At 37.1% G+C, this 106,786-nt stretch overlaps 5 protein-coding genes across 10 annotated transcripts; 2 read left to right on the top strand and 3 right to left on the bottom strand.

Annotated features, from left to right (window-relative positions):
* Positions 1 to 25,958: 25,958 nt before the first annotated feature.
* On the top strand, positions 25,959 to 28,121 carry sp9 (sp9 transcription factor). Its single transcript, XM_067410019.1, has 2 exons — positions 25,959 to 26,033; positions 26,614 to 28,121. The coding sequence occupies exons 1-2, from the start codon at positions 26,013 to 26,015 to the stop codon at positions 27,910 to 27,912; spliced, it is 1,320 nt and encodes a 439-aa protein (XP_067266120.1). The 5' UTR covers positions 25,959 to 26,012; the 3' UTR covers positions 27,913 to 28,121.
* Positions 28,122 to 31,739: 3,618 nt separating this feature from the next.
* Positions 31,740 to 41,955, bottom strand: cir1 (corepressor interacting with RBPJ, CIR1). The gene is made up of 10 exons (XM_067409096.1): positions 41,791 to 41,955; positions 41,443 to 41,537; positions 41,266 to 41,339; positions 41,058 to 41,071; positions 39,529 to 39,581; positions 39,370 to 39,418; positions 39,132 to 39,249; positions 34,958 to 35,064; positions 34,587 to 34,672; positions 31,740 to 32,533 (listed from the first exon to the last, which is right to left on the bottom strand). Exons 1-10 carry the CDS (start codon positions 41,860 to 41,862, stop codon positions 31,906 to 31,908), a joined length of 1,296 nt encoding a protein of 431 aa, XP_067265197.1. The 5' UTR covers positions 41,863 to 41,955; the 3' UTR covers positions 31,740 to 31,905.
* A 611-nt stretch (positions 41,956 to 42,566) lies between these two features.
* scrn3 (secernin 3) lies at positions 42,567 to 51,946 on the top strand. Of its 3 annotated transcripts, none has more exons than XM_067410052.1 (8): positions 42,567 to 42,856; positions 43,177 to 43,336; positions 44,539 to 44,720; positions 46,362 to 46,561; positions 46,819 to 47,031; positions 48,293 to 48,455; positions 48,860 to 49,040; positions 50,276 to 51,946. In XM_067410052.1, the coding sequence occupies exons 2-8, from the start codon at positions 43,178 to 43,180 to the stop codon at positions 50,435 to 50,437; spliced, it is 1,260 nt and encodes a 419-aa protein (XP_067266153.1). In that variant the 5' UTR covers positions 42,567 to 42,856; position 43,177; the 3' UTR covers positions 50,438 to 51,946. The 3 variants fall into 3 exon arrangements, with proteins under 3 accessions (XP_067266153.1, XP_067266152.1, XP_067266154.1); XM_067410051.1 differs by having other exon boundaries at positions 43,165 to 43,336; XM_067410053.1 differs by lacking the exon at positions 42,567 to 42,856 and adding an exon at positions 42,897 to 42,994 and having other exon boundaries at positions 43,165 to 43,336.
* Positions 51,947 to 52,082: 136 nt separating this feature from the next.
* Positions 52,083 to 87,158, bottom strand: gpr155a (G protein-coupled receptor 155a). Of its 2 annotated transcripts, none has more exons than XM_067410045.1 (16): positions 85,757 to 87,158; positions 80,392 to 80,886; positions 76,555 to 76,954; positions 72,566 to 72,734; positions 71,189 to 71,344; positions 69,499 to 69,582; positions 67,050 to 67,170; positions 66,256 to 66,340; positions 65,361 to 65,451; positions 63,092 to 63,293; positions 59,247 to 59,333; positions 58,762 to 58,901; positions 57,734 to 57,829; positions 57,577 to 57,641; positions 53,377 to 53,502; positions 52,083 to 53,031 (listed from the first exon to the last, which is right to left on the bottom strand). In XM_067410045.1, the coding sequence occupies exons 2-16, from the start codon at positions 80,816 to 80,818 to the stop codon at positions 52,839 to 52,841; spliced, it is 2,442 nt and encodes an 813-aa protein (XP_067266146.1). In that variant the 5' UTR covers positions 80,819 to 80,886; positions 85,757 to 87,158; the 3' UTR covers positions 52,083 to 52,838. The 2 variants fall into 2 exon arrangements, with proteins under 2 accessions (XP_067266146.1, XP_067266147.1); XM_067410046.1 differs by having other exon boundaries at positions 52,894 to 53,057.
* Positions 87,159 to 87,656: 498 nt separating this feature from the next.
* On the bottom strand, positions 87,657 to 99,719 carry wipf1a (WAS/WASL interacting protein family, member 1a). Of its 3 annotated transcripts, none has more exons than XM_067410048.1 (8): positions 99,408 to 99,497; positions 96,934 to 97,031; positions 93,450 to 93,579; positions 92,658 to 92,801; positions 91,246 to 92,178; positions 89,089 to 89,277; positions 88,126 to 88,230; positions 87,657 to 88,005 (listed from the first exon to the last, which is right to left on the bottom strand). In XM_067410048.1, the coding sequence occupies exons 2-8, from the start codon at positions 96,985 to 96,987 to the stop codon at positions 87,959 to 87,961; spliced, it is 1,602 nt and encodes a 533-aa protein (XP_067266149.1). In that variant the 5' UTR covers positions 96,988 to 97,031; positions 99,408 to 99,497; the 3' UTR covers positions 87,657 to 87,958. The 3 variants fall into 3 exon arrangements, with proteins under 3 accessions (XP_067266149.1, XP_067266150.1, XP_067266148.1); XM_067410049.1 differs by lacking the exon at positions 99,408 to 99,497 and adding an exon at positions 98,259 to 99,368; XM_067410047.1 differs by having other exon boundaries at positions 87,659 to 88,005; positions 99,497 to 99,719.
* Positions 99,720 to 106,786: the final 7,067 nt, after the last annotated feature.

The raw sequence follows: 106,786 nt of genomic DNA, 5'->3' as shown, positions 1-106,786 counted from the left end.
GATTAAAATATCTTAAAATGTAATAAATGTATATATTTTTTTATTCTGGCATGATTTTATAACATCATATATCAACATTTACATTAAAATTATGTGTAGAAGTCGTTGCTTTGTTATGAGAAAGAATGTCCGGAGAAAGGAATTTCATTGATGTCATTCGGAGTAACCAATATAAAGAGACCATTTTGGATCAAGTCATGCGGTCAATATCATGTGACAGGATGTGACATCATTCAGACACCTGCAAAGGATCACATGGTCATGAAGCAAAGTAACTGACTCTCTTTTAACTATTTGAAACATTCATGTTTTCACTTGCTCATACGCATGTCCCGAAACATCAGGTCATTCGGTACAACCGCTATAAAACATGGAAAATGTTGTAATATTTTAAAAACTTGTACTTAATATAAAATGTTTGATTGTCCTTTTGTTAGCTAGCTAGATATCAGCCTGTTAGCACTGTTTGAAAATATCGTCATTCGGTAAAACCAAAAGTGTCATTCGGTAAAACCGAAATTTTGGTTAAACCGAATGATTTTGTAAAAAAATGACAAAAACAGTGTTAATTGATAATAAAAACCACATAATCTCACTGTTAACTCTTAATAATACTTCAAAATTAATTATATCTCTATTATGTTTTTTAAAAAATTGTATTCGTCAATTACCCTTTTAAAGAAGTACACTTATTTTGATGTGTTGACTAAATAGTAAATAATTTTAACTGTAGTGTGTTTTTCAATATTACTTTTAAAGTTAATGTATTTTAAACACAACAAGTTTTAATAGAATTGACATCAAAGTATGTTTTAGTTTAGTTTTTAACTTAAATGCAATTGATATGTAATTAAGTGTTCTAAAGCATTACATTCAGTTCTCACTTAAGTATATTTTATATATATATTATGTTTGTGATAAGAACTCTTTTTAAAGAATGCTATAAAGTGTACTTATTTTTCACAAGGGCACTCATGCACATAATTGCAATATCATTACAACAAAGAAATAATGGGCAATAATTATCATTAAGAAATGTTTGCAATTGATTGGGCACTTGAGTCACACCTTAAAATATTACACTTTCATCAAACTTTTGTCAAAACTTTTATTCCTGCCTCTAATTTAAGCCTGAGAAAATTAATTATTCCTCATAATGTTTTCATGAGACAAAGACAACTGGAGACAAGATTTAAATAAACACTCTTATTGACACAGTCATATTGAAAAACACTGTAGCTGGTGCCCTAACTTGTATCATGGTGGTCTCTTTACACACTGGGGCAAATGGTGGCGCTACATGTTTGTTGCATATATGTTGGTATGAAAGGGAAGGCAGTGTAGTGAATGTAGGGTCCTCTGATCATAATCAGGGTGTATTGTGGAGGGTCGTCCTGGCAGTGATTAGATAATGAATCTCTTAGACACTTAAGGTCTGATTCAGTACAACCATCATAGGGCTGCTATAGCCGGCACACAGACAAAAAGCAAAATTGTGATTGGTGCTGAACAAGAACCAATCCTTGCCTGTGTTACAGGACATCTCAAGAGGTAATGAGTCATGAGTCTGACCACTCACGGAACTCGGAGAGGGTCACATGACCTGCTATGAAGTTTTTAGTAATTCTGTGGAAAGCCTGCATGCTGTGTGAAACCCAAAACAGTAGACTAACCATTACACAACCACACACACACACACACACACACACTGACATACGGCTGCAGTACATGCATACACATGCTAAACTTTTATAGTCCAAAAATGTGTTTGCATACCAAATATGTTGTATAAGTATTGGTGCTTGCTAGCTGAAGACTGTCTATATTCATTAAGCAAGCACACTTTGTCATTCATAAATCATGGTGCACAATGGTTGAGTGGGGGACATGAGTGGCTGGGATCGGCATGTGTGTTGTTTTTTGTGATTGGCCTGAAGGCATTTTAACTGACACCTCTCTGGAGCCGGCCGATGACAGCACAGGCCCCGCGTGCAATACGTCATGACAATTATTCATTCCACCTATCTCACATGTCACTCTAACGATGTCAAACAAGTTTGAGCTAGAAAATATTGATGATTCACTTACCTAAACAATGATGCAAAACTGATTTTGTGTAGTATAATCATACCCAATTCCCTCAATTTCACAGAAATTCACTGTTCTGCCCATGAAACCTTCACTTTCTGCTAGTTCCATGATTCTAAATGTAGAGCACAACAAAACAAAATTATTTTTGGTAACACAATATAGTTTTATTTGTTAACATTAGTTAACTTCATAGCGACTATGTACTAACATTTACTATTACATAATTAAAATAATTATTATTAAGTAACATTAACAAATGTTAATAAATGCTGTAAAAATATATTGCTCATTGTTAGTTCATGTTAGTGAATGTATTAACTAATGAGGCCTTGCTGTAAATGTTACCTTCTTTTTTTTTTTCAGTTTTATGATTCTAGAGGTTATCAAACAAAACAAAGATTTAAATCTGTAACAGATTTATGATTCCATCGGCAAAACAAAACAAAAGTTTCACTTGCTAATATTTAATGATTCTACATGTTATAAACAAAACAAATGCTTCACTTTGTAACAATTCCATGATTCAATATACATACATCCTGTATGTTATCAAACAAAACAAAATCTTTCATTTCATTGTATTTGTATACAATATTTCAGTTCTAACATTCCTTGATCCTATTTATCTAACAAAACAAAAGCTTCACTTTGTAACAGTTTCACGGTTCTACATGCAAAACAAAACAAAATATTGTTTTTCAAACAGTGTAATGATTTTGTTATCAAACAAATCAAAAGTTTTCATTTGTATCAGTTCTGTGATTCAATAGGCAAAACAAAACAAAGGCTTCACTAATAATCATGATTATTTAGCAAAACAAATGTGACAATTCTGTGTTTCAATAAGATATCAACAGGTTTTATGATTCTATTCTGTATGTTATCAAACAAAACAAAAGCTTTAATTCATTTCAGTTCCTTGATTCCATATAGAAAAAAACAAAACAAAAGCTTTTCTTTCTAATATTCCATGATTCTGTAGGTTATCAACAAAACAAAACAAAACAAAACAAAACAAAACAAAACAAAACAAAACAAAACAAAACAAAACAAAACAAAACAAAACACAAGCTTCTTTTTCAAACGGTTTTATTATTCTATATATGTTATCAAACAAAACAAAAGCTTTAATTTGTATTAGTTCCATGATTTAATAGGCAAAACAAAACAAAGGCTTCACTTCTAATATTTCATGATTCTATAGGATATCAACAAAATAAAGCAAAGCAAAACAAAACAAAACAAAAGCTTTGTTCTGTAACAATTCTGTGATTCAATATGATATCAACCTGGTTTTATGATTCTGTATGTTATCAAACAAAACAAAACTTTCATTTGTTTCAGTTATGTGATTGTATATAGGAAAAAAACAAAACAAAAGCTTTTCTTTCTAATATTCCATGATGGGTTATCAACAAAACAAAACAAAAGCTCCTTTTTCAAACACTTTTATTATTCTATATATGTTATCAAACAAAACAAAAGCTTTCATTTGTTTCAGTTCCGTGATTCGCAAGGCAAAACAAAACAAAGGCTTCACTTCTAATATTCCATGATTCTATAGGTTATCAACAAAACAAGGCCATTATATAAAGTTTAACAGGTCAGGAGTACATTCACCCATGAACGAATTAAATACGAGTTAACAACGTTTCATGACATTTCAAATTATTTGAATGTACACTAACAATTATAGATAAAGCATAATATGCAAATATATATATATATATATATATATATATATATATATATAAATGTTAATAATAAAAGGTTTTATGAAGGTATTTAAGAATACATTTTTAATATTTTCTAATTCGAATAGCATGCTACCTTTCCCTGAGTCATATGTAAGGTAAAGTCTTGCACTTTGCAGAAAGCTGTCATGACGCGTTCTCGTTGTCCTGCTGAAATGAAGTTATCCAATTACTGTGCGGCTAATGAGGCTGTTTTGGTTGCTCTGCTCTCTCTGAGGTACTCCACAGTATAAACAGTTCACTTACCCCACACAGAAAGGGGCTAATCAAGGGAATTATTGTTTTGCTGCTTCAATTTGCCGGCTCCCAGTTCTGCAGTGATTGGGAAGAAAATGTGCTATTGTTCTCTGCGTTAATACTTGAACTTTAAGAGAAAAAAAAATGGCCAGAAATATGTAATATATTAAAATATATCTGCTCATTTAAGCACTATTGTATTTGTATATATTTAATTTCTCATGAGGATCTCCCTGACAATATTTTATCTATCCAAGCAAGGATTCCTTCAAAATGTGTTGAATACAGTATCTGCTGAATGCAGATTGTTATAATACTATAATAATATACTGTTGTCACAGTATAGACAAAACTCAAGCTGAATGTATTTCATAAAAAAAAAAAAAAATGTCCTGCATTTTGAGCACTCTTGCACGTTCCTAATATTTACATTTCACAGTGAGTGAAAGCATCTGTTTGATGATTGAATAAACACAGATAACAGAGGACGAGCCGAGGGGAAATCTCCACAATTAGTCCTTTAACTACAGGTTCGGTAAAGTTCTCTGCACTTATGAGGGCACGGCGCCACAGCCAGCCGCAAGAAGAACCGTAAAAAAAATGAGCTCTGGAGGAGGGAAAGAGGGAGAGTGGCCTCAGAAGTCAAGTCTATCTGGCAATTACCATTTTACTGCTGTTCTTTAGTTACTGTATGTTCGGAGGGGCCATTAGCAGGTGTGCCTGGGCTATCTGACCCAACAAAAGCCTTCATCTTTAAAAGAACAGCCAAAGTCTCACCGAGACAAGAGATCTGTAGGGCCACAACACCAGCAAATACAGTTCATACATACACAAAGACACCACATTTCAGATTGTTCAACAGATTCAGTCTTTGAAGGTTTGCAGATCAACTAAACAGAAAATGTATCAAAGAAAAAAAAAAAAATTAAATTACATGACATTTGTCTGATATATATTTAAAAACATGCTTTTAAAATAGAACTAAGGAATAAAAGCGGTCCACCTTTCGATTTAGAAACAACAGTTTACATGTTAGAGATCCATGTGTTTTTTTCTTATGTAACCTGTAATTCATTCAGTGCATATTATATTATTGTATTTACTGAAGTTGTGTCATTTGTCATGACAGACATTCAAGGCAACAATTGCGTGTATATTTTTTAGAATATATATTGATGTCTTTTCTTTTTACGTATCATGTACCACATTATAGCTATTTACAGCTGTTTGCTTATTGTCATGCATGCAAATGTATCTGTGATTTATGGTAAATTGTAATCAGAGCTTGACATTAACTTTTTTGCTCTCCAGCCACTGTGGCTAGTGGTTTCCAAAGTTACTAGCCACTTAGCATTTTCACTGGCCACAATTTTGACATCGATACCATGGGGAACAACTGCCATATAGATATTTAAATATTATCTCATAATTTGTCAGCAGGTATATTAGGCTGCTGTCACTTTAAGACCTGACGCATGGATCCATTATACTGTTACACATGCGTTTTCTTTCTCAACTGTTTACATTCACTTAAAACAGAACTGACTGTGTTTGCATGAATACTCACCAAGACCTGCATTTTGACATTATTTTATGTGTATTTGACCATTTAAGCGCAATAATCAGCAAAAAAGAACTCAACTTAAGCACTGAGAGGCGGCTTTATATGCGCGCACTTTGGTTGTGAGCACAAAATCTGTGGGAATGAGTGAAATTATCCGCAATATGTGCAAACTCATATCGAAATTCAAGCCCTGTAACACCAACAATATTCATCCGGAGCAAATGAAACAAGTGAGTGAGGGGAGGCGGGTGTGTGTGTGTCAACTCACTGTCAGAGAGATGAGAGAGTGAGAAAGAGCAGCTGATATTGTGTGTCTATTCTGCGGAAAATGATTATTGGAAGCATTTCGGGTATTTCAGTATTGATATGTATCGAAAAATCAATATTTTTGACAATACTACAATGCAATTTATAATGTCAGATGCCTTTTTAAAAGATTACAACTGAAAAAATGTATATATTACATATAAAATTCAACCAGCCAAAGTGGCTAGTAGGAATGACTGCGTCACACGCCACTGCTGAATTTGGCGGGTGTTAATGTCGAGCTCTGGTTGTAATACATATGGCTGAGTACATAATTTTAGTTACTGATGATTTGCCCTTACAGACATTAAATTTATGTCTGTGTGTTGCATAAACATTTTGTACAAGATGATGCACGTTTAGTCTATAACCGGTGATTTACATATTATTTCAGCGCTATATGTTTAATGTGATGTATCACATACATCACAATCTATTTTTGCTGTACAACCTGTGTTTTATGATAAACTGGGTGTTTACAACACAGCACATTATTTTGTTTTGCCCATATTATGTCCATTATTAACACATCACACATTGAGGACAGATTGCACTGCTACAACCGTGTCTCTTGTTGTTGATGGCTGCGAGATCATGTGATCGACATCATTCACTCAAATTACAGTACTCAGCGGCAGTCCGCTTCCTGTGCGTGTTCTCACACGTGAAAAGGGAAGAGCACATCTAGATCACTTGCATTCCTTGGCTCGCCGTTAAGACGCTCTACACGAATGTGCCGCTGCAATTGCCCTGGTATTCAAGACCGTAAAAGCTACTTTACGAGACTGTCAGAAGAAGCCATTCGCCTCTGTCTGCACAACAGCAAAATAATCCGGTTATGTACACAAATATAAATGGACTCAGAGCCTTTGGCGGCAAACAAGACAAGCCCTTATCTCGCAAATTTGAGGGGACAAACTACGGCGTGACTATAAACGATACAGATACCGCGACTTGAAAATATCTCATTTGTTGCAGGCCAAAATGTTTTCTCTCCCACAAAGACACCGCAAATCTTTTCCGAAATACTTCATTAACATAATATTATAGAGGCCGAGAGCGCCGGTAGATGAGACATTGAGAGGCTTCACTTGACAGGGAAGATAACCTTTCAAACTGGCTCTGAGATTCATGCAGTCAAAGAATAGATATATCAGGACAGTCCCAGATTTCATTAGCTTTGAGAGACAATAATGGTTTTCATTCGTCTTTCACGGGAGCTCTCTGTCTGTCATTTCCCTGCCCCGGTGCGTCTGAGAGCGGCTTGATTGAAAGGAACCATCATATGCACATCCGTGTTGTCCCACACCATTCCGAGAGCAAACCGTTTTAGATCCTTAACTATAGCCGCCGCTGTGATTGCTCAGCCACCGGCAATTTCCTAACCAACCACCACCTGAACAATGATGTGTTCAGCCCTCTGCTCTCCAGGCTTTCTGAGGGGAATCATTTCACAGTTTGGAACGAGATCTCCATAGCAACTCCTCTTTGAGGGGTTTAGAATCACCATCCAGTAATTCTATGATCATCAAGCACAGCCATTCCCAACCGTTCTTTTCACAGCGGACATGGGCGGCTGGGAGGGAGGGAGGGAGGGAGAGAGGGGGGATTGAGGCTGTTCGGAAATTCTACAGTCTATTTCAGGCAATTCATCCAGCCAGCCTCCATTAGAATTCAAAATATTTCGACCTTCAATCACGGAGCGTGTTATGTGGAACTGCTGCGATCTCCAGTCAAGACGAGCGACCGTTTTAGTCTAATCACCCAGGACGAGGCAAGGCAGAGAGAGACTCCTCAATCGACGCCTAATCAAAATGCTCGTTTTAAACGCTGACAGTCTCTCAACACGGGCCGCAAACACGCACCGCCGGATTGAAACCCCCTCCTCTCTCTCTCTCTTTCCGTGCCTGTCTGTAAATGGCGCTCAAAATACAGTAGATTTTCTCATTGACTGCAATCACATAATTCATCGCGGTGACAGAGTGTGTAAATGTTGTAGTGTGTACTGTACATCGGGAGGATTTCTCCTTGATAAATCGTTGTGCCGTGACATCAGTGTATGTGTCTGTCTAGTGCCTGAAGCCAAATGCGCCTCTTGTGTGCACTTATGTGGAAAAACGGTACAAATGCTCTTGATGTTTCCTGATATGCTGTAGAAAAAGAAGTGGCAAACTCAAAAACCTTTAAATGAATAGCTTGCTTTTTGTGTCGTTTGCCTGTGCAAAATTGTCTGCCGTGATGCCTGGGTGTTCTTCAAAGTGATCCCAGACGAGGAATAAGGGTCTTATCTAGTCATTTTCTAAAAACAAAAACAAAAATGTATATACTTTTTAACCACAAATGCTCATCTTTCACTGCTCTGCGATGTTCCATGCATTACGTAATCATGTTGGAAAGGTCATGTGTCATGTAAGCGGAAGTACTAATTTTCTCCTCCAACTTCAAAATCGTCCAACATCTTTGATTTCCTCAAAAACCTAACCTAAGACATAAACATCATGTATGACATGGGGGTGAGTAAATTTTAATTCTGAAGTGAACTAATCCTTTAATCCTGTTTTATTTCCATTTTTACAGTTTATAGGTAGTTTGTTTTTGATGTGACTCATGGGGCTCCACTATTCTGGACCTTAGATTTGGCTCAGGTTCCTCCTATGGGATTTTTGTTGCCTGTTTTATTGTCCACTGGACATACATCAACAAGTCACACTGAAGTATAAAAATATTCTCATGGCAATTTGTAACTTTTTTTTTTTTTTTTACCAAATTGTTTTTGCCAAATTGGTGGTAAATGTGCATGAATTCATATGAGCTGAGGTTCATGGACATTCAGGGTTTTTTTTTTCTTTCTAAATATCATATGTTTTCGTACCAATTTAAAGTGTATGAATTCAACACCAATTCACCAACATGTTAAATAGTTACTTTTTTTGTATTCTGTTTCAAAAACAGTGCTGAATAAATTCAGTTTAATACTTAAGATTAGGGTTTGAATTGAAACAGTTTGAATTGCTGAATAGTGTTTTAGATCAAAACCAACTGACTGTTCATTTAGGCGGTCAGGAAGATGAGCACTCGATACAAAAGTGAAAGCTTGGATTACAGCGTGACAACACACATTACAGTACATCACCCTGTGTTTCCATGCATTTGTTAACCTTCCTTTCAAACTGCCCTTGGGAGATAAAAAATTACACGAATGACAGAAAACCACAGTCTTCCCACAACAAAGAGTCAGATGCTGGCTATTGTTGCACGTGAACAGATTGTTATCTTGCTAAGGACGGTGACTGTCCCTGCGTCCCAATGTCCATACTATCCATCCTAAATAGTATGTGAGATTAAAATAAGTGTGTCCCAAAGCATAGTATGTTAAAAAGAGTATGCCAAAAGTCCCCGGATGGTCTACTATTTCCGGTAGATTTTCGAAGTGTGGATCCGTGCACACTATAAAGGCTAAAATTGCCCACAACCCATTGCGCATTGGACGAGGATTCAGTTCAGAACAACAAACACGAGTAAAAAGTGTTAAAAACTACAAAACATGGCGAATATGCACGATCGATGCTGAGAGGCTGTTTGAGTGACTAATAATCAGTTCAAACTGATAGAAAATATTTATTTTAATGTTATATGTGTTATTTTTCATCTGCAAATACCAATGTGGACTTTTATAAATATCCGATTGGCCATTAACTTTTAAATGCATCATTATGCATTAATATGAGGAGAGTTCTCCACACGAAAGACCCGCGACTGCAGATCAACGTGCTGCATTTCTCTCCGATACGGTAGGAAATTAGCTTAATGAAATGTGGAGGATGTAAGATGATTGACAGGCCAGTTAACCGTGGCAGGATGCGATAGAAAAGATGCAATTGTATGACATGATAGTATGTCCCAAAGCTTGTCTACTATTTTACTACACGCTCAAAAGTAAGTACTTTTTGTTCGCAAAAAGAGTACATACTTTTAGGGCGTAGTATAAGTAGGCGAATTGGGACGCAGCATGAGATTTCACCAAGTGCAACATGTTCCTGGATCAACATCTTTGTTGATCCTGCAACAACATTTCAATCAACCAATCAGATTTGAGGGACAAGTTTACAGTTTAAGTTTGGGTTTAGGGTTACAGGAGGGTTAGATGCTTCTACATCAGTGTTTTTTTTTTACATCTTCTACATCAGTTTTATTTTCCCCTCTGATTTTAGTGATAAATTATGAGTGGGTTTAGGTTCAGGGGTAGAGATATTTATTATTTTATTATTCATTAATTATTTCGCAGATTCTTTATCACTAAATTTTTTCTTATGTCAAATCAACTGAGATAATTAATGTTGTTCAGATAAAATAAATTTTGAGTTTCTGTTGATTAAACCAATTGCCTTCATTGTGTTAACTCAAATTTTTAATTTCAGTGAACTCAACATTTTAAGGGAATCAGGTAACTTTCTAAGTTAAACCAACTATTTTTTTTAACAGTGTAGCGATAGGGTTAAGACTAAATTTTCGGATGTTGTTCCAGGATCAACAAAATATAGTCTTACTTGGCAAAATCGTAGTGACCTGCTAGGGACATATGTCTAATGTTATCGCTCGTACCACATCACAGAGCATCTCCCAGAGATATTTTGATGAAATATGAAATACGGTTAGCTTCCAGCAGCTCCAGAGGTGCCAGATGCTGAAATTTAAGATTTTGAGGTAACGTACCACAAAACTCAGGTCAGGGTGTGACTATATGCCAGGAAGCAATTCAAGTCTTTTAAATCTAGTACACTGGCTTTCTCTTTCATTGTTTGGCTCGATACCAGCTCTATGTAAACAAAATGGGATTTTTGTGATTGGCAAACTGAGGAAGTTCATCTTCAGTAGTCTGGGTAATTTCCACAGAGCTGCATTTGATATGTAGTCGTGTGCAGGTGTTTGTGTCAGTAATGCTTAGAAAAGGTGAGTGTTTAAAGAAGCCAAGCACAACAACAGCGATCAGCCCATGTGCAAATGCACGGCTCTGGGGAGCTTTGGGCCACCGGTGTGACTTGAGCAAGAATAACAGAGCGGCACGGAAAGAGACTCATAATGTGTACCAGACTACAGCAAATGAGATGGGAAGATTTCTACACTCAGGGACAAACCACAATTCTCCCATCGGTTAGGTACCGTGAAGCTCTTTCCGAACATGAGGCATGTCGAGGCTTCAGTTTTCAATGCTCAGATCCCCAAACTCCTCTCTAATAGTTTCTGGAAGATCGCAGTGAAAATAAATCCAATGTTTACACAGCCTTTTTGAAATCATTAGAGCACCAAAAAATATCTCTGCGCATACTGCAGGGTATAAGGTTGAGCAACATTTCCTCGTACTTCAAAGGTCTCTGCAAGAGCCGGCAATTCCAGTCCAACCGCTGCCTGGCTCCAATCACTCGCTGATAAAACACTCTCTGTTTGGTTACAGCCATACAGCCAGCAGTGGTTAAACCCATGAAACAACCATGACTATCACAGCGAGACCCAACGAATGACTGACACCCGCTTATGTCAGGAAAATGTTCTAAAAAGAGTTCAGATTTGTCCAGATGGTTCCTACATGATACTACATGGCCATGTTTCAATGGTCTAATAAACCTCATTCTGATAAATTCTCATCAGATTCACATTACTGCTACCAAGGTTGAGGGTAGAGTTTCTGTGCAATATAAAAAATAAACACTAAGAAAGTGAACATGCATTGTTTTAGTACCTGATTCACAAGGAATTCTGCAAATAGCTAACAAAAAAAGTGTGCAGGATGTCATTTGCACAGTGCAGTTCTTGCAGGCCGGTTATGAATGCCATACAGGTTGTTGAGGATGCAGCAGATCACCATGATCTGGCATACTTTACTGAGACTGCGTAGCATCACCTCACCTCAGAGATCCAGACACCAGAATCAGCTCTTTAAAATACTGAAAGTTCACGCGACTTCACCACACATTTGGATACAAGCCCAGCAATACCACTTCTCTCCATTTTGATCATTATTCCATAAATTACTGATGCCTTGGATCAACACAAACCAATCTTAAATATATCACAATAATGATAACATCAAATGCAGCATTAAAGGTACAATTTGTGATATTTTTTTCCGCTAGAGGTCGCTAGAAGCCTATTCAAAACAAAGGCGTAGTTTGATGATGCCAAGTTTTAGAGCGGAAACTTGGGACATGTAGTCTCCATCTCAACGGACGGTGCAAAAGAATAGGGATTGGAGTCTGGAAGAACTCATGTTCGTGGATGCGATTATTAACGTTACTGTAGTATGAAGCAGAGCAGGACCGAGTGTTGCGGGAGCTGAACGAGGAGCTGGAGCGATTGATCAACACACGCCTCACGTGCAGCGGGACTTTTATTATGACACAGCCGCCGGCGCCGCTTCCGCTTTTCCGGTCATGCGTTTACGGGAGCTGTCCTTGTCGACAGAACCAGCGGCAGATGGTAAACAGTAATTATGTTCCATAAATAAGTAACACAATCCACCATAAAACGTGCAAGAAGTAAATAAGGAATGCTTGAAGCGAGCTAGTGGTTTGCTGGACGCTAGACACTACTTCCGCATTTGTCCACGGCACTGATGTCATGTGGTTTCTACGTCAGTAAAGGCGGTAACAAAGGTAACTGACGTCATTGACAGGCGACTGCATTGCCCCGGGTCACTGTTTAGAATGGGAATTTTCTCATGATTTACAAGTAGTTGAAAACATTAGAGATATTGTTAGTAATCAGCTGGACAAAATATATAACAATAGCCTAGTGGTTTTTGGATAGTTTACTGCAAAAATTTTACATATTGTACCTTTAATTGCGCCTAGCAAATAGCTCTGACTTTTGTGAATAAGACAATGTATCCACAATATTTACACAAAAATGAGGATGAATTAGATTAAATATGCATGATAAAATTGGTAGACTAGCTCATGGTTAAACTCATTAAAATGGATTGGGGTGGTTAGTGTATAAGATTTCTGCATTGAAATAATGTTTAATGTCAGTTTGAACCCAGTGTTGAATGTTGCCTGTGAATCTCGCAAGACCTTTCACTGAACAATGTATGACCTAGTAACACACCCAGCTAAACGCTATCATGATCACCACAGAGCCCCTAATCAATAGAGATGATTTTCTGGTTTGCTGTAAGGTGTGAATGTGCATACAACCCTCCATATGAAGACGTGACAACCGGCCCGTTCACACATTCTGGCAAATTTTTGTGTTCAATAGCACAGTTTAACGCAGAACGCATTTGGCAAACGTTCATCTCGATGCAAGAAAAAGCGTGTTGCCACTACCATATAATCAGGAGATAAAAAGAAGAGCCCTGGATGTTGAAACATGTCCCTGCTGACACTGGATAAAACATTTCTATAATTACAAAACAAAGACAGAAATTGTTAATGGTTAAGTGGTGGAGGAACCATTTATACTCAGTGGAATCTGTTCAAGGAAAACAATGGCGAGTGAAAACAGTGAGCCGTAAATTCATAAAAGAAACATGTCTGTTTTATGGGCTGGTTTTCCAGTTCTATTCACAAGCTTTGTTTATGACAGAGATTTAAAAAAGGAGCTGGATATGGTTAAACATACAGGGAGCCATAAAATACAGCAATATCACAATGAAATCTAGGAGCATTTTTTTTCTCTTTAATATTCAACACAAGTAAAGACAAAACATATTGACTACAAGTATATACATTGTTGGAGGCCAACACCATATAAGGGCCTAGTGGGCGGGGACATTGATAAGGACATTGATATGCAGTTGTTAGGGTGTTCTGGCTGGTTGCTAGGTGGTTGTTTAGTGGCCCAGGTCTCTGTTCTCTAAATATGATCCCTCCTTTAGTGTAAGACTATAGGATGTTTTATCACCCACCAGGCAAAAACTGGTCAACAAGTCAAACAAACCCCTAATCCGAAGTATGAGAATTGGTGAGATGCTTGCCTTAGCAGACGTCACTGTGGATTGTCCAAGTGATGCGGTTATAAATCAAATTTAAAAAATTGCTTCACTGAATTACACATGGTGGCCAGCAAACAAAACCAATATTAATGTCCAGTTCCCCTCCCGCTGGTCACAGTACACCAGCCAAATGTGTCCTGCATTAAACAAAACTACTGATCATATACATATTCACACATTCTACTGTTTACCAACATTTACCCAAATTAAAATTTCCAGTATCCAGCATCCAATAACTGCATAGATTTTTCATTCGGCTAATTGCCTTAATGGAAGATCCAACTGTGATTTGTGGTTTGCGAAGAGAAACCCAGTCATTACACAATGGATGTGTGGAGAAACATATTAAACAAATTGACAAACCAAATTGTATTCCAAAAATATGAGCCTGATCTGCAGTGGTGGAAATGTGGTGAAGTACAGTTCGGTCATGACTACTCTCTGAGAGATTGGCATGGTAATGGATGTGGCAATGTATTTGGTCTTGGCGGACTAGATCTGCTATGCTGCTGCTGCTGTAGTACAAACTTGCTACTGCCAATACATTCACAGACATGCTGCTGCACATATAACATACATGAAATAACCCCCATTGCCGATCTGTACAGGTGGAGCTGGGGAAGGTGGAGGGTATCTGAAAGCGCACTGCAGACTGCTAACAGCAAACAATCCCAAGTATCATTGGCTGCTGATGCCACAGCAACCAATCAGGTGGGCTATGTAGATAACAATGTGATCGCTAACAAAATTAGTTTAGGACCTATCAGCCTGCGCCATCTAGAGTTTCATGACAGAACTTTGTATTGATGAAAACATGGTTTGGTAATTCATCAGAAAGCTGCTTGTATAGCACAAAAAAGCAAACACAGTCTGTTTAACACCACATATGCGGCATAAATATATAATTTCATTATCATTTCATTAAATATCATAAATGCAGTAAATAATGCTAGATGACAGAATTCTAGCCACCGTGCCTCAATGTATCCACTCCAACATATTCAATGTAGCGCTGCTAACTTTGTCAGATTACACAGTGGCTGCATGATTTTAAGTAATGCCAGCAGAAATGCATTCACATAGAAATCATTTTCACAAAAGACAATGTATATGTAAGATAGCTGTCAAAAAACAGGGCTGCGTTTCCCCAACAACAAAGAAATCAATTAGTCACAACTGTTTCCCCAAAACCATATTGTCGCAAATTTGTCATTCAGTCACATTGGTGAATGATGTCACGCAGGGGGTGGATTATTGCTAGCATTTTTTGCTATAAATTATAGACATGGCATCTAAGGAATATTTATAATTTTCTCAGTAATTTAATCATAGCCTTAAATGACACTTGTACATATTTGAAATGAAAGATATTGTACCTAATGTCAGCTTGCTTATTTTGGTCAAGATAAGGATTTATTAGTCCACATGTCATGTAAACATGAAACTCTGCTTCTAACCACAGGTCGAGAGCTGTCGTTCCAACCACACAATTTGTGATGCTGTTTGTGAATGTTCATTGGAACTATGATTTCAGAAAACACTGACTCATTAAACTATGCTGATAACGACAGAACTTGCGACCACAAGTTAGCTAACGATGCTTTCGGGAAACGCACCGCAGAGTAGATTTTCCAGTATAAGAAGCTATACTTTGATTAGCAATGTGGCATGACAAGATGCTACATCTCTAATTTTTGTTAATGTTGTTTTGCATGTGCAGCTTTACCGCTCAGTGAACGAGGTTCAAACACTCATTGGGAAGATGATTCACTTTTTGGTGAATCAGTTCATTCAGACCGTTCGTTAAAACAACACTGCATGTCTTCTTTTAATTATGTGACATACAAAATATTATGATAGTATATTTCTAATATAGTTTTATATTTCAAAATGATGCTACCCACCTAAAATAAACAGCTCTGACATTTTGCTAATGCTCCCATTAGGTTCTGAAAACATTATTTCTGAATGTTCTCTGTACATTCAAAAAAGTCAATTTTTTTCTTTGTTATGCACACGTTATGGGAACATTCCATTTTATAATTGTGCAACCATTATGGGACTGTTACTTTTCTGAACATTCTGAAACAAGTAACATTTAAAAATGTTAGATGAAGGTTCATCTAAAACATTTCAGAGACAAAAAAATTCCATGAACAATTAATGAATGTTTTAAGAACATTATTAAAGACCAGAACGAACATTCTATCAACGTTACTGGAAGAAGAAAGAATAACTTTAAGAGAAACTTGCCAGAATGTTAGCAAAAGTTCTGAGAATGTTCCCTGTTAACTGGGTAGCTACTTTTTTAGTAGGGCTTGTGATGTAGCTAACAACTTTTTGACAAGCTACAGTTTAAAGTAGCTTCCCCTACACTAATTGGGGAATTTTACAGAGAATTTGGAGTCGCCACAGACCTGTCTTAACCTGGCAGTGTAAAGACACCTTCAGGATCACATGGGCAACTCAACAGAGAGAGAGAAGCCTTTCCTACTGCAAACCTCCCACTGCACTTGTACATGATGATACTGCTATTACACATTTAAATGCATTCAAATGAAGACCGTTTTCCTTTCAGACAGTGGAAATGTATTGTTACTTGGGTGCTTTCTTGTTGGGGACCACAGTGTCAAAGAAAGAAAAGTAGGTTAACCTCAAAAAACAACAAATTCTCTCCATGCTTCACATACATACTCATCACAGCATATAGACTCAGGACTGCACAACTGCATTCCTCTCCGTTGGATATATGCAAGGAAAACAATCACCTCCTGACAGATCCGCATTACACACAGCTCCAGAATAATAGTTTTCATGAAAAAAATAGCCGTGCATTCGCCATGTACAATATGAAAACCTCATTTACGGGGACACACAACACAAGCCAAGAGCCTTTTCAAAGAGTTCCCAAAGGTGAGACCGAGGCAGCCTGTCTTATCTCACAAGGGCTGTTGAGCATCTATCAGAAAATGGCCTCGGAGTTGCCGTGACACCTTTATTCCCGTGTCCAGTGGTAATGTCGAGCGAAGAGATCCACTAAACAATAAGGATAAATGCTCGGTATTGTAACCCTGTCCCCTCTGCCTCTCGCTCTCACGGCAAACGGCACATCCACTAATCAGAGCTCTTCTCCAGTAATGGGAAAGTCAATAGCTGCATACAATCAGTAAACAAATTCTGCTATTTTTAAAAAGAGCCTCCGTCTCCATTTTAGTGCCGGCAATTTAAATTATTCTACCGTGTAACACCTTAATTGTGTAAGACAAAGACGATGTCGAGAGCACAAAAGAAACATGAGAGGAGCGTAATTTCTGTGCTGCCACGCAGAGATGACATGTGATAAGCATTGAGTGTGGACCGCTCCGCCGATGCCAAATGACAGTTTGTAGTTAGTCGCCATAATAAGGCAGAGACAAACAGTTTGTCTTTAAGCTGTTGTGAATGTCAGCCTCTTAATGAAGATAAAGAAATGCAGTTAAGAGCATATCAAAGTCAAGCAATTCTCTTCTTGGATTTCATTATTGGCAGTTAAACAACACGGTTTTCATTTTCAGCATTTAAACACTGAGGGTTGCCTTTCAAAGATATTGATCTTTTGGAGAGATGGTTTTACTCCACTGTTTCATCTGGGAATGCTGTATTCATTATGCTGTTGTTAGTGACCAGCTCTCTGACTAGCATTCAGCATCCTATTAAACTCAAATTGAGGTTTGGTGGCTTTTAGTCCAAGCCTGTTGGCTTTCCCAGATTGTACATGTACGTCTCCAAGATGTCTTTTAAAGATCTGGAAAACATCTGTTGTGAACAAACAGCTGATAAACATCTTTTAAAAAGCAGTTTTACGTACAGTTTAAATCATAAACGTCTTCAAGACATCTTCTGAATGTCTATATAACATCTGACAGGAAACATCTAAGAGACGTGTCTGCTATATCAGGTTTGAGAATATTTGTCTAAAAAATGACAAAACTAGATTTTTACAGAAATTTCAACCTGATCCCATGGGAAAACATAACTATTGTACGAGGTGGCAATTTTATATAAAATCGTACGATGTGAATCGAGTATGAGTACAAGTTTTAGAACTTCGGTTTCCATATAGGAAACATTCCCAAACATTTTACTGGTCAGCTGACATCATAATTCCCAGAGAAAAATCAACTCTGCTCAAAGTACATTTGGTCCCTCTCTAAATAGTGTTAAAGTAACACTGAATCAGAGTTAATGTTAATGATATAGTTAAGCAATTAATTAAGTGATGACTGAGCATTAGTGATGAACACCTGCTGTTAACAAGCAGAACCACTGAAGAAAAGAGGTACACAAGAATTACAACTGACTTCAGCCACAGCCTTAGATGAAATCAACTGAAGATAAAAGAAGACATAAAGTCTCTCAAGATCTCCGCAGATGATGAATAAACAACTCCACAAACAGCATTACCAGCTTCACTTATTGCTAACCAGATTGACTTTATTTCTGACACACGTCTACAGAAGTTGTTATTGAGAATTAACTGAGAATTTAGTTATTTTATATTGTAATAATATTACAGTTTTTACTGCATTTTTGTATAAACTTCTTTATTTTATTTTTTTTAATATTACCAACCCCTAACACCTGTGTATTAGTGTACTAGCTATATTGTGTAAATACATACTGATCTGTTGTCCTTTGATAGTTCCTTTACTTTTACCTTAAATAACTTATTATAAGTAGCTTGTAGTCTAGCTAACTAAAGAACAAATTTACCTACTTTATGACTAGCAGCAGACAGTTTACCAGGCTCCATGCTTTAGTTCTGTTTAATGTGACTCTGTTATATTGCAAACATCTTTCTGACCAAAACTACACACTCTGAATCATGGCAGCCCTTGTGATTTCGTGTTAAGCAACATGCCAGCATGCGTGCGCTCTTTTGTAGATATATTTCTGCACACTGCTGCAATGAGTAATTATCATGACGATGTGGCTGTAAAACTTTAGGGAGTCATTGCATTGCTCATGGCTGCTTAGGTAGACATGTGTGAGAAAGAACAGGTGCGGTCCCATCCCGACCTGGCCAGACAGACGCTCACGCTCATGACTCAATGCCGAACATAAAACTATTGCGTGACAGGAAGCCTTTACATACCACACACACCTCCTTGACAGAAAAAAACATACATTATATACATCCTACACACCCCGACAGCAAAACCATCAGAGAAAACGAAGACAAGAATCTTGATCACAATATCACACTGCTGAGTCCGGAAAATATTAAATATAAAGGCAAAACAAAACAAATAAAATAAAAAAAGGACATTTAAGGCACAGTTAAAATGTATTACAAATACAAAATATCGAACCATGCAGCATTTATTTTAAATAAATATAGCACTTAAAAACACACATATCAAGGAATATTATATATATATATATATATATATATATATATATATATATATATATATATATATATATATATATATATATACACACACACACACACACACACACACACACACAAAGTACAGGTCAAAAGTATGGAAACACTATTCACTATTTTTAATGTTTTTGAAAGAAGTCTCTTATGCTCATCAAGGCTACATTTATTTGGTCAGAAATACCAGAAAAAAAAGTAATATTGTGAACTATGGTTTTCTATTGAATATACTTTAAAATATAATTTATTTCTGTGATACAAAGCTGAATTTTCAGCATCATTACTCCAGTCTTTGGTATATGGCAAATCATTCTAATATGCTGATTTATTATCAATGTTGGAAACAGTTGTGCTGCTTAATATTTTTTGGAACCTGTGAAACTTTTTTTCAGGATTCATTGATGAACAGAACAGCATTTATTCAAAATAGAAATGATTCTACAATGATTTCTGAAGGATCATGCACTGAAGACTGGACTAATTATGCTGAAAATTCAGCTTTGCATCACAGAAATAAATTAGATTTTAAAGTATATTAAAATACAAAACAATTATTTTAAATTGTAATAATATTTCACAATATAAGTGTTTTTTCTGTATTTTTGATCAAAGAAATGCAGCCTTGATGAACATAAGAGACTTATTTCACTGTCTAAAATTGTTTTCATGATTTGTTATCACAACAATTTTTCTTTTGTCAAATCAACTTAAATGATTAATGTTCAGATAGCATAATATTTTGAGTTTCTGTCAATTAAATCAATCACCTTCATGGTATTAACTCAAATTTTTAATTTCAATGAACTCAAAATTTTAAGGCAACCAGGTAACTTACTTTGTTTTTAAGTTAAACCAACAATTCTTTTTCACAGTGTTCAAAAACATTAAAAATAGTAATGTTTCAATTTTTTTCATAATTGACTGTGTCTGGTGCAGAAAGAAAGCTTTCAACAGATACAGACAGACAGATGCACAGTGTGAGACAAACGAACCCCATACCTGGCAGGTGTGTGTGCGTGTGTTGCGAGGGCAAATGGCAGCGTCGGCGGTGTCTGAATTCAGTGTTTTTATCTGGCTCAGTGATGCGGAAGAGGAAGCCTTGAGATGCAGCGCGCTGTTGTGTCGAGCTGACTTCCTGAAAATAGAGACACAAGCGCACACACACACTGACATAACGGTCATGACGAGATCAGAACTGTCCAAACATTAAAGAACACGGTCACATTGTCTCACTTCCAAAGGAAAAATCATATATATTGGATGATCTGAATTTAAAAGATACTCTGCCATTATTCCAACACAAAGCCTGATAACAAGGCCTTTAATCCCATAATAGATCTGTTGGATTTGGGATTCAGGGGTAAATTGTTTCTGCGGGTGGAGTGATGGTGTGAGAGCACGGCCCCATGTTGAGCGGGATGAGCGATTTCTGCGGCAGCTGAAGAGTCCTTCACTCTGAGAAGGGTGACCGAGAGACCAGCTGCCTCCACCTCACCTGCTGCTGGGAGTGTGAATGACTGCGTGGTCCAGACTCCAAAACCAATAGGGCTGAAATTGCTTTAGATTGATGACATAGGGCTCGAGGTCTTTTGCTGCACAGAATAACGCATCCAATCTGACAGCAGAATATAATTCAAGGGCACTTTAAGAGTGACCTCTGAAGCACCGAAGGAACCTCTCTGTAAACAGATGAATAAAACACTGGAAGGGTCATCAGATCTGTTTGGACTTGCTAAAGTTGAAAGTCTGTTGTTCTCCGTTATGATGTTATTTTCATCATGTGGATATGACTCTTTTTGTATATATATATATATATATATATATATATATATATATATATATATATATATATATATATATACACACACACACACACAAAAAGAGCAAATAAAGTACTATAGTTGTACCATGGTTCATTGAGAATATATATATATATATATATATATATATATATATATATATATATATATATATATATATATATATATATATATATACAAAAATAGTCATACCCACATGATGAATACGACATCATATAAATAAATAAAGTACTGTGGTTGGTTCATTGATGGTATCAGGTTGAAATACTACGGTACTGAATGGATACCATTTTCATAATTGAAATAGTAGTTTGAAAGGTACCTCAAAGAAAAACAAAATATACTATTATTACCATTTTTTTTTTTTTTTTTTTTTTTTTTTTTTAACATTTTATGGCAATACCATGGCACTGTGATGTACTGCCGTCTTATGGTATTTCAATTGTACTGGCTTTAGTATCACCAGCATGATAGTGCTACCTAGTTAAATTAATATCGTGTTTGTAGGGGCTGCGTAAACAGCTACATTAAATCTATTTATTATAATCAGCTTCTTTTTTTCTATTGGTGTGATTAGTCCCGCGCAAAGCCCTCATATCTCTCACGAGATCTCCGGCGAGTCCAAACCCAATTGGACAGAGCCGTCAGTCACACGGTCACTACAGAGATGAGCAGTGGTGGACCGCAGCACTTCTTCTACACACAACCCATCCCTCTGCGCTAGAAATTACAGACGAGAGCCTCGTCGTGTAGTGTTTGAGTCGTGGCAGCGCGGTGAATCGAGGGATTTTTCACTAAGCACCTGTTGGCGCGTGTGTTTATCTGAGCTGGATCCTCCGCGCGCCACAGACATGACAGAGTCCTGAGAGAACGAGTCTCATGAGTGCAACTGCGATGACACACACATTTGCGTCTCAGAAACACGACCTAACCATGTAAAACGGGATGAAATCATTGCTTGGAGGCTTATAACCATGTATGCTTTCTTTTCCTGTAAAGCAAATGCAACACTTGAATGAACAAAACATAAATTACGTTTTTTTTTTTTTTTTTTTTAAGAATATAACAATAAAAAAATACATATAATAATGATAGAAACAAAAATATTATATATAATACTAATTATTATCGATTTAAAAAATAAATAAAAAATAAGCCTACAGAAATAAAAGAATGTGGGAAAAATGTGCATGATAGTTTACATATTTCAAGACAGAAGAGTAAACATTAATAACAAACGCCTATAGAGAGAGAGAGAGAGAGAGAGAGAGAGAGAGAGAGAGAGAGAGAGAGAGAGAGAGAGAGAGAGAGAGAGAAAAAATCATATGACATACACATGCAAATTTAGAAGTAGTCATGCATTAATGTTGCTCTATTGTGACACGCGCATCAGCACGCGGAGAAGAGCAGATAACATTCACCGGCCACTTAAGTACAAACACGACATCATTCGCCATGACCTGCATGCTGCTTGTCAGAAAGATCCACCACAGGGTCTTCTGCGAAAAAGACTAATGAAATCATAATGTGCACGGATAAGATCAGCGTGTTTGGAGACGGAGATGGTCACAAAAGGCCATAACCCTAATGATCTGTTCCTCCTGTTTAGATGAAATAATGCTGGATGAAATAATGCTCCTGCGGGCCCCTAAAATGCACCTGACACTGACTTCAACTGAAGCTGATGAACAATTTGACAATTGCTTTAATTCGCGACTGTTTTTAGTGGTTTAATTGCGTAGTTTCAGCAAGCTGTCATGTATTAAAATGTGACTTTGAGATGAATTGCAGGTTTATGTCGCAACATTACGCGGTTATGGTGACCTGCGCGCGTCCACGTCTGCTTAAAAACAATGGCCACATATCCAATAAACTCATTTACGTGTTAAATGTATTGTTTATATGAACGCATTTTCAAACTGAAATTGAGAACCCCACTATCTCGTATGCTTATTTTATCTGTGTCTTCCGTTTTTCTAAATCTAACAAAAACTGAAATAATTGAGGGAAAATGTTCTGCTTTAGTGTGGAAGCACAAAGGAGTCTCTCCTCAGTGCGCTTTGTTTTGCGCCACTAGCTCACAAAACCCCCGTGCCCTTTCATGCGGGTTTATTAAAAATAACCCAGTTATACTGCTGTTGCGCGCACACAGATGAAGACTTATTCCTCAACCAGAGGCTCGAATCACGGTGAGCTCATTGGACATGCTTGAACCTGTCAACGGACATAACAAGCGTCAAAATCATGAAGTGCGCAAACAGATATTTAATCACAAAACCGACCTGCAAGGTGCCTCGAGAAGGCACACCATTTGCGATGGATACAACTGAGATGCGAGTTAATATTTGTTTTGACTCTCTTTGAATTGTTAGAGGGAGGAAACCAGCCTGTTTGGGGTGATCAAGTGAAGGACCTGTAGTAGAGAGGGATTTAAAATGAGCCAGATTAGTTAATTATCCACAAATGCGCTTTTCCTCTTAAGGGTGGGGACAAATTAATCCCAGCGGCAACCGACAAAAATTCTCCTCTGAAAAGCCCTCTCTCTCCCTGCCTCTGTACGAGCACAGGGCTTCTGGAGCGGGCCAGAGCCTTCTAATGAATAGGTCCGGATTAATCATTCATCTTGTGTTGTTTAACGCCGTGATGGATGTATATCGTCACTCAGGCTCAAGACAATAGATGCACAGCGTTTTGTTCTTACCAAATAAATCACTCACATTGTTTAAGGTACATTGATCAATCTAATGACTTGTAATAGGCTCCTAATTACCACAGAAAAGTGCGGACTGTGGCTTTTAATATACAAATCTAATCGTTTAGTTATGGTGATCAGAATTAAAGATATACTTATGATATCATGCATCAACGTTTAAACCTGGTTAATAATTTGCTGATTTGTAAACGAAGGACCAGATTTTTTTTTTCTTTTAAAAATAAATTAATACATTCTAATTTAAAATATGTTGTTTAATGTTTATTTTCTTTCTCTCTTCATTACAAAATGTATCTTTAAATAGGCTACTATTTAACTGCTGACAGGGGTAATCAATCATCAATTAATAGAAACTGCTCAAAGTGAATATATTAATTGCGAAAGTAGTAATTATAATATTGCACACATTTTACCCGAATTGTTCAGAAATGTACATCCAGCTTTTTCTGTCATTTCGATAGTACATGCGCATACATACACATCTAAATCTGTAACCTAAACCTCTCTGAGCCTCAGGCCAATTTGTTTATGCTGAACAGACGTTTAATAGTGTTAATTGTTCCTCCGTCAATTTGCAGTGATTGCGGAAATCAAGCGATTTTCGAGACTCCAGCACTTGGATTTGAATAAATTGTTTTATATTCCCCAGCTCTCTCCATAGGAGGGAATTTAAAGCAAAGCGCTTTGGAGTAAATTGCATCCAGCCTGACTGGCATCGTTCAGCCGCTATAATGGAGCATTATTTGGTCATTTTGAATACTGTAATGCACAGCGTTTCGGCGGGGCCATTCTCAAGAAAATTGCTTTAACTTTTAAAAGGAGGCGATTCACTCCAAAGCAGGCCATTGTTACATTATGTCATTACCCTTAAATGTTTTAACAAGCAGCGCAACGCATAATGCATTGATCTTTATATATTACAAAAGATTTACTGAGGGGGAAAAAAATGAAAAATATTAGAATTATTAATTATTGATGATCTGGGGGTTTTGTATACCGAAAAAAAAGTGTATTATAGCCTATTTATTTTATATTTAATTTATTGTGTTTATTTTAAGCATTGTGTTTATTAACTTTGCATTTAATATTTCTATATTAAATATAAAAATAAGTCCAGTTTTTTTTTTAACGATTTTTGAGTCATGTTCTCGCGTGTTGTTCTGAAGGTATTTAAAGGAAGCACGAGGGTGAGCGCGCGCACAAGCGCATCAACACCCCAAACTCTAACCTGCGCCCCCCCATATCCCTCCCTCTTTTCTCTCTCTCTTTCTCACACACACACACACACACACACTCAATAAAAGTCTAACACACCTGTTGTGAGATCAGCTTCTTCCTCTTCATCCAAGATTCTTGCATTTCAGTGACTGCATCTAATTTGAAAGTTCGATAGTTTTAAAATTTGGAATCACCAATAATAGCACAATCAAACATTCTTACATTTAAAAAGAAACTGACACTGACATTGCATGATACTTATGACTTCGTATCCACTCAAAACATGGCTGCGTAATAACGCTAACGAGCATAACCAGAAAAATCATGTTTTTAATCAGCACATCAAATTACAATAAAACAACCTACACAATAAACACATCACTAAAATAATAACGAGGACGCTGCAAACGGTTACGCGTGTGAACCTGCGGATTCTAAGCGTATTGCACATCAAAAACACGAAACAGATATTTGAGGTTATCATGCATAAAATCAAAATGAGACGCTTACCATCGGAGGATGCCTATTAAATACCAATATGAGCTGAGCGCTATAGTCTGTGCAGATACTGCGCCTTGATGGCCATATATATATATAAAAAATGATGAAAAATAGCTGATGGCTTATTGCTTGACAGTGGGATCAGTACCCCAGTCATTGATTGACGTGCAGCTTTAGTATTTCTGTCATGGTCGCGTCGCTCATTGGTCAGACGCGACTCGTCGCGCGCTCAGATTGGCTGAGTATTGCAGCCAGCTGTACTTCAAAGCACGCGCTCACTATACAACTCGAGTAGAGAGAGTAAAGCTTCAGCGCACTGTCCCTCAGTCACACTGGAACACTGAGTCATTGTTCTCTTCAACTAGCTGTCTAGGAAAGGCCCTGGATATGGCTACGTCTATACTTGGGGTAAGTAAGCATTGACAAATATATTTTAATTCGACGTGTTTTTGCTCTGTTGCTCTGTTTTACCATTGGTATTCAGTGTTGCTTGCTTGCCTTCAAACTTTTCAATGACTTTCATTTAGGCTACATTCTAAAAAGAGAACCTTTTTAACTTTCAAAATGACGTTTTAATTGTCTAGATTTACTAGTACTAGTGCTTTAAAGAATGCTGAAACCAAAACGCTGATTTGAAGAGGCGAAAATGAAACTCTGTGAACTCGAAAACCCTGTTCTGCGAAAGAACTCTTTCTGGGAGGGAAATGATAATAATAATAACAACAACGACATTTGTAAGAGTGCATTGCTTTTTCTTTAATTGAAAAATAACAATACTTCCATAATGCAAACGTGAAATTATTTGATAATGACATTTTTTTTAAAACATGACAACTTGTAGGAAATATTCAGTGAAGCAGTGAAGTGAAGCAGTTCATTTTCGACCAAATCTTGGTGCTTTGGATTTATTAGCCATTTGTCTGATTTTCAAAACACCCCAACTATGTTTTATAGTCTAGTAAAGTGCACAAACTTTTCATCCAAACAGGAAGAGCCGCGGTTTGGAACTACCCCTTTAGCGATGCTGGCTGCAACCTGCAACAAAATTGGCAACACCAGTCCCCTCACGACTCTACCCGACTCCAGTGCGTTTTCCAAAGGCGGATTTCATCCCTGGAAAAGATCATCGTCGAGCTGCAACTTGGGCTCGAGCCTGCCCGGATTCACAGTCGCCACAAGCCGAAGCACCTCCGGACTAACGACCACCACCGGCACGGGTAACAGCGCTTTCTGTCTGGCCTCGACCTCGCCAACCTCCTCCGCGTTCTCCGCCGAATACAGCAGCTTGTTCTCCAACACGGCGAGCGTTTCCTCGCAGGAGTCAGGACAGTCCGCCTTCATTTCCAAAGTTCACTCCTCGGCAGAGACTCTATATCCGCGGGTCGGCATGGCGCACCCTTATGAATCGTGGTACAAGTCCGGCTTTCACTCCACCATCTCGGGCGAGGTGGCCAACGGCGCGTCCACGTGGTGGGACGTGCACACGAACCCGGGCTCGTGGCTCGAGGTTCAAAACCCGGCCGGCACTTTGCAAAGTTCGCTGCACTCCGGAACGCCACAAGCCATCCACTCCCAGCTCAGCGGCTACAACCCGGACTTCTCCAGCCTCACGCACTCGGCGTTCAGCTCCACCGGCATCAGCCCCACGGCGTCCCACCTCCTGTCGACCAGCCAACACCTGTTGACGCAGGAGGGATTCAAAACTGTGATCCCCACTTACACGGACGCGTCGGCCACAAACGCTATGATATCCGGCGCCAGCTCGGGCATCGGGACCTCGTCCAGGTCGTCCAGGAGATACTCCGGACGGGCCACATGCGACTGCCCGAACTGCCAGGAGGCGGAGCGGCTCGGGCCTGCGGGCGCCAGCCTACGGAGGAAAGGACTTCATAGCTGTCACATCCCGGGCTGCGGTAAAGTCTACGGGAAAACGTCTCACCTCAAAGCGCATCTGAGGTGGCACACCGGCGAGAGGCCCTTTGTGTGCAACTGGCTTTTTTGCGGCAAACGGTTCACCAGGTCAGACGAGCTCCAGAGGCACCTGCGCACTCACACGGGCGAGAAGCGATTTGCTTGCCCGGTGTGCAACAAGCGCTTCATGCGGAGCGACCACTTGAGCAAACACATCAAAACACACACCGCTGGAGGTGGAGGCAAAAAGGGCAGCGACAGCGACACCGACACCAGCAACCTGGAGACCCCCAGGTCTGAGTCCCCCGAACTGATTTTAGAGGGTGTAAACCCGCGGGTCACGGTCAAAGACCAGTCTCCACACCACGAGTCCTGAGGCATTTCCCTCCTAGGAGAATCGAGAAAATAAGGAAACGGGTCTGGAGTATGTGACAAACTCTCCATTTCTCAGAAAAGCGATCGAGACACTGCATTGGAAAACGCAAATTCAGTGCGACACTGGCTATTCCTGCTCCGCCTCAGCTTTCCGGACGTCTTGTCAAGGCTCAGTGTTTTAACGGCGGACATTTGATGTGGAATGAGTGGGCAAAAGAGGGAACTAAATAACCACGGCCGCCGGTTGAGCTAATTGTGTACATATATCCACAAAAATAACATGTTATTTTTCCCTGTAAATGTTACTTATGATTGTTTTGTGGTGGATCCTGAAATTCAGGGAATTTTCTTTCCTTTCGACGCACTTTGTGGATGTCAGTATGTATGTTACACAGCTATTTAAAATTCATTTAACCTTTCCTTTACCTTGCTAAAAAAATATATAAATGTTTAATTGTATAAAGTCACGCTTATAAGGCTTTCATTTTGTAATTAAAGGGATTTAAAATCTAAAGCTTGGGTTGTCTGATGCAAATGTTTTCATCAAAATTATCTGAGGCTATATATAATCGCTCAAAGCCAAATGCGCATAATATATATTTACATTTTGGGGTTAAAAAAAAAGAAGAAATAATGCAGACTAAACATCGGTATTTTTTCCCATTGGGATAAATCAATAGTTAATGCCCCGGAAAGGCATTTTTGTCCAAATGAAAATCTTGTTAAATAGTATTAATTATGACTTGGAGCACATCGCAGCCCCATGTGTCTTGTATTGGCGATTAGGGATTCGTGTCTTATCAAATATCTAATTACTCTCCGAGACATCATTTGTTCAGCAGCTCTTTATCGCACATTTTCCGAGGGGATTCAGTGACAAAGGGCCTCTGAATATTTATTTGAATTGCTCAAATTAACTGCTTAAATTTGCATGTCAAACGGAAAATGTCCATCCGAGAGAGGGCTGAAGGCATAAAGCATCGTTTAGCTTTTATAAAACGCTACACTTGATTTGGTGTTATGAGAACAGTTTTCCCCCCTTTTTTTCTTGCCTTTTCTGGATGCCACTTTTGAAAGGGGAAATTGGGAGAGGCCTTATGCAAATGTTGAATTTAAAATGCTCTCGCAGTCAAATGGTCTCTGGCTGTTATTTGAATATCAGTGGCCCTGTACTGAAAAGGTTCAAGGATGCTCTCTGACTTCTTTGTGTTTATCCAGTGCAGCGTCCGATCCCACAAAACCCGGCGGAATAATTACAGCTCGAGCCCTGCCTGGGAACTCGTTAGGGAGCTGCAAACGCTTTCTGTGCTACAAGGTAAATTGACCAGAAGGCAATAGACTAAAATTATTTTCATTTCCTTTTGTGTGCTGGTGGCCGCAGTAGCCTATTCAGGAAAAAAAAAAAATACACAAATAGAAAATGGTCTATTATCATTTAATGACCTCCTGAAAAACTGATAACATTTTGCAAATAACGAATACAAATATATATGGATAGTTTATAGCTGAATCTTTAAACTGTGGTCAAATATCTAGGGTTAAAAAAAAAAAAAAAATGCAATTTCCGTCTTACAACAATTTTGTTTTCTCCTGTGTACAGAACACAATTCCCAGTCTTTTAAAAGTTAATGTAGGATGCGACGATTTTATTGCACACAATTCAAAATTTGTGTTACGGAAATGAGCGCTATTTGGGCGTGAAGGTATTCACGAGCACGCTTTACAATTATATGGTTCTATTAAGGTTTACAAACGGGAGCTTATACATGGACAAGATCTAAGTGCTTTTCAGGCTTTTGGAGGGGAATGATGCGCCTGGGGTTGCGGACAGAAGCGCTGTCACTCACGGCCTTTTGTTCGCGTTTTTCTGGAATGCCCTCTGACTGCGCGCGAGGCAGAAGTCAGCTTTGTTTGCGCGCGGCAATAAAAGAGTGATCAAAGAGGAGCGCCGCTCCGGCCGCAGCGCGGGAAACTCAGCCGTGACGGTGAGGCGAGTTTCCCGCGCAACCTCCTCTTTCATCTCCCTTTTGGTTAGAAAAATGTCTATCAAGCGCAGATCGTTTACAAATTAAATGATTATAAATTATTATATATCAATGATTCACTTCAGCGAATGCTAATGTTTTACTGTCACATTCAGTCTTTCAGTGGGTTATTAACATGTTTTCCGGAAAAAAGATGAAACTAAAGAAATATATACACCGACTTCTTTAACCAAAAATAATTGAATTGCAATCGAATTTTGATTCCTCAGAGGCACACTTGATGAAGTGAGGTTTTGTTATTTCGCGCGAGTTGGTTATGAGCTCGATTAATGTCATGTATTTCAGGCATTTGAAAATCATGTTGGTCATACGTGTATAAAGTAATGCAACATTTCATTTTCGATAAGTTTTCTCATGTATTTTCAGTTTTGAACGGCACTTCTAACATTAGGAATAGAAGCGTTGGATTTTGTATTCAGTTTTTTATCAGTTGCCAATTTGAGAGCTGTTTAGCACAACTAATTAGTTTTGCAGCTAAACACAATAAGATTAAGAATAATAATAAAAGAAGCCCCGCTGAATTTATATCACATCTACCAAAATAGAAGACCAAAATTAGTGGAAAACTACAATCCCTTTTAATCAACTACTTTCAGTCTTCTTTGAGACTGATGAGGTTGAAGAGTTGTACCTAGCATCAAGTTTTGTGCCACATTCATAACACTTGTATCTTTACAAATGGATTTAAGGTAAGGAAGGAGCTACAAAAACCATAAACCATAGTTTAATGAACAAACTGCGAAACAAATCATTCAAGTTATTATGTGTGGAATATACACCCCTTCAAGGAGTCAAACAAACATTACATTTGAGGAGGGCTAATGCTTAGAGAAAAGAGAACATGTGTTGAAGCAGTACTACAGCAAACATATTGAAAACACTGACAGAATGAGTCAAATATCATTTTAATCCCTGGTCTATAACAGGTTCAGTTTATACATTCTCATGGCGCCCTCTTCTGGAGAAATCCCCAGAGCAATGGAAAACCATTGGGAAAGCAAACAATTTACCCAAAACATTTGGAGATTCTGTCATCATTTAGTACCCCTCATGTCGGTCCAAACTCTAAAGACCCAAACAGAAAAGGAAATTAAAGATATATCTATATTTAAACATCTCATTTCGGGACAAAAGCAGTTCAGTGACATCTATCAAGTTCGGAAATGAAAAATAAAAGCACTATGGTCCTCTGAATGGCATAACTTTGTGACAAACAGACTACCTTTAAAGTCATCTTTCACTAAAAAAATCCTGCCCTTCGCTAAAGCTCTTGATACCAAATATGATCAAGTGTCATTGGTTCTCAGCTGACAAAGAGAACTTCAACCAAAAGGGAATATTTACAAGAACAATGACCTGAATTTCACTTTTCTGTCAGACAAAAAATATTGTATAACTTTAAAAGATGTGTAATACAGCACAAGAGCCACATGGACTAGTATTAAAGGGATAGTTCAGCCACAAATGAAATTCTGTCATCATTTATTCACCCTCAAGTTGTTCCAAACCCGTATGAGTTTCTTTCTTCTGTTGAACACAGTAGAAGATATTTTGAAGAATGTTGGTAACCAGACAGTTGATGGCAGCCATAGTATTTTTTTCCTACTATGCAAGTCAATGGCTACTTGATTACAAACATTCTTCAAAATATCTTCTTTTGTGTTCAACAGAGAAACTCATATGGGTTTGGAACAACTTGAGGGTGAGTAAATGATGACAAACTTTTCATTTTTCAGTGAACTATCCCTTTAAGGTGCTGCTTTGTCATTTTGGAGCTATTAAGTTTAAAAAAAAAAAAAAAAAAAAAAAAAAGAGCGGCTAGGGTATTTAAAAACGGGGTCAGGGTTTGGAATGATACGAGGGGGAGTAAATGATGTAAGAAGTTTCCTTTGAATGAATCCTTTAATCTGAGATTAAAGACAAAGTAATGATGGTGTCAGATGGACTACTCATTTCTTCCTCTCGGCATCTCTGCCATCACTTCTGCCGTGTTTTTCTGAGCCCCTCCCTCGTTCCCGACTGACACTCCTCCTTTTGACATTTCTATCACAGTTTCTCTCTCGTTCCTGACTTCTGCTTCTTTCCCTCCGGTCTCTTTTCTCCCTGCTCGTGCTCCTGCGCCTCTCCTTACCTCTCTCTTTCTCATCTCTCCTTCGCTGAGGGCTTCTGCTCCTGCTTCTTTCTCTCCTCCTCTCCCTACTCCTGCTCCTGTGTTTATCTTTACCTCTCTCTTTGTCCTCCCTCCATCTCTCTCTGCTGTCCTTGCTCTCTGCCTCTCCTCTACTGTGTTTGGGATGTGTGTGTTTGGAGTCCAGACTGTGGGCGCGTTCTTTCCCCTGCTCCCTGTCAGAGCTGCTGTCGCTGGACGAGTCCCTCCTTCTCTTCCTCTTCTTCTTGGCTTTCTTTCCGGAGTGTTTGTCATCGTCAGAGTCGCTGCTGCTGTCACTGCTGTCTGATGAGCTGCTGGATGAACTCTCACTCTTGGCTTGCTTCTTTTTCTGCTTTTTTTTGCTCTTCTTTTTCTCCTTTTTGCTCTTCTTCTTCTTCTCCTTTTTCTTTTCAAGACGGTCAAGTTTTCTAAAAAGGAAGAAGGGGAGGAGAGTTGTAATTATAATTCAAAAAGTTTGGGGGCAGTACTTTTTTTTAAAGAAATTAATACCTTTATCCAACAAGGACATAATAAATTGACTAAAAGTGAGAGTAAAAACATTTATAATGTTATGAAAGGTATCTATTTCATATAAATGCTGTTTTTTAATGTTTTTTTTTTTATTTAATTGAAGAATCCTGAAAAAAAAAAATAATAAAAATCGTTTAAACAGAAATATGAATCAGCACAACTGTTTCAGCATTGATGATAATAATAATATAATAATAATAATAATAATAATAATAATGTTTCTTGAGCAGTAAATCAGCATATCAGAATGATTTCTGAAGGATCATGTGACCCTGAAGACTGGAGTAATGATACTGAAAATTCAGTTTTGATCACAGGAAAATGGTTTATTTAAATTGCAAAAATATTAGTTTTTTCTGTATGTTTTGATCAAATATATGCAGCCTTGGTGAGCAGAAGAGACATCTTTCAAAAACATTAAACCATACTACTGACCGATACTTTATACAGTATGTATTATACTGTATAATCTGGATTTCATAATCAGATCCCAAAAATTAAGTAGCCTACTTGTAATTACATTATATAACATTTTAAAATACCCACACTCAGACTACAGGTTTTTTTTTTTTTATTGATTACATGTCATTCTCATTCATTAAATCTGCCTGCTACTACCATTTTATCTTTCAAATGTTTATATTCTCTCTCAGTGAGTCATTTAACCATGTATTACTGTCTCTGGAAGGCTTTTGTCTTTCAAACACATTAAAATGAACAAATTCACGCTCTTTCATATTTACATGCATTGCAGGGATTCCCCATCTTTTTGTTACTTGAAGTCGGTTAATGGTCACATGAAATGCAGGTAAACAAATAATTTTTTAGTAAGCGTTTTATTTTGACTGTTTTAATATTATTTTGTTTAATTTTACATTTTTTATTATTTTTTTAATTACTTAATAGCTTTTCATTAAACTCACAAACCCCAGTCTGGGAAACACTGACGTAATGTAATATTTAATGCACTTCATGTTGATAAAGAATGGCATATATTTTCTTTCTCTTTGTATTTTTATATCAATGTAGGACAAGATCATCCTGTTCAAATCAATGTGATAAGCAAGTTAGTTCTAAAGTAATCTAAAAGTAATCCAAAAATGGTCAATTACATTACCTTGAATGTGTAATGTAATGGATTACATTACCAACTACAATTTTTGTCATTCAATGGAATCAGTAACTGCCTACACAGCACCAACTCTGTAAATACACACACATGTGTGTGTGTGTGTGTGTGTGTGTGTGTGTGTGTGTGTGTGTGTGTGTGTGTGTGTGTGTATTGTATGGGTCAAAATTAGATTTTTCTTTTATGCCAAAAATCATTATTGAGTAAAGAACATGTTCCATGAATATGTTTTGTAAATTTCCTACCTTAAATATATCAAAAATGGATTTCTGCAAGTAATATGCATTGCTAAGGACTTTTTAAAGGCAACAGCTTTAAAGCTTTTATCTACAGAAGCTTTTATTATCAAAAATTAGTTTTGTGGTCCAGGGTCATTATTATAATTATATATATATATATAGCTAGCTATGGAAAAAATTAAGAGACCACTCCAATTTCAGAAATCAATGTTAAGTGGTCTCTTAATTTTTTCCATATCTGTATATATACCCACCCACATACATACACACATATATATTTATTTATTAATTCAATTTTATTGTTGTTGTAATGCAGAAGGCAGAGGCTGATGCCACTGCACACTTCAAACAGCTAGTTAAACTGAAATGAAACTAGTTTATAAATTAAAATGTCAGATATTCTACTATATTTTAGATTAAAAAAAATTGATGATATTGATAATGGAACTAACATTAAAATTACAATATGAATTATATTATATATTATTTATAACAATTTACATTAATAGTAACTAGATGATCAATTATTAGATTATTATGAAGATATGTGGTTGTGTTTGTGTAATAAATAATTAATCACACCTAAGCAGTTTCTGTTTCTGTTTGGTAGACAGAGATTTCAGGAACTCCACCTCAGGGTCGTCTTCTTCCTCGCTAGCCACAAACTCCTGAAGCACAATAAAACACACATTAGCAAACACACACACACTGACCATACATATACAAGAGGCCAATCAGAAAGGCACTTTTGTGCAGAACCAGTGTGAAATCCAGCATGTCTCTATACTCTTGTAATTGTAGTTGTTGGTCTCATCAGTTCTAGTCTAACCCTTCAACCGGCGGGAATCGCTTGTGAGACGCCTGTTCAATAATTGGACGTTTTTCTGCAATCACACGCTGAGCTCCAGACATGGATATCATGGGTCATATTTGGGCAGGGTCCAGGAGATTACCTGTGCTGGATCACTCATGGTCGTGTCCCTCCCAAGGACACATTTCTTCAGCGCAAAGCCACTGTTTCGCATCTCTGCCATTAACTCGGAGGGGTGCATTGACGGACCTGTTAGGACAAATCAGTCTTTCAGAACAAATAATGTGTGATCAGGCCCCCCCTCTGAGAAACGCACACTACCGGCTTTGTTAACACAAAGACACAGCAAATCAACTCCCTTATCTCCCAGCTGGGTGAGGCGTACAGTATAATTCTGCCGAAGAAGAGGTTTCATCCAATCAAAACACCAAATAATAACATTTTTCCACCAACACAAGAGTAGGATCTATCTCCGCTCTGCAGCTACATACATATTACTGTAGTGCCACACACCGTCAGCAGCTCTCAGGAGAGAAGAGACATACCACACTGATCAACTTGAATAACACAAACTCAGAGAGAAGTATCACAATAAACAAAACTACCTCTACCAACTCGAAGTTCAGTGGATACTCCACCACAAAAGTCAACATTTTCTCACCCTCATGTTGTTCAAAAACTCTTTGTTCATACGACGGGCTCCATTGTTGTTTTGTTCCCAATGTTCTTCAAAATATCTTTTCTTGTGTTCCACAGAAGAAAAAAGGGTCACACTTTAGTTTAGGGTCCAATTCGCACTATTAACTATGATTTTTGCCTCAAACTCCTAATTGCTGTTTATTAATAGTTAGTAAGGTAGTTGTTAAGTTTAGATATTGGGTAAGATTAAGGGATGCAGAATAAGGTCATGCAGAATAAGACATCAATATCTGCTTTATAAGTACTAATAAACAGTTAATATTCTAGTAATATGCATGATAATAAGCATCATCTAGTTCAAAGTGAGAATTGGGGCCTAAACTAAAGTGTTACCGAAAAAAGTCATACAGGTTTTGAATGACATGAGGATGAGCAAATGACATATCCTTTTAATGGTGATTTTATTTTGAAATTGGGTTCAGATAATACTTTACAATAAGGTTCATGTGTTAACATTAGTTAATGTATTAACTAACATGAACTAACCATGAGCAATACATTTGTTACTGTATTTATTCATCTTTGTTGTTAGTTAATAAAATTACAGCAGTTCATTATTTGTTCATGTTAGTTCATGGTGCATTAACTAATGTTAACAATTACAACTCTAGATTTTAATAATGTATTAATACATGTCGAAATTAACAATAAACAAAGATTAATAAATGCTGTATGAAAAATATGTTTCATTCTTAGTCCATGTTAACTAATGAAACCTTATTGTAAAGTGTTACTGATAATACACATAACATCTAGATAGTAGTTTTTGAATAAAATATTCCATCATATTTTTTATCCTTCAAAAGAAATGAATTAGCTATCTGTGGAAGCTTGTTTCAGCCACTGAATAAAAAAATAAATTAGGTAATTGTGACTCACAATTCTGACTTTTTCTTCACACTTGTAAGTTTATGTGTCACAATTCAGAGAAAAAAAAAGTCAGAATTGTGAGAAATAAATCGTTTATAAAGTCAGTCTGAGAAAAATATTTTTCTTACAATTCTTTATAACTCACAATTGAGAGAAAAAAAAGTCTGATTAAAATAATAATAATAATTTAAATACTTTTCTTACAGTTCTGACTATATAACTCACAATAAAAAGTCAGAATTGTGAAATAAATAGTCAAAATTACTTTTTTATTCCATGGTGGAAACAAGCTTCCACAGCCATCACTGTATTGATCTACTTTAAACAAGATGAAGATTTTCAGGACCACATGCTTCACATATTACAAGGTTTGGAAGGTTAAATAAACGTTCTTTACTAGTATCATATAATCACAAATAATTTATTAGATAATAGTAGATAATCTAAAATCTTAAAGGTACTTTTATTTATGTTTGTCTACTAGTAACTAGGGTTTGGGGCGGTGTGTGTTCTGACATCATTTTCATGTGGTGCCAAAGCGATTGGTCACATGGCCTTTATAATTCAGGTGATTTGCTCAGAAACAGCTGTATTCAGGAGGAGTCAAGTCAATGAGCTTTGTCAAGGTATTCTTGGTGTTTTATTAGACATTGTCGCCACCTACAGTTGTGAAAGTGTATATCAGCTCTAATGACACTTGCATTAAAGTCGCCCTGTGGTGAAAATCAAGGTTTTAATGTTGTTTATATGTATATGTGGTGTTTATAATATGGTTTAACCCTGCTCCTGGAGGGCCACCTTCCTGCACACTTCAGTTACCCATACTGCACCACCACACTTAATGTTTGTACCTTGAACACCGGCTGGTTCAGGCGTGTTTGATTAGGGTTGGTGCTGGAATCTGCAGGATGGTAGTTATTGGGGAACAGGGTTGGAGACCCCTGCTTTAAGACGAACCATCTGCAAATTCAGTCAACAGTATTTTCTCCTTTATCGTTACCAGAAGCTAGTGATTACAGTTTATAAAAGTTATATGGATATATTTCTTACAAAAACACATCACTTCACTTCAAAGCCTTTATTAGCCCACTGGAGCCGTATAGATATCTTTTATGATGCATGCATACACATTATTGGGCTTCAAAATCTAGGGTACCATTCAATGCCATTATAAAGCTTGGAAAAGCCAGGATATTTTTAAATATACACTACCAGTCAAAAGTTTGGAAACATTACAATTTTAATGTTTTTGAATGAAGTATCTTATGCTCATTAAGGCTGCATTTATTTCATAATAAATACAGAAAAAAAAAACAATAATATTGTGAAATATTATTACAATTTAAAATGGTTTTCTATTTTAATATACTTTAATATATAATGTATTTCTGTGATCAAAGCTGAATTTTCAGCATCATTACTCCAGTCTTCACTGTCACATGATCCTTTCAGAAATCATTCTAATATGATTTATTATCGATGTTAGAAACAGTTGTGCTGCTTAATATTTTATAACATGATACTTTTTCAGGATTCTTTGATGGATAAAATTTTTTTTTAAATATCAGCATTTATTTAAAATAGAAATCTTTTGTAACAATATACACTAACATTCAAAAGTTTGGGGTCAGTCATTTCTTTTTTTTGGAAGAAATTAATACTTTTCTTCAATACGGATGTGTTAAATTGATAAAAAGTGATATAAATATTTTCTAACAATATAAATCTTTACTATTTTGAATAAATGCTGTTCTTTTTAACCTTTTATTCATGAATGAATCCTGAAAAAAGTAGCACAGGTTCCAAAAAAATATTAAGCAACAACTGTTTCCAACATTGATAATAACTGAGTTTAAAATCATCATATTAGAATGATTTCTGAAGGATCATGTGACACTGAAGACTGGAGTAATGATACTGAAAATTCAGCTTTGATCACAGGAATGAATTATATTTTAAAGTATATTAAAATAGAAAACCATAATTTTAAATTGTAATAATATTTCACAATATTATTGTTTTTTCTGTATTTATTATGAAATATGAGCATAAGAGACTTCATTCAAAAACATTAATAATAGTAATGTTTCCAAACTTTTGACTGGTAGTGTAACTGCATTCGGCTGAAAGAAGAAAGTCATATACACCTAGAAATCTAGGATGGCTTGAGGGTGACTAAATTATGGGATAATTTTCATTTTTGGGTGAACTAACCCTTTAAATCTGCAGTGAACCAAAGACTGTCTCAAAAACAGGGTTTGAAAGCATCAGCGTGTGGGAGGGGCTTTCCTCCACTGACTTTTTATGTTGTTCAAAGTGTTTCTAAAGATACTGATTGTTAGAAGGCAGCTGTCCGATTCTGACATTGTTATTAGCTAAAAACAATGCTAATCATATTAATTAACGTTGTGTGTCTGACATTGTAGAGATCGATACATAAACACATTTTACCATTCTGATACATGGACTTGTGACAAGCCTGTGTAATTGACTCTTCCTGAACTTCTGGTTCAAACATTTATGGCTGAATTAAACCAGTATTTCCTCTTACCATTGTGCAGCGTTTACTACAGTTTACTACAAGCAGAATAGATAGTCCGAGCTGCTGTGATTAAAAGGAGGCGGCGACTAATTTGCATATACTAAATGAAGCACAGGTGTAGAGTTACAGTCAAGCTATTTTAAGTCATTTAAGTCACCGTTCTCGCCCCCGTTTACATACAAAATATGAGGAAAGTGCAGTATACCTGCTTCATCACTGGCCATAGAGCTGGCGTTGATCCCCGACAGACCAAAGAGAGGACACTCACGATCCGTGTTCACATGACCCCATTTATGACACTTAATGCAGCGCACATTACGCACCTAAAACAATTCAAGAACAAGAAAACAAACACCGTGTCCACATGTTCACTGCATTCAGACATTTGTGGATGAGCAATAAAATACATGTATGAAGCTGTAGACCACAAAATTAAACATCACCTGAATGCCAAAAGGCTGATCTCGAATATTCATGTCATCCTTTGCATACCTGATGAGTAAAATATCATCATCAATATATATATAAATATCAAAATATCAGTAAGAAATGCATAAGTGCACATTTGAGATCAAGCATCACTCATCATCTAGTGAACTTACTTTTCACGAGGAGCTACTTTCTGCCACTCAAACTTGTATTCAGACTCTCCTCCCTAAAGATCAAAAAAGCATGAGGTGACATGAGCGGAAACTATCAGATGCCTCTAGAATATGCCTTCTTATCCTTCTAAAGCATGACATATGAAATAATAGTCAGAAAAATCTAATTTTTGAAATGGAACAGTTTATTGAACATTTAGACAAAAAATTTGTTGAGTATCACATTTGATACATCAGGCTAGAGCTGCACGATTCTGGGTAAATCGAGAATCACATTTTTTTGTTTTAAATAGAGATCACGATTCTCCCACGATTTAACTAAAAAAATGACATGTAATTTACTAGAGGTTCTGACCATGTTAATCACTACAGTCCATTTAAAAAATATTTAATTAGAATTCTTTTATTTTTAACCAGATTGAGTGAATGATTCAATGACTCACTCATCAATACTTCACTTGTTTCATTACTGGATGAATAAAGGCCCCGGTATACTTCAAACAAAATCGAAGAATGAACTAATGGGACGTCATTTTGAACAAAATCAGGCCAAAACGAAGTTCGTTTTGTGTTCTTTTTGGAAATTTGAAACGGCTTGCCAAAGCGAACTTTCAGGAAAAGTTTACTCCAGGTACAAAACACCTTCATGCCACCATTGGTCAGGGACGATAACATAATAGGAGTACAAAATGAAGTTGTGCTTCTGCTGAAATGAGGCACTGACACTTTTTCGTGTGTGATACTGTAAAGCTGCTTGCTTTTAAGCAATCTATTGAATAAAGTGCTGTATAAATGAACGTGACTGGAGTGCTACTTTGCAGAGCTCGTGCTGGCATACCCATGCCATTATGATTAGATGCTTTTCTTATGCTTTCTATAAAAATGCTTGCAGTTTTATCATTTTTGTTGTGTTTATTTTGTTACTGAGAAGAAAGTGCACGGCACGTATTTACATATTCATCTAACTGTCGCTCTCAGCAATGTGGGCGGCGCCAGATGTTCGTTTACAGTATATCGCTGCTCATGTATTTTGAACTTCGTTTTACCCCGAAACGAAGAATGAAAAAGTATACCGGGCCTTACACGTTTTTGAACAAATCTTTTGAATTAATGATTCAATGACGAACATTTTTAACAGTCACTTGTCGCCACCTACTGGTGTAAAGATGTAACTGATACAATCTTTATTGATAGCTTCAAATAAAGAGGTGATTTACTCTATTCCGATCACTGCCATAGACATCAGTGTTTATATCTGAACTATAAACTTAACTACACAACTGCTCTCTCTGGCTCAGCGGCAGCGCCAATGCAGATTTGAATCAGTGTGATCATACTTGTCAAAGATTTAACAGACACAGGTGAATCGCTGTCATTTAGGAATAGGATCTCGGTCTTTTAACGATTAATCATGCAGCTCTGCATCAGGCTTTTCTGGCTCATATAGTATGATATAGGAGAATATTTAGCTCATACTTGAGAAGGAAAAAATGCCTCAATTTAAACTTTAACATGAAAAATAGCTTTACCTCTTTAGCCTCCTCTGCAGGAAGTTGGTGATGATAGAAAGAAAAAGAAAAAAACAAGTAAATATTTACACTTTAGATTAACTTTTTTTTTTTTTTCAGTTTCTTGATTTTGACTGAATAAAAATCTTGCATGTCATTAGGTTTAGTCAGGATTTGCAAGCAAATGATCAGTTACATGGTTTTAATGACAAATGTAAACGTTTCTAACCTTTAGATGCTCCAGGAGGTGCTTCATACATGAAATTAAGGCCATTTTTCACGCGATCATCTCCCATCAGCAGTCTGGAATATAAAAAACCAACAGGACAATTTCAGTCTACATATTATTTCCACAACATCAGCAGCACACGTGACTGTGGGTCTGAGAGACAGAGGATTCTCTGACCTGTTGTTGTACGTGTCCTGCTCCTTCAGGTAAGCCTGCATCAGTTCCTCCTGCTGCTTCTTCTCGAAGGTTAACTTTTGCTCTGCGATCCATACCTGATAATCAAAGTGATGAAGAGTTCAACACCTCAGAAACACAGTTTGTGTCTCAACATTCAAACTTCCTCTGGACACATCTGACACCAGGCTCTGCTTTCTATATGATTATTAACCGAGCTAATAACAACTTAACAACCATATAATATGAATATTCTTCACAAATAACCAGACATGCCGTGAGAGATACATATGTAAAACTAATGATGACAGCAGAGCAATAGTAGCTTGCTAACGAAAACCTCCCGCGTACCTTCTTTATGTTGGACTTTGAAGCAGGATGAAAATCCTTCTTGCACATGAAATTAGCAAAAGATTTCCCCATCTTTGACCCCCAGCGTAACGATCAAAATGTTATTAAAACCCGAAGTTAGCGTCTTCCGCCGAACAACATCAAAACAACACCAGCAGCGGCGCTTCTTTATGACGCAATCAAAACAGCACTTCCGGGAATTTTCATAATAATATTTAATTAAGTTGCTACTTTTATTAACTAAATTTCGTATACATAAATTGAAAGAAACCTTCAAGTTCAACAATACCTAAAGCAATTTATAGTTTGAAAAATTAAGCTGTAAAGCTGTTTTATGTTTTTATTTACCTTTTTGTGTTTATTTTAAATCTTTTTTACTTCATTAATCTTATTTATTTAGATTTATTTAGATAATTTATTTATCTATTTATTTAGATTTTTTACAGTTTATTATAATGCACCCCTGGCTTTATTTGTACATCTGTCAAAACAATTTTAAAAATCCTGTTTTTCCTCCCTAGTGATTTTATTTTAATTTAAATTACAAAACATGTACTTATCGTACTTCGAAAGGAACTATAGTAATACGGCATAATACTACTAATATTATTAGACAATCATGCACTTCATTTTTATTAATTTTTATTATAATATTATTTAATTTATGTAATTGTATTTGCACTCCTGTAGTATTTGTTTTTATAAGGTTTATTTATTATGTATTAATAAACATACCTATCATTAATGAAGTTATGTATTAATAATGCGTTCGCAACAGCGAAAACAAACAGCCAATCAAAAATGTTGCTACACGAGCACGTGACTCAACGCGAATTGAAAGCGCCGCGGCCCCGCCCACTGATCCGCTGAGTAAACACAGATCTGGATCGACAGACTCTTCTGTCAGATCGCTTCTGGTGGATTATGAATCAGATAAGCGTGCATGCGGATTTGTGTCAAAGTCTGCTGGCAGTTTTGTTTATGGAGAAAGGAAAAGGAAAGTAAACAGATGTTTTATCTCGTCGAACAGAAAAGTGCTTTACTGACATACGCTGAGCTAAACAAGGTAACGTTAAATATTATTAAAAGCGTTACTGCAAAATATCTTTATGAATATCTACCATATTAGTGGTAAAGACTGTTTAATGCAAAGGCCTGTGTCTTACTAAGAGATCATTCATTCTGTGGATGTGGAATATTATGAGTAAGTTACTGAATTCCTGACTGTCAGTGTTTTATTGTGTGAATTAGTGATTTCCATGTGATGTGTCTATATTCATCTATATCGATGCTGGCAAAATTACTCTATCATAGATATTTCAGCACGTTAATCTCTGGTTACTAATGAACAAATGCACATTGAATGTTACACAGTTTGTATTTCAGGATGTTCCCCACCTCCTGCGACACGTTTGTAGCTCTGCCTCCATCTACAGAGGGTCAGCAGAGGATCGTGTTCGGGAAGAACTCGGATAGGCCCTGCGATGAGGTTCAGGAGGTCGTCTACTTCCCCGCAAAGCACTATGAAGACCCAGAAAAGCTCGAGGTATCTCGAGATGTGTCCCAGACAGCACATTCCCTTTGGCATAGATCTGGCCCAAATAAACAGCCCAAGTGTGGTCCAGATTACATTATGACACTGTTGTAGCCAGAACTGAACCAAGATTATTTCCACAAACAGTGAGCAAAATAATAAAAACAACCTTGGCCCATATGTGAACCTTATATATAATAATTATTGTACGGTTAAGTTCTGACAGCATGTGGCTGACCAAAAAAAACATTACTTACACCATTTATTTAAAATACCCTTTACTCAGTAAATCAAATGATCTTAAACACAAAAACTGAGGTACAGTAATTGTTTTATTATTATTAAATATAGGATCTTAAGCATAACATTAATGTGCTGATGTTGGAAGTGCCAAATGTGTGAATTAATTTAATCTTTCCCACCCACCACCAGTCAGGAAAAGGAAGATTTAAAAAGATTTACATTAATGTAACATACAATCAGTATCATACATCAGATATTATTTTGTGTGCAGCCATTTTTTCATGAATAAATTATTAGCTAAACTGCTTTCCTTGTTATACATAATGACAACTACTTTAGTAACAGGCTATTTTTTGACATTATATTTAATAATATACTTAATATTAATAATTTTAAATTTAATTTTAATATTTTAAATTTAAACACTAAAACAGCAATTACCTGAAGCTAATCAGAGTTTGTTTGGACAAAGACTGATGTAAAGAGAGAGCAGAGAGGAAAATAACAGAAATAACCTGTATTTAAATAGCTGCCAGTCACATTTTCAGTAAGGAATTCAAGGAAAGATGGAAAAAAAAGTAAAAAAAAAAAAGACCTGAATAAGCTGAGGTGTGGATGGCCAGCAGCTAGGTTACATGCAAGCATAAATCAAATGTTAACCATAAGTTAGCATGTTTCCGCCAAGTCGCACGTGATACAGTTGTGTGCTGTCATCTGGATCAAATACCTCAATACAAATGGTGATAAAAAATTAAATTCCCTCCAATTCTAAAGCCAATGCAAAACATAAATGGCGAAAGTTTGGCCCACATGTGCTCAGCCATGCCAGATGTTTGCCTCAAAAGTTCTTGCTATCTGGGTCTGTTGCTGCTATCGTTTTCTCAGATTTGTCCAGCTGGATTTGATAAACATTGTCTGAATGCTGAAGTACTTTCAGGTGTTTTTGTTATTTTTCCTTTTCTTCTGCTCAGTGTACATATATAGAAATAGAGCAGGTGGCTGACACGTATGCAGTGGTGCTGAGTCGCCCCGCCTGGCTGTGGGGGGCGGAGATGGGGGCGAACGAGCATCAGGTGTGCGTCGGGAATGAGGCGGTCTGGGGGAAGGAGAGTGCGGATGGGGAAGAGGCTCTTCTGGGAATGGATCTCGTCAGGTGACCAAAGAAACTATTTTTTAATTTACATTCAGCATTGACTGTAATTTATTCAACTACTACAATTCAGAATATATTGCAGCTTCATTTATAAATATACAGTATATGTTTGTGGAAATGTGTGTTTTTGTGGGACAATCCAAGCATATACTGTACAAACGAAAGCACATATAACCAAACATGTCAGGGTTATATATATTTTTTTTAAAATACAGAAAAAACATTGAACACCTTAAACAATTTCATAGTTCGTATTGCTTTCAAGTTTTTACTTTCAGAGTATGTTAAGTAAAAACAAAAAGTTTTTTTTTCTTTACGGTTTACGCGTACAGACACGTTCACATGGATCCACAAAAACAATTAAAAACGATGTATTCTGCTGCCAGGCCAGTAGATGGCGATGTCACTGTGTAAAGACGATACCGTTTTCACAAATTCACAATTTTGTTGTTTACATGGAGACGAGAACAGTATTGTGTTTTGAAAAAAACGTCCCCCAATAGCAGCTGCAGAGTGAACGCACAGAGTAACGTTATAACATCATTTTCAACACACTCAAATGTATGTAATATGATAAACAGAGCTGCGTTACCTCATACTCATGACCGGAAAAGCGGAAGCGGCGCCGGCGACTGTGTCATAATAAAAGTCCCGCTGCTCGTGATGTGTGTGTTGCGCAATCGCTCCAGCTCCTCGTTCAGCTCCACAACACTCGCTCCTGCTCTGCTTCATACTACAGTAACGTTAATAATCGCCTATCTGAACATGATTTCTGCCCGAGTCCTATCCCGATTTATTTCCACTGGCTGTGAGCTAAAGACCACATGTCCCAAGATTCCACTCTCAAGCTTGCCGTCATCAAGCTACGCCTTTGTTTTGAATAGGCTTCTAGCGACCTCTAGCGGACAGAAAATATTACACATTGCACCTTTAATGAATTGTGAGTGCTGCACGTTCGAAGTCAAGCTTGTTCTACTGGTTCGTTTGCCATCAATGAACAGCGTGATTGCTTATGATCTACTGTTTATGAATTATGACAGTGTTTGCTTGGGTTTTATATTGTCATATGTTGTACAGTAGATGGCTGTAAGAGTGCATGTTTTATCTCTCATCTCATCCTTTTTTGAATGAGCAGCTGGAATTAGTAAAGCATATGTATTTCAAAATAAGAGTCCCAGTGCATTTTGGGCTTGTTTATAATTAAAAGTCCCGCATTATGCATAAAATCTTTTTCTCAGGATATTATTGGTATTTTGGTCACACAATAAACTGTCTCTGGCTTTTAATTCAGTGCAAACTCTTGCAGCTTCTCTTTGGGCGGCACCGTCTCAGGAAGGAAAGACTAAGACTAACATTATTAAACACCTTGAATATAGATTTTACTAGAATCGGCACAATAATCTGCATTTATAAATTAGTAAATAAAATAAAATTCCAATACATGTGTATATGTTGAATTAAACATGTCTTGAGTATTTTAAACTTGCAGTTACCCGATTTTGCAGTTGAATGTGGTTGTTTAATTAAGTAAAAGAAGCTGAAGCTTTAAGGGTGTATGTGTTTGTTCAGTGTGGACATACGGTATTCATTTTATTAGTGCAAGTGTCTTAATAAAAGTGATTTGAAACACTTTGCATGTAGGCTGGCTCTGGAGAGGGCCGACACTGCTGAGCGGGCTGTAGACGTGATAACAGAGCTGCTGGAAAAATACGGCCAGGGCGGGAATTGTATGGAGGACGAGTGTGGATTCACATACCATAACAGTTTCCTCATATCGGACCGCACAGAGGCCTGGGTGCTGGAGACTGCTGGGAAATACTGGGCCGCAGAGAGAGTGGAGGGTAAATACTGAGTCATGTGACATTACAGCATTACAACTGAAACAAGTTAAAATGTTTAAAAGCCAAGTCACATGTATTTATATATCACTTTATAAAAGCTAAAAAGATATTAGTGCGACTATTCAGCTCAAATCGGTGTTGATTCTGCAAACTAAGTGTCATCATCTGGATCAGTTCTTATCCGATAGTGTTAGTGCTGTTAATATTTCAAATATAAAATGAATTAAAAGGTCTGACGTTGTTTCTCTCTCTTAAAGCCGGCTGTCGGAACATCTCCAACCAGTACTCCATTACGACTAAGATAGATAAGGAGCACCCGGCGCTGAGGACGTACGCACAGGAGCAGCACTGGTGGGATGGAAAGGCTCAGTTCAGCTTTGCTGAGGTTTACTCCTACTCAAGCACAGCCCGAATCGAGGCCGCAGGAGGACGATACTGTGAGGGACGCAAACTTCTGCAGAAGAGTGAAGGTGACTAAGTGTTTAATGGTAAAATATGATCAGCAAATTCATGCAAAAGTGATAAATGATCACATCTACTCACACATTCAGAACAGTGTAATTGGTTGACTGTAAAATACACTGTCAGTTAAAAGTTTGGACATACCTAAGTGAGTTTGTGCTTCTTATGATCTTAAAGGGTTAGTTCACCCAAAATAATAATTCTGTCATTAATTACTCTTCAGAACACAAATTAAGATATTTTAGTTGAAATCCGATGGCTCAGTGAGTCCTGCATAGGGAGCAATGACATTTCCTCTCTCAAGATCCATTAATGAACTAAAAACATATTTAAGTCAGTTCATGTGAGTACAGTGGTTCAATATTAATATTATAAAGCGACGAGAATATTTTTGGAGCACCAAAAAAAACAAAATAACAACTTATATAGTGATGGCCGATTTCAAAGCACTGCTTCAGGAAGCTTCGGAGCGTTATGAATCTTTTGTGTCAAATCGTGATTCGCATCGTGTGTCAAACTGCCAAACTGCTGAAATCACGTGACTTTGGCACTCCGAACCGCTGATTCAACACGCTGATTCATTTGTGCTCCGTATCTTCCTGAAGCAGTGTTTTGAAATCGACCATCACTAAATAAGTCGTTATTTTGTTTTTTGCACCAAAAATATTCTCGTCGCTTTATAATAGTAATATTGAATGATTAAAAAGCTTTTTCTTATATGCTTGAAATTAGTTTTGGACATAGATAATAATAGTGCCTTTCTTTACAAAACTTTAGTTTAATGGGGTTTTTGGTCTAGATTGTGGATGAAAATCGGCCAACATGAGTCCAGTTTACATGGGAACTTCTTCAATTCTCAGATTCTACAATGTTTTTTGACATAATTTTGACTTTTGATCGCTTTTGATAGTTTAGAATAAAAACTGTTTAAAATTAATTGGATTATTGGGAGTTTCTTAAATAATGGACAAAGAATCTTGTTTAAAAAATAAAATAAGTTTGATTTAATTTTATTTTCCTCACCAAATTTCAATACATTTATGGAATACCATTTTGTGATATTTCATAGGAAATGACTTTACTCTTATTTAATGTGTAAAATAATAATAATAATAATAATATAGAACAAATCGATTTGTCCAAACTTTTCATTGGTACAGGACATTACTGTATATTATTAAGTATAATTGCAATTATAGATTTTATATTTACAGCTTAATTGAATTATAAATTCACAGACAAGTTGTTATTATAACATCATACCTACAGGCCACATCACAGCCGAGAAGATGATGGATATTTTGAGGGATAAGGAAAGCGGAATCAACATGGAGGGAATGTTCATGACCACAGGAAGTATGGTGTCAGTCGTCCCTAAAGACCCAAATTTACCAGGTGTCCACTTCTTCACGGCCACTCCAGACCCTGATCGGTACGGCCGGCCAGCTGATGTTCAGAAGTCACAGCTGTAGTACAGGGCTGTTCTGAATAATGTTTTTCTTCTAATATGTTTTTCTTGTGAATAAATGCAGCCTTGGTTGAGTAAAAGAGACTTCTTTTAAAAACATTAGAAAATCTTAATTATACCGAACTGTTGACCAGTAGTGTAGTAATATAGTTATTATACTATTACTAATATTAGTCGTGTTTGCTTAGGCAAGCATTGCTATTATTATTGCTCATAATTTATATGCTATTTTAATATAGCATTGAAATTGTCTTCAAAAACATATGTTTAAGTTTAAATTAATTGATTATTCATTATCAAATTCATGCAGCTGTAATACTGCAAATTTCATGATGTGTTTTTGTTTTGTTCTGTTTTTTCCCCCACAGGTCTGTCTTTAAGCCATTTGTATTTGTATTAGACATAAAGCAGCTGAAGCACACATGTTCTCCATGTTTTGGAGAGGAGGATCCCGTGAAGAAGAAACCCCGTTTCCAGAGCAAACCGAACCGCAAACACCCTCTGTTCCTGAAGCACGAGGTGGTCGCCGCCATCATCGACAGCACCAGGGTGAGCTGCTCAACACAAAATATGCAGTTGTCTGTTGGCTTCTTCATTTTACATGGCCCAGATTGTCTAGCCTTGAGCCTGTAAACCTGTTTTAAACCTCTTGTTGGAGACTTAATAAAATAACATGAGGAACCTGTAAAATAGCACAATAGTAAGCTTTGCTTAGTAATTTCACATGCAAAGTGATTAGCCAAACATAACAAAGTTCATTAACACGGAAATCTTAAAGGTGCCATATTATTGAAAATTGAATTTACCTCGGCATAGTTGAGTAACAAGAGTTCAGTACATGGAAATGACATACAGTGAGTCTCAAACTCCATTGTTTCCTCCTTCTTATATAAATCTCATTTGTTTAAAAGACCTCCGGAGAACAGGCGAATCTCAACATAACACCGACTGTTACGTAACAGTCGGGATCATTAATATGTACACCCCCAATATTTGCATATGCCAGCTCATGTTCAAGGCATTACACAAGGGCAGCCAGTATTAACGTCTGGATCTGTGCACAGCTGAATCATCAGACTAGGTAAGCAAGCAAGAACAATAGTGAAAAATGGCAGATGGAGCAATAATAACTGACATGATCCATGATATCATGATATTTTTAGTGATATTTGTAAATTGTCTTTCTAAATGTTTTGTTAGCATGTTGTTAATGTACTGTTAAATGTGGTTAAAGTTACCATCGTTTCTTACTGTATTCACGGAGACGAGAGCCGTCGCTATTTTCATTTTTAAACACTTGCAGTCTGTATAATTCATAAACACAACTTCATTCTTTATAAATCTCTCCAACAGTGTGTAATGTTAGCTTTAGCCACGGAGCCTTATCAAACTCATTCAGAATCAAATGTAAACATCCAAATAAATACTATACACACATGATCTGATATGCTGCATGACGAACACTTTGTAAAGATCCATTTTGAGGGTTATGTTAACTGTGTGAACTTTGTTTATACAATGTATTATAGAGTCGCGAGCTTGGGGGTGGGGGAGCGCGAGGATTTAAAGGGGATGCGCGCTGAATCGGCGCATATTTAATGATGCCCCAAAATAGGCAGTTAAAAAATTAATTTAAAAAAATATATGGGGTATTTTGAGCTGAAACTTCACAGACACATTCTGGGGACACCAGAGACTTATATTACATCTTGTGAAAGGGGCATTATAGGTCCCATTTAAGATCATCTCATATAATGAGGCATAATGTTTGTTTGTTTGTTCAGGAGAGAGGACTGAAGATTGTACAGAACATGAGAGAACTAGAGAAGAAGAAGTTGGAAGAGATGGAGCAATATCTAACTGAGGGGATTGTGGATTCAACACTGCTGGTTCATCTCTTCACAGACACTGTAGAGGAAGAGATTGTTATTTACAGTAAAGCCTGAGACTTCTTTTAGAATTGAAAATAGTTTATAATTGTATTATTGGATGTTTCTTCAAATTTAGGCACTTTTGGACCTGTGGATCCTAGTTAAACACACTTTTCACACTGTCGCTAGTTTCACTAAATTACACTTTGATTGGAATGGAGGCGTAATAAAAAATATTCTGCTCGCAAGTGATGTGAACAGAATATTTTACTGTCTGATTTTTCTCTCTCCGATTTTCACTCACTTTGAAATTCATCTCAAGCTCTTCACTGACACTGTAGTTTCTTTGGCAAACAAGTAACTTTTGAAAAATATTTTAATATTTTAGTTTAAAAAAGATAAATATATACAGTATTTCACTCTTTGTTTGAAAGGCTGCTCACTGCAGAGCCAAAGGGTGGAGATTTCCACATTTTATTTATTTTATAATGGATTTTCAAAATGTAAGATCCAGTCTGGTAACAGTTAACATTAATTAATGCATTAATTACAAATGAGCAATAAATTCGTTACAGCATTTATTCATCTTCGTTCATTAATAACTGTTCATGTTAGCTCAGAATTGTTTGATTTCACCATTAACTAAGATGATTAATAATTGCTTTAGAAGTATTATTAGTTCATGTTAACTAATGTAAACCAACCGAACCTTATTATAAAGTGTTACCTTAAATCTTAATATTAGGTCTTCTGGATCTGATACAGGGGTAAAACTAATCTATTCATAAACACAATTTGAAAAGTTTTATTGTGACTTTTAATAATTTTATGTTGAAATCTCAATCTCCACCCCTCAGATATAAAAGTTCCCAAAGTTGAAGAAACACCCGGTTACTGTTGCTAGTGGAAGAGATAATTTGCACAATCATTCAGGCAATTACTGTATGTTTGGATATAATTTTAATAATATACTCACAACCATTTACAGGTTAGTCACATTGTTCACATTACTGATATGTTAAATAAGTTGCATGTTTTTAGCATTTTAGAGTGCATGTCATTCCTTATTATACATGTCTACTGCAATCCATTGCCACTGATGCAGATATCATATGCAAACACTTACAGCTGAATAATTAATCCCAAAGGATTCAGTTTAAGAAATGTGTGAACTGGTGGAAGTTGGCAGAACTTACTAACTGTCCACTCTATTTAAGTAAAAATAATAATAATGATGAAAAGATCAACACTCATTAAAGTCCATACCAAAAACACAGTGAGCTTGTCTTTATTATTATTTCATGGAAATGTGACCTGGCTTCAGTGACAGGCTCACTATTGTCACAGCGGATCATGGATTGATAACAGTGTTCAGAGGAGAGCAGGTAATTGAGACACTCACTGACATCCCAGAATTCTCTTTAAAGGCATAGTTCACCCAAAAATTAAATTCTGTCATCATTTACTCACAAATTTACTTCAGAAGCTTACTGTACAAATTTCTTTGTTCTGCTGAACACAAAGGAAGATATTTTGAAGAATGTAGGAAACTGAACTGTTTTGGGGCACCATTGAGTTTCATAGTATATATATATTAATATATATATATATATATATATATATAAAATTATATTATATTGTATTATGGAAGTCAATGGTGCCCCAAAGCAGCCTAGTTACAAACTTTCATCAAAATATCTTCCTTTTGTGTTCAACAGACCAAAGAAATTTATACAGGTTTGGAACAACTTGAGGGTGAGTAAATGATGACAGAATTTATTTTTGGGTGAATTTATTTTTGGGTGAACTAACCCTATAATGACTTCACTTGTTCTGTGTGATCAAGACGAAAACAAAAACTGTCTGTCGCCCTCATGTGGCTGTGAAATTAAACACAAGCATTTCCTATCAAGGTAATTAATCATTTGGAATTAATTTGAATAAAACAGAATTATTTGGAAAACCAAGATGTGGGCTAGTTATCACATGGGCTATATCTCAGTACAGGTTATATTAGAAATAAATACATGTCTGCCAGGAATTCTGCCCCAATACAAAATGTAGTAGTAAAAAAAAAAAAAAAAGTCAATATATATAACTCAACCAGAACTGCAATATTGTTTTTAAACCTGATTAAATAACTGCAAAAAATAAATTAGTTAAAATTCTGTTATGGATATTCTGTTATAATCTAGGGAAATAAATTCAGATCAGCAGGATTTGGTGGCTAAAAGTTCTTCAACACTCCCTGTTTAGCTCTTAAATGTTTAGTTTGCTTACAATCTCCCCTTTGCCATTCTGTATATGTGAGGTAGGTAAATTGTTCAAGACCTCATTCTAACCAACTACTGTCACATCTGGTTATTGCTGTTAGTATCAGTAGAACAAATTATGATTCACTTGAATGTGCGCTGTGTCATTGGCTAAAGTGCTTGAACCACTGTCCATCATCAGCCTTGGAAGCGATCTGGCTCTTCTATCTGAAGCGGTAGTGCAAAGCTTCATCCTGGAAGCAGTGCTCAAGGCTGATGTGCTGAATGACTCCGCCCTCCAGCAGACGTGAGCCGTAAGCAAGCGCCTCGCCCTGGTCACCGGCCAATCCCACGCTTTGCAGCCAGCGAACCATGTCACTGCCCAGAAACGTCTCTGTGGTGCTCCTCTCTCCGCACCTGCACAGCAGAGCACGCGTCACCCACTGCACCCAAACCACAAACACAAGGACAGAGAGAGAAAGGCAGATGGACAGGCGAAGCAAGCGGTAAATGGAGAGGAAATCAGAGATGATTAGAAAGCAAGGGAAGATGTTTGAATCACAACCAAAAAAAAAATTCAAAGAGATTCATGCAAATGTGCAAACATGCTTTAATGAATAGACATGAGAAAATCATGATTAAAAGTAGACTAAATGTTACTTTTTATGCATGCACCAAAAACAAATCAAACATGAAAATGAGTATGTGTGTCAAATAATTCAGTGCGAAAAAGAAAACGGAGATAGCAGTAAAAAGTCTCACCTTTTCTTGTGAACAATGTCTCTGACGCACTGCTGCTTATGATATGTGAGGAACTGACTGCAGGTCAGTCTGATCTCCTCAGACGCTGTGACCTCCTGACCCCAACCCTGCCACAGCCTTGCTAACCTTTACCAACATATACAAGACCAACTAATCATTACCCTAATCATGTATATTGCATTTATATTTTATCTAATATTCACATTAAACAGGATTTTTTTTTAAACACAAGCTCCTTTCCCCCATTCAGACCATTTATTGAAGAAAAGCCACAATTTTTTTTTTTTTTTAAATGTTTTTGGATGCAGCCTTAACATTATAATGACATTATACAAGTAATTTGACTGTAAATGCTACAAAATGGCAGATTTATTTATTTATTTTCCACCACTTACACTAAATGTCAAAATTTTGTCTGCTAATTTTCCACCCTCTCTCTGATCCTTAGAATTTAAACAGGCCATTTTTTTTGCCACTGTGTTAATTGTTAGTTCACTTTTAAATGAAAATTAGCCCAAACTTTATTCACCCTCAATCCATCCTAGGTGTATAAGATCTTCTTTCTGATGAACACAATCGGCGAAATATTAATAAATATCCTGACGCACCCGAGTTTTATAATGGCAGTGAACAGGGTTCACGAGTATGAGCTGAAGAAAGTGCTTCCATCCACATCCATCCATCATAAACATACTCCACATGGCTCTGGGGGGTTAATAAAGGCCTTCTGAAGCAAAGCAATGCATTTGTGTAGAAAAATATATCCATATTTAACAAGTTATGAAGTAAAATATCTAGCTTCCGCCAGACCGCCTTCCATATTCAACTTAAGAAGAAAGTGTAAACTGGCGTTGTGTCAGTCACGCTTTTTCCGTAAGTTGAATAGGGAAGGCGTAGGACGTAGCATAAGCTTTTTGAACTGCGAGAGTTTTACACTTTCTCCGTACATTGAATAGGGAAGGCGGTCTGGCAGAAGCTAGATATTTTACATCATAACTTGTTAAATATGGAATTTTTTTTGTTGCTTCAGAAGGCCTTTATTAACCCCCCGGAGCCGTGTGGAGTACACGTTTATGATGGATGGATGTGGATGGAGACACTTTCTTCAGCTCATACTCGTGAACCCTGTTCACTGCCATTATAAAGCGTCAGAATATTTATTAATATTTATCCGATCGTGTTCATCAAAAAGAAGAAAGTCATATACACCTAGGATGTCTTGAGGGTAAGTAAAGCTTGGGGTAGTTTTCATTTGAAAGTGGACTAGTCCTTTAAGACTTATGGAAATGCCCTATTTACATAGACTCCAAGTTTTCTGTCAGGTTTTAAGTAGTTTTTAACAATTACATCCTTATCCTTCGATAACAGCCTCTTTGCAGTGGTGCCTTACATGGTGACAGGATCACAAAGCTAATGCAGAAATTAGGGATCTTGTTACTCGCTCCAGCCACTAACTTTTAGGGTGTGTTGCAATCATATTTCAGTCGAACCGCACCAAAGTTTATTTGGAAGCTGAAAACATGGGCCTCAGTCCGCTTGTTTGGTGCACACCAAGGTTCGGACGGCAGCGTTCACACTTATTCACATGAACTGCACTAACAGAGCAATCACACCAGAGTTTGTTTTATTCCTCTTACTTATTTTATTGTGTGTATGTCTTTAAATGAGTCGGGGTCTGCCTGTCATGTGAGTGATCACTGGAATGTGGAGCTACTTAAAAGGACTTTCCTTTCCAGATAGCCTCAATGGATTATCACTTCTGTGGACTTTGTACATACACCAGTGGACACATTCACATTGGGACACATTCAGCACTCTAGGACTCTTAAGGACTGTTTTATATGGTTTGAGAGGGGAAGGAGATGAAAAGCGTGATTCGGTCTCGCAGTGCTGCAAGGCTCAGTTCAGCTGGCCAAAGAGAGCCAGTTCCCCCACTGCCTCCAATCACTCCAAAGTGACCCAGTCTACTCAGCAGCGACCCAGGCCAGCCTCAGCACCTGTCCAGCCCCAGCTGGAAAGTGGAGCCTAAAATAAAGCCATGCCTCCACCCGGCCAAACACTACCTCTATTCGAAGTGTCAAGGGCCTTGTCCCAAGCGAGAGCTGGACCCCGTGCAGTTGAAGCAGTCCTGATGCCTCAGGACAAAAGGAGGAATGGGTTAAGTCCCACCGAGGCTGGACCACCCTGAAAACATGCCTGTCATCCAGTTCCCTTTTTAGCTCAGGATGATGGAGATAATGCGTTTGCTGCCGATTCTTGGCCCGCCCCACCAGTGTGTGCACCCAAACCCTTCTCGATGTTATAGCGAACCAAACTAAATTTTTACATTTTCAAGAAAAGAGCATTCCTCTTCCTCACAATACTGTAACAGGTGCCGCTCTCTCACTGCAGTGCAAGACACAACAATTTGCCACTCGACTGTGGATATGGCAAGCCATCCCCAGAGTGTCAAGCACTTACTTGCTCCAATTCACTCGCAGACCACCCCACAGGGGTGTGATGCACACTTCGGTCTTAGATGACAGCTCTCATGTCCTTAGAGCCGAAGTTCAGTCTCTGCTGGAAAAAGGTGTCTGGGAGTGAGTTCCCATGGAGAGCAAGGAGTCAGGCTTTTACAGCTGCTACTTCCTCCTCCCCAAGAAGGATGGCGGCCTCAGGCCCATCTGACACCAGATATGTCTGAATCGCACCCTCATGAGACGGACTTTCAGAATGTTAACTATGAAACAAATCCACCCCGGAGATTGGTTTATATCAGTGGATCTGAAAGACGCTTACTTTCATATCCAGAGAGCCCCCCCATCACAGACCGTTCTTAAGATTAGTTTTTGAGGGGGTATACCAATATTCAGTCCTTCTGTTCTGACTCTCTCTAGCTCCACGTACTTTTACGAAGTGCGTAAACACGGCTTTTTCCCCTGAGACAGACAGGAATCCGCATTCTCAGCTTCCGATTAGCTGCTTATAGCCCAGTCAGAACAGGAGTTATGCGCCCAAAGATCCCTGCTCCTCTGCCATTTGGGGAGTTTGGTTGGTTGAAAGCCTGTGTCCCACCCCACTCTCAGGGTAACCCATGGCTGCTTCAAGGCCTTGGTCCCCTGCTTTTATCAGAATGGGATAACGCTGTGCTCAGTTTCCAGAAGGAAAGTGGTCATAACAGATGCCTCCAAAATGGGCTGGGGCATCCTGTGGGACAGCAGAATAGCCTTCGGTTCTGGGCAACTCCTATGATGAATTGGTACATCAACCATATAGAAATGATGGCGGTGATTCTGGCTTTCAAAGAGTTCCATTTGGACTCAGGGGTCATCATGTCCTGGTCCGCTTGGACAACAGGACGGTGGTTGCTTTTATAAACCACCAAGATGGTATCAGGTCTCTGCACAGACTGGCGAACTGTCTTTTCCTATGAGCACAGAAGAACCTCCACTCAGTGAGGGCAGTTCATGCATTGGGCTCCTCAAACGCAGTAGTGGACATGCTGACCACCCCGGGGGAATGGAAACTCCACCCCCAGACGGTCAACGCGATATGGCACACCTTCGGTCAGGCAGATGTGGATCTCTTCACGATGGAAGAAAACTCCCACTGCCAGACATACTTTTCGAAAGAAATGGATGCACTGACCCAGAGTTGGCCTCGTCTGCACCTTTATGCCTTCCCCTCTGTAACCTTATCAGCATTTTTTTCCATTCGCTCTGCTTGAGCTTAAAAGCTTTTGTTCTTCATATTTTTGTTTCCATATTTTTCAATGTTTTCGACTAAAAGAAAACCTTAAGATATAATGTAAGTTTGTTATGTATATATAGCCTAATCATAGCTTGTTCAGAAATGGTGACAAAATCTTGATGAATAATGAGCCCGAATTTTATGAGCCCAAATATTCGAATGCAGTCATTTTGAAATATGCCCATGCCTAAAACTCCACTTAAAATGCCAATTTATCTGCAAGTAGCCTACAAACATTTTCAGTCATTTAGTCATTGTAACAGTTAACTTCTAAAGAATCTTAAATATATTTGACAAGTCAATTGTTTTTATTGCTTTGTCTCAATAAATGCTGTTTTTGGAATGGTGGGAAATTCCAGAAAATAACAGAATGTTTTCATAGTACTGTAAGGTCAAAAGATAAAGTAAAATTAGATTCATCATCATTTGAGCCTTTTTAAGCTTAAAGAGTTTTGAAAAAAGTTTAGTTACCTTTTTTTGAATGGAGAAATAACTAAATACTTGTCAAGGCCAAAAAATGCGAATGAAATGAGACCCTACAGTGGGAAGACAGTAAGAGACGTATGCTTCAGGAAAAGAGTAAGACAGTTTGACTTTAACACAACACATGTGACAGGCTCACACTCACCTGCCCGAAATTGACCACAACACAAAAAAATTGCAGCTCCAGATACAGTTGTCCTGGATCTTTATTAAAGAGCCACCACAGACAGCTGGAGAGATTCTACCAAACAAACACACACAAACTGAGACTGTGGGCCAAAGAAGAGTGACTAGACCCCAACCATACTGTAAATAACAGTGAGATCCCAAGTAAAGATAAAAGTGGTATCCATATGGTATAATACAGTCAAACCAAAAATTATTCAGACATTTTTGATATTTTTGATGTATCTTAACTAGTGGGTGCAGGACACTATAGTTATTATATAAGTGAGGATAGCCAAATAAAGTAAACTGTGACATATTATACCCAAAAATTCTTCATACAGTGGACTACCGGTAAAATTGATAAACATTTGGAACCAAAAATGATACAGACACTTTGACCTGATCATGTTTTGCTTAAGTGCCATCTGACATAATTAAGATTAATATTTTCTGACACAGTTTAACTCTGAGATCTTGTCATATTTTATTACCAATTTTTAAACTATAGTGAATAAACTGAACTAATTAATGAAATGTTCAAGGTGTCTGAATAAATTTTAGTTTGACTGTACATGAAGTAAACAAAAAACATTTTTGGTTATAATCACAGGGCACTTATTAAGTCAAATTTAAAATAACCTAACTGCATAATTATGCACATCCTTTTATTAATGGTTATGTGCCAAAGTAACAGACTCATATCCTTACACACTGTGTGCTTTAATAAAATTACTAACTAACTATTAGTTCAGGGGCGTGCACAGTTATGCAGTTGCAAATAGTTTTTTTTTTTTTTTTTTTTTTCACTCTCTCTCTCTGAAATGTGTCACTTTGATTTTCAGTGGCATTGCATAGGTTGTAATTTTTACATAAATGGTGCAAAAGTTCTTATAGGACTTGTCTGTGTTTAATTTTTTACATCACAATACCAAGCTGTTTTAACAGGGGTGTGTAGACTTTATACCCACTGTATGAATGAGAGTGAATGAGTGACGCAGTACTCACAGCGAGGAGACCGACGGTCAGTAAGAGACACACCAGCACGTGTCTAGTCGACTGTATATCTGTTTTCTGTCTCTCCGCCTCTTTCTGTTCCTCTTCAGCCAGCAAACAGCTTGTGGATGTACACTGCTGGCCACATTGACCTGAAAATGTATATTTGCTAATATTATGCTTCTTTTTTTTTTCTTTTGAAATGTATTCCGTTCAGTTTCAATAAAAAAGTCATTAAAGGAATAGTTTGTGTAATAAGGAAAATTCTGTCACTCTGAATGAGTTTTATTCCATACGGGTCTATGAGTGTGGTATCACTGATTTCAGATATTTTAACAGGTATTTAGAAAAAAAACCTCCTTATCCATACATCTGCTGTGCGTCCTATTGAGCTCTAGCTACAGAACCGCATCAAAGGAGGACCTCTGACAAATAAGGCAATTTCTTATCTATCTAGAAACAGCTTGAGTGAACAGGAACTGAAAGAAAGAGCGAACCTGCTTGTGTGGACACTTCCTCTTTGGGGCTTGTAATGTCAGGCATGGTCTCCTTACGACCACATGCACACTCGCACATCTGACACTCTGAGAGAAACACACACACACAAAGATTAACAACCTCAGGCAAATTCTGTCACGATCTTCATCTTTCATAGAGCCATAGATATTTTCACAATCAGAATGCCATACTACCTACTAACTATTTTCTTTCTCAAAGTAGCATGTATTCTGTGCTCACTATAAAAATTTCTATTTTCGTAGAATAACCAGATAACCCACTCCATTTCTAAAATGTGCAGTTTACATCCAGAGCACAGTGTGTGAAATACTGTATCCCACAATTCAATCAGCAACATCTCGGTCTTCTCTGATGACGTGTTTACTGGCGTGAGGGCGGGGCAACATGTCACTCACATGAGATCCACCAATAAAAAAACACAACCATCGACCATCCAATCAATTCCCCATGGGCAAAATCAAGCCTCGTCCTATGATTGTTCTTGTTCCAGAAGCCATTTCCCTCAGATATACGTCACAATGGGGGGGGGACTATCACAACTTTCGTTTAATGCTGAATTTAAAGGTGGGGTAAGCTGTTTGGAAGTTTGTCAGACGTCACCAACATCAAACGTGTAGTCAATCAGCATTAGGCGGCGTATGGCGGTCGAGAAGAGAGAACGAGCAAGAGGGAGATTTGAAGAAAGACTGAAGAAAGAGAGATGAGACACAATACCAAAAAACCTCGAAAGAATATCACTGGAATGAAGGTTTATGCCTGGGCAAGATCTTTAGAACTAGGGCTGGGACAATAAATCATTGAATCCCAAATCGAGAAATTATTCTGGATTGATTCTGAGATTTTCCAAATGTATCGCGATTCTCTTTTGAATCGATTCTGAGCTTAGTTTTTAACAGCAGATGGCGCTGCGTGCTTTAGTAACAGACGTACTTAGTATAAGGAGATGCTTCCGATTCCTTAAACACACCACTTGAACCTTCTATAAAATAATCCTTCATAAAGTTTGAAAAGGTTGAAGCTCATTACAAGGGTGTTTGCAGTGGGCTTTTTACATTAATCTTGCATCATTTGAGTCTGCAGTTAAAAACTAGCCTAGACGTCATCTAAACTAAGCACAGAATCGATTCAAGAGAGAATCGCTATGCATTCGGAAAATCTCAGAATCGATCCACGAATCGAGATTAATCAATTTATTGTCACAGCCCTATTTAGGATCCACGTTAATATTAGAAAAGCTTTCCAGCGCTGGAGAGAGCCAAGCGGGAAGGCCTGAAAACAGACGTGGAGGCTGCTTTGATTCCTCTCCACATGTAAGTAACACTGGGTTTGAGTGTCATTGATTGTCTGGAGCAAACTCTTGTTTGTATTTACTCTTGTGTACCACACATTCATTTTTGTGCTTACTTGTCATTCGTTCATCAGCTGCGCTTTATTTTTCGTGAAACATTTTTTTGCGCGTCAGCTGTGATAAACAGTAACAGAGGCCAGATAGTAAGAGTTGTGCAGGTAAACCACTGCGCACTGATGACCGCTAGAGAATGAGGTGTTTGGCGTCATTGTCAGTGCACTCGCCTTGCCTTCCAGCAGTGGACAGGCCGGGGTCGGAGACCGACTCGGAGCAGGGCGGTTAGGATTGGAGGGTGAGTTTTAGAGGCGGACCAATGAAGAGAGGGGTGTGTTTGTTTGGGTTGATTTCAAATATCAATAATGTCCAACAGTGCTTTTGAAATATGGCTTACCCCAATTTTTTTTTTTTTTTTTTTTTTATTATGCAAAACAGACAATTACAATAATTACAGAAAACAAATTAAATGCAGAAAACAAATACAAAGACCAACAAAACATACATAACAGTACAATTTGGGTGTGTTTGTGTGTGTGAATGTAAGTGTAACTGGGTGTGGTAGTGGAAATATATATGAATATATATGACAATAATAATGATGAAGAGGGTAATAGTATCACACAAGAGGAGAAAGAAAAAAAAAAAAAAAAAAAAAAAAACGATAAATGAGGGATGAGAAAGATGACAAAAGTAACAGTAATAGCAATATTAATAATAATAATAATAATAACAATAATAATAATGATAAATCCAATTAATAAGAAATGACAAATAGTAATAATAGTATTAGCAGTAGTAGTAATGATAAACTTATTAACAAATATACTCACTTCATCCGGAATGAGGGGGGAGGTTAAAGGATCAGGAAGAGGACCAATAAAGTTAATAGTAGTAGTAATAACAATAATAATAATAAATAATAAGAATTTTAGTGACAATAATAATGATGAAGAGGGTAATAGTATCACAAAAAAAAAAAAAGCTGACAAATGAGGGATGAGAAAGATGACAAAAGCAATAGTAATAGCAATATTATTAATAATAATAATAATAATAATGATAATAATAATAATAATAGCAACAGTAATAACAAAAATAATGATAAATCCAATTAATAAGAAATGACAAATAGTAATAATAGTATTAGCAGTAGTAGTAATGATAAACATATTAACGAATATACTCATTTCATCCGGAATGAGGGGGGAGGTTAAAGGATCAGGAAGAGGACAAATAAGATAATAGTAGCAGTAGTAATAGCAATAATAATAATAATAATAATAATATTGATACAGCCATTGATAGTAATGATAATAGTAGTAATTATAATAGCAATAATAATAATAATAATAATAATGGAAATATTGATACAACTATTAATAATAAGGTTTTATAAAGCTGCCTCTGACACCCCTCATGGCCATGGGATAGAATAGACCCCCGCCAGCGTCATGTTGCAATAGGCTATCAAGGTGAGGTGCTGCGAGGGCCAGGGTCCCAAACTCCATACTCAACCCCAGCCGCCCCACACATGCCACGCTTACCCTGCCTTTGTTTTTTTTTTTTTTTTTTTTTTTTATGTTTTTTTATAAATATGGCAGCTTTCATTGTTATACTCATGATATGTTTGTCAACTAGTGTATAATGCATTAAAAAAGTATGGCGTGCAGCATGGAACCAGTGAACCAGGCTTACCCCACTTTTAATGAGAAGGATATAGCTGCAGCCTGGAGATCTCCAAATGGGAGTGGGAACTACAAAACAGGGCATGACAGACACAACACGGCACATTTGCATGTTTTTTTCCCCCCGTAATCAAACCAGTTCAGCACAAACTCCGCCCCGCAGGCCATTCCAAAGATTTCATTGGTCATGTCAATTACAGTGCTGATTTCCTACACAATGCTACAACAAATACTAACCCTACCCTACACCCCACCTTCTCCATCAATAACTCCCCAAAAGGACCTCACCAGACAACAGGACCTTTTTAATTGCTATCAGCGTCACTGCCCTGCAAATCTCGAGTCCCGGTCACTTAGAACAAAGTGATACAGTCAAACATGTCCATGTGCCACACTGAGACAGCTTGCATGGGATTCCTGCTTATATCTTGCTGAGGATGTGGGGAACTGGAGCTTCAAACTCGGAGGGACAAGAGGTCCCCCTGGGCCCTGTCCGAATGGACCCCCCCTGTCACAGATCTATTGATCGATTAAAAAATGTATTAAGTTATAGTAATAACATTGCTTCGTAATTAATTGCACCCTACATGTGTTATAGCATGTTTTATAATGACATTTGACGTAAAAGAAAGTCTTTGCGTGTGTAGACTTTTGGAGGTACTGCCCAGTTTAGGAGTTCACACCTCGTTTTGGAGTTCTTTTGTCTGCAGCTATAACTACTTGACTTTTAAAAAACAATTTTGGTGAATCTGGCCCCATAGTTTTATAAATAAAGGAGTTTTCAGGGTTATACCTGTGTTGATGCTGCCGATAGCACAGGGCTGCTCAATAGAGCTCTGCGTGTCTGTGTCGTAGGGAAGCCTCACATCCTCCTCACTGCCAGAGAGTGATCCATGCTCAAGAGTGTGATAGGATTGCGAGTGTCTGCTGAGTAGTGTGAGAGAGATTCCACACAGCATGATACTCACCAATAACACCACAGATGAGCAAATCACCTACAACACACAAACAATCACAAGAGCATTACAGCAATATTCCAGGACATGTAATGAATATGTAGTCATTATATGATTATAATTGAAAAGTACAGGTCTAATTTCCCAGAACTTCATCAGCTTTTAGGAAAATACCACTAGATAACCTCAAAACTATCATCACCCAATGCCCAACTTGAATTGATCAATCAATCTTTGAAAGATGAATAAAAATGAGCTTTTATGAGTGAAACAATAAAATCTAGGTGATTAACAGTAACCATCAACAGTAAATTTAGCTGCAAGCAGCGATGACGGGCTCAAGCACAGTGATTTCACTGCCATGTGATAGTTATAAGACAATAATGCACAGTTGGCACATGCTGATAAGTACACTGCCCAGACCAAAAAAATAAATAAATCCAAACAGCAACTTTTTATTTTAACAGTCAAATGCTTAAGAGTCTATATGACTGGATCATTATTGCAGAGATTATTATGTTTCTAGCATGTTTTATGTTTGGGAGCAGTTTGTTTAACCCTAAATGATGGAGTGTGTAGCTTTTCATTTATTAAACAACCATTTAGGAAAACACATCATGGCCATATGCCAGCCAGCATGACAATGTCAAGATTCATCAGGCTCAAATTGTGAAAGAATGGTTGGGAGGAGAAAAAAAAATGCTACAAATAAGAATATATCGCCACTGTATCTTGTATCTCTATATATTTTGTCATTTTTGTTTTATTTTACTTTTAAAAAATCAATGCTATTGGTCATCCTTTACGCCTGTATATGGATCTACAAATAATTAACCAATGAAAAGTATTAAAAATAGATTGTGACTAAACCTCGTAACTGCATTGGCTCCTCAAACTGTCAGTCAAACCTCATAACCCCGCCCCCCTGTATCGTGAATGAGGTGCCGCACGCAGTTTGGAGATTGATCACTGCTTGTTTGCAATGCAAAGGTTAATAAAGAACTGATGTTTGAATAAGCACAGAGTTCTCATTACTCAAATAACACCTTTATTTATATAGCACTTTTTTACAGTGCAGATTGTTTAAATAAGCAGCTTTACAGTCATAACAGAAGAATTATGCAACAAAATTTGTTTCACCTGTATTGCAGCTCTAAAAGAAAATAGTGTCATTGTCCAGCTTACGGAAGTTCAGAGTTGATTTATTTCCATTGTAAAAAAGTTATTAACTTACTTATCTCTACAGCAGCTCTGGAGAAAACTGTGATATCATTGACCAGCTCAGTTCTCATACAATAGTGTCAATGCAGACAGATCCATGAAGGCTGTTTTTTTGTTTGTTTGTTTTTTCATTTGAATATTGGAGAAGAGTCTTAGTCTGGTATTTGCCATCTAGCTGTAGCCAATATACCGTTTTAAATTTCCTGTGTATAGAGCTTCATCTTTTATATCATGTAACGTATTCAACAACAAGAAAACCTGAGCGCCCATATAGCTACAATAAACTGTATAACCTGCAAGTTGATGAAAACCTAATGCGATGATGCACTTACTGCCTCAGATGCGGCTGTTCCAGTAACGGACAAAACACATATATCTGTCAAATGATGGTCAAAACCCTTGTAAGTCCATTTATATATATAAAGCCAGAATTTTGATACATTTTTAAATACCAATTTTGAAGACCTTGATTGTTTTATCATCGCCAATTAATGTGAGCACTAATTTTAATACAATATCCAGTTTTAATATGCCATTTGAAGCAATGCATGTTTGTGCAATTTTGTCATTTTAGTGCTTAGTGGTGTGCCGTGGGATTTTTTACTTATCAAAACTGTGCCGTGGCAAGAAACAGGTTGGGAAACAGTTTATGTGGCCTCATGAGTCGATGATGGACATGATCAGAGGCAAACTTTCACATTTTTATTCTGCTTTTTTCCCTATTCCGTGCATTTGAACGTGAGTATCATGCGTCATTACTAAAGAAATCAATGCTGACTATTATTACCTAAGCAAACAGAACAGCCTTGCAATGTAACAGTACGGATCTTAGATAAACACATTGGATTGTGCACAATATGAATAATGCTTTCATCAGATTTGTACCTGCGTCTTTCCATAAAAGAATGCGGAGTCAATAGTGTCTGGCATTCTTTCCCCTGATAGGAGAAGGACACTCACAGCCACAACAGGCAAACTGCAAGAGACAGTGAGAGAGAGAACAGCAGACATCAGTGTCTTTATCTTAATAACATTCTCTTTCAGTTGTCTAATACAGCTCAACAGTCACTGCACACTTCTTCAGCAGCCTTGGTTCCAGAAGTATTCTTTCAGAAATTCTTCAATAAAGGGTTATATACCAGGAAACAAACCATCCAGATCCAAGGCGTATCACAATATTTCAAAAGAAAAGAAAAGGAAGAAGGTACAAGATTGTGTAATTGAAGCATTGCTTATAAAATATATTTGTATTCAAGTACTTTGAGACTGTAGAAAGATGATTTGTTTATATATTTGCAATGCCTCATAGCTCTAATGCTGCTGTTCTCATTTCTCTTCTCTGACCAGTGCATCCAAAAAGAAACTCTCTTTTATTATGGATACACTCTTGAAGATAAAAGGTTCCAAAGGGGGGGTGGGGGGACTGAAAAACCTTTCAGAGGTCAGTTCTTAAAATAACAATTTTTCTTGGATTTTTTCTAAGATAAAAATCCAAAGAACCTTTTTCCACTATAAAGAATCTTCTGTGAAATGGAAAGCTTCTGTGGATGTTTAAGGTTCTTTATGGAACCTTCACTGCCAATAAAGAACCTTTTGTTTTTAAGTGTTGTGTTGTTGTTTTTTAATAACTACCTTTTCTATTAGTGAACTCAGTCCTCAAAGGAGGTCTTTCTTGAGAGGTTTATACTGCAGTATAAATTGAGTATGATTTGATTCTGTCTTGTTCAGTAGAATAATACTCAACTGGTCATTATGTAACTGTCTCGAATGCGACACTCACCCCCAGCCAGTGATCACAGTGAGCCCTGGCCTGAAGTCCACCTCCTCACTTCTCCTCATGAGGAGCAGAGACAGAGCGATCAGACCTTTATGACAAAATACAGAAGATTATACAAACACTTTAAACCCAAGCACAAAAGTCTGGTACTTTGACAAACAAATATTTTCATATTTCAGGGATTTTCTTCAGTAATATTCCATATACCCATGTAAGAACAGTTTAGCTGCTTCTATTACAGTTTGCTGTACTTCTTATATGCATAACTACAACCCTAAACTACAGTAGTTGTCCCACACCTGATAGTAAACCAGCCAGTTGTGCATTTTGCATATCTGCTGTTTTGAACTGAAATTTTTCATATAAAAAAAAAAATCATTTACAAAAGGGTACAATTAAAATTTTCATTTCATATGCACAAAATGTGTTCATGTATACAATATTGAAAACTCGGTGGCAATTTAGAGTGCACTTTCAACGTACTTAAAGCATACTTACCCACAAAAGTACTTAGTAGTGTAAGGTAACTACATGGGCCAAGTTAAGATTTAGGGGTAATTTTTACCCAGTTAGTGTCATTACTACAGTAAGTATTTTCATGCGAAACAAGACTTTAAAATAAAGTGTTACTGAAAATTCCATATCCAGCAGTTACATGCTAATACTGTAAAGCTGTAAACAGTGAGGCCGTTTTTAATGCCGTGGTATGGACCAGGTAGTATTTAAAAGTTTTGAACCTGATATTGAGGGACAGGTGATGTTTAGTGATTTTTAGAAGACATACTCTGATGACTCACCAGGCCAGATATAGGTGCTGTAGAGAGAACCGTACAGTAGAGTAAAGGTCAACACCTGACCCAGGAAGTTATTCTGTGCTGCCACGAAGTTCCACACTATCATACCAACACAGGCCAATAACTGCAGACACAGGATAGTATTAGTTTATGCAGAATGTACAGTGAGTACGGAAAGTATTCAGACCCCCTTAAATTTTTCACTCTTTGTCATATATGCAGCCATTTGCTAAAATCATTTAAGTTCGTTTTTTTCCTCAATGTACACACAGCACCCCATATTGACAGAAAAACACAGAATTGTTGACATTTTTGCAGATTTATTAAAAAAGAAAAACTGAAATATCATATGGTCCTAAGTATTCAGACCCTTTGCTCAGTATTTAGTAGAACACCCTTTTGATCTAATACAGCCATGAGTCTTTTTGGGAAAGATGTAACAAGTTTTTCACACCTGGATTTGGGGATCCTCTGCCATTCCTCCTTGCAGATCCTCTCCAGTTCTGTCAGGTTGGATGGTAAACGTTGGTGGACAGCCATTTTTAGGTCTCTCCAGAGATGCTCAATTGGGTTTAAGTCAGGGCTCTGGCTGGGCCATTCAAGAACAGTCACAGAGTTGTTGTGAAGCCACTCCTTCGTTATTTTAGCTGTGTGCTTAGGGTCATTGTCTTGTTGGAAGGTAAACCTTCGGCCCAGTCTGAGATCCTGAGCACTCTGGAGAAGGTTTTCGTCCAGGATATCCCTGCATTAATCTTTCCCTTGATTGCAACCAGTCGTCCTGTCCCTGCAGCTGAAAAACATCCCCATAGTATGATACTGCCACCACCATGCTTCACTGTTGGGACTGTATTGGACAGGTGATGAGCAGTGCCTGGTTTTCTCCACACATAACGCTTAGAATTAAGGCCAAAAAGTTATATCTTGGTCTCATCAGACCAGAGAATCTTATTTCTCACCATCTTGGCAAACTCCATGCGGGCTTTCATGTGTCTTGCACTGAGGAGAGGCTTCCGTCGGGACACTCTACCATAAAGCCCTGACTGGTGGAGGGCTGCAGTGATGGTTGACTTTCTACAACTTTCTCCCATCTCCCGACTGCATCTCTGGAGTTCAGCCATAGTGGTCTTTGGGTTCTTCTTTACCTCTCTCATCAAGGCTCTTCTCCCCCGATAGCTCAGTTTGACCGGACGGCCAGCTCTAGGAAGGGTTCTGGTCATCCAAACGTCTTCCATTTAAGGATTATGGAGGCCACTGTGCTCTTAGGAACCTTAAGTTCAGCAGAAATGTTTCTGTAACCTTGGCCAGATCTGTGCCTTGCCACAATTCTGTCTCTGAGCTCTTCAGGCAGTTCCTTTGACCTCATGATTCTCATTTGCTCTGACATGCACTGTGAGCTGTAAGGTCTTATATAGACAGGCTTTCCTAATCAAGTCCAGTCAGTATAATCAAACACAGCTGGACTCAAATGAAGGTGTAGAACCATCTCAAGGATGATCAGAAGAAATGGACAGCAGTTAAATATATGAATGTCACAGCAAAGGGTCTGAATACTTAGAACCATGTGATATTTCAGTTTTTCTTTTTTAATAAATCTGCAAGAATGTCAACAATTCTGGGTTTTTCTGTCAATATGGGGTGCTGTGTGTACATTAATGTAAATTAATGTTTAAATTGCTTTGATCTGTGTTGTGTTTAAATTTAAATCGAACCGCACCAGAGTTCCTATGGAAGGTGGTTTTTGGGCCGCTTATTTGGTGCACACCATGGCAGCATTCACACTTATATAAATGAACCACACTAACAGAGAAATTGCACCAGAGTTTGTTTTAACACGCCCTTAATGTTCCAAAATAGCATAGATCTGTGATCAGTGTTGGGGAAAGTTACTTTTAAAAGTAATGCATTACAATATTGCATTACATCACAAAAAAGTAACTGTGTTACTTTTTATGGACAGTGTGGTACTTTACTTTTGTGTCAGCAGCAAAGACATTGGTTAATAAAGTGAGATTAAATACATAAAGTATATTTGTATTATGTACCATATTTAATTATTGCAGGTATGTGTACTATTCTGTGTGTGCATTTCAGTGTTTTTATTCATTTTAAGGAGTACTGAATCTGTTTTTGTGCAAGTGAGATGAGTAAATGTTCACATTTAGTCCAGATCTACAATACCCATCATGTTCACACTCAACTCCTCTGCACTTACTCCTGATTTCTCTCAACATGAGGACAGGAGAGCTGTCAGTCAATACATGGAAATACAAACTTGCCAAACTTATTTGAAAAAGTAACTATTTTGTTGTACATTTAAAAGTAATGTGTTACTTTACTAGTTACTTGGAAAAAGCAATCTGATTATGTATCTCGCATTACTTGTAATGTGTTATTCCCAACACTGTCTATGATATTAATGGAAAATACATTGTCTCTCAAACCCTAAGCTCACCTGTGCCACAAAGAGGTTTATGGTGAAAATATGAGGAATTCTTTGAAGCTTTCTGCTCAGTAGCATGACTGCAACACTCCACACCTGCAATGACAGGAAGAACATAAACAGAGCGTTTCAGAGAAGTTTTCATGTTTTCAGAGTATCCAGAGTTTTAGATACTCAATCACAACATGTTTCATGACCTCCGGTGCAATATGAACATACACCTTCAGTAACAACTTCACAAAACCAGTTGAACTGGTTCAGAGAGTCCAAGTGTGCATGTATATGCTTGAATATGGTCATATACAAGCTTGAACCAAACTTCAGTTTCTTGTTTTTTCCAAGCTAAACAGAGAGCACAAACGCAACAGGAAGGAAGTGTCAACAGATGCATCTGAGAAGAGCATGCCTCCATCTGACTGGAAACACCCCAACCAACATCCACACTAGACACGCAAACACAGAACCTGCTTGAACCTTAAAGATGATATCAACTTAAGATGAAAATGAGTGTTTACATGCATCAGTGATTATGCTTAATAAACCGATAACATGTATGATCATGCAAACACCCGGAGATCTTTTCTGTGGAGTTCTTTTCTTTCCTGAGTAGTTTTCTTATCTGATCTGTGCATATCGGTTTTTGCCCCATAACCTAATATTACTTCACATGTAAAGAATTTTACAGACATTCTGGTTTGCTTATTCAATGTGTGCATGTCTTTGCACACGTCGGCTCATGTTTTGATGACTAACCCTAACCTTCAAAACCAAAGAAAAAACCCATTGTCAGTTTTTATAATGAGCTGTTTTATTATCAGTTTTGTTGTACAGGTGAATGAGCTAAATTTCAATTTGATTGATCAGATTTGCCTAAATAATCTTGACTTCTAATTTTATCGTTTTATCTTGACTGAAATCAAGGTCAAAATGCATGAACCAATACTTTTACTTCTTGTATTGATTTTATATTATTTTGAAAAACCTTTATGCCCTTTTAAAATATGTATTATATTTATCACATGGTGTAACAAAGCGATAATATACTGTTCTTGTGTCTTTAATATATGCGAGTGCACGCTTCTCATTATTATTTATTAACTATATATTTTACAAAAAAATATTTTAAATTCTAAATACATTTTACAACTATCTTCACCACATAAGATTAATACACACTACTTTTCTTTTCAAGAAATTCTTTCTTTTAATGAGGCCCTTTTCTTCATTATGATTGTTTTTATTTTTTCCCTCCAAATAAAGTATTTTTAATTCAGAAATTCAGCATTTTTAAATAAATAAATAAATTCAAATAAATGTAATCATTTTATTTAAATAAATTTATAGATCCATTCCAGACAAAAAATCATGTCACTTTCTAATCTTTTGTCTTGACTGTCCAAAAAAAAAAAAAACCTGAAACATACGTTTGACATCGTTACAGATTTCCCACAGCGTGTCCTGCTTAATTTATGTTTTCCATGATATCTCCAGCACAACTGATTACAACATGGATTTACCTTCATCCCATAATAACCACCTGCATTAGAGCAGAGGCCACACAAACATGCGCTCTCACCACCAGCATGAGGGACGACAAGAATATCAACAAACTGTAACAAGTTATGATTTTAAGAGGAAGCAGAGAAATGAAGAAAGAGAAATGAAAACAGGCACATCTGTGTGTGAGCATGTCAACACTCACCAGTGCAAAGAGGCTGATAATGCTGACGTTGAAGCTAACGTTCTGTAGTGCTGATGCTAGCGGCGCCGGATCCATCCAAGGAATGGTCAGCAGCCAGGCAGACACGTACATGATGGGAGCAGAGAGAAACGTGCCGATCACCATACCTGAGGCCACCTGAAGGAGGACAAACTTCATGATCACAGAAAATACTGTGGTGGTACTTTGATAAACTACATGAGCCAATCAAAATGTGGCTAAACTAGGGGTGAAAATAAATTATATTTAAAAGTGTGATATTGTGCATAAAGTCACATGTGTTGTGTAAGTGGTAAATAATGACACAAATGTAGAATATCATTTATAATAGGCAGACACATACAACTTAAGCTGAAAAAAATCAAATTCAGCTTTAAAAAATGAAAATGGAAAGACATTAAGTAGGACCCACTACTGTACAAAAGCTTGGGGTTGGAAAGATTCTGTAATGTTTTTGAAAGAAACCTCTTCTGCTCACCAAAGGTGCATTAATTTGATCAAAAATACAGTAAAAAACGTAATATTGTGAAATATTTTTAAATTTAAAATAGCTTTTTTTTCTATGGAAGCTTGTTTCCACCACTGAATAAAAAATAAAAAAGGTAATTGCGACTTTTTATCTCGCAATTATGACTTCTTTCTCGCAATTGAGAGTTATAATGTCAGAATTGCAAGATATAAACTCGCAATCAAGTCGGAATTGTGGGATATAAACTTGTAATTGCGAGAAATAAAGCCAGAATTACGAGATATAAACTAAGTTTATCTCACAATTCGGACTGTTTATAGTTGAGTTTATATCGCGCAATTCTGATTTTTTTCTCACAATTCTGAGCAATTGCATATATAAAGTCGCAATTGTTAGTTATAAAGTCCAATTCTGAGGAAAAAAACTCACAATTCTGACATTTTTCTCGCAATTGCGAGTTTATACCTCTCAATTCTGACTTCGTAAACTTCGCAATTACTACTTTATATCACGCAACTGAGAAAAAAAGTCACAATTACCTTCTTACCTTTTATTCAGTGGCGGAAACAAGCTTCCATAGTTTTCTATGTGAATATATTGTAAAATGTAATTTATTCCTGTGTATTTTTAGCATTACTCCAGTCTTCAGTGTCACATGATCCTTAAGAAATCATTCTAATATGATGATTTGCTGGTCAAAAAAAAATATATTAAAAAAATCTTAAAATAGAAAAAATAGAAAGTTCAAAAGAACAATATTTATTTGAAATAGAATTGAAAACTGTTACTGTAACTTTTGATTAACCTAATGCGTTTAATTTAATGCATTTGACATTAAATAAAATCTGACAGCAAACTTTTGAGAAGGTACAAAAACACGGGGTACATACCACCTCCAGCTCCATGTTGTAGTGTGATGCGTATATGGCCACACTAGGGGCAGTGGGGAAGACTCCATATAGAAAGGCGTAGTTTGACAAACTGGTGTGGTTCAGTGAGCTTCTGTTTCCACAGTCCAAAAGCTCAACCATCCCTCGACAGATCAGGGGCATCACCAGCCTAAAGAGACCATGGGCGAACAGAATGAGTTCTACATAATGTAATGATACAGTCAAGAACTCATGATCTTCATATTACAGGAACAATTTTTAGCAATGTCACAATTAGGGCTGCTTCACACATTTTTGCTGTTAAAAATGCAAGACGCCTGTCAGTGGAATGAAAAAAGGTCTAAAAATGATTTTAAACACCATGTTTTTAGAATGCTGCGTCATGCTCGAGATGCTGCAAATGATGCGAGACGTGAGCGCAACAGTTATCAGTCTAGTGTGTGTTTCATTGAAAAGCAATGGAAAAGTAGCGCAGTGGAATGGAAAAACATGTTCTGGGTGAACGGCCGCTTAAAATTTTTGATCCCATTCATCGATAATGCCTGAATGCATGATAATATAACAAACCACAGAGTAAGCACAGAGGAAGAGTTCACTAAATATCCAGGTAAAACATGAGCAGTTGTTTCAGACAGTGTGTCTGTCCTCTAGCTAAGCTTGTGTGTTTAAAGCACATGGTTTTACTCTGTTGATGCTCTGAGAAACATTCCCATTTGACCAACACAGTGTTATACTGGTGCCAAGATACACTGGAAGCAGCTACATGCATATTTACAGATATTCAAATACCCCAAGGGCAAGAGCATTAAGTTAGTTTCTTTGCCTTGGTAAAACATGCAAATATCAGAGTGAGTGTCTAGAAGACTATGTTTAAACGCATTACTAATGTACTGACAGTTCACCCTGGTTGGTTCTCACATCTCATTTACTCTTGTGCATGTTTGAATCTTGCACCTCACAACCTGTTGTGCCAGGCATGATGTTATTGGTTCTCGTCTTGTCCCATGATCAGTGTTGGGCCGGGGTAACACATTTCAAGTAATGTGCATCAGTTATCAGATTACTTTTTTTATAACGAGTAATGTTTTCTTTATAAATTTACACATTAATATATTAGTTACTTTTTTAATAATATATAATGCATGTTACTTTTCAGTTTAATTAATTTGCTTAAACATGTTTTAAACTGCTGAATTAAAATTCTTCTCTATGAACTGCACACTCATTCACTCAAAACACATTACTTTCAACTTTCAATAAAAAGAGTTGTAAAAGAGTTGTATAGTAGGTGATATAACACTTAATTGTAGGAGATCTAGGGGTCAGGAAATATTCAAAGAGGTCACAATATCATCAGTGTTGGGGAAAGTCACTTTTAAAAGTAATGCATTACAATATTGTGGTACTCCACAAAAAGTAACTAATTGCGTTACTTAGTTACTTTTATGGAAAGGTATGCGTTATGTTACTTTTGTATTTTTGCAGCTGGGCTGGGCTTTTTTGTTTGTTTCTGTTTAAAAAAAAAGTTATATTTTTGGCAAATGACAATTCCATTTTACACCTAAAGTGAAATGAATAAGCCTCAGGCTAAAGGAAATGCAAAATACGGCTGTACAGTAGAGGGCGCAGCTCAAACAAACCTTTCAGCTGTGCTGCCATTCTGGATTAAAGAAAAACAGGACATAAGAGAAGAAATTTCAACCTTCTTCTGCAATAAAAATAAAAATTACACACAAATGTGATGTTTATCTAAAGTCAGTTTTGCTTATTACTATGGTTGATTTGGATCACTGAAGGTCAGCAGCAAAGACATTGGTTAATAACGTGAGATTAAATGCATAAAGTATATTTGTGTAGTTTCACATATTTAAGGTATTATTGCAGGTATTATTACTATTCTGAGTTTTCATTTTACTGTTTTTATTCCTTTTGATGAATACTCAATCTGTTTTTGTGGAAGTGAGAGGAGTAAATGTTCACATTTAGTCCAGATCTACAATAACCATCATGTTTGCACAACAAACACAACCTCTGCACTTTACTCCCGCTTTGTATCAACATGGGGACAGTCAATAAAAGAGATAAAGTAACTTGCATTACTTACTTAAAGTAACTTAAAGTAATGTACTACTTTACTAGTTACTTGGAAAAAGTAATCTGATTACATAGCTCGTTTTATTTTTAATGTGTCACCCCCCTTAATATTCTAAGTGTGTTTTTAAAAGAAATTGAAGGTCTATGACACATAGGCTATGTTGTTTAATGCATTACTGTGTTAAACACTTGCAAAAAAAGAACTTCAAGTAAAAAAACACACCTGAAAGGCCTGGAAGAGAATGAGCCTCAACCAGGTGAGACAAAAGTAACGCAAACATAATGTAACACATTGCTTTCCATAAAAAGTAACAAAGTAATTTTGTGTCCTCCACAAATATTGGCACCCTTTAGTAAATATGAGCAAAGGCAGCTGTGAAAATAAATCTGCATTGTTTGTCTTTGTGATCTTTCATTCAAAAAATTCACAACATTTAACCTTTCGTAAAACAACTGAAAATGGGGAAAAGCTCATTATGAAATAGATGTTTTTCTCAAGTGCACGTTGGCCACAATTATTGGCACCCCTAGAATTTTTAATGAGTAAAATATCTCTGAAGTATATTCCCATTCATATTTACATTTTTTAGCACACCAGGGTGATCATGAACATGAAATTGTCCAGCCATGACTTCCTGTTCCACAGGAGTATAAACATGAGGAAACACAGAGGCCAAAATCCCTTAATCATTCATCACAATGAGTAAAACTAAAGAATATAGTTCTGATGTGCAGCAAAAGATTGTTGAGCTTCACAAAATAGAAAGTGGCTGTAAGAAAATAGCTAAAGCATTGAAAATCCCCATTTCCACTATGAGGGCAATAATTAAGAAGTTCCAATCAACTAAAGATGTTACAAATCTGCCTGGAATCGTCCTAATGAGGAGGAGAGTTTGAGTGGACGAAGACTCTCCAAGTATCACAGCTGGAGAATTGCAGAGATTAGTTGAGTCTTGAGTCTCAGAAAGCCTAAAAAAATTATAAAACAGCACCTACATCCCCACAAGTTGTTCCGGAGGGTTTCAAGAAAAAATCCTCTGCTCTCATCCAGAAACAATCTCCAGCATATTCAGTTGTCAGTCAAGACTGTATCTTCAAACGGGACGAGCTTCTATGTTCAGATGAAACTGAAAAAAGAGCTTTTTGGCAGCAAACCCACCAGATGGATTTGGTGCACACATGGATAAAAAGTACCCCATGTCCACGGTTAAATACTGCTGGATCTTTAATGTTGTGGGCCTATTTTTCTGCTGGAGGTCCTGGACATCTTGTTCAGATATATGGTATCATGGATTCTATCAAATATCAACAGATAAAACTAAAAACCTGACGCTTCTGCTAGAAATCCAATAATGGGCCATGGATCTTCCATCAGGACAATGATCCAAAACAAACATCAAAATCAACACAAAAATGATCTCTGAGCACAAACTGAAGCTTCTGCCATGACCGTCCCAGTCCCCTAACCTGAACCCTAAAGAAAATGAGTGGAGTGAACTGAAGAGAAGAAGCACCAACATGGAGCTGGAATCTGAAGGATCTGGAGAGATTCTGCATGAAGGAATGATCTCTGATCTCTTGTCAGGTGTTCTCCAAACTCATCAGGCGTTATAGAAGAAGACTCAGAGCTGTTATCTTGGCAAAAGGAGGTTGCAATAGGTGCCAATAATTGTGGCCAACGTGAACTAAAGAAAAACATCTATTTCATAATGAGCTTTCTACTTTTATAATTTTTTGATTATAATCCAGTTTCATAGTATGGAAAAGAGCAGCAAGGACATTCTGCTAAACGTCTTCTTTTGTGCTCCACATATGAAAGAAAATCAATTTTCTAATGACAAATGATGACAGAATATTCCATCTTTTATTACTAACAAATTGCATGGTAGACTCACAGTTTTGCGGTGATGAGGAGAATAAGGGCCACCACAGTAGAGCGGGTAAGTTTTTTCAGCTGACCCACCATGGACAGACCCAGATAAAACAGTGCTGCTCCCCCGAATGAGTTTGCCAGACCATCGACAAACTCCTCCATGAAGGGCGGGATCTTCTGGCCCAGCACAAAGTGAGAAATGAGCCCGATCACCACCATAAAGACAATGGGGTTCTTGACAACTTGAAGGACCACCAAACCCAGCACTTTCAGCTTACTCTGCTGGTGAGGTTCTCCAGTCCTCCACCTCTGCACCTCACAGAACGCAAAGCCTAGCGGGTTTAGGACCATGAGGGAGACGGGAGCAACCAGGTAGATGTACTGAAGGTACTCCGGATGGGTGTTGCGGTACAGAGCTTCAACTGTGGAGGACACGAAGGATCAACATTAACAGAATGCTCACCAAAACTGAAAATAATATCATCATTTACTCATCCTCAGTTTGTTTAAAGCATATTTGACTTTCTTTCTTCACAAAAAGAGATGTTTAGCACAATGTCCAAGCATCCACTTTCATTATATAGATAGAGACAAGTAGGCTTAGACATTCTTCGAAAAAGAAACAATGAATTGAAGAACAAAGAAGATAATATGGGTTTGGAAAAGCATGCGTTGTCAATTCCCTCTTCTTGTTTGGGATCTTTAGTAAATTTTCTAGGTTAAAGGTTTATAGAACACCATTCAACTTATACACCATCAAGCAATACTATATTTCTGTAAGTTCAAACGGTTAGTTCACCCAAAAATGAAATTTCTGTCATTAATTACTCTCCCTCATGTTGTTCCTTTGTTTAACACAAATTAAGATATTTTTGAAGCGTTTTTTTTATCTCCCGTAGAAAGCAACGAAATTACCACATCCAAGGTCCAGAAAGGTAGTAAAGACATAGTTAAAATAGTCCATGTGACTACAGTGGTTCAACCTTAATGTTATGAAGCGACGAGAATACTTTTTGTGCTCAAAAACAAAACAAAAATAACAACTTTATTCATCAATCTCTTCCCTATCATTATCCTACACAGCTGATGCAGTGCAGCATTGATGTGTTCTACGTCCGAATGCCAGCTCGGTACTGGCCGACGCGGTTTACGTGAGCAGCACGATGCATGCGTGTGATGCTGACGCAGGAGCCAACCAATACCGAGCGAGCATTCAGACGTAAACACAGAAGCTCTGCACTGTGTCTTCAATGTAAACAGCGTAGGAGAATGACAGGGTAGAGAAGAAATTGTTGAATAAATTCGTCATTTTTGTTATGTTTTTGCGCACAAAATGTATTCTCGTCGCTTCATAATATTAAGGTTGAACCACTGCAGTCACGTCGACTATTTTAACAATGGGTCTCATTCATGAAACAAGAGCAGAACGAATTTTTGTGTAAATCGTGTGTAAAGTGGTTCTGGCGTAAATTTTCAGATTCATTCAAATGTTCGTATTTTCCAAATGTTAGTTGGTACGAAAGAAATTTACACCTGCTCCCAGTCACGCGTAAATAGTGCGTTTAACATCCGAACGTTTTGCTCATTAATAAGGCTGCATTTTAATTCACCTTAATAAGGTACATATTTACAGCATTTTGAAAAAATATTATATATAGTAATTACAAACGTTTTTTCTTTTTACTTTTGTTGTGAGAGCCAGTATTAAGCTGCGTTCACGTCACCTTGTATTTACCGCTATCTTGAAATGACGTTATATTCGGAGCTGTTCACGTCCTTTTGGTCCTTGGACTGGAAATTATGCATTTCCATGGCACCACTATCAACGCCTAATAAATCAATCTACAGCGGTCAGGTGGTATAGTGGCCACATGTTACATGTGGGAGCTTTCAGAAAACTCCCAGCTTACAAACTGTAATTTTTTTACAATTACGAACTCTACGAGGACGTGAATGCTTTTTACAAGCTAGAATCTTGTAACTACAGGAATTACGAGGCCGCGTGAACGCACCTATAGCATCTGCAAACGGAGCACTTCAATCAAATAATGAATTGATTTCAACAGGGCTGGGCAAACTATGGAACTTGTTTCCTATAAAATGGCCAAAATCCTTCATTTGGTGTCATAAAATGATGCCCATATATAGTTGTCAGTCGGATTTAATGGGCGGGATTTATGGTAATTAAGAATGAACGTGTACGCGCGTCCCATTTACGACTGATTGGAATTCATTAACACACACACATTTCACTATCACTTCTGACGTTTATGAAGTATTTGAGAATCAGGAGGAGAGTTTTCAGGAAAGTCTGTTTACACGCAAATTACTCACGTATATTTACGAATGTTTCATGAATGAGACCCAATGTCTTTACTACCGTTCTGGACCTTGAATGTGGAAATTTCGTTGTTTCTATAAGGGGTCAGAAACCTCTCGGATTTCATCAAAAATATCTTAATTTGTGTTCTGAAGATGAACGAAGGTCTTACGGGTGTGGAACGACATGAGGGTGAGTAATTAATGACATTATTGTCATTTTTGGGTGAACTAACCCTTTAAAGACCACAACACTGCTTTAACCATATCATCACAGAGGAACGATATCGTTGGAATCACTTTTAGAATGACCTTTTCCAGCTGATGAAATATAAAAACTTTGAAACCCATTTAGAATCCATTGACTTTAAAGAGCTGGAGCATTTACAGCGGCAGACGACAAAACTGCAGCACACGTGCAGAATAAAGAGAAAGTTATTGTGCGTTGGTTCAGATGCTAAAATAGCTATCGTTATAGTTATTGTTAAAGTTTTCGCTCTTGGTGTGAACAGGCCTTAGGGCTCATTCTCTGTATTTATTGCTTGCAAAGACATAAACCATAAATCCACCTGTTTGGATTTAAATAGGCACATGCATAAGAGTCTATGACTGGATCATTATTGCAGAGATTATTATGTTTCTAGCATGTTGTATGTTCGGGAGCAGTTCTTCTAACCCTAATTGATGGAGTGTGTAGCTTTTCATTTCTTAAACAACCATGTGTGAAGACACATCATGGCCATATTCCAGCCAGGATGACAATGTCAAGATTCATCAGGCTCAAATTGTGAAGGAATGTTTGGGAGGAGCATGAAGAGAGAGCATTAGTAAAAATGATTCTTCATGCTTCCTCCCAAACATTCAACCATTTGCCTATTTTCATCCAGAGACTTTTTTATTTTTTTGGCCGGGAAGTGTATATCTTTTCTATGTTCATTCTAATTCTCATCAATATTGTGGATGAAGGTTGAATCACTGGTAAATTTAGTTTCAACTCTGCAAATTGTTCCAAATCGATTCATAACTCAATGTTGTTTGTTTCAACCTCATACTTTTCAGCATAGGTGATTTTAAATTTAAATATTGATTTACGTGTATGTTATTAACCTTTTACTTGTTAACCGTGTAGAATTAAATGTTGTTTCAATGTTTTTTCAATGTTTCAAAATAACAACTGACATTTCACCTGGCTAAAGTATTATGTGAATCACACCAGTGTTGTGTCAAGCACTGGAAATAGTGCATTCAAGACAATGAAAATGAAGCTCAAACTAAACTAACAGGCTGTACAACATAGAGATTGTGTTTCTTACGAACTCTTCATGCATGGTGAGACCTCTGAGCAGATGAAAGTGAAAGAACAAGCATATATACACAGTCAGAAATATCAGTTTTTTTATTTGTTTTGTTTAAATCAAGTGGGTGTAATTTTTGAATTTGTTCTGTAACCATAATGAGTTTCCTTATGGTAACATGTTTATGACATATACTTTATATACATGCATATATATATATATATATTTAGGGCTTTTCTACTCACCTATAGGGAACCCCAGAGCAAAGTCATTACTCTGTGTGGCAAATATCGAGAACAGGCCGGCTTTGGAGAAACGGCTCTCTCGGTTGGCCACCAAAAGTGTGAGTATACACACAAAAAAGAACACAGTCACTTTTGCCACCAGAATACTAAAGAAAAACGGCCAGATTACATCCCCAAAGTCCAGCAGCACCATGTTTTTGAACAGCAAGGCTGGAAGAGCAAACTTGGACACAAAGCTGCCCAGTCCTTTGGCTTGTGTAGATGGGATGATGTTTGCACGGCCTGCCACATATCCGCAGAGAATTATCCCAAAACATTCAAGCAGGGCTGGGAGGAGTTTGTCGATTGACATGCTGGGTGGGACGGACGGGGGGTCAGATCCATCCCTGCTGCCGAAGATGGAAATATTAACCGACAGATCATCCATCCTGAGTTTGACTACAGGCCTGTCACAGCCATGTGGAACGGTAAACAACTGTAAAGTAACTAAATGCTCTGAAAGTAAAGAAAAAAAGAGTTCATTAGTTTATTCTAAAGACAATTTTGCATGACGTTTCATTAGAATACAAGATATAACAGCCATACTTGTCCATTGAATATGAAATGTATGGAATATGTATGCTTCTAACTGACTATTTGAATATATGTGGGTGCTATATATATATATATATATGATCCACGACTGTTTTTGTATTTTGTGATGGTTGTTCATGAGTCTCTTGTTTGTCCTGAGCAGTTAAACTGAGCTCTGTTCTTCAGAAAAATCCTCCATATCCTGCAGATTCTTCAGTTTTCAAGCATTTTTGCATATTTGAAACCTTTCCAGCAGTGACTGAATGATTTTGAGATCTGTGTTTTCACACTGAGGACAACTGAGGGACTCAAACTCAACTATTAAAAAAGGTTCAAACATTCATTGATGCTCCAGAAGGAAACATGATGCATTAAGTATCAGGGTGTGAAAACTTTTGAACAGGATGAAGATGTCACAATTTTTCTTATTTTGTTTAAATATCATTGTTTTTCATTTAGTACTGCCCTTCAGAACCAACAGAAGATACTTGCATGTTTCCCGGCAGAAAAATTAAGTACCATTTACCATGATATTTGAATTCAAAAGTTTTCACCTTAATGCATCGTGTTTCCTTCTGGAGCATCAGTGAATGTTTGAACCTTTTGAGTTTGAGTCCCTCAGTTGTCCTCAGTGTGAAAAGATGAATCTCAAAATCATACAGTCACTGCTGGAAAGGTTTCAAATATGCAAAAATGCTTGAAAACGGATGAATCTACAGGAGCTGGAGGATTTTTCTGAAGAACAGAGCTCAGTTTAACTGCTCAGGACAAACAAGAGACTCATGAACAACCACCACAAAACATAAAAACAGTCGTGGATCATCAGATAATTTTAATAAATTCAGCTATTGTTTTGTCTTGTGAACTAAATGCAAATATCTTTTATGTAAAATATCTTGCTCAGGACAGTACTAAACAAAAAAATAGCATGCATTTTTTATTATCCCTCTTATTTTATTAAAATAATTCTCACTTTCACAGATTCTGCAAGGGGTTCATATATTTTTTCATGCCACTGTATATTATATTATATTATATTATATTATTACATTTTATTTTTTATATTATTTTATTTTATTATATTATTTTTATTTTTATTTATTTTATTTTATATATAAATAAAAGTCCATAAATATTGGGACATCGACACAATTCTAATCTTTTTGGCTCTATACACCACCACAATGGATTTGAAATGAAACGAACAAGATGTGCTTTAACTGCAGACTTTCAGCTTTAATTTGAGTATTTACATCCAAATCAGGTGAACGGAGTAGGAATTACAACAGTTTGTATATGTGCCTCCCACTTTTTAAGGGACCATAAGTAATGGGACAATTGGCTGCTCAGCTGTTCCATGACCAGGTGTGTGTTATTCCCTCATTATCCCATTTACAAAGACCAGATAAAAGGTTCAGAGTTCATTTCAAGTGTGCTATTTGCATTTGGAAACTGTTGCTGTCAACTCTCAATATGGGATCCAAAGAGCTGTCACTATCAGTGAAGCGAGCCATCATTAGGCTGAAAAAACAAAACAAACCCATCAGAGAGACAGCGAAAACTTTAGGTGTGGTCAAATCAACTGTTTGGAACATCCTTAAAAAGAACGAACGCACCGGTGAGCTCAGCAACACCACAAGACCCGGAAGACCACGGAAAACAACTGTGGTGGATGACTTAAGAATTCTTTCCTTGGTGAAGAAAACACCCTTCACAACAGTTGGCCAGCTCAAGAACACTCTCCAGGAGGAAGGTGTATGTGTGTCAAAGTCAACAATCAAGAGAAGACCAGAGTGAACACAGAGGGTTCACCACAAGATGTAAACCATTGGTGAGCCTCAAAAACAGGAAGATCAGATTAGTTTGCCAAACAACATCTAAAAAAGCCTTCACAGTTCTGGAACAACATCCTATGGACAGATGAGACCAAGATCAACTTGTTCCAGAGTGATGGGAAGAGAAGAGTATGGAGAAGGAAAGGAACTGCTCATGATCCAAAGCGTACCACCTCATCAGTGAAGCATGGTGGGGTTAGTGTCATGACGTGGGCAATGGAACTGGTTCTCTTGTATTTATTGATGATGTGACTGCTGACAAAAGCAGCAGGATGAATTCTGAAGTGTTTTGGGCAATATTATCAGCTCATATTCAGCCAAATGCTTCAGAACTCATTGGACGGCGCTTCACAGTGCAGATGGACAATGACCCAAAGCATACTGCGAAAGCAACCCAAGAGTTTTTTAAGGGAAAGAAGTGTCATGTTATGCAATGGCCAAGTCAATCACCTGACCTGAATCCGACTGAGCATGCATTTCACTTGCTGAAGACAAAGGGAAAATGCCCCAAGAATAAGCAGGAACTGAAGACTGTCGCAGTAGAGGCCTGGCAGAGCATCACCAGGGATGAAACCCAACGTCTGGTGATGTCTATGCGTTCCAGACTTCAGGCTGTAATTGACTGCAAAGGTTTTGCAACCAAGTATTAAAAAGTGAAAGTTTGATTTATGATTGTTAATCTGTCCCATTACATTTGGTCCCTTAAAAAGTGGGAGGCACATATACAAACTATTGTAATTCCACCGTTCACCAGATTTGGATGTAAATGCCCTCAAATTAAAGCTGAAAGTCTGCAGTTAAAACACATCATGTTCGTCAAATCCATTGTGTTGGTGTATAGAGCCAAAAAGATTAGAATTGTGTCGATGTCCCAATATTTATGGACCTGACTGTATATGTAAATATACACACACTACCAGTCAAAAGTTTGAAAACATTACTATTTTTAATGTTTTTGAACTAAGTTTCTTATGCGCATTAAGGCTGCATTTATTTCATAATAAATACAGAAATACAATTTAAAATTAAAAATTATTTATTATACTTTAATATATATAATTAATTCCTGTGATCAAAGCTGAATTTTCAGCATCATTACTCCAGTCTTCAGTGTCACATGATCCTTCAGAAATCATTCTAATATGATGATTTATTATCAATATTGGAGACAGTTGTGCTGCTTAATATTATTTTATAACCTGTGATACTTTTTCAGGATTCTCTAATGAATAAAAAGTTCATAAATATTAGCATTTATTTAAAATAGAAATATTTTATAACAATATACACTACCGTTCAAAAGTTTGGGGTCAGTAATTTTTTTTCTTTCTATTTTTTTTTTTTTTGAAAGAAATTAATACTTTTCTTCAGTATGGATGTGTTAAATTGATAAAAAAAAAAAGTGATAATAAAGATTTATATTGTTAGAAAAGATTTATATTTTGAATAAATGCTGTTCTTTTTAACCTTTTATTCATCAATGAATCCTGAAAAAAAGTATTAAAAGGTTCCAACATTGATAATAACTGAGCATCAAATCAACATATTAGAATGATTTCTGAAGGATCATGTGACACTGAAGACTGGAGTAATGATGCTGAAAATTCAGCTTTGATCACAGGAATAAATTACATTTTAAAGTATATTTAAATAGACAACCATAATTTAAATTTGTAATAATATTTCACAATATTATTGTTTTTTCTGTATTTATTATGAAATAAATGCAGCCTTAATGAGCATAAGAGATTTCATTCAAAAACATTAAAAATAGTAATGTTTCCACACTTCATATATATATGACAAGTCAAACCCTTAACACTAAGCCTGCTGTATTATATTTGATATATAAATTTCAAACATGATCAAAACTTGAAAACCTTTTGTACACAATCTACTACATGCCTTCTGAACTTGTTTATAGTTTATACTTTTTTAATCATAATTCTAAAAATATCCTCTTTCAGGTCATGATACACATGCCTTTTTGCTGTGAATTATTTATTGATTTTTATATAAGAATATTTTTAATATAACAATAACATTTATATGGCTTTTAATATTTTAAGACGAACATTTAATGCACTAAAGAAACTTATTTAATCCATACACTTTTTATTATTATTATTATTATTATTATTATTTAGAAAAATTTCAAATATGATCCATCAGGCTTTTGAGGAACATTTATTTTTTTAATCACTTAATCATCATTTAAAATGACGTTGCAATACAATGCAACACAAAATAAAACTCCAGATGTCTTACTAAGACATTTTTTGTCAGATACAGAGTGATGACTGATATTTATATGCATTTTATTAAATATTGTGCTATACTTCTATAAAGATCTCAATGACTTTCATTACAACCAGCATCAGAATTTCATCTTATTTTTGCCCATATAAATAACAACAACCACCAAACTGCATATTTTTACTCAGTTTTGGGCTTCTTCCTCAAGTATGAGCTTCACTATATCATACTATATAATCCATAAGACACTGATGTATCAAATACGATACAAAACATGAAACATATTTTATTTTCTAAAATATTTTGTCTAAACTTAAGGTTCAATGAACAGTTCTATTAAACAACAACAACAAAAAATATATTATTAACTATTATTTCATATGCCAGGCTTTACAGGGTTAAAATGTACAGTGACACAGTGTTTCTAATCAAACTTTTTGCCACACAGACAGACACGTGGGTATATTTGTCTAGTGAAACCCTACACCCATAAAAGCACTTCCAGTGAAGGCATCAGATAGATTGATGTATTTACTCCACCATGCCCACGATGTCACGGTACCAATACTTATGGTACTTTCTGGTATCTATACCGTGTGTGCGTCTACTGATAACATATAAGTACCCAGAAGCAGAATCTAATTTAGCAGAATGTGTTTTAGATGTGCTCAGTGTGTACAGTGAGTTGTTGACAGACTCACCGGGTCAGCTGATTCCTGTAAATCCGATCTAGTGTTTGAGAAACACACAAACACACTTTCACTCATGTTGTCTCATTCAGATGTCTTTGAGCAGTGATCTCGGACCCATGACAGCTCTTCCGCATCGCCTCTGCTCTGTCTGTACTCTGTAAGCAGCATGTGTCTTGTTATCTCAGTAGTAACACACCGCTGCAGTGAAGTTATCATCACACACGCCAATAGAAAGCGGTCAAGAGTGTGCGCATGCGCACAAGAGCCTATGGACCTTTCACGTGGTGCTTTGCATAAGCCCAAAACAGACTTGATATGGAAACCTCTTTCTTTAAGAGAAGATATGAAAACTCTCGATTCTGTGGGGGATATATTTTCATTTCACACATTCAGTTTTGTATTTAATCTAAAAAAAAAATTGAACAATCCACCTCATTAACTGATTTGACAGCTTACAAAACCAATTCAGATGTTCTTGTGATGGTCGATAGAGGGCGGCATTTCTCTAAATCAAGGACTCACAATGTACTGCTAAGTCGAAATGTTTGACTTCAGGATCCTGACCTGTTTGGGCGTATGAAAGAGAACAATACAGGCCATAAAATATGCATTTATGCGGCTAAATAATGTCCTGAGCTGAACACTGCCTACAGAAAATATAGACTGTTTCACATAATCAGAAAACAAAACAATATACAGTTAGGCTCATGGATATCTGTTTTAATTGCTATTAAGTGCCTCATACAAATCTCTCATTTGCGTATTAGCCTTGTTAACACAACTTTGCCTTCCAAATGGCCTGATAAAACATGTGTGTGCCCTTTCAGCCAATAAGATTACACGTTACTAGATTGTGACAGTTCTTCCAGTTCACTGACATGTGTTTGAAGGGTTGGCAGTGTGGGGACTTTCAGTATTGCTTTGACTGAAGATAGCATTGCTAAACTGTATTCACTTCCTTGCTCACAGCAGCTTATTGTGAATTAGCCTACATTGGTGTTTCCTGTACATTATTTGTAGTAAAGTTTATTGAAAAAAAAAAATGTATAAATTCAATTCAAGAGAGAATAATCATTTACAGTTGAGAGGCAAAATGTCCCTACTTCTTCAAATGTGAATTTTGTTGCGCACTTTAAACATGTAAGTTAAACGCTCTTTTGCAACTTCACTTCTCTAGCTGTGTAATATTCTGGTTGATTGTTGAAATGTGTGCTACTTTTATGATAAACTGCTCACTATTTTCCTCATATCAGCATATGTTAGTCAGATAAATGTACCTGTTAAATCAATAAATGTAGAGTAAATATAATATAATTCACAGTCATTAGGGTAATGTATAGAACAATGATGCTACAATAATAACATAATATAATTATTTATAATATAGTTTTGGTTATTGAAAGACTGTATCCTATACTGTAATCCATCATGACCCTGAGGCAGAACTTAATATTTTGCGAGATGGTCTATTTTGTGAGCAAGATTTTAAGATTTTTGGTCATGTTTTAGACATAAAGATACACAGAATGTCAGTTAGTTGTGCAAACACACACACACACACACACACACACGTTGGGTTTCCATGTTTTATGGGGACTTTCTATAGACATAATGATACTGTACAAACTGTATATTCTCTCCCCTTACACTAACTCTACACCTAAATCTACAGAAAAATTTCTGCATTTTTACATTTTCAAACAACATCAATTAGTATGATTTATATGCTGTTTTCCTCATGGGGACAAAAAATGTAGGGAATACCTACAGACGTGTGCACACACACACACACACACACACACACACACACACACACACACACACATACACACACACACACACACACACACATACACACACACACACACACCTACACACACACACACACACCTACACACACACACACACACACACGCACACAAACCTCATTTAGTATGTTTATTAATCTCAGATTTTATCATCCTTTTATTTGTCCCTCACAATGTAAGTTAAACCTGTACACACACACAAAATGTCTTCATTTCAAACTGCAGATGAACTGATTAAAACAAACTTTTGACAGAATGCACTTTAATTGCCATATCTGGACATACATTTTTACTATGATTTGAAATAAAATGAAAGAAATAAAATGTAAAGGTAAAAAATGAGTTTTTGAGTCTCATTCGGCAGATGAAAATCCAGCTCACGCTATAATAATGCCAAAACATTTCATCTGGGTATTGGTGGCAAAGGTGGCGCTCCTCTGTCTCTGATTCCTGAAAAACAAGCAGATATAAACTTTTACATGTGTACTGTAAAAGCAGAAAAACACAACCAATCATCAAATCCTATGTGGGTGGACATTAGCATCAGACTAGATTCACAACAACACACACCTTTGCCCCCGGCCTTACTGGGGTAAGACTTCGAGAAGGAGACGTACGGCTCTGGTGGAGGTAATTCAGACAGAGGATGGAAGGAGAACCTCATCCCCCACTCATCTAGAAGAAAAGAATACGAAAGGATATGTACGGCCCAACAGAGTCAGTCGATAACAATTACATTAGCACTCGGTTTTTCAGTAGCACAGTTTTGATTCATTTACATAACCATATGTACATCTGCTCTCTGTAGACATTAAAGGAAAGGTTCACCCACAATGAAAATTCTGTCATCTTTTACTTCCAAACCTGTATGACTTTCTTTCTTCTCCAGAACACAGCAACCAAACGGTTTCAGTTCCTTTTGACTTCTTTTGTATTTTTTGTTTAAGTCAATGGGAACTGAAACAGTTTGGTTACCCACATTCTTCAAAATATTATCTTTAACATTTCACTGAAGAGAGAAATAGGGTTTGGAACGACATGCTTTGTTTGCAAAAAAACACAAACAAACACAATTTACCATTTTATTTACAAAATATTAATCTCCAACACGTTCGCGAGAGCACCATGGCGCACGTGTGTTGTTGACGCTGATTTGACACGCTGATTCATTTGTGCTCCGATGCTTCCTGAAGCAGTGTTTTGAAATCGGCCATTACTATATCGTTATTTTGATTTTTTGGCGCACCAAAAATATTCTCGTCGCTTTATAATATTAATATTGAACCACTGTACTCACATGAGCTGATTTAAATATGTTTTTAGTACATTAATGGATCTTGAGAGAGGAAATGTCATTGCTCCCTATGGAGGCCTCACGGAGCCATCGGATTTCAACTAAAATATCTTAATTTGTGTTTCAAAGATGAACGATTACGGGTGTGGAACGGCATAAGCGTGAGTAATAAATGACAGAATTTTTATTTTGGGGTGAAGTAACCCTTTGAGACCACAGAGGTTCTGTGGCAGTCATACCTGTGGCAGGTGGTGGAGGGCACTGGTAGCCGTTGATGGTGTCGGGGGGAGGTGCAGGAGGGAAGCTGGGCACTCTGGCAGGGTCTGGGGGCAGAGGGGGTCTGCCTGATCCACCGGGACGATTCGGAGGAGGTGCGGGGGAAGACATCCCGGCTCTGTTTCCTCCTGCTGGTGGAGGTGGAAGAGGACCTGGAGGGGAGGTTCAGTCGCATAATGATGAATCCACAAAATAATAAAACAATGTCTTGTTTTTAAACCTCATAAGAGTCAACTGAACCGTGTGTCTACAGGCATTTCCAAATTCACATTTCAATATTTTATGTATTTTAAAAGCATATTAAGGTGTAATTCCTACTATTACTAATTACTCCGTTGTGGTCAGTAAGATTTTTAAAAATAATACGATTCATCAAGGATGGATTAAATTGATCAAAAGTGACAGTAAAGACATTTATAAAGTCACAAATGATCAAAGAATCCTGAAAAAAAAGTTTCATGGTTTCCACAAAAGTATTAAGCAGCACAACTGTTGATGATAATATTGATATATTGAAATATTGATGATAATAATAAAAATCATTGTTAATAAATGAGCATCAAAAATAATTGATACCTGAGCTCAAATCATCACATCTGAAGGATCATGTGACACTGAAGACTGGAGTAACAATGCTGAAAATTCAGCTTTGATCACAGGAATAAATTACATTTTAAATGATAAGAAAACAGAAAATTGTTATTTCTAACAATGTTTTCAAATATTACTGTTTTTACTCTATTTTTATTTTGAAAAATGGAGAGACTTTTCTACTTTTAAAGATAGATGTCATATTAGTTAGTCATACTAGTTGCATTTTAAAAAATGTCACTACTTTGGTTTGAGCAGATGTTGCCATTTCCGATATGTCATGGCAAAACATGTTTTGGTATTTCATATGACCTCAATATCACTTTCCATCTTGTCAGTCTTATGTAATAATAAGCATATGTCAATATGTATAACCCTACTAACCCTAAAAAATGCCTTATTAGCATCTGTTACGTAAGCCGTCCGCCATATCTGTCAGTGAACACGCAAAGCAAGTTGACTAAGCGCCTGCAATCTAATACGCATGGATGAATATCTAGTATATCTGCAATAGACATCAGTAGATGATTTTCATAGGATTTGGTTTATCATTAAAGTTAGATAATTCTGCATCCGTAAGAACTTAATTTATCTTCAGAACACAAATTAAGATATTTTTGATAAAATCTGATGAGGCCTGCATCGCCAGCAAGATCTTTAAAACCTTCAGATGCCCAGAAAGCTACTAAAGACATATTTGAAACAGTTCATGTGACTACAGTGGTTCAACCTTAATGTTATGAAGTGACGAGAATACTTTCTGTGCCCCAAAAAAAACAAAATAACGAATTTATTCAACAATATCTAGTGATGGGCGATTTCAAAACACTGCTTCATGAAGCTTCGAAGCTTTACGAATCATTTGTTTTGAATCAGTGGTTCGGAGTGCCTATTAAACTGCCAAAGTCACACCCCCTAGTGGTGAACCATTGAAATTTCGAAACACTTATGACGTAACAAAGAGTCATTTACTGAAATCACGTGACTTTGGCACTCCGAATCCTTGTTTCAAAATAAACGATTCGTAAAGCTTCATGAATCAGTGTTTTGAAATTGCCCATCACTAGATATTGTCATAAAGTCGTTATTTTGTTTGTTTGTTTTTTGCCGCACAAAAAGCATTCTTGTCATAACATTAAGGTTGAACCACTGTAGTCACTTGAACTGTTTTTAATACGTCTTTAGTAGCTTTCTGGGCACTGAAAGTGTAAATTATCTTGCTGTCAATGCAGGCCTCACTGAGCCATCGGATTTTATCAAAAAATATCTTAATTTGTTTCCAAGATGAACAACGGTCTTACAGCAGGTGTGGAACAACATGAGGGTGAGTAATTAATGACAAAATTAAATTTTTTGGGTGAACTAACCCTTTAAGATTTTATAAATATTAACGTCATCATTTTCTGTAAAAGTTGCTTTGACACAATGTGTATTGTGAAAAGTGCCATACAAATAAAATTGACATGAATTTGACAATATTGTGTGAGTAAAAAAAATAATGTGTCAGTAAAAAATGAACTTCCGCATACCTGACCGTACAGATGGGCTCCGCCCTGATGGAGGAGGCCTCTCATTGGGCGGTGGTGGCAGTGGGCTGGAGCGTCCAGGTGGAGGCGGAGGAGGAAGGCTGTTTCTCGGACTGCCTCTAGTGTTGGGCTCCTCCCTTGGGGATGGTGGGATGGGTGGCGCCCCCCCTCTTCCTGGAGGTAAGGATGGAGGCAGATTACCCATAGGCCTCTGAGAACTCAATGGTTTACTCTCAGTTGATGGTGGTGGTGGTGGTAGTGGGCCATCTCGAGAAAATGATGCTCTTCCTCCAGTGGCTGGCGGAGGGGGAGGGAAGTCATCTGAGGGCCTGCTAGGGATTGTTGGTAATGGCGGCCGGGCACTTGCAGGCATTGGTGCTGGAGGGAAAGAAGTTGGACCATCACGAGAAAATGATGCTCTGCTCCCTCCAGTGGCTGGTGGAGGGGGAGGGAAGTCATCCGAGGGCCTGCTAGGGATTGTTGGTAATGGCGGCCGGGCACTTGCAGGCATTGGTGCTGGAGGGAAAGAAGTTGGACCATCTCGAGAAAATGATGCTCTGCTCCCTCCAGTGGGTGGTGGAGGAGGGAAGCCATCTGAGGGCCTGCTAGGGATTGTTGGTAATGATGGCCGGGCACTTGCAGGCATTGGTGGAGGAGGGAAAGAAGACTGGGACTCCCTCGGGGCTTGAGGAAGGCTCGGACGTCTGCCCGGCTGGCTTGGGGGTTGTGAAGGTGAGGAACTTGACGGTCGGTTTCCAGGTAGAGGTGGTGGGCCGCTAGGAGAGCTGTGCGGGGATGGGCGTGCTGACGATGGTACAGGTGGTGGTCCAGCCCTCCCAGGAGAAGGTCGTCCGGAGACTGGGACTGGGGGTCTGTTTCCTGCTGGGCTGCTGGGCGCTGGGAATCTCCCCGTTGTGGGAGGCATTGGTGATCTTACTGTTTTAACGGCACCCAAAAACAAATAAGAAGAAAAGTACAGTTTCAGTTTTTGTCAATGCAAAAAATAATAGAACTACATTAGGGTTATTATTGTATTATACAGGTATAGTATAGCATAATATATAGCATAGCATTGTATAGTGTAGTATAGTATATTATAGTAGACATAAATCACAGTAAAGAATAGTATAAACACATTTTGATTTACATTTTTTCACAATGCAAAACAAATATGATTAAATTATAAATAGAATAAGATTGATTTTTTATTTCTGTCACAATGTAAAAAACTATAATTAAATTATAAATTCTTATTAAATTCTGTTTATAAATAGGATTATGTAATATTTATATTTAATTTTTATTTTATTTTAATTATTTTTAGATTTTTACCCCTTTAATTTCAGGCTTGAATGTAGTATTAAGTAATATTAAATATGATTTTTTTTTTTTTTTTTTTTTTTTTTAATGATTACCATTGTTGCCTCCTGATGATCTCAGTCTTGGCATTCCACCCTGAAACAGCCCGCCCAGTCCACCTGGAGCTCCACCCCCAAAACCTCCTCCTCCTCCTCCTCCTCCTCCTCCACCTCCTCCACCTCCTCCACCTCCTTTTGGCTCTGTGTAAATAAAAAAATATCAATTAATACTTCTATAAATTAATTGCTTTCATTTACTTTTAAATAAAATAAAATGTATCACTTAATGCTTCAGAATGTCTTTGACTCTACACTCCTAAAGTCACCATGAAATCAAAAAATTGACCATTCAAATTTTTTAAGGAATATTGCAGTATTTGTTATTTATCCATGCACATTGGTTTTTTTATTATTATTATTATTATTGTTTTTTTTTTTATTATTATTATTATTCATGCACCCTCTGTAATACCTGGACCAGTGTTATCAGGATGTCTAAGACTGATTCTGTCAGGAATCTCGGCAGGGCGGGGCAACCTGTCCCTCACATTAGATCGACCAATAGCAAACCAGAAGAACAGTTTGTGGTTCTCCAGTGAACAGTTCTTAAAAGAACAGTTTTTTTTTTTTAAAGAACATTTTGTGCGATGGAAGGTTTCATGGATTTTAAAAGTTCTTCATGGAACCATTGATTTTTAAGAGTGTTTTATATATATATATATATATATATATATATATATATATATATATATATATATATATATATATATATATATATATATATATATATATATATATATATATATATATATTAGAAAATATATTGAAAACAAAACAAGTTTAACTCACTGTCCAGAATTGGGCTGCTCCGATCATTGGTGACTGCTTTCTTCAGTCGAGCCCCTTTGCTGATATCTGACAGTAAAGCATTTCTCCCTTGCTGCTCATTTCTGCTCAGATTCGGCTTCTCTGTGTTTGCCTGTGAAAGTAAATGTAAATTAGAGAGGCTCCATAAACACAACTCAAAATAGATCTTTGAATAGAATTGCGTTGTATGTTACATAATAAGGCTACACATGTTACACAATGCCATATTGTGTGCTTTTGTGACCACATGGTTCAAACAGAAATAAGAAAGTACAGTATTTCATCAGTATTTAATTGTGATGACACTTACATTTACGTCATCAGGCTCAATATTTCAACTTATTTATGGGAAAGAAATTGACACGCTTATTGTTATTTGCTAGTTATTAGCTATTTTTGCTCTGATCGCCAACCCCATAATGTTCAATGGTTGAAACAATAAAAACAGCATTTTGGTCAATTATAAACTTTCTCCAGTGTCTATTTAAATTATATAAATTAAACTTATGGTTGAAATACAGTGCATTAGGGTTTGTTGTTGTTGTTTTACGATAAATAACAACTTGTACGTGGAGCAAGGCTATAGAGAGCTGCAGGGATGTTGTATTTTTGTAGGCCACAACCCGTAAACAAGTATTTTAGCACTTGTGGTTCCATCATCCTGAAGTCAGTGGGTTGTTTTAACAAGTTTTTTTGTTGTTGTTAAATGCCTGAAATAAGTCTAGTGAACATTAGGCTCAAACATCAAGCTCACGGACCATTGGCTGAAAGTCTGATGCATATGGCACAGAAAATGAGAAACACTTTGGGAGTTTTGAAGTCGTCATCTGATTGGTTGATTTCTACAGGGTTTCCGTCTGTGTCGCGTTCTTTAACAGTCTGCCTGGAAACAAAGCTGTCATGATGCCAAACCCCCTCATGCAAGAAGAAAGCGTCGTTGAGCGCCTCAACTAAACACTGGATTTTCAAAAGTTTGAAGTTCAAGGCAGCATTGCTGCAGTAAACTTGCATGACGGTCTGTCATTGACTTTGTATTTTCACATCACTAAACATGACTCTAAACCAGGTACTGGTAGCTTTGGCACTGTGTGCAGGTGCCAAGTCCTGTTGGAAAATGAAATCTGCATCTCCATAAAGTTGGTCAGCAGCAGGAAGCATGAAGTACTCTAAAACTTCCTGGTATACGGCTGCATTGACCTTGGACCTCAGAAAACGCAGTGGACCAACACCAGCAGATGACATGGCACCCCAAACCATCACTGACTGTGGAAACTTTACACTGGACCTCAAGCAACATGGATTGTGTGCCTCTCCTCTCTTCCTCCAGACTCTGGGACCCTGATTTCCAAAGGAAATGCAAAATTTACTTTCATCAGAGAACATAACTTTGGACCACTCAGCAGCAGTCCAGTCCTTTTTGTCTTTAGCCCAGGCGAGACGCTTCTGATGCTGTCTGTTGTTCAAGAGTGGCTTGACACAAGGAATGCGACAGCTGAAACCCGTGTCTTGCATACGTCTGTGCGTAGTGGTTCTTGAAGCACTGACTCCAGCTGCAGTCCACTCTTTGTGAATCTCCCCCACATTTTTGAATGGGTTTTGTTTCACAATCCTCTCCAGGGTGTGGTTATCCCTATTGCTTGTACACTTTTTTTTCTACCACATCTTTTCCTTCCCTTCGCCTCTCTATTAATGTGCTTGGACACAGAGCTCTGTGAACAGCCAGCCTCTTTTGCAATGACCTTTTGTATCTTGCCCTCCTTGTGCAAGGTGTCAGTGGTTGTCTTTTGGACAACTGTCAAGTCAGCAGTCTTCCCCATGATTGTGTAGCCTACAGAACTAGACTGAGAGACCATTTAAAGGCCTTTGCAGGTGTTTTGAGTTAATTAACTGATTAGAGTGTGGCACCAGGTGTCTTCAATATTGAACCTTTTCACAATATTCTAATTTTCTGAGATACTGAATTTGGGATTTTCCTTAATTGTCAGTTATAATTATCAAAATTAAAAAAAATAAACATTTGAAATATATCAGTCTGTGTGTAATGAATGAATATAATATACAAGTTTCACTTTTTTGAATGGAATTAGTGAAATAAATCTGTATAATTAATTGTATATAGAACATACATTTTTAACAGTCGTGAAGTAAATTCAAATTCAAATTTAGTACCCACATTTACAATAAATAAATAAACATCATCACACAACTCAAAGGTAAAATGTTTTTAAATAAACCTGAAAGAGCTGCAGGAAGCTTAATTTTGGTGATGTTGAAGTCATGTGATTGTGGTGTAGTTCGTTTATAGCCTTCGTTTAGCTATTTACTTCTGCCAATCGTATTTACACTTCAAAATTCATCAAATTTGTGTTAATTTGAGAAGATGAACCCATGATGACTCATTTTCACAGTTATCAACATCAGAAATCGAGTAAAATGTTTGAATATTTTCATTTTTAAATGAATATATGCTATACTTTGTGTTACATTACATTTGCAGTAAATGATCACTGCTTTGAGGGTTTGTCTAGCACAACGGCTGAGGGAGTGAAGGCAAATTTGACAACTTTCTCTCTTCTGACTGCTGTTTTCAATCTCTATTTCATTTGGAAAGTCGTGGAAATGCTATCATGTATTTTTATATTTATGATGACTTCCGCTTCTGAGAACCCTGGAAAATGTGAAAAGGGTCCATTATTAATTATGATGAACACATCGTGTAAGAATCATAAACTTTCACAGAGATTATTTTATGCAGTAATTCAAAAGCCAACAGATAAATCCTTTTGGGTTTTGTCCAAATACATCATCGCTGCAGCACTCTATAACCACATTTAAGATTGAAAGTAACAGTTTAAAGGTCTTGAAAAGCCCATATCTGTTGTCTTTGATCTCTAAATGTCCTCTTATGGTGATCCAGCCATAGACATATAATAAATGTTTAAGTGTTTATTATATGTCTATGGATCCAGCAATATCTGTGGGAGTTATGGCCCTGGGGCTTTGAGGTGGAAAAAGTAAACTTGTCAAATGAAATGATTTAAAACCTTTCAATATTCAGGCACAAATGACACTGCTTCCAGAAAATTACCCATATAATTGATCAACCTGTACACTGCATATCTTCTATTGATCCCAATATCTGATCACTTGAGCATTTGGTTTATGTGAGATCCTGTTCCATTTCATACAAATTAACTAGGTAACACTTTATTTTACAGTGTCCTTGTTACACGTTACATGTAGTTATTGTAGAAATAACTATAAATTATGTATAATTTATAATTATTATTACACAGTACTTAAATGCATAATTACACTGTAACACAGACACCTTAAAATAAAGTGTAACCATGAACTATCAACATAATCATTCTGAAAATACTAGTATTTGGTACAGTATAAATATTTTTAAATACTAATTTAAGCTATTTATGAAAATCTGTAGCTCTGAACAATGGTAACATACCACTGCGAAGGTTGGAGGGGGGCCGGGAGGGGGCGGGGGTGGAGGTCCAGGCATAGTTTCTTTTCTGTCCTGTTTTGTTTCACTCTTAACCTAAAAGACTGTGAAAAAAACAAAATACAAGAGCACATTAGCAACTAATCAACAACAACCAAGCTGATAAGGAAGTTGAGGAAGTGTCACACTAGCGCATCCTCTGAAGACACATACCTTAATGTCAGCTGTTTTTGTTGCAATTCCCGTTAAGTCGCAAATTAAAACACAGGATATCAAAAGATACACACACACACACACACACACACACTGATACCTCAAACTTACCCTTTTGTAGTTTAAATGCCCTTGTGAAAAAGAAGTGTTTTGAAAGTACTTCAAATCTTGCAGATCAATAATAATATTAATGAAATGAAAAGGCCATTTAAGTGCACTTAAAGAGAGACACTTTCATGATTATGTTTCTTAACACACTTTTTAAAAAGTGCACTTTGTAATAATGTCTAAAGTGTTATTGAAAAGTTATGTTTAATAATCTTTTGTCATGCTTTAAAGAAGTACACTTATTTTGTTGACTAACATACTAAAGTACTTGATTATAAATGTACTAAATTGCAGCTTCATCATCACAAATTTGTAATTACAAATATATTTAAATAGGACACACAAGTTTCAACAGTTTAGTTTACCCTAAATGCTACATCCGACTTTAACCATATTCCGTCAAAACAAGCACTCTGAAGTTCAGCTAACCGTAAGAAAGTGACAAAACAGCAGGTGTTCACTATATTAGGGTCACATGGGAAAAACAAAAAAATAAAAAAGAGATGCTATGCTCCAAAGATCTCGCACATGATTATCTTTTGCTCAAACCAAGCTCAAGTTTTACCCTATGAATTTCATGAAAGATACGACACAACTGTCTTTTAACTGCTGTTGCACAGCTGTGACCTGATTACTCGTGTGCATCACTGTGGATATTTGACATAAGCGGCAAAATCGTGACATGCCGTGTTGCTTCTTCTCTTAAATTCAGAGTGGCTTCAGGCAGATGCTGGCACAGTGCCATTCATTTCCTTATAACAGCAGAACTGCTACTGAAAAAAACACAAGAACCACACAAGAAACCAAAACCCTACCTACCAACACCCTCTAGTAACCTCTCAGATGAAGCCTCTTAATCGATTTCTCGCTCTCTCACAACTATCAAGCAACTAATCAGTACACCTTAGCAAGAGCAGAGCAAACACTGGGAAAGTTGCCAACATGTGACCAATAGATTTGTATGAGCAAACACCACTCACATTTTTATCTTCAGGAATGTAACAACTTACCTTCTTTATATCTGTGTGATTTGTTATCCAGAGGCAAAAATTTGACCAGCTTCAAGCAGTTATACTGTCAAAAGCTCTTATCTGCTTCTCAAATGATCACACTGAGACCAATTACTTCCTGCTCAAGTGTTTTAAAGAAGAAGAAGAAAAAAGCTCATTTTACAGTAACAGACCTGAGCTTACATCTAACCTCAGTCTGTTGCTTTTTACAGTGTTGTAAAATTCATCAGGTGTGAGAGAAAACTATTCATCCTTTTCATAAATTAAACACTCAGATGTTGTAAAATTTGTTTAGCTTTGAATCCTTTCTGTTTCAGCATACCATTCAAAAGTTTGGGATCTTATGTTCACCGAGACTGCATTTATTTGATCAAAAACGCACAGTCAGTAAAAACAGTAATATTGTGAAATATTATTACTATTTAAAAATAACTGAATGCTAAAATGTAATTTATTTCTGTGAACAAAGTTGAATTTTCAGCATCATTATTCCAGTCTTCAGTGTCACATGATCCTTCAGAAATTATTCTAATATGCGGATTTGAGCTCAAGAAAAAATTCTGATTATCCATGTTGAAAACAGCTGCTTCATATTTTTATGAAACCGCAATACATTTTGTTCCAGGGTGTTTTAACGAACAGAAAGCTCAAAAGAACAGTATTTATTTAAATTAGAAATCTTTTATAACATTATAAATGTCTTTTATGTTACTTCAGATCAATTTAATGCATTCTTGCTGAATAAAAGTATTCATTTATTTACAAAAAAAAAAAAAAATACCTTTGACCCCCAAAACTTTGAGATATTTTCTACATTGCTCTGTAAGGACAAGTGCTTAATTTTTGCTTCATTTGTTAAGACATTAACTTTACTTTTATTTATTTTTTAAATATTTGCATTCAAATTGTATATCCTGTTCTCCAGTTGCTAGCTGTCAAAATACAGTTATGACAAACATTAAATCATGATTTGCATTGAAAATTCTCTTTTTATGAGGAGAAATGTAAGATATCACAGCATATAAGCAGATTATTACGGTCTTGTTCAGAAGCTGTGAAAACCCAGAAAGCAAGTTACATTTCCTCCATTGAGTTTCCTCTGTGGTTAAGCACAGTTAGAGAAGCAGCAGCTTAAAAAGTGTCACTAACTTTCAGATGCTCACTAGCCTTTACCAGGATACTTCATCGCTCCCTCACAAGCTTCACTCCATCATTTTCATGCTTAAAGAAAGACTCACCTTTGTCTGAACATTTGGAGCATCCAGATCCAAGGTTTTGTTGAATGTTGCGCTGCACTTCCTATCTGTTTCCACAGACCAATCAGAGTTTGCAGTGGTGCTGCAAACAGTTTTCATGCAACAGAACTAGCTGATGATCACAGCATGCAAACGAATGTGACCACATGCATTTCCTCACACTATGTCTGTGTCAGAGTGAGATTAGCCAGGCGAGGGCTGTTATATACTCCAACGACTGAGAACATTAACAGAAACAGGAACTATAAATGACTAATTTGGAGAAAATAGATCTGACTCCGGTCTCTGCATGCTGCTGACACTGAGCTTGCATCAAATTGGCCCTCAGTGAACATTTTTGAGCAAATCTATAAAATTATGGATTTAGTAAACCTCTGATATTAGGTTACCCTAGTGAGGTCTAACATGTGACTGAAATAAACTAGTTGTTGCCTTAAGTAACCAAACCACATAACAAGCATATTTCAACATAACTAAATTCTGGGTTAAGTTTATCACTGAAAAATAGAATTTTTTTCAAATTTACAGAAAGTAATTGTATGCTTATATATTTGAATGTCATTGTACCGGATACCAAAATATCAAAGCAAATGTCTCTTCTCAGAACCAACTTCACTTTTCTGAGTCATTTTTGCTCAGTGACGTCTAATCAGCTGATGTCAAGTTTGTCAAATATGGAAAAGCATAGTGTAATACTATTTTTGCTATACCCGTATGCCCTCATTGTCATAATCATACATTAGATCAAAAATTCACACATGGAATTGATGTTGATGGCGTTGAAATTCTGCAGCTATGTGATATCATCTCAGATCATTATCTACTCTTGTGTTTAATCCATTTAGCCAAGGCTGCAAAACCAACTCCCTGTTACAAATACGGTAGAACTGTTATATTTGTGTGTAACATATTTGTGTGTTGGCTATTTGACTGCTCAGGCACATATCTGTAGCCCCCGTCTCAGAGTCAGAGTGCGCGCACAGGAATAGTATCTCTTTCATAGCTTAATACACTTTTAATAACACTGTTTAATATCAAGCATGTCCCACAATTTAGCAACAATAGACTGCATTTCATAACTCTCACTTACTTGGCTGATTTGGATGTCAATTTTTGGGCTTTTAGGGAGGAACGAAAGCACACCACTGTGAAGGAAAGGAAGGTGTGCGGGACGGAATGCAGCAGTGGCACAGTAATCGTTTAATTTCGGTCATCATTGGAAGCCAAAATCGAAATCGAAAAATCAAATATGATTAATCGCACAGCCCTAGTTGCAACAGAAACTATTGGCTCTCTCGTTTTCAGCACTTTAAACATGGTTGCTCCTTTGAAGATTATGGAAATAGTCCGACGCCATGGTATGATGAGCACACTCAAGAGAGCAGCTTGAAAAATGGAGTGCAGCTGGAAGAAAACAAAACCAGAGGTATTTCACATTTTAATGGAGGGACATTACTGCACACAGAAAGGCCTTAAAAACTTCTAAAACTGCTTACTTTTTAACTCTCTAAGAACAAACACAGCCCTAGGTATTTATTTAATACTGTGGGTAAATTAAGGTGAAATAAAGCATCAACTTCAGATGTTTTCAAATAGCACAGCAGTAATGACTTTATGAACTTCTTTACTTGCATGATTGATACTGTTTCTGAGAAAATTATAATTTTGCAACCGTCTTCTACAGTATCACATCAAACGTCATGCTATTGACCCCCTGAGGAACAATTCCAATCATTCTTTGAATTGAAAGAATTGGAACAATGAGGCAATTCTTTGAAGAATTGTCTAAACTTGTTAGATCATGAAAATCAACAATATATAAGTTAGACCCTATACTGACTAAGCTACTGAAAGTGATGCTTCCAGAAGTCATAGATTCTCTTCTTAATACTATTAATTCATCATTGTCATTAGCATATCAAATGCCTTTAAGCTGGGTGTTATTAAACCTATTATTAAAAAATGCAACTTGATTTTTTTCACAATTACGGACTCTTATTTTGATGTTCTGTTTTGTTTCCCTTAGTTCCTGTTTCCCTGCTCTATTTAGTTTTGTTTTTATAGACCGATCTTGATTTTCTTTTTTTTCTGTCATAAATAATAGCAAGGGCAGCATTCTCACAATTATGTTCCTTTTTAGAAAGAAATTGCATCTGTGAGGATTTCCAGTCAGGATTTAGACAGTATCATAGTACTAAGACTGCTCTCATTAGAGTTACTAATGATTTGCTCTTATCATCAGATCGTGGTTGTATCTCTCTATTAGTGTTACTGGATCGACCACAACATTCTTATGAAGAGACTCGAAAATTATGTTGGCATTAGTGGAATTGCATTGACATGGTTCAAATCATGTTTATCTGACCGTTATCAGTTTGTAGTAGTAAATGAAGAGGTGTCACATTGATCACAAATTCACCATGAAGTACCGCAAGGCTCAGTACTAGGACCGTTGCTTTTCACTCTGTACATGCTACCCTTGGGAGATATCATTAGGAAGCATGCCGTTAGTTTTCACTGTTACAATGATGATTCTCAGCTCTATATTTCTACACGCCCTAACAAAACTTACCAATTCACAAAATTAACGGTGTCTAAATTATGACATATGCTCTCAATAACATATTCAGAAATGTTAGTTCATGCATTCATGACATCAAGGTTAGATTACTGTAACGCTCTACTGGGTGGTTGCCCTGCATGCTTAATAAACAAACTCCAGCTGGTCCAAAACGCAGCAGCTAGAGTTCTTACTAGAACCAGGAAGTATGACCATATTAGCCCGGTTCTGTCAACACTGCATTGGCTCCCTTACTTACAAAGCACTAAATGGTTTAGCATTACTCTTAACACATTATAGTCCTTCACATCTATTGTGATCTAAAAATTCTGGCTAGTTTATAATACCTATCAAAATCAACTGCAATTAGTAGATCATTTTCCTATTTAGCACCCAAACTGTGGAAGTCTTTCTAGCCTTGTTCGGAAAGCAGATACACTCTGTCAGTTTAAATCTAGACTAAAAACACATCTCTTTAACCTGGCATACACATAACACATAATCACATTTCTATAATTCACATCTGTTAAAAGATATAACACTCCGATGTACTTGTTGCATGCATCTATGCTAATATTAGTCTCTCTGAATCATAAATACACAGTGTTCACAACAGCCCCCCCACACACACACACTTAATATTCAACAATATTATTGTTGATTATATTATATCAGCTGTATATTATATCAGTTGCCTTTGTCAAGTCAAGTCACCTTTATTTATACAGCGCTTTTTACGATGCAGATTGTGCACACAGTGTCACTTCTACACTTACAATCCTCCTGCGGTAATTTTGAGGTTAAGCGCTCATGGCATAATATGTTGTATAAAGCACTAACCTTCTGAATATAAATCCTTGAGCTTTCGCTGCTACACCACAACACCCCATTGTTCAGTGTTCAGACTGCAGGTGGCAACAAAATGAGTCAAACTGAGTCTGTGTTGTTGGCAACAAAATGTTACTAAACATGGTTTCATTTAGCCTACTGTCCACAGTATGCAAATCATCTCTGCATGTTACACTGTATCAACACAATGCAGTGCACTCGGTTTTACCTTCCATTTCCAGTGTGATGAATGAACAGGAAGTAATATCATACTTGATTTTAACATCTTAAAAATGAAAAAATGAATACCACACCACTCTTATTATTACTGTTGTTGTAATTATATTATTATGAATACCTTTACATACTTTGTAAATGAAAATAAACTATAGGTAGTGTAGAGTGTGTACAGTAGTCTAGCATTTTTGAACCTTTTTGATAAGAATAGAATAAGGAAGTGTATATAGGAGTAGAGACAGGATGAAAAGGAGAATGGAGACAAACTGAGGAGGATGTAAACACACAGAGACAGTCTGCCAGGAGTCTGGCTTAACACCACCCTCACTGCAACCCATGCCAGCCAACCAACCAGAGAGCCACCATCACAGGCCTCACACGCACAAGACCCGTCGCCAGGGAGAAAAAGCCCAGAGTGTGTGTTTGTGTGTGCGCATTCTGATGGAAAGACCTCAATTATCCTGATGGGGTCTTCCAGCCTATACACACCGAACAGAGTTGAACACTAATCAGCAGTGCCTGTTTATGAGACATCGGTCAAGATTATTTGGTATCTAATCTAGTTATACAGAACAAAATCAAGTCACCAAACGCTCATGCACAGTCTGATCTTCTGGATCTGTCCACATCTTATCGGTTCCACCACAGAGATTCACATCCTTCCGCTGCTGAAGGCGACAGCAACGATCCTCTGATCATAGAAAAGAACAAACACTGTTTTGGACTCTGAATATATTATTTGCTTTGAGGATGTTTATAGGATTGCTAATAAAATTTCTGTGGTTTTAAAGTATCCTAAGAAATTCATTTGAATTATTTTCAGATCTTTGAAGATTCTTTAAAGATTCTTTTAGTATCAGCTCTCATTAGAATTTCTACTAGAGATCCTTTACACATCATTTAGAATCTTTTGGGGTCACATTTTACTATTAACTATGACTTTTGCCTCAATAAACTCCTAATTACTGCTAATTAATAGTTAGTAAGGTAGTTGTTAAGTTTAGGTATTGGATAGGATTAAGGGATGTAGAATATGATCATGGAGAATTGGACCCTAAACGATCAACACATTTCCTACAAAGCAGTGCCAGCTTCAGGTCTTTCATATCTGCATGTTTTATTTTCTCAGTCCAAGAATTTGGACACTTTTTTGTGCTATCTTTTAAAAAACAATAACACAAGCACAATTTCAACTCAAATCCATATTTCATGTCCATTTATTTATTAGACGTTAAGTGCTGTGTGAGTACATTGCATTAGTTATGGCCTATATTTAAATACTAGAAAACATTGTCAAACACTGCCAAAGCACTGTCAGGGAATGGTGACCTCTGGTGGTGGGGAGGTGGTATGACAGGCACAGAGTCACACTGATACACCTCATATGTCAGCTAAAATGAATGTCCAATTTGGGAAAGATGTGTTTTAGAATTAGATGACTGACTGACTGACTGACAGACAGACAGCAGTCATTTTATGCCATCAGTTGGTAAAAAGATTTCTCACATTTCCTCTTTTATTCTCAGGAGGCAGAAAGATTAGCTTGTCCTCTCTTTCTCTTTCTTTGTCATTCCTTTAGTGGCTGATGTGAGAGCAGTGCTCTGTGGGCACAGTCTGTGCCTCTTTTTGATGCCAAACCCTTTGGCACACGTGCCAGCTGCCACCAGTCACTGCAGATGAAACGGACACTGTGGCCATACCTCTGTAATGTGCTTGCTCTCATTTATATTCATCTTCTGCCCTTTGTACAACATTCAGTATTCTTATATTTTACAACAGTTTATATTATACAATAGCATAGATTCAAATTCTGAATCCTTTCCAGTCTCTTTTTGCACCTGGTACCTGATTTGTCCTTATCTCTAAAGAGTCAGAATTCAGCACAACATCTGTCTTCAAATCTGATTGACTGAGCGGTGTTCCAAGAGTGCTTTTCACTGCGTGATGCTGCTTGTGTTTGAGCTTTCCAGACAAACTGTGAGTCTGTGTATTAGTGATTTTTCAGTGACTTTCTGCAGCTTACATCAATACAACAGTAAGTCATTGAATCATTCATTCAACTGATTTGTCCAAAACTGATGAACCATTTAGGAATAAAACAAGTGACTGGATTCTTTTGAATAAGTAATTACTTTGTGACTATTAAAAAAGTATGTTTTATAGTATGATTGTGTGTAGTATGAATGTAATCCAGACGTACTACATTCGCAATGTCATTAGCTGCGTTTCTACTGTTGGGCCAAAATCGTGCATGCTGTTGCGTTCCAGGGCTAGTCGCGTTTAACACTGTCACTTCTGTGGCTTGATTGGGCGTTATCAGCGCTTGCTCTGGGCCAACAGCTAGAGTTTTTTGGCCCACCGAAAACCTTGGTCCAAAGCGAGCCAACTAGGGCTTGATGAGTGGTGGAGGCGGAGTTTACCTGAGTCAGGAGACGCTTAACACCGCTGCACACTTTCCCATGTTATTATATCAGGCTATCAGCTAACTTCAACATTTAATGCTCATTTTGCGACCTAGGTAGTTTTCAGTCAGCTGAAGGTAAATTGGTGAGGTTGTGTGACATCATTCAATGGAGGCGTGTTAAGGGTGGGTTTTATGGCAGCACTGCGGGGCTACTGGCCAGACAGTGGAAATGCAATTTTATTTTGGCCACGGTGCTTGAGGACCGAGGCTATTGGCCCCACCCAGCACATTGTTGGCCCTGGCTCACATTGACCAAACAGTGGAAAAGCGGCTATTGTCATGTATCCTATCAGTGTCAGTTGTGCTGCTTGACATCCATTCACAAATCCTCTGCCGTGATCTCGTGGGATAGTAAAGTCTCCATCGAATGTGCACTTCAGAAATTCATCGAAAGTAGTAAGTCATCCATTTGTGAATTTAGACATACTACAATTTCACATACCATTTTTTACCTACTATATAGCAGGAGTCGATTTTGGATACAGCCACTGTCATATTGAATGAGTTATCTTTGTAAGTGAGTCATTGAATTATTCACTCAACTGATTTGTTCAAAACTGCTGATCCATTTTGAGATAAAACAAATGACTATCTTTGTAAGTCACTGAATTATTCACTCAAATAATTTGTTCAACTGACAGCTGTTGGTGTGAATATCAGACCTATATACTTTGTATCTGCCCTGCTGATATTCAGAACAACTATAGACTTTTGCTCATGATGTGATATAATGATGCTTTTTAAAAAAAATTGCTAATGTTTTTTTCCGTTACTAGCATGTTGTGTTTGGGATGCTGGTGTGCTGTTCTCACCACAAAGCTGTTCCACCAGTTTAACTAGCTAGACTATGTTTAGTCAACTAGTTAGACACCATAAACCAACCTGTATATAAACCAATATAATGAAAATGTATACTGATCTAAGCTTTTCAGCAGGAGTTACAGATAAATACTATGGCATAAGAATATGGTAACCATGATATGCATTCATACCCCGTGACCATTACAGCACATTTTGTAAGGGTTTTGTCTTTGCCATTGAAAGGGTTCTTTGTGTGTGAATACATTTATTTGAATGGGTGTGTTTGGCATGTAAATGCGTGCAAACACATACACACACACACACACACACACGGGTGGAAAATTGTATGTTCTATTCCATTACCTCACAAAGGTGATTGACT

The sequence above is a fragment of the Chanodichthys erythropterus genome, chromosome 14 (genome assembly GCF_024489055.1).
Source record: "Chanodichthys erythropterus isolate Z2021 chromosome 14, ASM2448905v1, whole genome shotgun sequence".
Classification (NCBI taxonomy): domain Eukaryota; kingdom Metazoa; phylum Chordata; class Actinopteri; order Cypriniformes; family Xenocyprididae; genus Chanodichthys; species Chanodichthys erythropterus.
This window is presented reverse-complemented; position numbering and strand designations above follow the sequence as displayed.

What these genes read in the sequence shown, in the direction of transcription:
- sp9 (XM_067410019.1), top strand. Translation starts at nt 26,013, where the DNA reads ATGGCTACGTCTATACTTGGG. An exon ending in TGGCTACGTCTATACTTGGG is followed by an intron (nt 26,034 to 26,613) that starts GTAAGTAAGCAT and finishes TCATCCAAACAG; the next exon opens with GAAGAGCCGCGGTTTGGAAC.
- cir1 (XM_067409096.1), bottom strand. Translation starts at nt 41,862, where the DNA reads ATGGGGAAATCTTTTGCTAATTTCATGTGCAAGAAGGATTTTCATCCT. An exon ending in ATCAGCCTTTTGGCATTCAG is followed by an intron (nt 39,250 to 39,369) that starts GTGATGTTTAAT and finishes GAATTGTTTTAG; the next exon opens with GTGCGTAATGTGCGCTGCAT. An exon ending in CAGAAACAGAAACTGCTTAG is followed by an intron (nt 32,534 to 34,586) that starts GTGTGATTAATT and finishes CTTCCTTTTTAG; the next exon opens with AAAACTTGACCGTCTTGAAA.
- scrn3 (XM_067410052.1), top strand. Translation starts at nt 43,178, where the DNA reads ATGTTCCCCACCTCCTGCGACACGTTTGTAGCTCTGCCTCCATCTACA. An exon ending in AAGACCCAGAAAAGCTCGAG is followed by an intron (nt 43,337 to 44,538) that starts GTATCTCGAGAT and finishes TCTTCTGCTCAG; the next exon opens with TGTACATATATAGAAATAGA. An exon ending in CTGGGAATGGATCTCGTCAG is followed by an intron (nt 44,721 to 46,361) that starts GTGACCAAAGAA and finishes CTTTGCATGTAG; the next exon opens with GCTGGCTCTGGAGAGGGCCG.
- gpr155a (XM_067410045.1), bottom strand. Translation starts at nt 80,818, where the DNA reads ATGGATGATCTGTCGGTTAATATTTCCATCTTCGGCAGCAGGGATGGA. An exon ending in CAGCACCTATATCTGGCCTG is followed by an intron (nt 66,341 to 67,049) that starts GTGAGTCATCAG and finishes TTTGTCATAAAG; the next exon opens with GTCTGATCGCTCTGTCTCTG. An exon ending in TCTTTTATGGAAAGACGCAG is followed by an intron (nt 63,294 to 65,360) that starts GTACAAATCTGA and finishes TGTGTGTTGTAG; the next exon opens with GTGATTTGCTCATCTGTGGT.
- wipf1a (XM_067410047.1), bottom strand. Translation starts at nt 96,987, where the DNA reads ATGCCTGGACCTCCACCCCCGCCCCCTCCCGGCCCCCCTCCAACCTTC. An exon ending in GAGCCCATCTGTACGGTCAG is followed by an intron (nt 89,278 to 91,245) that starts GTATGCGGAAGT and finishes CCTCCCCTCCAG; the next exon opens with GTCCTCTTCCACCTCCACCA. An exon ending in CAGTAAGGCCGGGGGCAAAG is followed by an intron (nt 88,006 to 88,125) that starts GTGTGTGTTGTT and finishes CTTGTTTTTCAG; the next exon opens with GAATCAGAGACAGAGGAGCG.